The 122,294-nt window shown below is 37.5% G+C and overlaps 2 protein-coding genes across 5 annotated transcripts; both read left to right on the plus strand.

Moving 5' to 3' along the window:
* The first annotated feature begins 1,522 nt into the window (after positions 1–1,522).
* On the plus strand, positions 1,523–20,427 carry NDUFV2 (NADH:ubiquinone oxidoreductase core subunit V2). Its single transcript, XM_043444287.1, has 8 exons — positions 1,523–1,680; positions 5,687–5,752; positions 7,144–7,206; positions 7,294–7,410; positions 9,571–9,739; positions 11,303–11,412; positions 14,843–14,919; positions 20,111–20,427. The coding sequence occupies exons 1-8, from the start codon at positions 1,627–1,629 to the stop codon at positions 20,202–20,204; spliced, it is 750 nt and encodes a 249-aa protein (XP_043300222.1). The 5' UTR covers positions 1,523–1,626; the 3' UTR covers positions 20,205–20,427.
* Positions 20,428–24,460: 4,033 nt separating this feature from the next.
* ANKRD12 (ankyrin repeat domain 12) lies at positions 24,461–118,008 on the plus strand. 4 transcript variants are annotated; one of them, XM_043444283.1, is made up of 13 exons: positions 24,461–24,593; positions 54,992–55,129; positions 65,637–65,784; positions 72,946–73,014; positions 76,914–77,060; positions 80,397–80,597; positions 81,692–81,834; positions 89,687–89,834; positions 100,264–104,954; positions 109,643–109,741; positions 111,940–112,083; positions 114,419–114,514; positions 115,143–118,008. In XM_043444283.1, exons 2-13 carry the CDS (start codon positions 55,043–55,045, stop codon positions 115,326–115,328), a joined length of 6,159 nt encoding a protein of 2,052 aa, XP_043300218.1. In that variant the 5' UTR covers positions 24,461–24,593; positions 54,992–55,042; the 3' UTR covers positions 115,329–118,008. The 4 variants fall into 4 exon arrangements, with proteins under 4 accessions (XP_043300218.1, XP_043300219.1, XP_043300220.1 ...); XM_043444284.1 differs by lacking the exon at positions 72,946–73,014; XM_043444285.1 differs by lacking the exons at positions 114,419–114,514; positions 115,143–118,008 and adding an exon at positions 114,567–114,866.
* The last annotated feature ends 4,286 nt before the right edge of the window (positions 118,009–122,294 follow it).

The following is a 122,294-nucleotide window of genomic DNA, read 5'->3' on the forward strand; positions in this document are numbered from 1 at the left end:
ATGAGTTGAGAAGGGCCGGATTCTCCACCTATGTTGGTTATAACCTGGTGGTAAATGTGGTGATGAAATTGGAGGCAGGTGTATTTAGGGAAGGCAATTCAGACCAGAAGGTCAGAGAAGGCCCTCACAGAATCCAGTAAAATAGCATGCATTCCAGGTGTAAAGAACCCATGCCTTATCAATCAATATCATCCATGTATAAGTTTCTATGTGTTTGTGATATGTTTTGGTCTTAGTTATGTAAGAACTATAAAAGTGTTATGTGTATAATAGTGTTAGGTGTATCAATATTTAGGTAATGTTATAATATTATTATAAGGTGGTTCAGATGATAAGAAACTTGCCTGCAATTTGGGAGACCTGAGTTCAATTCCTGGTCAGGAAGATCCCCTGGAGAAGGGAACCATTATCCAGTCCAGTATGCTTGCCAGGAGAATCCCATGGACAGAGGAGCCTGGTGGGCTACAGTCCACGTGGTTGCAAAGAGTGGACATGACTGAGAGACTAACACTATAATAAAACAGCTTGAATCAACACTGAGGCCCAGAATATTTTTCCCTTTTAAAGGGAAATACTGAAGCCAATTTAGAAGACGCAAACCAATATAAAAGATAAGGCAAAGGAATGGGAACCAAGGCATTTGGTGTCTATTCCTAGCTACTGGCTGGCAGCCCTCTGTGACTCGAATTCCCTCATTTGTGAAACATGACTCACAGTGTTGCAAAGGGATATTTTGGAGTTTTAAAATTAATGAAGGACATGTTTTTAAAAAGTCCCTGTTCTGATGTGAAAGTTCAGAAATCATTCACAAGTTTATTACAGCCAAGAAAATGGGCAGAAGGAAGGGAGTGGGTGCGAGACTCGGGAGCAAAGCAGGCGGCAGGGTAAACCCTCCACTGCAGGAAACGCGCTCGGCACAGAACAGCTGTTACCGAGCACATATTTGCTGGAATTTCCAGAGATGACCAGACAAACAGCAAGGAGGAAGTGGCTTTTTTTTCTTTATGGAAAGTTTTATTATGGAAAATTTCTAACACGTACAAAGAACCGAGAATAGCAGGGAGCACTACCACGCAGCCCGGCAGTCGTCACTCAGGGCCGTCCAGCTTGCCTTCCACCTCCCACTCTCCGCGACTCCGGAGCCAAGTCTAGATTATATTATTATCGTATTATTTCCCCCTAAACACGAAGGCTCGCACCTCAAAGCAGAAGAAGGGGAGCCGAGTGGCAGCCCATTTGTCTTCAGTTCTGTAATGTGTAACACACGACTGATAGGGGTTACCACGGAGCAATTGTACAAGGGAAGTACAATCAAGAGAGACAGCTAAATCCTCTTAAGGCTCCAGGAGAGAAACTCGTCCCATAAGCCCGGATCGGCGGAGCGCCAGTCTCCCGGAGACTTCTTTCAACGAGTGGAGCCCAAGCACCGCTCGCTCTACTGCTTTCCGGGCGCCTGCGGGCCCCGCCCCGCCCCGCCCCGGAAGTCTCCGCCCACTGGCCCCAGCAGCCCCCGCGCGCCCCCGCTGCCCTGGGCTCGCGGGCTGGACTCCGGGGCGCGCACGCCTTGCGTGCCTACCGCTCGGGACCGTGCCTGGTGTGGCCCGGAGCCCCGCAGTTTGGCCAGCCATGTTCCTCTCCGCGGCGCTACGGGCCCGCGCGGCCGGCCTCGCCGCCCACTGGGTAAGGAGGCTCGAATGAACGCGGACGCCGCCCTCCCCGCCTCTCTCCGCGCCTCCTGTAGCGGCGGGCACGCGGGAGCCCGGGCCTGTGACTGGCTCCGGGCGGCGACAAGGACACCGCGGCCTTCACCCTCTTCGGGGAGGCCTCGCCGCGGCGGAGCGAAGCCTCCCCGGGACGGGAGGCTGGGGGGCGGCGCCAGGATCCCCCCCCCGTCCCGGGGTCCCCCGGTGGCTGTGGGGAGGTTGGCCAAGTGGGGTGTTTCCGCGCCCGAGGCCGTCGGGCCGGACTCCCGTGACCTCCGAGCACGTCTCACTCGGGGAAGGACACTTGAGTCCCCGGGCGAAACGCTCGTTCGTGCTCACTGAGCAGTACGCGCCCAGAGATGACGAGGGGGACGGCGGGGCGTCCCCGGCTGGGCCTTGGGACGGTGGGGCCAGTTTCCGGGGGAAAGGGCCAGCGGGGTTTTGGGCGTGGGGTGAGTCCAGCGGCTCGCAAGTGAGTCCCGGTTTCTCCTGGTGGCCGCACCGCGCCTTCTCCGGACTTTGGGCCTCTACGCTTGTCCCTGGTGTTCTCGGATATTGCAGTGTACAGACTTGGTCTCTCAATAAACGCTTGAGGGTCCACTCTTACCTGCTGGGCTCCAGGTGACAAATGTGGATAATAATGGTGATAGGGAACAACATTCCGCTACTGCTTTCCGTGTGCCAAGCACTGTTAACTCTTTACACTCGAAATCTCATTTATGAGGTTGATACTGTTATTTCCCCCATATTACAGTTAAGCTATGGATTTAGACATCCCCTATTCTTGTGGAATTGATAGTCTTACGCAGTAAGAGGTAGTAAATACCGTACACGTAAAGGTTCAGTTGATCCAACAGATTTGTACTAAGCGGGTCCACTTTATAAGCGTGTTTTTTTCTACAGTAAATACTAGACTACTGCAGGATCCAGAGTAGATGGTGATTTAGTCGCTCAGTCGTGTCCGACTTATTGCAAACCCAGGGACTGTAGCCAGCCAGGCTCCTATCCATAGCATTTTCCAGGCAAGAATACTGGAGTCGGTTGCCATTTCCTTCTCCAGAGGATCTCAATCCCAGGGATCGAACCCAGGTCTTCTGCCCTGTAGGCAGATTCTTTACCGACTGAGCCACCAGGGTATGTGGAGGAACCTCATTTGGAATCTGTTTTGTTCGGATATTCTACTACTTAGAAGTTCCACAGAAAGTTCGCTGGTGGCGTAGTGGTTAGGATTCCACGCTTTCACTGCCTGTGGCCCAGGTTCAATCCCTGGTAAGGGAACTGAGACCCCAGCAAGCACTGACCGCCCCCAGCCCCCACCCTTGCCCCCAGCTCCACCAAAAAAAAGAACCTCACAAAACCAGTTAGGATACTCCCCTAACCCCCAGTATCCTTCAGGAGTCAATCGTGCAGTGTTAAGAGATACTCATGAATAGAGCATCCAGTTTGATTTGAAGGTGGTATAATTTTTCCTAGAAGCAATAGGAATAGATTAGGGGTGGGATCAGATGGACTGGGGAGAGGGTATTCTAGGTGGAAAGGACAAAATAAGAAAAGCATAATATTAGGAACAGCAAGTAGAATTAAGTTAAAAAAATAAAAATCACCTGTCATTTTATCAAACGGGAAATTACCAAAACGTGAACATTTTGACGTCCGCAGTGAAAAGACCTTAACGGAATTTTTAAAAATTAGATGGTATTGTTCATACTGTTTTTGTAGCCTGTTTTTTCCCATTATACATTTTGAGCAACTTTCCTGGTCAGTAAACATTTCTGTCATTTTTAATGCTGCATGATATGCCATTGTGAAGATGTTCTGTAATTTATATAATCAGGCCCTTCTAATCTTTTACAAATATTGGGATATCAGAATGACCTAGCAAAAGTCAGGAAATACGTGAGTAAAGAGGTCTCACTAATGAAGTTCCTTTCCTAAAAGAGAAACTTTTAAGGGAATCATTTACATTTTCAAAGAAATTGCTTATTTTGCTATAATTGCTGCTTTGTTAGCTAGCTGCCAATTTCTTAAGTCACAGGCTTTTTTCAACTTGTCATTGATTTAAAAATATCCAGAATTTAGTACTGTGTCTGGTAGAAGACACTTGTGTGACTTTGAGCATAATTTTTAATCTCCTTGAACTTTATTTTTCGTTTTTGTGCAGTAATATCTTATAGAATGATTGTCAAGAATTGCCTAAAAATTATGAAATATGGAGCAAAATCTACTCAGAATAGGTTTATTTCCATCTTTCCTTAAGTAAATTGCCCAGCGTTTCCTGTATTGTTGACATCACTTTACAACTGATGCTGCCTCACTGCCAAGCCACTAATTAGTTTCATAAAGGTGAAAGGGTTGTGGCATTTTCATGGATTATGTTTTCAGTCTTAGAATTTTCCTTTGGTTCTTTTTTTATGGTTTCTATTCCTATCTTTTCATTCATTGAAGATATTTTTATGTCCTTATGCACTGTTGTAGTCCTTTTGAAATTATTGTTTGGTAATCTCCACTGGTTGTCTTTTTTTCTTGAAAATGAGTTGTTTCCTTTTTTGTTGTGTGTTGAATAATTTTGGATTGTGTCCTGGATATTGTGAATGATGGTCATAGAGGTTATGAATTTTTAAAATTCCTCCAAAGAGTATTTTGTTGTAGTTATTGTTGCAGGCAGGCAGTTAGCTTGACTGAAACTGCGGCCTTGCTCCCTTGGGCAGCGGCTCACATATTGGCTCAGCTCTTTCAGCGAGGCTGTTTGGCGTCAGTCACCGAACTGGGGGCTTCTCCCTGGCTTTTTCTTTTCGTGGGTTTCCCACTTGCCTACCCCCCTCCTGTGGTGGTGGTGGTTCAGTCGCTAAGTTGTGTCCAACTCTGTGACCCCATGGACTGCAGCACGCCAGGCTTCCCTGCCCATCACCATCTCCCGGAGCTTGCTGAGACTCATGCCTCTTGAGTCGGTGATGCCATTCAACCATCTCATCCTGTCGCCCCCTTCTCCTCCTGCCCCTCAGTCTTTCCCAGCATCAGGGACTTTTCCAGTGAGTTGGCTCTTTGCATCAGATGGCTGAAGTATTGAAACTTCAGCTTTAGTATCAGTCCTTTAAATGAATATTCAGGGTTGATTTCCTTTAGGATTGACTGGTTTGATCTCCTTGCTATCCAAAGGACTCTCAAGCGTCTTCTCCAACACTGCAGTTCAAAAGCATCAATTCTTTGGTGCTCAGCCTACCCTATGGTCCAACTCTCATATCTGTACATGACTACTGGAAAAACCGTAGCTTTGACTATATAGACCTTTGTTGGCAGTGATGTCTCTGCTTTTTAATATGCTGTCTAGGTTTGTCGTACCTTTTCTTCCAGGGATCAAGCGTCTTTTAACTTCATGGCTGTAGTCACTGTCCACAGTGATTTTGGAGCCTAAGACATTAAGACTAGTTTTTCTCTTTGAATTTAGCTGCTCATCATGGGATAGACTGGGACTTGGCTTCATGCGCAAAGAAAAAAAAAAAAAACCAAAGAGAGTAATCAAATGGATTCCTTCCAAAGTAATTGAGTATGGTCAACTAAGAGCAGCTTTCTGACTAATACTTTTATGGCTGGAGTTTCTAAAGTAGTGAAGAATTGAAAAGGGGGTAACATTCAATACATTTTTACAGAATGAAAACATGTTTATGAAGATCCATAGCGAATAAAGGTTGGCATCCAATTTGATTCAGACATAAGTGAAAAGCAGTAAGTTAATGGTACATTAGCTCTGCAATTGTATGCAAAAGAACATAGGAGATCTAGTTTGTGGTTCTGGCTCTTCCATTGACTATTGTGTGTTACCGTAGGCAAGCAAGATAGGAACCTTACCTTTGAATCTCCATTTCCTTTACCGCTGAGCCATGAGGGAAGTCCAACTTACTTTATAAGTTCATTCTATTACTTTAAATTACTAATCTTAAAATTTCATAAGGCATTTGATTTACTGAACTTTCTTAAAATTTTAGGGAAAACATATAAGAAATCTGCATAAGACAGCTGTTCAGAATGGAGCTGGAGGAGCCTTATTTGTGGTAAGTAATTACTAAGATTTCTTCAGAATGAAAGGACTTGGAAGTTTGGCTAAATGCAACATCTTAAAGAGCAACATCTCTGGTGTTTGCTGGAGTGGGAGTTTGTGGGAGTTTAAATATAGCTAATTGAATTCACTGCATGTCCAGTTAAATTGGTACCAGGGCCACCCTGGGATTAAGAATTTAGATTATTCCTTGGTGAAATAACTGTGAGCCCTAACCTGATTTCTTGTCATACTGTGGATTTTTCAAGATCATTTATGTTGGCTCGCTGAAGATTCTGAGGCTGCAGATTGGGGAATCCCAAAATGACACCAGCTTGAAACTCATGGATTTCAGTAATACAGTGAATACATTGGCAGTTGTCCTTCATGTTTTTGGTTTCCAGGGTTTCACTACAGGTAGAGGTTGATTGGTTGCACAATTCAGAAGGACTAAGATATGTATGCCCTTTCTGTGGCAAGGTACATTTTTCAGAAATCAGTCTAGTGTTTAAGGGCAGTTTGGTGGAGTTGTGTGATGATTCAGTTGGTATAGTTTTGGAAAATGAATTATTTTAAGGCTGAATCTTAATAAATGAGTTAGCCATACTGTTAAAAGTAGAGTCCTGCTTTGTATTTTGTTGTCTTTGTCTGAAAATATTTGAGATGATTGTCCAAAGAAACTTTGTTTCCTTTTCCATGTCCTTGAAAAAGCAGAACTTTGAGAGTTAACACATTAAGGGATTCAGTTCTGTTTCACCATATATACAAAACATTAATTGATGTAAGTTTTAATCTCAGTGTGACTCATTTGATTTCCTGTTGACATGCCATTTCTAGTCAGTGTCTGAAGAGGGCCTGCTCTTATTGGAGAAGAAATAAAGCTTGCTGTTGGCTAGTTTCTGTTATGGAAAACTATCTGTGGGCTAGTTTCTGTTGTGTTGGGAAGAGATGGTGCTTTTGGAGTAGGTAGTGGGTCTCTGATAATCTGGTACATTCTTTTGGAAAAATGTACATATTGTCACACTCAAAATTTTGTGTCTTAATTTCATATGGCTTCCCAATAATCGGGAATTTTTTTGTAATTACGTTAGAAGATCGTATTCTCTCATCAAGTTGCATAACACTTTTTTTTGTTTCTGATCCTAAGGCTACTTCTTGTAACTTACAAAGGGTGATTTTGAAAATGTCTAAGTTTTTTAATTCTGCTAATATTATTTTGGTAATCATACTTATCAGATGTGTAGTTAATAATGTTTAGCCATTGCTTTTGAAGCAAGGATAGATTGACATATATCATGTTTGAATCAAAGTGAAGAAATTAAATGATCAGTAGTAGTAAGGTACAAAGTTGTTCACTTTTCAGGAAATGTTGATAATTTTGAGAAAGATTTTTTTCCTTTTGTGTAGCACAGAGATACTCCTGAGAATAACCCAGAAACTCCATTTGATTTCACACCAGAAAACTATAAGGTATGACTGAATTAATGTTATGATTAACTTACAGAATATTTAGTATCTTCCAGATATATAAAAACAAGTGCTTTTTCTCTGATACAGAGGATAGAGGCCATTGTGAAAAACTACCCGGAAGGGCATAAAGCAGCAGCTGTGCTTCCAGTTCTGGATTTAGCCCAGAGACAGAATGGATGGCTGCCCATCTCTGCTATGAACAAGGTACTTCATTTTTGTGTTAGTTCAAAAAGAGGAGAGGTTGTATATAGTAACTTCCTTATGTGGAAATTTCTCTGACGGTCATTAATGTCATAATCCAGGAATTTGAAGTTCTCCTGGATTGGCTAAACTCCGGGAGATAGTAAGGGACAAAGAGGCCTGGTGTGCTGTAGTTCATGGGGTTTCAAAGAGTTGGACACGACTTAGCAACTGAACAACAACAAATCATTTATATATCTCATACCCTAAATTATATTTATGTTTCTATTGGTTCACTTAATAATGCAGAAAACTGAAAGGGTGGAGCTTTTTATCCTTGCAAGAAATAGTAAGGGCATTAGAGTGAAAGAGGCTTTTTTCCTGTCTTTGAGAGGGAAAAAAGATCCCAAATATGTATAATTTGCTGTCAAGATATTCTGAAAAGGAATGTACTGTTTAAATACTAGAATTGCAGAGAAAAAGATCTGCTCACAACTAATGTGAATCTTTTTATTACTTTGCATTTTTGGCCCCAGGCTTTAATTAAAATCCTTGTAATACATGGTATTTGTGACGTTTGGTTATGGCAGCTTGGAATCAACAACCTAGGGAAATCTTTTGAGTGACCCATTTAAATACAGTTAGTATATTCACGCATATTTTAGGACTCATTTTTTCCTAATAGTGTTTTCAGCAGTAATCCAGATTTTAAATTTATTCATATCCTTTTAATGTAACTACATTTGTATGGTATTATGTTACAGTGTATTATTTATGAGTGTCATACAAAGTCATTATTTGATTCTTGTGAGAATCACATGGCTAATAAGCCAGTGTTGATATATGGAAAATATGTTTTACTTTGAGCTCAGAGATCTGATTTTTTTCTGGACTTGCTCATCTGCAGTGATGATTCTGGACTAGACAAAGCTCTTCCAATTATTATATTATTATTTCTAAGTGGTAGAGCTGGGGCTGACTCATCTCTAATTCTGTGCAGTTTGTACTTGACTGACTTCTGCAGAGATTCTGCTGTGCTTCATTCCCCTTGTCACTTTCTCATTGTAACAAGGGGAATGTCTTAGAGTCTTTCTTAGAGTCTAGGAATGTCCTCAGTTTATCTAATGGAATCCTGGATGCAAATTTTAGATAGAGTTCATAGATCTCTTATGTACTTGGCACGGTACTCTAACAGTGTTGTGGACCCTTGTTGTGTGTTTGTTTTGATTATGAAAAATGTTATAAAGCAAGTTTGTTTAGTGATATACTTAGTAAACATAGGTGCTTTTTTATTTCAATAAATAAATGTTTGGGGGTGTTTCTAAATTCCTCATATTTTTATAACAGCCAACTTCCTCAGTGATGATTTAGGTGCGTTTCTAATCATAAATAACTTTTTTTGAAAAATTTATGTTTGTGATAATGGTAAGCTTGTTGAAAGTCTTGCTGAGTGTCAGGCTTAGCAGAGCAAAATAAGTGTGAAAACATTTTAAAAATATTGTCTTATCCTGTGTAGAATTGGATGTGTATGTACGAGAGGAAGAAACGGCATACAGAGAATAGAATCAAACTTCTTTCCACTTTGAGACTTTTAATGTTACTGCCCCTCCCCCTCCAAGAAAGCCCACCCTTACAACAAAAACAATATCCAGAGGCCCATGCATTGTTACTTAACCATCACTAAGGCATAGGGAGGTGTACAACAGCAGCTCAGGAGAACTATTTTAGTTAGACACCAGGGCCCTACAACTAGCCCATTAATTGGACACCAGCTTGTGTATTTTGAGAGAGTTCCCCAGGTTCAGAGGTATAAGCCTGATTTAGTACCACAGAATTAGATTTAGCATAGCTACTTTAATACTGCAGGAGTGAGCCCAGGGTTAGATGTCTTTTGAGAATACATTTCCTTGAGAATCCCTGATAAGAGAAAGTTTAATATATTTGTCATTTGAAGTGCCATTTAACGAGTTCTTTTTTCATGTCAAGACCTGGATATATGTGCGATTTTTAAGTGTCAAAATTGAAGGACTTATGCCTCACAGATATCAAATACAGATGTAGTTTCTGTATTGAAGAACTTTTTTGGTTTTTACCAAATTGAAGCATTTTTGAAATTAATGTTTTTTATGACCTACATAAAGCTCAATTAATAAACATTGTAACCATATTATTAAAATATTTTAGGTTGCAGAAATTTTAAAAGTACCTCCAATGAGAGTGTATGAAGTAGCAACTTTTTATACAATGTATAATCGAAAGCCTGTTGGAAAGTATCACATTCAAGTCTGCACTACTACGCCTTGCATGCTCCGAAACTCAGACAGCATACTGGAAGCCATTCAGAAAAAACTTGGTATGGGACACAGTATATTTATAATGTTTATGAAAAATAAGTTTGTCTTTTGAAATGTGACCTCTTTCTACCTAAATTTTCCAACTTTTACTATCATACTGGATCTGTACTTCATGAGTTAATTTTTCTTACTGTGTTTGCCCACCATTATTTCTTCCTGTTCTGTATTCTTTAGTTCTCATTCTTAAAGCTGAGTTTTCATGTTTTCTTTCCTAATCATTGAGTATGTTTTAAAAGCTTCTTGAAATTTTAAAGTTTTTGTTGTTTAGAAAAGTAAGTTTCACTCATTGTGTGATAGCATGTGGCACATGAAGTGACTGTATTATCCTCATATTCTTCCAAACAAGACTTCGAACAAATAAGATTTGAACAGGAAGAATGCTTCAGGAAGGGAAGTGTGGAAGATGATGTTATTACAGGGGCAAACTGCCATTGTCACATTTATCACTAAACATATCAAATGAAGTAAAAGGAGGTGTCTCTTAATCTTGTTGTTATTGAATATAAAGTACTTGCATGTTGTAAAAATAGCTGGACAGTATTAAAGTATATAAAACAGAGGCTGAAGTCCACTTAAAATTCCATCCCCCTACCTCTGAGGTACAAATTTGTGATGACAGTTGGGTATATCAGTTTTAGAGTTAATGTTTTAATTATTTTTATTGTTGAATACATACCTGTAATATGTCTGTTTGCTTTTTTGCACTTGATTTTGACTATAATAATATGTATGTCTGCCTCATTTTTCTATATAAGTTAAATTATGCTGCAGTTACTTTCATGTATGCATCTCTCTGCATACTTGTCCAACTGTGCATGAAGGTTGTTTCTGCTGGGTCAGATTTTACCAAAATGCCTTCCCTAGGAAGGCGAGGGTGGGATGATCTGAGAGAACAGCATCAAAACATGTATATTATCAAGTGTGAAACAGATCGCCAGTCCAGGTTGGATGCATGAGACAAGTGCTCAGGGCTGGTGCACTGGGATGACCCAGAGGGATAGGATGGGGAGGGAGGTGGGAGGGGGGTTCAGGATGGGGAACACATGTAAATCCATGGCTGATTCATGTCAATGTATAGCAAAAACCACTACAATATTTTAAAGTAATTAGCCTCCAACTAATAAAAATAAATGGAAAAAAACAAAAATAAATAAAAAATTTTTTAAAATGCCTTCCCTAAAGATTTGAGAGTACTTACTATCCTCACATTCTTAATGATCTTTGACATTAACTGTTTTCTGAGTCTTCCCCAGTCTTATTGTATAGCTACAATACAATAGTAGGTTAATTATCAATGATCAAAATTTATATGGTCTGATACACTGTTATGTAACAACAAACACTTGAGATGAGGCCCTTGAAATTTGACTGTTTGAAAAGGAACAGGTCCACTTAAGAAATCCTTGAATGTTCTATAAAAACTATAGAGTTTGCTTAAGAAATTCAGTGCTCTTAAATACTTTTTACATGCCTCTGTAATGGGTTGGTTTTGTTTTTTTTCCTTAAACTATGTTGCAATTAAAATATTATCTGAGCCTTACAGTGCTTATTTATACTTTTAGGAATAAAGGTTGGAGAGACTACACCTGACAAACTTTTCACTCTTATAGAAGTGGAATGTTTAGGGGCCTGTGTAAATGCACCAATGGTTCAAATAAATGACAACTACTATGTGAGTATTTACTTAATGTAAATTAAATTTGTATGACATTATATTTAAAATACTTGGTTTCCTGTTGGTATAAATATCTAGAAGGTTTTTTTTCATGGTTTCAAAGTTTAATAAAAATAAATAATTAATAAAAATATGTCAGTTTTAGCTTCCACATTATTGTCCATCAGAACATTTTTCAAAAATTGTCATCCAAAAAAAAGTTATCATTAAACATTTTTGCATTTAACTCCAGGATACATTTTAAAAACTTTTAAATAGCAAAAACTTAAATACAAAAAATCACCACCACAGCTTAATAGATAACATTTTAACACACTTGCTTCAGGTATTACAACTTTTATCATTGTTATTATACATGTACTGTGCTTAGTCTCTTCAGTCATGTTCGACTCTGCAACCCCATGGACTGTAGCCCTCCAGGCTCCTCTGTCCATGGGATTCTGCAGGTAAGAATACTGGAGTGGGTTGCCATTACATAGAAATAAGCTATACCTGAGGGTGAACCTCCTCTACCCCCATTCAAAATCCTGTTCCTTTTTATTCCCAGAGCTAACCACTATCATAAATTTAGTGTGTATTCTTCCTGTATGTGTTTTTTAAACTTTCAAAATATATGTATCCAGGCATGGTAGTCATACTGTGTTGTGTGTTTTAAAAATTTTACAGAGATGGTATCATACCTTTCTCTAAAAACTGCTTTAGCTGGATCTCACAAGTTTTGATAAGTAATATTTTTATCATTTAGTTCTAAATGTTTTTAAATTTCGCAATTTTATTTCTTTGATCTATTTTTTTCGAAGTGTTAATATCCAGGTGTGTGGCGTTTTCTAGTTATCTTTTTTAATTGCTTGCTACCCTAATTATATCATGGTTTTCATTCATAATATCTTGTTAGCTCATAACTCTTAGAAGTTTCTTTGTGGAAATTCTTTTAGGCCCATGTTGAAGGTAGATTCTTCCAGAAGAAGTTGATGTTGCTTCTCTCTTGCTCTTGGAAATACTACTGACCCAAAAGAAATCCCCTCTCCTTATATCCTCTTCTTCCCCTGAAGTGTAAGGTTCCAGACTAGCCGGGTGTTTTGAGGGGCAGTTTTAATTTCTGGTTTCCTTTATATTGAGAATATAGCCTTCGGGTGTCTCCACTTTGTGTGGTTTGGATGCCCTCCTGTGCCTGCGACTTTGTCCCTTGCCCCTATAAGCTGTGGCAGCCTGAAGCCAAGTTTGTTTGGTGTTCCACTTGTCTCCCTAAGTTTTCATTGAGTTTTGGACCTCTGAGTATTTTTTCCTTGTCAATGTCTTAATAAAATTTTAAAGTTTTTGTTTTTTATTTTATCCAGAATTTATAGTTGTTACAACAGGACATTCAGTCAGGATAGCTAGTGTGCCATAATGCCTGAAATGGAAGTCTATGATTTTATTTTAAATGAAAATGAAATTGGACTTCTTTGGCATTTTACATTTCTAGGATACTTCTGTTACCTATAGGGATTTTCTTCATTTGAATGATGGTGATTCAAATTTATTACCCCCTCTCTTTCTCATATGTTAAAAAAAAAAAAACCTTTTAAAAATATGGCAATATCTTTCCCTTTCCTACATTTCTGCCGTTTACTCATAATCAGGAGGATCTTAATTTAAGCAGGAATTAGACAGTCAAGGCTTTGTATGAAGCACTGTAAGTTTAAATATAGTAGATTATGGGTTTATGTAAGAGCTTCTTTCAGTTAGTCGTGGTATGGTCGGTGGATAAAATGAAATAGTCACATAAACTTTGAATGGCTACCAATTAGGGAAAAAATATAAAATACATTTTGAGGATGGTTAGATTTGAATATGGTCTTGACATTTGATTTTATTAAGGAACCATTATTGTTAATTGGGTGTGATAATGGCATTGTATTATTTAAGAACATTTAAAAATATTCTGTGAGTTCCATGGTAGTCCAGTGGTTAAAGCTCCACGTTTTTACCGCTGTGGCCCAAGTAGAATCCCTGGTCAGGGAACCAAGATCCCACAAGTCATGTGGCATGGCCAAAAAAAAAAAATGTTCTTAGGAGATGCCTGCTGTGGTTATTAAGGTGAAGTGTCATGATGTCTGTAGCTTGCTTTTAAATGGTACAGTACAAACACAAAACCAGAAGGCGTATTGTACATAATTCAGATATGACAAGAAATATGATTATTCATGTGAGCCTCGCTGGTGATTCAGCTGGTAAAGAATCCGCCTGCAATGCGGGAGACCTGAGTTCGATCCCTGGGTTGGGAAGATCCCCTGGAAAAGGGAAAGGCTACCCAGCCCAGTATTCTGGCCTGGAGAATTCCATGGACTGTACAGGGTTGCAAAGAGTTGGACACAAATGAGCGACTTTCATTCATGATTATTCATGTATACTTTTCAAATTTTCATAATAAAGAATTGCGGGGGATAAAAATCACTAGATGAGTTTAAAGATTCCTTCTAGTTTTGAGGTTCTGAGCATCTTTTGAACTCTAAGCCGTTTTTGTTTCTATAAATGTTTACCATCATCTGTTAAAGGACTTCTGTATGGCAAGGCTCTGAGGACACTGTGTGGCACCGTCATTCTCTAGTCTAGAACCAGAGGCCAGAACATCTTAAGGACTTAATAATTTTGAGGGGTAGGGGGGATATGATGTACTTTAGGCATTTTCCTCTTAATCTTGCCCCCTTCTATTTTGACTAAACCTATCGCGCAGCCAGGGTTAGGAGTGTGTCTGTGTGTTTTAATTGTATTTATTATTTTAAATAACAGAATCCTTTCTCGAGGTCAGAATTTTACACAGATGCACAGTGTACAAAATACAAATCTGCTCTGGTTGAAATGGGGATTGGAGGGTCAGAATTTTTAAAATAAATGTGTCCAAAATTACTTTTCCCTTGGAAAATTAAGTTTGAAACAGGTTGAATTTCACCTGGGAAATCAAGAAGATATCACTAGAGTATTAGGTCTTTAGCTTAGCAATAGATACAAGGCATGTACTGTTTATGACTGCCAGTGCATCTCACCGATTCTTCAGGGACATGGCATTTGTTGAGCATGTGCATGGCCATGTTCTATTTTATGTATTTTCACTTTTAAACCTCAAAACACTCTGAAGTCAGTTGAGAAATGAAGAAACAAATTTGGGGAAGCTGAGTAATTTCTCTAAGATTGCTGGCTAGTAAGTGCTGGAACTTGAGTTCAAATGCAGAACCTCAAAGCCCCGCTCTGTGCCGCCCCTTCAGCTGCAGCTCCTACTGCGATTGCATTTGGCAGGACAGGCTCTGTCCAGGAATTATCAGGTGTGCTGCCTTGGTAAGTAACTCGTGAGCTGGGACAGACAATAATAAACTGAGAACTAGGGATTCACACTTGATTTCAGTAGTAGGATATCATTTTAATATGACTGTTATATGGTTTTTTCTAGGAGGATCTGACACCTAAAGATATTGAAGAAATTATTGATGAACTCAAGGCTGGCAAAATCCCCAAACCTGGGCCAAGGTATTTTTTCAGTTTCTTTTTAGTAAATTTTAATGGCTTAACCTAAGTTAGTCTTTCATGTAAACTTAATTTAAAAAATTTTATACTGTAAGTCTATGGGAGTTTTCAGGAGCTTGAATACTGTCTAAACCAACTTGTCATTTAAAGAAATGATTTTTTTACCCTCTCTAAAACCCTGTCAGATAATCATTTGGTATATACCTGGATATTTATAAGGAAGGCAAATTTACTACAAATAGAAACCTATTTCATTGTTTAAGAGTTCATGCTGCGAGAATTTGCCTCAATGTCTGTCTTCCTCTCTTCCACGTAGAGGTCCCAAGATTATCTCCTTTGAACAAACACAAGATAATTTTTAGACCTCTTCCAAATGACAGCTCTTTAGTTACTCGAAACAGCTATATCATCTTCCTCATATCTTTTCTCAGATTTAATATCCACAGTTGTTTCATTGTTTTTCCTTACATGACATAGTTTTGGTCTTCCTCCTTTGTATGTCTTCTAGTTGGCTGATGACTTTCTTAATGTGATACTTGGACTAATCACAGTATTTGAGATACATACTCAGCATGTAGAACACTGTGGGACTGTCATCTTTATTCCAGACATCATGCTTATAATAATGCAGCCTAATTACATCAATTCTTACTTCACATCATTATACCATTACATTGTGCTTACAATCAGTTAGAATACCTAGATCTTTTTCAGCTTAAACATTGTTTATCCAGGTTGTATTATTCTAATTATTCCTTTCTGGTTTCACCCTGAACTTTTGCTTCCAAACAAACTCCTATTCCTTATCTAAGTGTTCACATTACTTAAAAATTCTCTCAATACTAGCAGTGTTTGCATAGTTTAATAGTCATATTCCCTTTGTATTTTTTTTCTGCTTATGTCATAAAGTTTTCCTTGTCTCAACATATTTGTAGGTTTTAAAGGCCATATAGTATTCTGATGTATTGAGAGAACTATGATGTGACCTTTATAACATTGTATTAAAATATATTTTCCTACTTTTTGTTGTAAACAACAATTCTCTGAGGTTGAATTACTAGGTCAAGAGGGTATGCATGGTTTTGTGGTCTGCTGGAAGTACTGAGAAGTACTCCCTCAGTGTTCTTACTGACTACTGACCCTACCTAGTAAGAAAAAGGGACTTTGCTTGTGGCTCAAATGGTAAAGAATCTGCCTGCAATGCAGAAGACCTGGGTTTGATCCCTAGGTGGAAGGATCTCTTGGAGACGGGAATGGCAACTCACTCCAGTATTCTTGCCTGGAGAATCCCATGACAGAGGATCCTGGTGGGCTATAGTTCATGGGGTCGCAAAGAGTTGGACATGACTAAACAACTAACATACAATGAGAAAAAGAGGTCAGTTCAGGATAACTTAAGTTTAGCAAAGGCAAGCTGGCCCCTAAAAAACATACTCTTCTTTCAACACTTGAAATGAATTTACTTAAAAGAGGCTTGGCATTCTCTTCTTAGTTCCTCACTTTCTTGAGCTACACTGAAAATATTTTTAGGAATAAAATATTTCCACTTTGAAGAATCAGTCTCCATCATGGCGGCTACTGAAGTGAAACCTTTTGTCATTTCACATTACAATATTTCTCTTGCTTTGTCTACTTTATTGCATTCCCTCAGCATTCATTTGTTTTACAAATATTTCTGGATACAGCTGTTTGTGAGTCACTATCTTAGGTTGTGTGTACAAATTATGAACAAGGTAAAGTCGTCATATATTTTATATTCTAGTGATGGAGACAACTGGTGTAAAGTGAAAAGTAAAAGTTTAGTTGCTCAGTCGTGTCCGACTCTTTGTGACCCCATGGACTCACCAGGCTCCTCTGTCCATGGGCTTCTCCAGGCAAGAATACTGGAGTGGGTTGCCATTCCCTTCTCCAGGGGATCTCCCCAACCCAGGGATTGAATCCGGGAGTCCCACATTGTAGGCAGACGCTTTACCATCTGAGCCACCAGGAAAGTCCTTTAATTGGTGTAATATCTGAGTAATAAATGCTGGGAGAATGGAGGTAAATTTAGTCAGGGGAGGCCTTTCTGAGGTGGTTAGTTAATGACCTGAATAAGCCCAAAGGAATCATGTAAAAATCTGGAGGAACAATGTTATAGAGGGGAAAGAAGATGTATTAAGGCCCTGGAGGAAAGGTAAGACGACATTATGGCTGAAGTGAGGTGATGAGGGAGGAGAGGGGTAGAAGAGGTCAGAGAGGTAGAGACCCAGGTAAGCAGTTTGGGTTGAATCCTCAGTATAAAAAACTGTTGAGTGTTTTCAGTAGGGAATGATATGCGTGATCTTGTTAAAACTATCGTCCTAGTGGCTCTGTAAAGAATAGTTTAAAATTTAATGGATGTTGTGGGACAGAGGAATTATGAATGCTTTCTAACTTTTTAGGATGAGTCCCTCTGATTCCATTAAAGAAGATTTGAGGTAGGGCAAATTTGGGGAAGAAAAGTCACTTTGTTTTGGATGTGCTACTTAGCATGTTTGACATGCCTACTTAGACATTCGTGGTAGAGTGGCTGAAAGGTAGATACAAGCTTGGAATTTAGGCAATACATTAGGGCTGGAAATACACACTGGGAGTTTGTTAGTTATTGTATTAATAAATGGTATTTAAAGTTATGTCTGGATGAGATTGTGTGTGTTAGTTGCTCAGTTGTGTCCAACTCTTTGCTACAGTCCCAGGGACTGTAGCCCACCAGACTCCTCTGTCCAAGATTGAACCTGGGTCTCCTGCACTGTAGGCAGATCCTTTATAGTCTGAGCCACCAGGGAAGCTCCTGGGTGAGATTACCAGGGGTAAAATTAGAGTTTGTTTTTAATCCAGGGGGTACTGTAACATTGTATTTGAACATGAATAAACAGGAAGTAAGGACCACAGTTAAGCATTTTCAACATCTAATAATAGGAATGTTGCTTATCAGTAACTTTAAATAGTTCTTCAGTGGGAGTTTTTGACATTGTTCCAGATTTGAGCCAAAGACTTTAGAATTACTGGTTGAGAAACCTATTTTTACTTCCTTCTTATTACCTCTTATTTAGAAAGTTGAGATAGGGAATTCCCCGGCTGCCCAATGGTTAGGACTCGGCACTTCCACTGCAGGGGACACGGTGGGTGGGAACAAGATTGCACATGCCACATGGTGCAGCCAAAAATTTTTAAGTGAATAAAATGGCAGTAACCAAAATACAACTATAGTTATTCTTTAAATTATCCAAAGCTGGCTACTTCTTATTAGTATTTTTATAATAAAGTGCTTTGCCTTTAATATTTGACAGAGGTGCTAGTTGTGAAACTGGTTCTGTGGTAACTGACTTTGAGCCCTGCTGTCACATATACTCTGGCCAGAACTGGTAAAGAGGACTGTCTCTCTGGTTCAGAGCTGCTTTTATTTTGGTAAATGATGGCTAGAAAGAAAATGCTAAACTGATGGTAATACAATATTCCTACATTTATAAATATTTGTGTGCTAGGGATTGTTTTTAAAGTACTGAACATAACATCTAATCCTGCTTCCAAATTATTGATGAATAGAGGTTGTTTTTTAGTATGGATTATCTGAAACTAATTTTAAACCCAACTTGAATTCTTCATATTTAGTTTTAAAAAGATATTTTAAATTTTACAGAATTCTTTGGGGTACAGAAAACATCTTCCACAAGAAGGAACATAGTAAAGGAGAAGAAAGAGAGGTCCTTCAAAGTTAATTAATTTTATTATTTTACTGGTAGTCAAGAACAGCAAGTGTACCTGCTCAGTTGTGTCCGACTCTTTGCCACCCCATGGACTGTAGCCCATCAGATTCCTCTTCTGTCCATGGAATTCTCCAGGCAAGAAAACTAGAGTGGGTTGCTACCAGTTAACATTAAAACAAACAAACAAACAAAAAATTACAAAGCGAAATACTGTTTTTACATCATTTTGCCACTTACCCTACAACTTTAATTTTAGGCTCTAATGGATAGAGCCTATCCGTTAGATATAATATAGCGACTATACTATAGTGTATAGTGACTGCTTTTGTATTTGGTTTTCATAGTAAACCTGTAATGCAGATATATTAACTGATTTCTGACTTTGTATGTATTCTTTATTATACTACACTAGTTACTTGCATTATGTAATATAGTAGCTTGAAAGAGCTTATAAATGATTATGTGGTGTCATTTTCCTGTCCCCTCAACAAATGATTTTCTAGGGCTCTAAAAATAGACTTGTAAGATTGATGACAGAATGTGAAGGGCAAAGCCAGAGGGGAATAAAAAGATTTAATTGAGTAAGTTCTTCAGCTGAAATCTGTGGCAGGAACAAGGTAAATGAACAAAGCCAGGGAATAGGAGGGTGAAACAGGAGTAGGTGCTGAGCGAGGCTCTAGCAGCAGCGGTCAGACGGGACAGAGGTTGAGCCTGAAAGATCACTTGGGAAAGTATGTGTGGGGGTAAAAAGAGGACAGGTTCGTCTACCTCTTGCTGCCTCTCTTCATAGAACTGTAGGAGGACCTGTTCATGTTTTCTTTGTGGCACCTGCTGATCTGGAGCCTGCTGTTGAAAAATACTAATAATTTAGCCTTTAAAAACATCAATACAAATTAATTTCATCTTCACTGCCTCTAAGGGACCTCCTCCCAAGCCCTCAAATCTCTCAAAAGAATTCAGTTTCTGTTTGTTTCCAAATATAGTGTATTAAGTATATATTCCCTATGACAATGGATCTCAGTCAAAATAAAATTCAAATATAAAAAGAATAAATGTAGTGCTCTAGTTTATTAAAACATGATTTTTAAAAATGTCCTCTGGGGTTGAGTTCTTAGTGCTCATCTCTGCATAGACGCTGACTCACCCCAGCCTTGGTTTCTGTGTCTGTAAAACACTGGCCAGTGTCCCTTGTCTCTTGGCATTGTTGTAAAGATTTAATGAGCCACTGATATATGTTCACTGCTGAGTGAGAACTAGTATTAGTATTATTTTTTCATTTTTCATATTTCATATTTTTATACATCAGTTTTCATATTTAGGAAGTGAAAATCTTGCAACAGTTGTGATGTTTGGATTAAATAGTCCGTGCTAGTTCTTGGGAGAGAAATAGTTTCTTATCTGGGCTGTTGTGAGGTAACAATTATAAATGGTAATCATTAGCAGTCAGCTTAATGTTACTTTTCTTTCAGGAGTGGACGTTTCTCCTGTGAGCCAGCTGGAGGTCTTACCTCTTTGACTGAACCACCGAAAGGACCTGGGTTTGGTGTGCAAGCAGGTCTTTAATTTATATCCAGCTGTAAATAAGTCAGTGGAGAAATATGAATCTCCTATCTACCTAAACTTTTTATATTACTTATTCATTTCCATCTGTGTACACCTTGCTTGTAACCTAGCAACTTACAGCTGTTAAGTATCATGTCAGAACTTCAGAGCATCATTTTCAACTGCCTGTTCACTTACCAATATTAGGGTACTGTGAAATAAAAATTCTGTCAAATTTCAAGTATATTTTGCTCTCCCATCTTTAGCCATAGCCAAATCTTAATACGATCTCTCTATAAACCTTGTTAGTATTGTGGCACACAGTTGTTACTGTTATTTCAACTGGTAAGTGATATGTCAAACAGACTGTAGGTGTAACAAGGATAAGGTAGTTGTCTTTAGATGTACTGTTTATCATTTTTAAAGAAGGAAGGTACAAAACACTTTGACATTATCCTTCACTCTTCTGACACTGCAGGTACACAAAAACTAACTAGGGGAAGAAATGAAGTATAACTTGAGTTTGAAAGTTCAGTGGGAATGGGAAATATGCTCCTCCGTTGAATGCATATTACAAGCTTCGAAACTGAATGAATACTACAACTTAGAAGAATAAAACCCTTTGTGTATAACATCCAGTTCAGGAAACTAGCTATGAGTTTTGCAAGCTGGAATAAAAAATTAATAGCCAGCTTTAATTCAGGGGTAAATCTAAATAATCCAACTGTTTCAGGATTTCTCAAAGTCACTGGTTGGCCTTAATCTCATGACAGACTAGTATATGATGCTTAAAAACATGAACATACATTTTATTTTTTAAGACTGTCTTTAAGAATTAGTTTTCATTTTTCACCTAAGAAGGTAACAGCAAAAGTAATTTTTCAAGAGGCACAAAAAAAATAACACAGTGAAAATGCTCACTTCTGCCCTGGAGCCCTCAGACCATCTTCCCACAGGCAATGGAATGCTTTATTTTTATCTCTTTTTTAAAAAAAATTAGTCTATCTTCTCTTTGTTAGCTGTTAAGCTTTTATTTGAAATTATGACAAAATACGTATGAAAAAATTAAAAATTGTGAAAAATTTAAATAACTTTAAATTCCTTTAAAGTTACTATTGTAAAAAATGTCTTACATTCTTGACTTTTTTTTTTCCCAAGTAGATGAAAGTTAGGAATGGAAAAGTTGCAAATACTGGCTGAAAAAACAAGTTATGTATTAAGGATATTGGTTATTATGTTCTATTTTAGAAGCAGAAAATTTGTTTTAGGTCTTTATAGGCATAATCTTATACCACTATCAAAACATACTTTTAGATCATCACTTACAGTGCACTACAGTAGTATGTATTAGGATCTTGCATTGAATCTTGCGTAATTTTTTTTGCCCATTTTTCTTGAAAATTGTACCAATTTTTTACACAAGAGCACTGGTTTTTAATAATTACAGATAGGCTTTTAAAAACATCTGGCAGGTAAAATTTCATTATAGTAATCCAAGATGGTTCCAAAGATATATGAACACACTGATTCAAAACTCCTTGCCAGTTTTCAGTTGCTGGAGATGACAGCTATAGCCTAGCCTGCTTCTCAAACCAGTAAAGAGAAGCTGGCGTTGTTGATGTGTCTAACGCCATTTGCTCCCTCATTTCCTCTTCTCAGTTCCTAGCTCTATGCTGTTTTTTTCAAAAAGATATTTAGGGAGGAAATGTTCATATTACAAAAATAAACCAACAAATAATTCAAATTGTCATTCCTCCTATTGGGCAAAAACTCATGCCTGGCTTTTTTGGTGGTTTTTGGAGTGGCTACTGAATGTTGCTAGGGAAGGCTACCAGTTCCTCAGAAGTACTTGCTGTAACTGGACGGAGCTACTGCCCTAGTAAATCCTACAGCAAGTGACAATCATATGGGTATTCACTGCCCAAGCGTTACATCTGCGTAGACTGTCAATATGGTAAGCCAAAACTGAGATTGTATTTTTATTAATTCACCTTCCCAAAATATGGCAGGATATTTTGAATGATCTAACTGGACTTAAATGTAGGAAACCTAACAGTAGTTGATTCTTAACGGTAAGAAGTAAGTTGGAAAGAAGGTAAATTTTGCAGGTGGCTTTTATTTCACATACCACATACACACATTTTAAGTGTCTGCTAGTAATAATCCTAAATAAGTGTGATAAAACTTAACCTTGGCTAAGAGTGATGTTTATTGCTTGGGATCCTTGACCTCCTGGTGCTATTAAAAAAACATTTTGCCCACTTCCTGAAGAGATTTGAGCTAATGAAAGACAGGGTTCTACAATGAAGAGCCTTAGCAACATAGTCAACTAGCTCCAGCTACTTTTCAGGCCTCTATCCTAATAAGAATTACCTTCTTGATTTGTACTTCTAGTTAAACATTAAATAGGAAAATTAGCTCCTCTTCCCTTCATCAGTTTCATTTGAACCTTTCCAATAACAAATTGTGGCTGATTTACAATGTGTCACATATAATCTTAAGTTTAAATTAAAAATCTTTTGCAACTTGAATAATTCTACAATGAACTTTGTACAGATAGTGTCCTATTCAGTAGTAGTCAGTACAATGCCTTGGATCACAATTACCCACGTAATCTGATTTTTAAGTAACAAGGCTGTGCATATAGTTATTGCCATAAATTATGGTTAACTGATTTCAGCAAATTCAAGATTTGCTTTCAATTTTTAACTGAGGCTTGTACTGCTGTAAAAATAGCTATTGTTATTGTAATTACAGCGAGTTAAATGAGAACCAACTCAACCACTTGAGAAGTCAGACGAGTTGGTTATAAATTTTTAGTGGATTTGTTACTTCATGCCATAAATATCCAGATTAAATGTAACAGTGTTCCACTTCTAGCCACAAGGTGCACTCTTACTATTCATATTGAACCTGATGTATTTCAAGATGGGAGAAATGTAGGAAAGGAAAAAATAGTGATCTTTAATGCAAGTTTATGCTTTATATAGTTAAATGTTGGGATGTAGCTTTCTCTGTCAAGTCTGAAATATCTCATCTGCTGATTAATGACAAACTTTTAACTTCACTAAGTCACAAACCCGTGCTGTTAGTTTAGAGGCCACAACGATGAGGGCCCTCTGATGGTTAGATAAAGGCATGCACAAATTGTCGCGGATTAACCTCTTTGTAAATAAAAAGCCACCAGAAGCAACTCAGAATAAAATGGTTTCCTTCCGATTATGTAATCCCTTCGGTGGTTAAATAAGGGCAAGTACAGACTGTCGCGGATTAACCTCCAGAGGAAGTCAGACTGCCAGCAGCGGGGCTGCCGAGGCGGTGACTTTTCCTCTGCGCAGTCCTCCAGCTGGCAGTGCCCCGTGCGGTTGGGAGAAAATGCACCAAAATTTGTCTTAAAAGGTTATCCGAAGGTGTGACTGGGGGAGGGCGTACTGCAGAGTGCGTGCGGGCCCGGGGGTAGGTGCACGTGGACGTGCTTTCGGGACGGGCCCGGACCCACCTGGCGCAGGTCCCGCAGGTGAGGCCGGCCGGCGCGCAGGCGCAGTGCGCGGAAGCGGGTGCCCGCCTCTTCGGACGCCCCGGGCCCACCGCGCGCCACGGGCCGGGCGGACACCCGCCTCCGCCTCCGCCTCCAGCCGGGGGCGCAGCGTCGGTCTCCCGCGTCCCAGCTGGCAAACTCGTCCGCCCGCCCCCGCAAAAAATAACATGTGAATACCCTACGTAGACAGAGCCTCTTCGTCCTCGTCGCCGCCGCCATTTCCAGAAGTTTCCAGTCAAGCCACGGTGGTGGCCACTGCACAAGGCGAGGCGGCGCCTGCGCTACTCTCTGGCTCCCTTAGCCCCTGCCTTCTGGGGTCGGAGCGGCGGAGGGGAGAGGGCGACGCGGGGCTCCGCCCGGCGCCCCGCCGACCCCGCTGCCCCGCGTCCACTTGGTACGCCCCGACCCCCGCCCCCAGCTCAGGAAGCTTCTCCCGGCGTCTCTAGAGCGGCGGGCCGCGGGCGGGGCGGGCGGACGGAAGGGGCGGCGGGCCGGGGGCGGGGCGCTCACGCTGCCCGTCCCGTGCCCGCGCGTCACGTGCCCGCGCCGCGGCCAATCGCCGGGCGGCGCCGTCCTGGGAGCGAGCAGGCTGTGGTGAGGGACGGCGGAGACCGGAGATGTTTTCGAGCCCGGCCTCGGCAGCGTTCGCGGCGGTTGCGGCGGCGGTGGCGGAGAGCACGACAGCGACGGCGGCGCCGAGGCCTTCGTCCCGGGGGTAGACCCTCCCGCGCCGGCCGTGCCTGGGGTCCGTGCGGGCGAGGGGGGCGTGGCGACAGGCGAGGAGGAAGGAGGGGCGCGGTTTCGAGCCCCGGCCCCGGCGCCCGGGAGGAGCCCCTCAGTCGCGCCCGCTCCCGTCCCCTCCCCAGAGCAAGGTAAGGACGCGCCCCGCCCCGCCGCGCTGACAGGACGGGCCGCCCGCTAGGAACGCCGGGGCCGGGGCGCGGCGGGAGCGGCCGGGCGGGGACCGGGGGGGCGGGGGCCAGGCGGGCGGCCGCGCCGCTCCCGGAACATGGCGGGGCCGCGGCGCGTGTGCGAGCGAGCGGGCGGGGAGCGGGTGTGCGCGGCCGGGGGCGCCGCCGGAGCGGAGCGGGGCGGGGCGGGGCGGATTGGGGGCGCGCCCAGTCTGAGCCGCGGGGACCGAGTGAGGCTGGGAGGGCGGCGCGGATGAGCCGGGCCGGCGCTCGCGGACCCGCGGGCCGCCGGGCTCTCGGAGCTCGTTCGAGGGTAACCCGCCGTGACGCATCCTCGAGGATCCCAAAGCGTTGAATAAACGGTTGTACAAAGAGGTCACTGGAGCCCAGCTGACAGCTGTTTTAATAACAACAGTAAGAAACAGTTTCGGACGGGAAGTTGACACTTTTGAACCCGTTGAAGCCGTAGGGAATGCTTCAAGCGGCGTAGTGGTCGAGAGTGTGATGTCCACTGGACGCCCGCGGCCACCCCGTGAACGCGGTGACGGGATTCAGACCCCGGCATCCCTAACGCTTCGGAAAAGCCTCTGATCCTGAAGTTGACCTGAACCTGTGTTCCCAGTCGTGTGTCCTTTTTTATTTTAAAACGGTTTATGTGAATTATGGAAGAAGGTGAACTGGTGAAATAGCTATTTTAAAATAAATTGACTGTTGATTAAAAACATATGTTCGTGTAGGCTCTTAAAAACCTTGGGCACTGATCTGTTTCAGTTTCTTCAATCGTTATACAAAGGCTTTCCTGGAGATTAGCTCAGAACTGGCAGAACATATGCTATATTGGTGCCAAGAGGCTTAAAAAACAAAATGAGATAGTGTCGACTGTGTAAGATCAAGTCGTTATATTAACTAAGCTTGTTGGGGAAAGTCTTTAATTTGGGCTAAACGTAAAAACATGTAAACATTTGAAATGTTTCCTAGGCAAGAGGGGGAAGGTTTATTAAAAAATCTTTTATAGTTGACACAAGCACTAACAATTTCTAAAGGTCTGCGAATGGTTGAGTAAGTAAGGTCAAGATTAACTATTCAGGATATGTGTTCTATTTTAAGGACAGGCGAGGTGTAAAATGAAGGAAAACCTAAGTAGTATTCATGAAAGGAAAAGAGAAAGAGGCCTATAATGGTCTTAAGCGCTCTGGTTTCCATAGTTGTTGTTAAGATGGTTTTATGAACAGGCAGAGCTGGGAAAGTGGAAATCCCTGGGTGTGTATTCCATGAAGACTGAGGAAGAGTAAGAAAAAAAATATTCAGATGAGGGAAGAACGTAATAGGTGAAAGTATATTGTGCAGTCTTTGATTTTAGTTCTCTGATACCGTGAAGGGGAGAAAAGCTTGAATTTTCTTTGGCGATAAGTACCTAACTGGTGGAATGAATTTAAATGGAAGATGTTTTTATCAAAATGCTTGTATGTTACTTTTTTTCCCCCTTATAGAAGTTGCTGAAACATGTATCTGATACTCTTTGAGGTATCAAAGAAACAATAGGGATATTTGGAAAACTCTTCATTGGAAAAGAGGTTTTTATTCTAAAGAATAAAAATAATATTAAAAATTTTCCGTTTCTTGGTACTGGTTGACTAGTGGTTAGATTTTCTTTAAACCATTCTTATATTTTAAGAGCATTGCTTCAGTCTAAAGAGAGAATGATTAGTGATATTTAATAATTTCCATTGTAGTCTGGAAAAGGTTTAGACAGCTTTCTGTATATAAACTTGATGCTACTGAAGCAGCATCTATCACATGGGTGTGAAGAATTTATCCAGTAATTGCCATACGTTGCTTAATAGCTAATGACACCACTTTCTGACTTGGAACTCGTTGCTAAAGCTGACATCAACATGTATTTGTAAAATGCTGGTACTCTTAAAGGGTACCGTTTAGAGATTTATCCTTCGAACTGGAAGGGACTTCAAATTTTCTAATCTGTTTCCTTCATTTTACAGATGAAAAAATAAAGGCCTGATGAGGGGAAATGACTTCCCCAACTCAGCACAGCTAATTAAAAGTCTGTGGTTTGGCCTAGAGATTTCTTTTTGTGAAGGTGCTAATTTGCTTTTTTCTTTTAAGAAGTAGATTTATAGAGTAGTGGAAAGAACAGGGAAATATAAGTGAGAGGACCGGGGTTTAAATTCTTGATTTGTCACTTCCTAACTGTGGTTTTTGACAAATCATATTAATTTTCAGGGCCTTGCATTTGTAATCTGCAAAAAAACAAAACATTTTGTTATATAATTAACAGCATTTTTGATGGCCCAATATGATTATATATGGAAAGCACATTATATACTATAAGCTTTTGCACATATAAAAAGTGGTGATATTTTAAAAATAACAGTTTCCTACTGTATTATCTAAGGTGTCTAGATCCCTAGGTTTTTGCTTAGCCTTACCTTCCTTGTTTTGAGCACCTGCTGTTTTACAGATTATAACTCCCTGTAGATACATTTTCTGATCCCTGCTTAGTTCTAATGTTAGTAAAGCCTCTTATGAACATTTTAAATATTGTGATTGTTAGAATCTGACTTCCTCTGGAGCATATGAAGTTTCTTCATACAGCATTTGAAAACATTCTCATATACACTCATGCATGCACAGTCTGTTTCTTTAACAGAGAGTGACTTTTAAAAAGTAACAGTTATGTATCTTAGTAACAATGTTAATTTGTTGCTAGTTTTGAGATATGCAACAACAGGAGATGTAATTTCCTTTGTAAACTCAGCTTTTGAGTAGTTCATGTTAAGGTTATCTTGTAGATCTAAAATAAAATATACCGTGTAGGAATGTTAATACGACTTTTGCTATTAGGTTTAGAGACCTTTCCTTTTAGTGCTTTACATTGATAATACGGGGAGTCAGTACATCAGTGCTGTAGTGTAGTGGTGTTACACAGATTATTTGTAACTTTGAAGCTAAAGGTTATGATAAACATTGTTGAGCACTTAGAATCTTCAGTTTTTAAGTGAACTATTTCAGATAATTTTCATAACAACCCCGTAAAACAAATACTATGGCTGAGAAAAAGAGGCTTTGAACGTGGTGTGTAGATATTCACAGACCTAAAAAAGCGACAGACTCTGCTGTCCTCATTCTTAACCATTTCTCTGTTCTACCTTTAGTTAAGAGTGCTTAGCTGATTTTGAGACGTTTTAAGACAGTGTTTCTTAAGTTTCTGACTTTGTAAAAAATTTGTGGGGCTAGCATTCTACCTTCTACTGTGTTGGTTAAAAAAACAAAGAATTGTGGAAGATAGGCCAGCAAACCTTTTCCTGAGATGTTGATATAGTTGTCGTTTTTTTTTTTTTAATGTTAGTTGTCAGAAGCAAATTAGTCTCACCAGCTACCGAAGGACTACAGTTGTTAACAGATTTATAAGAACTGTTCTCACAGACTCCACCTTGATATTAATGTTCACTGTTAAAAGGGAATATACTTTATTTTTTTTAAGCTTTTTATTTTGTATTGGTGGTATAGCTGATTAACAATGTTGTGATAGTTTCAGGTGAACCGGGACTCAGCCATTCATATACATGTACCCATTCTCCCTCAAACTCCCCTCCCATCCAGGCTGTCACACAGCGTTGAGCAGCATCCCATGTGCTATACAGTAGGTTCTTGTTGGTTATCCATTTAAAATATAACAGTATATACATGTCCATCCCAAACTCCCTAACTGTCCCTTCCACCCAGCAGCCATAAGTTCATGCTCTGTCTCTCTGTTTTGTAAATTTGTTTGCATCATTTCTTTTTAGATTCCACATAGAAGGGCTGTCATATGGTACTCCTCCTCCTCTGTTTGGCTTAACTTCACTATGACACACTCTAGGTCCATCCATGTTATTGCAAATGGCATTATTTCATTCTTTTTACTCATTATTAATGAGTAATATTTCATTGAATATATATATCATGGCTTCTTCATCCATTCGTCTGTCAATGGGCATTTAGGTTGCTTCCATGTCTTGACTTTGTAAACAGTGTTGCAAATGAATATTGAGGTTCATGTATCCTTTCAGATCATAAGGAAACATACTTAAAACAATGTGAGTGAAGGAGAAAGATAACTAACCAGACTCATTTAGAACTTTTATAAAGGAATAGATTCAGGAAGAGTAAATAGGAGTTTGTCTAGTATAGAAAATAGCAACCCAAACAGTGGAACCCTCCACAGAAATACTTCCAAGTTGAGGTTAAAAAAAAAAGGTAAATTACAAAGCTAAGTTACAAAATCATTTCTTTGGCATTTAAAAATTGTGTTTCTTTGGCTGATCGCTTAATATTTGTTTATTGCATTAAAATTGTTTCAAAATATGTATTTGCTTACACTTCTGCTTATCAGTTTGCATTTGAGCCACAATTGGGGAAAATACCACAAATACTAGTGATAAATAGCATATTTTAAAACTCCCTTATGCGACTGAACTGAACTGATTGCTTAAAAGCATTATGAGAGTCTTGTAGCTTCTTACATTTCAGACTGTTGTTCTTCCTAAATAGGAGTTTTGTTGGCATTTTGATTTATAATAGAAAACAAAAACCATGCGTGCATGGGTCTTTCTTCCTAGAAATAGGTATATAAACTCATGGTAAAAGATAATAGTATGTAAAAAATTATGTCCTCAGTAGTTCATGAAATATTTTTACATCAGATCGCTTGAATTTCACAACTACTCTTGAGATCAGCAAAATGTCTGCTAATCTGATGATACTGAACCATGGATAGGATCCAGGTTAAAATTCTCTGGAGTAATGTTAGACTCCTTTATGAAAGAGAAGTATTAGCAAATCTAAAGGAAGAGGAAAGAAGCACCTACTTCTATTTTCTCTTCCACCAAAGCCACATTGTACACAGCTTGCTTTCTGTTCCACCACTTCTGAAGCTTTAACAAACAGGGTAGAAGTAAGTACTAAAAACATTCTTTATACCAATTTACTAATTAGTGATGGTGGTTAATGATGTCAGGTAGTTGAGAATATTTTTAATTTATAAAATATTTTCTACCATAATTCACACAAAAATATTATAACTAGGAATAAAGCCTTGGTTTATATTCTGATCTTGTGTGCTAAAGTCTTTCAACCTCTGAGTTAAAATAAGTCCCTTTTACCAGAGTTTAATTTTGGCTATTTGGAAGTTGGTGATCAAAGAAAATAACTTTTATTGAGCTTTTGTACTGTTAGATACTTTTACATATGTTATTTTAATATATGATGAGAGTAATTGTACATTTCTAGTTATGAAAAAGACTTCAGAAAGTTGTCACTGGAATGTCTCCAACTCCAGACACTATTACTCAAGAACTAACTTGAAATTTATGTTATATAAATGTTCATCTATTATTTTGAGAATTATTTTTTCTTTAAGTTTGTGAAAGTGTTGGCCGCTCAGTCGTGTCCAAGTCTGCAATCCCATGGACTGTAGCCTGCCAGGCTCCCCTGTCCTTGGGATTCTCCAGCAAGAATACTGGAGTGGGTTGCCATTTCCTTCTCCAGGGGATCTTCTCGACCCAGGGATCGAACCTGGGTCTCCCACATTGCAGGCAGATTCTTTACTGTCTGAGCCGCTAGGGAAGCCCAATTTTTTCCTTAAGATCAATCCAATTTGTTTGCCGATTTTTAGTTGAAGTGGTCACCCAGCAGTGGTTATTCAACCTTCAGAAATTATCCCTGTCTTCCAAGGTTCATAAAAACATCCCAAGAATGAAGATGAGTGTTCTCTTTAGGCTGCAGTCAAACAGGGCCAAAAAATACTTCTTTATCTTCTATTAGTCCTCATGCTATTGAAAGTAAATAGGAATGTGTAACAGCAGAGGGGCTCACTCACTGTTCCTTTCCTGTACACTTTTCCTCTCCTTAGCTCCTCCCCCCCCTTCAGGTACTATTGTTCAGTAGCTTTCCAATATCCAGTGAAAATAAATCTATCCCTATCTGTTGTTGGTTAACATTAACATTTGTGTCCTTCTATTTAAAATGGCTTCCCTGCTGGCTCAGATGGTCAAGCGTCTGCCTGGAATGCAGGAGACCTGGGTTCGACCCCTGGGTTGGGAAAATACCCTGGAGAAGGAAATGGCAACCCACTCCAGTACTCTTGCCTGGAAAATTCCATGGACTGAGGAGCCTGGTAGGCTACAGTCCATGGGGTCGCAAAGAGTCGGACATGACTAAGCAACTTTACTTTTTACTTTTACTTACTTTTCTATTTAAATTATATAACCACTTTCTTGTTATCCAAGACTTTCATCTTTAATTGTGGTGTGAATGGATTTGATTTTAGCTACAGGAATTTGATCATTAGCTAATAATGTGGAGAAATAATCATTTGCCTTTTCTCTTCTGTGAATTGATACTTCATATCCTTTGGTCACAGGCACAATTACAAACATCCTGTGACTGATAATGGGCTGTCCTCATAAATTCTCATTCACTCTGTTGTTACTGAAAGTTGCTTGCTGTGTCCAACTCTTTGCGACCCCATGGACTGCTGCACTCCAGGTTCCTCTGTCCTTCACTGTGTACTAGAATTTGCTCAGAGTCATGTCCACTGAGTCTGTCTAACCATCTGACCATCTCATCCTCTGTCTCCGCCTTCTCCTTCTGCCCTCAGTCTTTCCCAGCATCAGGGTCTTTCTCGATGAGTCAGTTCTTTGCATCAGGTGGCCAAAGATGCTTCAGCATTAGTCCTTCTAATGGATATTTAGTGTTGATTTCCCTTAGGATTGACTGGTTTGATCCTTGAAGTCCAAGGAACCCTCAAGAGTCTTCGCCAGCACCACAGTTCAAAAGTATCAATTCTTAGGCGCTCAGCCTTCTTTATGGTCCAGCTTTCACATCCATTTGTGACTACTGGAAAAAACATAGCTTTGAGTCTAGACCTTTGTTGGCAAAGTGATGTATTTGCTTCATACACTGTCTTGCTCCTTCCAAAGAGGAAGCGTCTTTTAATTTCATGGCTGCAGTCACTGTCTGCAGTGATTTTGGAGACCAAGAAAATAATATGTCATTGCTTCTACTTTTTTCCCTTCTATTCACTCTTTACCATGCCCTTTTGAAGTTTGTTTTCATTGTACAGATGAGTTTAAGTCAGTGATTGTATTGCTCCTTTAAAAAATTACACCTTCAAGGAAGTTGATATTATTAAGAGAAAAAAAAGATAATGATATATAAAATTTGAACCTTTGTGGGGAAAATATTTTGTATTATGAATTTTTACAAGGAAAGTTTTTGAATGATTCATTCTGACAATGTGACAGAATATTTCTGGATGTTGAATATGATCGTAACCAGAATTTCTTTTATTTTTCTGTATTTTCAAGCTTTGCCACAGTGAACAAGTATTATGGATATAATCAAGGTTTTAAACAGTGCATGCTTAGTTAACATTTTATTTTTTTATATTTGTTTTGTTTTGGCTATGTCGGGTCTTAGTTGTGGCACATGGGCTTAGTTGCCCTGCCTCGTGTGGGATCTTAGTTCCCCAACCAGGGATGGAACCTGCATCCCCTGCATTGGAAGGCAGATTCTTAAGCACAGAACCACCAAGGAAAACCCAACAAATTTTAAATAAATGTTTTTATGAACAGTATTGCATTTAGCGTTGTTGAGGGAGGAATTTAATATGATCTTCGCTGGTATTTTTCTGTAGTTTTGTTTTTTTTTTTTAAGAATTTACACTGAATATGTGAAATAGGGGACAGTATTCTTTAATCATTCAAATGCTTTCTAGTTGGTATAGAATGGAACACAGTGAGCCCTCAAGGACATGGGTTGTGTCTGTCTTGTTCCCTGTTGTACCCCAGATTCCATCACACTCTAAGGGCTGATGTCAGGCAAGTGGTCTGGCATAAGAGGATGAACTGGGACTAAGGGGGAGAAAATGGGTAGCAGATGAAAAAGGTGATTGCCAGGAAGAGGGGCTTGATAAAAACAAATTTTCAAGGTGGGGAATAATGTAACACAGGTTTTCTTGGAAAACAATTCAAGAGGCTGTGTAGAATTCATATAGCAGACAAGGAGATCATTGAAAAAGTGCTTAGATATTAAGATTTTAGGTGCCATTGCTAAGCACATATCTGAAGAAGACAGTTTCTGCTTGTATGGAGCTTAAAATCTAGCTGGAAGAGATAATTACTTAAAACAAGGATCCATAATTACAGAGAGGCTCTGTAAACATCTGGAAGTTACATTGCAGATTTTTTAGTGGATGGTCCTATGACTTTCAGGCTCTGATATAGGTGTGTTCAAAAAAGACGAAGAAGAATCACTGAGTTGGCAATTTAAGTTCAATTTTTGATGTAGAACTGTTACATTCTTAAATAGTCCTAAGTTTATGTTTTTAGACTTACAGTATATTTCTTTTTATAGATAAAGCTATTTAATATTGGCATCATCAGTGAGATTTGCCTTTTTACCCCCAGTTCATAATATTTACATTGTTATATTTCAGGAAATGCTTTATTTTAAATATGAAACCAAATACACACATACTCTTTGCCATTGGGATTGGAGTTTCCACAGTACCACCCTTTTTGTGTCACATACTTAATGCTGTTAGATTACAGTGAATTCACTATGCTTCGTTCCCTCTGTACCACATTCCTGGTTACTCTCCTCAGCATCCTTTGACAGGAAAGCAGTTTACAGTCCTAAATTGACCTGACTAAAAAGAGCTAACAATCATGCATACTACTATCCTAAGTTAACTTAGAGCACCTGTTAAATGACTCATATGCAGTTATCCTGAATTCTTTTTTTATTGCTGTTTAGTTGATATATAGTATCAGTCATATTAGTTTCAGGTGTATAATACAGCGATTCAGTATTTTTATAGGTTATACTTCCTTTAAAGTTGGCAGTTGTCCTGAATTCTTGTGGGTAGTATTGTAAGTGGATTTATGTCGGAGAGTATACAGGACACAGAAGTGGTAGATCAGAACTAAAAGAAGGCCCAGACAATTCAGCCTTGGTGTGAAGTTGTATGGAAGCTACAACTTTGGCTATAGTTGAAGTAGTGTTAATCACCCACCTTATTGTTGGGTCAGGGTGGGAATGGTGTGGTATGTAGATGATAAATAACTTAATACTTTCATAAGTGTTGCTCTCTTGAGAGGGGTACTGACTTCAACTTCCTCTAACACATAGAGAGTTTGGGCGTAGATAAAGATGATTTTCAGGATTTCAGGCTTATATTGCAGAAGCTGTGATTATCATAAAAACTATTCTGGGTTTTTATGCCATGCCTTTTATTTCAAATCTTTTTATTTTTTTATGTACCATTATTCAAATTATATGCAATTATCTAAGCAGTAAAAAGTCCTTTCCTTTCATTTAAGGCTAAAATATGTACCTATCATTTTTTAAAGAAAGCTGTAAAAATGAGGGTGAGTATGTACTGAGAATGGACCAGAGGTCTGATCTCTTGAGCAGATCACGAGTTACTTGTCTTTTGAGGGGTGAAGTTAAAATACCAAAAATGTTTTGATTTTCACATATTTCAGATAATTTAAAAGGTACAGAAAATAGCATACTGTGCATATAGCACCTGTCTGCAACCTTAAGAATTAAACATTTACAAATTCAGTTGAAGGCCCCTGTATACCTTTCCCTGAGCCATTTGCTTTCTTCCCCCAGCAAATTCCTATGTCCCTCTGCGCAAACTTTTCCCAGCAGTGGCTCTACCCTTTCCCTAGACTGTGTAAATTTCTTTCTTTCTCCAGGGTTCACCATGGTGACATTTTCCATTTCAGCTCTGTTGTGTATTGTATATACCGGTAAGGGTGGACTGACTAGTGGAGCTGAAAATGATTATCTGTATACACGAGGTAGAAATCTACCTTCAAATCTAGGCAGAGTAAAGACTTCAGCATAGCACTATATGCAGAACAGATTGGCAAAGTAGATGTGAGGGTAACCTCATGAAATCATTTTAGGAAGGTTAGTCTTGTAGCAGTAGTGTGTAGTAGTGGTCTGGAAGGAAGTGTGAATTGCTAACTCACTTTGACTGGCTTTTTTCCCTTCTAATTACCCTACATTAGTGAGATTTTGTTCTGCTTCCAAATACTTTACTATTTTGCAATAAGTGAAAGGAGCTGGTAGCAGAATGCTTAATGGTGAGTGTTGCTAGTTTTCAGGGTTTGGGGGATTGGTCTTTGCCCCCTTTTAGAGTCTGTTGATAGGGGAGTGAGTACGTCATGGTTATTAGATCTCTACTTTCAGTATTGTAAATTTTCCACCACTCAGTGCCAGAGATGCAAGCAAAGCTGCCTGACCGTTTTCTCTGGGCTGTTGCAGCCCTCTGCTGGTCTATGGAAGTCACACATTTAGAGCCCTATCGGGCCAGAAAGAGGTCAGTAACCCCAGCAACTCACTTTTAGCATCTTAGAAGTCATTTATGTCAACTCTCCATTGCAGATGAGTATTTTGTATGTTGACCTTTACAGTTCTGGAAATAAACTTATATGTAAATATGCTTAGATATCGAGGGCAGGTAGATCATCCTAAATCCAACTGCCTGTATTACTTTTTTAAAAATTCTAACTGTATTGTTAGAATGTGATCCTTTATGGTCCACTGTTGACAATGCCAGAAAATATTTTTACATTCTCTTTTGTAAATAACGAAGTAATGGGAACTTTATTTTTTTTAAAAATTTGAGATATTGTTTGGTCATTTCTATTAGGAGATAAATACAATGGATAATTGCTTCTTTTAAAGTATTTTCAAAGCATTTCTGCTTCTTGCTGCTGGTGTCATTCTAGCCTCCTTGCTCTTGTGGACTCTCATTCCCATCTCACAATCTGGTTGTCATACTTAAAGTGGTCTCCATGTCTTTCCTGTTATTGCTCTTTAGTCTCTCTTCCAGAGTTTCCGAACAGCCCCGTTTTTCCCTTCAATGGTCCCTTGTTAAACATGCTACTCAAATTTTGTCACTCACTTTTTTAAAGCCTTAAATTGCTTTTGTCATTATAAAGATCAAACGCCACAGTGATGAGGTACTTCATGTTGATCCCTTCCTCCTCTGTTTAGCCTCTTTGTCTCCCCTGCTGTGCTTCAGTTCTTGCTGTCCTTCCCTGTGGCCTGCTCTCTTGTGTGGGCGGGTGTAATTTCTTGGTCTGGAATACAATCATCATTTTCTTGTGGGAAAATGTTATGGAATAGCTGCCAGAAAACATTGTGCTAAAAATCAACCATGGCTTACTTTGGGAAGATATGATAAAGCAAGCATGAACCCTTGCTTGGTTGTTTATATTTCAAGCAATTTGGCTGTCTTAAGTGTTGCTGTCTTTTATACCACTGGTTTACCTTGGTGGAATTTTGAAGTTAATACATGCATAGAGCTAAACTAAATTGACTATTTACAGTGCATTTACTTGATACAGTCTTCTAAATTAATGCTGTGCTTTAGGGCTTCCCTGATAGCTTAGTTGGTAAAGAATCTGCCTGCAATACAGGAGACCTGGGTTCGATCCCTGGATTGGGAAGATCCCCTGGAGAAGGGAAAGGCTACCCACTTCATTATTCTGGCCTGGAGAATTACATGGACAGTCCATGGAGTCGGAAAGAGTCGGACACGACTTGGCAACTTTTACTTTCACTTTTAGATTTTTGAAGGAGATAAATCTACAGCAGCACCAACACAAAGTGCAACCTATTTCACTGGATTGAGCTTCTGTCCTTAATCTTTTGTTTGCTTTCCTATTTTAATGGCTGGATTAGAAAATATAAAACACAGAAAGTACCTCTACCTCTGTCTGAGGTACTTCTCTCACCTGCCATCTCATCAGTCTTTCCCTTTGGGTTCTAACCAGAACACTGTAGTTCTCCAGAGCAACCCAAGTGGAAGTTGACCTCTTTTATTATTTAAAAATTTTTTCATTTGTAGATTATACAAGTAATACCTGTTTATTATAAAAATTAATATAGAACTATATAAAATAGACCATAGACATCTCTTAAGAACTGTAGAAAATACAGTCTTAAGGACAGTGCTGAAGACAGTTTATTTTAAAGGATGTGGGTGTTTTCACCTTTTTCATGCTGTTGGTTAAATTTGTGATATTTATGATACTAATTTCTTGGGCTGAAATACAACCATCATATTCTTGTGGGGAAATGTTACGAAATAGCTGCCAGAAACATTGTGGTGAAAATCACCCACAGCTTACTTTAGGAAGGTATGATAAAGCAGGCATGAACCCATTTCAGAGACTGAACTCTTAACTGTTTAAGTAGTTGAGATAGTAGAGAGGTCCAGTTCTTATTCCAGAAATACGGCCATATTTAAGATTTATCTTAAAGCTTTTCTGTTAGTTTGGGAGTTAAGCTTTTGGTCTTTGTGCAGATAGGAAATGTTTAATATTTATATCTGATGGTTTACTTTTTTTGCGTGAGTGGTGGTGGTTTCGTCACTAAATCGTGTCCGACCCTTGCGATCCCATGGACTGTAGCCTGCCAGGCTCTTCTTTCCATGGGATTTTCCAGGCAGGAATACTGGAGTGGATTGCCATTTCTTTTTTCCAGGGGATCTTCCTAGCCCAGAGATCGAACCCAGGTCTCCTGTGCTGCAGATGGTCTCCTATATTGCTGGCAGATTCTTTATTGACTCAGCTACCAGAGAAGCCCTTTTGCATGGGGGAGCACAGCAATAAGGATGTCAAAATTGTTTAGTAGTTTAAGCTATCATTTTTGTATTCATAGAAACGTAGAATGGAGTGAAATTGTTCTAAACCTCTTATTCTGGAATCAGGATTTTGGAAGAATAGGAGTTCTTCAATGTAATCTAGCCTAACTTTACTTTCAAGAAGAAACAGAAGTACCAAGAAGTAATGAAGGTCAACCAAAAAGTCAGTGGTAGATCTCAGAATAGAATCTTGGACTAAAGTCTCCCAGATCAAATCACAGAGAAAATAATAGTCACTTCCCTAACTCAATGACTCTCTCTCTCTCTTTTAAAGGATGAGCTCCATAACTTTTATTTATTATTATTTTTTAAAGTAATTATTTTATTTTGGCCACGCCTCGCGGCATCTTAGTTCCTCAACCAGGGATGGAACCACTGCCACCTGCAGTGGAAGCATGGAGTGTTAACCACTGGACCACAAGGGTAGTCCCTGCTCTTAAGGGTCATTTGAATTCTGTTGATTTCATCTTCTACTAGTTACCTTTTTTTCTCAAAACAATTTTGGAATTATTTTATTACCCTCAGCATAGCTGTAGCCCAGTGGAAGCTGGATCAGGAAAAAAAGTTAGGAATTTCCATTCCATTCATATGGTTCCATCTCTACTTTCTTTAGTTAGAATGTAAAATTGCTGATAAATTTAGAGGGCAGCATTTGAATATTTTATATGCACCAAAGACTTTGTATGTGAAGATAACATTTTCTCATAGGCTTATTATTTGAGCGTTACCATTCCATGATGTAGATGAGAACATTAAGTGTATGCTTTGGGGATTTCTGGACTGTGAGGCAGACTGGGGACACTCCCTTCTTTTTCAGTAATGTATATGGAAAGCTAGATAAAAATAAAATATTTTAAAAACACAGCTGAGCTTAAAAGCAAAAAAGCAGAATCAGCAGGTGCTTGAAATGGAAAAAGATCTCAAAGGAATATTAGGAAGCAGAAATTGAAGCCCTGTCCTAAAAGGAAAGCTGAAACCCTCAGGCCCAGGAATGACAGGGAACTGTCCCCAGATCAGTAAGGGTCTGAATGGTTGATGAATGGGGCTGAAAGAAGAGTCTGCCAACCTGGGGTTGTATCTCTTGGTGTGTCTTCTTCCTGTCCTTTTATTGTTAACTGTTTCTGTGTCCTTTTTGGGTCTCTTTTACAAAGTATATTGCTGAATCTTGTTTTTATCCAACGTCAGAGACTCTTTATCTTTTAATTAATGAGTTTAATCCATTTTCATTTATTGTAATTTTCATAATATCTATTGGAAATTATTTACATTCTATTTACTGTATTTTTGTTCATTTCCCACAGTTTCTTAATCTTGTATTTTAAAATTATATTTAAATATGTGTATTTTCAAATGTATATTCAAATATGTATATTTTAAAATATATATTCAAATATGTATATTTTCTTTCCTCCAAACAAGAGAAGTACATTATCCACTTTCTCAGTTTCCTTTCGTCTCTGCCACCACACCTCCTACCCCCACAAGGTCCCAGCAGCCATGTTAATGTTTTGTAGAATTGTAGTTCTGTAGAGGTATTCTTCAAGCATCCATCCATCGGTCATTTTTCTTTTTGTATGATATACTAGCTCTGTTAGGTTATTCCTAACAAATAATTAATTCCCATATAAGGGCTTCCCAGGTGGCTCACTGGTACAGAATGTGCCTGCTAATGCAGGAGACATGGGTTCAATCCCTGGGTTGGGAAGATTCCCTGGAGTAGAAAATGACTCCCACTTCAGTATTCTGACCTGGAAAACTCCATGGACAGAGGAGCCTGGTGAACTACAGTCCCTAGGATCACAAAGAGTCAGATGTGACTTAGTGACCGAACATGCATACAATTACCATATATCACATAGTGTTCTCATAGATTTATTTCAGTTCTTTAAGTGCCTACTTAAAACAATTTTTGAACAGAGTTTTATGTATATATACATTCTAAGACCTTTTTATGCCTGAAAATATGACTTGTTAACCCTTACTTTTAAATGATGGCTTAGTTTAATTAAAGATTTTTGGTTTGAAATTCTTTTCCCTTTACATTTTGAAATATTTCAACATTATTTTCTCATCTCTGCTGTTGCTTTTTGCAAGTTCTGATGTCAGTTTGATTTCTTCTCCTGTGTGTGTGACCTGCAGTTCCTCTCTAGATTTTGAAATTTTTTGTTTATCTTTTTAAGTCTACAGTGCGTGTGGGTATAGTTCCTTTTCTGTCTTGTTTGGCACTTGGATTTGTATTCATTCCGTCCTTCTCTCATTCAACAGTTAGCTACTTACTGGGAGTCTACTCTATGCCAGGTTGTATTCCAGACATTTTCATCTAAGATCTTTGATCTTTCCTCAGTTCTGGAAAATTATTGTCCTTTTCTCAAGTAGTTTGTCTTCAGTTTTTTTTTCTTTCTGGGAATTCTGTTAATATAGATTCTGTTGCTTCTTGTCTGTTCTTTAATGTTTTTCTTAAAAAAGAATTCCCTCTTGATATCTTCTGCAACTGTCCTCTACCTAATCTTCTAGCTCGCTAACTCATTCTTTTGCTTATCCATTTACCTAATCTGTGGAGTTCTTTATTTCAATCATTGTACTTTCATACTATGCATTTCTTCTTGGTTCTGTTTAGTCCTGCTGCATATTGGAATTTTCTCTTGTTTCTTTGAGAATTTTAAATGCGTTAAAAATTTCTTCCCATGTCTGTTCCATTAATTCTGTTCCATATGGTTTAGTTTGAGTTGTGATTTTTTTCTGGTGGGAAACCAATACAAAAAAGCAAGTCAGTGGTAGCATCTGATTTTTAATTTTAAGAGGTCTGACCACTGATGGCTGCTTGTAGAAGGAATATGTGTGTGAGAGAGAGAAGGGAGGGGTGGGGTAAGAATAGAAACAGGGAGATAATTTGCCGAGTTTTGCCCTAGTCTAAGTGATGATGGTGGCTTGGGTTGGTTAGCAGTTGATACGGAAGACATGGATTTAATTTGAAATGTGCTTTAGAGATGGAGTCAGTATTTCTAAGTTTTTGGCTTAAGGGATGGATGGATGGATGATGCTGCCATTTATTGAAATGAAGAAGTGTGGGGAGTGTGGAGATAGTTTGACAGAGAAAATTTAGAGTTTTCTGTAGTAAGTTTTTGGTTTGATAATGCCTGTTAAACACCCATGTGAAGATGACAGGTAGGCAGGTAGGTAGACAGATTGGGAGTTTTAGAGGAGGACTAGAGATACAGACTTGGAAGGGAGTAGCTCTTCAGTGGATCAGGTTGTTTAGGGAGTGTGTTAGGGATTAAAAAGGGATCCAGGATCAGGTCCTGAGTTACTCCTGACACTTAGAGTTTCTGCAGAAGAGGAACGGTCAGGGAAATAGGAATTTTGCATAACTTTTAGCATAAAAATATACTGTACTTCATTTAGCTAGATTCTATAAAATGAGTAGACTATTTCTCCAGTGTTTTGGATACAAGTAACATTTTAGTGGTTGCGTTTGTATTTTATCTTTGCATATTTGTATAGTATACCTGTAGGGTAAATACTAAAGTTGGATTATTAAGACAAAAGGCTGTGCATCTGCATTTTAATAGTTTTGCCAAATTCCTCTCCAAAGAGGTAATCCCAATTTCTTTGCCATCAGTAGTGTATGAATATTCATATGTATGATTTTCCTTAATCCTTGCCAACACAGCCTTAATTCTGTCAGTCTTTTAAATGAAAAGTTATACGTTATTTTCTAGTTTTAAAATTATGAATGAATCTGAATATTTCTCTGTGTTTACTCCGTGTTTGTATGTCTTGTTCTTTGAACTGCCTCAAGTCGTCTTCTGATTTTTAATTGATTTGTTACAGCTCTTTGATTACTAGTTCTTTTTCATATGTGTTGCAAATGTTTTCACTTGTCCTCTGATTCCTATTAATGATATTTGCTTTTCTAGTTTAACATTATTTGCATGCGTGCTCAGTTGCTAAGTCGTATCCAGCTCTTTGCAATCCCATGGACTGTAGCCTGCCAGGCTCTTCTGTCCGTGGGATTTCCCAGGCAGAAATACTGGAGTGCATTGCCATTTCCTTCTCCAGGGGATCTTCCTGATCCGGGGATTGAACCTGTGTCTCCTGTGTTGCAGGTGGATTCTTTACCACTGAGCCACCTAGGAAGCCCCATATAAAGGAATAAGATTGTTATTAAAGACTAGCATTACAGACAGATGGGAAGAGTTAAATGTGAAAAGAAATTACAGGGAATAAAAGAAAATATATTTTCAGATCTTGAAATAGAGGTAGTTTGAGCCTAAAAGAGAAGAAAGGATACATGAAGAAAATAGAGACATAAAATGTATGTTTGATTGTATAGTCCATTGTACACTCATATTCTTAGCATAGTCTCTGTCAGTGGATAAACAAAATGTGGTTTTTACATACAATAAATTGAATGTTATTCGCCTGTAAAAGGAAGGACACATGTTACAACATGGGTGAACCTTGAAGACATGGCTAAGTGAAATAAGCCAGTCAAGAAAGGATAAATGTTACATCATTCCATTTTTATGAGGTACTTAGAGTAGTCAACTTCATAGAGACAGAGAATGACATGGTGGCTGCCAGGGACCAGGAGGAGTGGGGAATTATTGTTTAATGGGTAGAGTTTCAGTTGCGGTAGATGAAAAGGTTCTGAAGTTGGATGCTGGTAGTGGTTGCATAGTAGTGTGGATGGATTTAATGCCATAGATCTACACGTTTTAAAAAAGTGTTGGCAAGGATATGGAGAAAAGGGAACCCTTTAGCACTATTGGTAGGAATGTAAATTGATATGACCACTGTGGGAAACTATGTGGAGGTTCCTCAAAATATTAAAAATATAATTCCTTATGATTCAGCAATTCCACTTCTGGGTACTTATCTGAAGAAAATGAAAGCACTAACTTGCAAATATGTTATTTACAATAGCAAAGAAGTGAAAACAACTGCAGTGCCCATGTATGGATGAATGGATTAAAAAAAAATGTGATTAAATATACAGTGGTAAATTATTCAGCCATAAAAAAGAATGAAGTCTTGCCATTTGTGATAACATGAGTGACTTTGAGGGTATTATGCTAGGTGAAATAAGTCAGACAGGAAGACAAACACCATAGGATCTCTCTTAGATAGAGGACCTTTAAAAAAAAAAGTTCATAGATACAAAGAACAAATTGGTGGTTGCTGGAAGGAGGCGAGGGCAGAAATGAATGAAAGAGGTCAAAAGATAAAAAAGTTACGGGAAAAAGGGAATGTATGGTGACTGTAGTTAACAACACTGTATTGCATATTTGCAAGTTGCTAAGAGACTAAATCTCATAAAAATTTTTTAACTATGCATGGTGATGGGTGTTACTGACTTACTGTGATTGTTTTGCAATACATACAAATAAAATTATATTGAGTTGTACACCTGAAACTAATAGTGTACAATAGCCATCCTGAAACTAATGTTTCATTTCAATTATACTTTAAAGAATGATTAGAAGTGGCAAATTCTATATTAAGTATATTTAACCACAGTTCATTTGTGTATGTATGTGTATTCAAAAAAAACAGCATGACTTTTCATTTAGAAATCATAGGAAAATGATGATCGCTAAAGTAGATATGGCAAAGGAATGCTAACAAAATTCAAAAGAGGAAACATAAGTGGCTAAAGTGGAGTGAAACGGTTTTTAATATTAAGAAGTCAGATAACCTGAGGGATTGGAGCATGGGATAGAGATGGGAGAGAGACAAGAAAACCAAGATGGGCAGGATTTTGAGGCAGAGATAAAGGCTATCAGTGAAGAAAAGTCAGTATGGAGTGGAGTGACTGAGGGTTGGTAGGTATGCAGGTGCTTTCTGTGAAAAGGATCAAGGCAAATGTTGCTTTAGCAGTTCCCAAACCATTAAAACTACCTGGGGAACTTCTTTGTAAAATAACCTGTTTGCTTTAGAATAGTTTTAGATACACAGAAGAATTGCAGAGATAGAACAGAGTTCCTGTGTACCTCACCCCAGTGTCCTCTGTGATCAATGTCCTCTGTATACATTTATATAATTGATTCATTCTTATTAACTACAATCCATCCTGTATTCCAGTCTCTATAGTTTTTACCTAATTTCATTTCTCAGTTCCAGGATCCTGTTCATGATACCCGATCACATTTAGTCATCACGTCTCCTTAAGTGCTCATGGCTGTGATAGTTTCTCAGATTGTCCTTGTTTTTGATGACCTTGAGAGTTTTAGAGAGTACTGGTCAGGTGTTTTTTTGTAAGATGTTCCACTATTGAAATTCACCTTTTATTTTTCCTGTGAAAAGTGTGGGGTTAAGCATTTTGAAAAGGAAGATTACAGAGGTAAAATGCCCTTTTAACTACATGTTATCAAAAAGATACATACTGTCAACATGATTTATCACTACTGATGCTAACTTTGCTCACCTTGCTGAGTTAGAATTTGTAGGGTTTTTCAACTTACTCTTTCCTCCCCTCTTTCCATGTTGTGTCCTGTGGAAGAAGTTACTGTGTGACCCAGACTTAACAGAGTAGTAGGGCATTATGTCCTACCACCTTGAGAGCAGAAAATCCCCATGAACTACCTGGAATTCTTCATGGAAAATTTGTTCTCTCCTGTTCTTTGTCTTAAACATTTACTTGTGTCAGTATGGACACAGATATTTTACCTTGGATTATAACCCAGTACTGTTTTACTTTGTTGCTCAGATTATCGTGAGTTTGCCAGCAGGGACCTCCTTCAGTTGATATCTATATCCCTTTGACATATTCCCATTGTTAACTTTATATGTTTACATATTATTTGAGCACCTCCTTACTCTGGCAGTATGAGAGTCTCCAGACTTACCTTGTCTGTGTCCTGCCTCAGTCTTAGGATCAGCCATTTCTCTTAAGGAGCCCAGAATCTTCTCAATGGAGAAAAGTAATAGTAACCAAGATCTTAAGTGTGCTCCTTGTTAGTCAGGTGTTGTTGCTTCTGGGCTCACTTAGCTGACAGGAAGGAGTATATGTATGTGTACTAATTCTGTGTATGTATATCTATGAATACTTCTGTATGTAACTGTCTGTAGCCATTGGGTTGGCCAAAAAGATCCTTCAGGTTTTTCTGTACCATCTTACAGCAAACTAGACATGAATTCATATTGATGTCTCAGACAGTAATCCTCTGCCACATTCCAGCCTTCTCCTGACCTGCCTGTCTGGAGCGTCCTGCTCCCGTGGTGAGAAGACAATCTCCTAACATCCACTGTCTTGTTTTCTCAGATGTTTGTTTCCAGAGGACATGTGTAGTGATTTCAGAATTGTTAATGTGTACTTCCAGGGAGATTTTTTTATTGAAATAAAATTCTTATAATGTACAATTCAGTGGTTTTAAGTATATTTATAGTATTTTACAACAGTCACCACTAATGCCAGAACATTTTCATGATCCAGAAAGAAACCCTGTACCCATCGAGCAGCCAGTCCCTGTTTTCCCTCTTCCCCAGGCAGCGACAAAGGAGCTTTTCAAAAAGTGGTGTTTGTCTTGCCTCCCCAGGTATCGTTTCAGTGGCTCTAAAGGTGAGTCTGTATCTTTAAAAAATTATTCTGCTTTGCTTCTGATAAGCAAGCAAGTTTGAATTACGAGATGGCATGAGCCTAAAAGAACAGCATAGTTTGAGTAAATTGATATGTCATAAAAGTAGTAATGTCAATCAAGGAACACCTCATCAAACCTACTGCAGCACATCAAAAATACTGCCAGCACAGTTTGATCATCCTTAAATTAATATCAGCCTAGGGTTGAAATTAGGGAAAGCATTATTTTAAACTGTCACTTTGTTGCATCTGTGTTTATATTTTCAATTGTTTTAATCTGTATAGTCTGTATTTTTCCATTACTATGTCTTGGTGTCAGTAACTTTCTTCTGCTTGTTTTCTCTTAGGGGTATTGTTTTGCTTTGTTTTTGACGTTTTTTAAACTTATACTTACCTTAGTCCAATCGTAGGAAAACTCTCTTCCTGCCCCCACTACCTTGGTAAAAATGCATTCTTAAAAAAGTACTCACTGCCAAGTAACTCTGGAGCTGTGCTAAAGCCAAGTATATCTGATAACTTAGTTGGGAAGATGGCACACTTCGAGTTAGATCTCTTCTGGTTTTCTAGATGGAAGCTAAAGACAAAAGCCTAGTGGTTTGTGGTTCCCCAATGAAGAATTTTTAAGTCAGACTTATAGTTAGTTGAAAGAGTGAGTAAAGACAACAAATGGTGTTTAAAGCACTGGTTCTGAGGGTCCTGCTGTTGCTGCTGCTGCCAAGTCGCTTCAGTTGTGTCCGACTCTGTGCGGTCAACCCTATAGACGGCAGGCCACCAGGCTCCCCCATCCCTGGGATTCTCCAGGCAAGAACACTGGAGTGGGTTGCCATTTCCTTCTCCAGTGCATGAAAGTGAAAAGTGAAAGTGAAGTCGCTCAGTCACTTCCGACTCTTAGCGACTCCATGGACTGCAGCCTACCAGGCTCCTCTGTCCATGCGATTTTCCAGGTGAGGGTACTGGAGTGGGTTGCCATTGCCTTCTCCAGAGGGTCCAGTGCTCACTAAAGCTGAAAGACTAGGAAATGTCTCAAATTACAGACTTTTCTTTAATTCCTAAAGGGACACTTCTGTCGATTTTTACCGTAGCATACAGCTTCACATATTCTGTTATCCATTTCTGTTCTCCAAAATTCTCCATCTGTACTGCCAACCAAAGGTGTTTTTTCTCTCATTCTTATCTTGCCTATAGCCCACCAGTGTCTTCTCTCTTTCCTTTGTCTTTTAACTTACCCTCCTTTTGACAGGCTGGATAGTTTTTCGCCCACAGACATGGTGCCAAAGTTTGTTTGGAGTAGCTTTTCAGAGTATCTTCTCAAAGTTTGGACTCTTTCTGTTGGCAGTTTTGTACTTTCTGCTAAAATGATAAACTTCTCCCCAAATAGTTAGCTTTAAAGCTTTAGTATAACAGGCAGTTCATAAATAAAAAAAGAGAAACTTAGAAATGTTTATTGAAGAGCCATGGCAGTTGTTATTCTGTCTGACCTGCACACAAGACTTAGCATCATTGCAGTTACCTTGCTTTCAAAAAGGATGCTTATCATGAGACAAGTGCTTGGGCCTGGTGCACTGGGAAGACCCAGAGGAATCGGGTGGAGAGGGAGATGGGAGGGGGGATCGGGATGGGGAATAAGTGTAAATCTATGGCTGATTCATATCAATGTATGACAAAACCCACTGAAATGTTGTGAAGTAATTAGCCTCCAACTAATAAAAAAATTAAAAAAAAAAAAAAAAAAAAGGATGCTTATCTGTGTGTACCGTTGTTCTTGAGTGAGTTGTATTTGATTCTGCTGTTCTTGTTTGTTAGACCTGTTTGGTTACACTTTATGAGTAGTGATATGCATTTGTAGCAACAATAATTGGCAGATTTACAGTACACTGGACTTCGGGGGTGGGCGTGCATTGTGTCCCCCAAGCATCAGGTGTGCATTGTGTCTCAGGAATTGAGGAGACTCCTTTTGCTAAAGCAGATGTGTATGTAATCCGAGAGAATGTGTGGAGTGATTTTTCCTACTAAAAAGAATTGGCTAAGGTAGATGGACGATGAGATCTTTTTCACCACCTTACACAGGTCAAGAGATTTGAGATATGTAGCTTTCTTGCAGTTGTGATTTTACCCCTGCCCTCTCAAAAGCAGTTTGTAGAGATCTCAGTGAAGGAGGCTTTGAAAAAATCAGTTTAGAAAAAACTGTTTAAAGTTACATTTAAATGTAAAGCACAAGCTGGAATCAAGATTGCTGGGAGAAATATCAATAACTTCAGCTATGCAGATGACACCACCCATATGGCAGAAAGCGAAGAGGAGCTGAAGAGCTTCTTGATTAAAGTGAAAGAGGAGAGTGAAAAAGCTGGCTTAAAACTCAACATTCAGAAAACTAAGATCATGACATCTGGTCCCATCACTTCATGGCAAATAGATGGGGAAACAATCAGTGACAGACTTTATCTTTTTGGGCTCCAGAATCACTGCAGATGGTGACTGCAGCCATGAAATTAAAAGATGCTTGCTCCTTGGAAGAAAAGTTATGACCAACCTAGACAGCATATTAAAAAGTAACGACATTACTTTGCCAACAAAGGTCTGTCTAGTCAAAGCTGTGGTTTTTCCATTAGTCATGTATGGATGTTAAGAGTTGGACCATAAAGAAAACAGAGCGCCGAAGAATTGATGCTTTTGAACTGTGTTGTTGGAGAAGACTCCAGAGAATCCCCTGGACTATAAGGAGATGCAACCAATCAATCCTAAAGGAAATCAGTCCTGAATATTCATTGGAAGGATTGGTGCTGAAGCTGAAACTCCAATACTGGCCACCTGATGCAAACAACTGACTCTTTGCAGAAGACCCTGATGCTGGGAAAGATTGAAGGCAGATGATGAGAAGGGGAAGATAGAGGATGAGATGGTTGGGTGGCATCACCAGCTCGATGGACATGAATTTGAGCAAGCTCTGGGAGATGGTGATGGACAGGGAGGCCTGGTGTGCTGCAGTCCATGGGGTTGCAAAGAGTTGGACATGACTGAGCGACTGAACTGAGCTGAAAGAATTGGATAGAACGTAAATCATTTTCTACTTGTAATCTAAAAGAAAGAAATGTTAACTGGTTTATAGGCTTCTGTTGAGACTATTTCAAACTTAAAAGTACAAAAAAGCATTAACTAAAACAATTTTTCTGTCTAGAGGAAAAAATCGACTTCAAGGGAAGCCAGTATTAAATGTCATAATTAATAAGCAGTCACAAGAAACTAATGGTTGCTCTGAAATTTTCCCGTAAAAAATAGAAACAGATAAACCTAGGAGAAGAAAGCTATGGAGTATTTATGGCATAACTAACAACCTGTAGAGGAACAAACTAAATATGATACCAGTGTTTGAATGCTCTTCAGAATCCATTTCATTGTAAGTTAAAATACTCTTCCAAAGAGTTATCATCCTGTGAAAAAAGGAAATGATAGTAAAATGTTTTGTTTTTAAAGAGACTATCAGGCTGCCTAATGTGGTTATTTTTAAATTTTATGGTAACCCACACACCCACATACATACACATTGTGTTTAGTATGGTAGGGAAATCCCCTATTTTTAATTTTCCTAAGTGAATTCTTTTCTGAGATCTTTTTATATGATTAAAAATGATCCATCATTTAATTTGTTTTTCAAACTTCCCTGATGATAAAACCACTGGGATATTTATTGAAAGGACAAATTCCTGAGTCTCTTTCAGACCTAATGAATGTGTAGCACTTATCATCGAGGACTTCTGGGGCCACTATTGTTTATTTGCTTGATAAATTTAAGTTGTCAATGGATTCATTTTTTTGACTAGTAATCAAATGATGTAACTGGTACTAAGTGCAGATTCTGTGACCATTTAGAGAGCTGTGAAATTTCTAAGTGTGTTTTTGAGAATAGCGTGCATGTAGGAAGGGGGAACAGTGGAAGGTGACACTGAATATATAGATGGTTCAAGACAATGATGTTAACCAACCAGAAATATTCACCATCCATTACTCACCACTGTGTAAGAAATTTAATAAGTTTTTGGTATAATTTTGACTCCGTTTAAAAAAAACGTTTGTTCTTAAAGTGCTTAAACTAAAAGAATAAATGGCATATATACAGTTTCTTCATCCAAATGATGTTTAGTTTATACTCGAGTTTTTGATGTACCTTTATTTGCTACCTTGGTACTTCTGAATAGCAACTAGAGTAGTTTATTAGAAACAAAGTTATTCAGATAGCAATACTATTAAAGATAATTTTTTTTAGTATCCCTTGAGTTATCACAAACAGGAACATCATTTTAAAAAAAAGAGAATGCTGAGTCACTTTTAGAAGAAGATATATTTTGCTACTGTGACTAAGTAGAGTAGAAAAACTCTTGAATATAATAGCATACATTTATGGATTGTCATCCCCAGAATTAAGTTACTATCAGATGAATACATAGTCTCTTTGGTCTATAACAAGCAAGAATGTATTTATTGTAAAGAAAGAAACACCTTTGAAAAGGGAGAATCAAAACTTTTTAACTGTTTCCTTTTTGCTGTTAGAGAGCAAAGGAAGTCTGTCATAGAGCTTGCAGATAGCTGGCCCTTAACAGGTATTGCTGTCTCTGTGTAGTCTTAGGGCAAGGAGGTTGAACAACAAGCAGTGTTGTAATAGTCACCAAAACTATCATACAAGGGATGGAAGTAAAGAATAACTCTTCTTAGCCTTGGGAAGATACCACCAACTATTTTCACTTGTAAAGCGCTGTACTAATTTGCCTTTCCGTTTAACCCTTGGCTGTATATGTAAGAGTTCTGGTTCCCCTACATCTTTGCCAATATTTGGTCTTCCTTACTGTTTAATATTAGCCATTCTCATGGATGTATAGTGGTATTTCATTATTATGTTCCTGATGACTAATGAGGTTGAACATCTTTTTCTGTATATTCTTTGATGGACTGTTTAAATCTTTTGTTCTTTTAAGGTTGGATTATGCTATTTGATTGGTTAGTTACTTATATATTCTGGATATAAGTCTTTTATAAAGACATAGTTTGCAAGTATTTTCTCCCTGTATGTCTTGCTCTTCATTTGCTTAACAGTGTCATTTAAAGAGCAAGAGTTACCTCTGCGAAGTCCCACTTAATCCATATATTTTCTTTTGTAATAAATTTCTGCTTTTCATAGTCTATTTAAGAAATCTTGGCTAACCCAAGATCACTAAAATATTCTCCTGTGTTTTCTGCTAGATGTTATAGATGGATGGATGCTTTCTCTGCATCTGTTGAAATGGTTGTTTCTCTTAGTCTGTTAATACAGTGAATTACATAGATCGATTGCCAAACATGAAGCTGACCTCAAATTCCTCATGTAAATCCCACATAGTCATGATGTATTATCTTTTTTTATATAGTTGGATTTTTTTTTTTTACTAATTTACTGATTTTTACAAGTTTACTAAATGTGATTGACAGTTTTGTTATATGATTATAAAGTATATTGCTCTGGAATTTTCTTGTAAAAGACTGATTTTGCTATCAGAGAGTGTTGATGGCCTCGTAAAATATATTCTCTTTCCTTTTCTGGAGAGTTTTTGTAGAAGTTTGTTTTGTAGAGTTCACCATTGATGCTAGGAGTTTTTTTTTTCCTAAATGTGAAATTGAATTGTTTAAAAAGTACTGACCTGTTGAGATTGTCTTGTTCATTGAGCTTTGGTAGTGTGTGCCTTCCAAGGAATTTGTCTGTTTCATTTAATTTGGATTTATTAGTATAAAGTTTGTGATGTTCCCCTATTGTCCTTTACCTATTGGTATTTTTAGTATCTGTAGTAATGCTCCCCCTTTCATTGATTATTTTGATTATATAGGTTTTCTCTCTTTTATTTCAAATCAGTTCAATTCAGTTCAGTTGCTCAGTCGTGTCCTACTCTTTGCGACCCCATGGACTGCAGCACACCAGGCTTCCCTGTCCATCACCAACTCCCAGAGCTTACTCAAACTCATGTCCTTTGAGTTGGTGATGCCATCCAACCATCTCATCCTCTATCATCCTCTTCTCCTCCTGCCTTCAATCTTTCCCAGCATCAGGGTCTTCTGCAAAGAGTCAGTTGTTTGCATCAGGTGGCCAGTATTGGAGTTTCAGCTTCAGCACCAATCCTTCCAATGAATATTCAGGACTGATTTCCTTTAGGATTGATTGGTTGCATCTCCTTATAGTCCAGGGGATTCTCTGGAGTCTTCTCCAACAACACAGTTCAAAAGCATCAATTCTTCGGCGCTCAGCTTTCTTTATAGTCCAACTGTCACATCTCTACATGACTAATGGAAAAACCATAGCTTTGAGTAGATGGACCTTTGTTGGCAAAGTAATGTCTCTACTTTTTAATATGCTGTCTAGGTCGATCATAACTTTTCTTCCAAGGAGCAAGCATCTTTTAATTTCATGGCTGCAGTCACCATCTGCAGTGATTTTGGAGCCCAAAAAAAATAGTCTATCATTGTTTCCATTGTCTCCCCATCTATTTGCCATGACGTGATGGGACTGGATGCCATGATGTTTGTTTTCTGAATGTTGAGTTTTAAGTCAGCTTTTTCACTCTCCTCTTTCACTTTCATCAAGAGGCTCTTTAGTTCTTCTTCACTTTCTGCCATAAGAGTGGTGTCATCTGCATGTCTGAGGTTATGTATATTTCTCCCGGCAATCTTGATTGCAGCTTGTGCTTCATCCAGTCCAGCATTTCTCATGATGTACTCTGCATATAAGTTAAATAAACAAAATGACAATATACAGCCTTGACATACTCCTTTCCCAATTTGGAACCAGTCTGTTGTTCCCTGTCCAGTTCTAAATGTTGCTTCTTGACCTGCATACAGATTTCTCAGGAGGCAGGTCAGGTGGTCTGGTATTCCGATCTCTTTAAGAATTTTGTTTGTTGTGATCCACACAGTCAAAGGCTTTGGCGTAGTCAATAAAGCAGAAGTAGATGTTTTTCTGGAACTCTCTTGCTTTTTCGATGATCCAGCGGATGTTGGCAGTTTGATCTCTGGTTCCTCTGCCTTTTCTAAATCCAGCTTGAACATCTGGAAGTTCACAGTTCACGTACTTTTGAAGCCTGGCTTGGAGAATTTTGAGCATTACTTTGCTAGCATGTGAAATGAGTGCAGTACATGAGTTTAGTTTGAACATTCTTTGGCATTGCCTTTCTTTGGCGTTGGAATGAAAACTGACTTTTTCCAGTCCTGTGGCCACTGCTGAGTTACCCAAATTTGCTGGCATATTGAGTGCAGCACTTTCACAGCATCATCTTTTAGGGTTTGAAATAGCTCAGCAGAAATTCCATCACCTCCACTAGGTTTGTTCGTAGTGATGCTTCCTAAGGCCCACTTGACTTTGCATTCAAGGATGTCTGGCTCTAGGTTGGTGATCACACCATCGTGATTATCTGGGTCGTGAAGATCTTTTTTGTATAGTTCTTCTGTGTATGCTTGCCACCTCTTCTTAATATCTAATGCTTCTGTGTTAGGTCCATACCATTTCTGTCCTTTATTGTGCCCATCTTTGCATGAAATGTTCCCTTGGTATCTAATTTTCTTGCAGAAATTTTTCTTGAATATTTTTCTATAAATGTCAATTAAATCCAGTCAGTTCACATTGATGGCATTTTTTTAGTCCTTTTATATCTTTGTTGATATTCTGCCTTACTTAGAGAGTAGTTGAGCCTCTAACTATAACTATCAATTTGGTTATTCTGTCAATTTTGCCGGTTTTTATTTCCTGTACTTTGAAGTTCTGTTGCTAGTTTGATATATGTTCTGTGAACTGTCCTTTTATCAGTATGTAATATGTAAGGTATGTAATATGTAATGTCCCTCTTTGCTTTGAGATCTGTTTGTCTGATATTAATTTAGTTACTCCATCTTTCCTTTGAGTATGCTTGAGTGGCATATCTTTTTCCATTCTTTTACTTTTAATCTACTCATACCATTATATTTGAAGTGAAATTATTAGTAGTGTATCGTTTGATCATTGTTTCCCTCTTCTCTGACAATCTGTGTCTTTTAATTGGTATTTTTAGTATTTGCATTTTATATAATTATTGCTATGTTTCGATTAGGTCTGTCATTTTATTACTGTTTTGTGTGTTCCTTCTGTTTTTCATTCCTCAGTATTTCTGTTTCTGCCTTCTGTTGGGTTATTTGTACATTCTTAAACAGTCAAGTTTTATTTACCCAATGTGATTTTGATCACCTCTTTGTGCATCGATCGTTCTAATGATTACAGTATATATTTTAGGCCCAGAACCTAATTATATATCAAATACTTGATTGACTAAAGTAATATTTTAAAAATCAGTTGTCAGTTTTCTTGGTGCTGAGATTTTCCAAATACAGTTATTGAATAATAACAGCTTTTTCTAACAGTCTATTATTACAATATTATTGCCATGTTTAATTTTAATTTTGAAAAATATTCATGACATTTCTTCATTCACCAGTGACTTGTTTCACTTGATCTACAGAAGAGATACTGCTTTATCTTCATAGTCTCACCTGGGTTAGTGGGTGTTGATACTATGCAGCTCAGTTTTGCTTTTGAGTCAGAATTTTTCTGTTTAGATATGACTTGTAATTCTTAACTCTGTAAGCTTTGCATAGAGCTGGCTTTGAGGACAGTGCTATGTTTAAATGACTCTGTTTATATAGTAACAGTAGAAACAGTTAAATGACCCCAAGGGAAACTTTGCCTCTTCCGTGTAGTGTCAGTATTTTCCCTTTATTTCTTCAAGTTTGTTTCCTGCTCTATAAAATGAAAGCTTTGAACTGTTTGAACTCTGGAAGTTTAATGTGTTGCATTATACTCTAATTTGGCTATATTCAGGTTAATTTAAACTAGTTTTGATAATTTACCGATTAACTCATTTCAGTTAAGGATACTTTGGTTATGTTTCTATTGAAACCACAAATTTTAAAGCACCAATTTGAAGAATATAGATTTTTACTAATTTTCTATTTAGAATGTCTGGATTTTAATAATTTGTATAGATCCTAGAATGTATCTTACTTAGATCGATACCCCCTTATAGGAAATTTACAGCATCAAGTAGTTAAAAGTAAGGTTGTCAGTCGTTATACTTGTTGCTGTGCCCCAAGTCCTGCTCCTGTTAGCCGGCAGCCTTAGTGTAGCCAAAGGCTGTGCGGGAGAGCTTTCTGTGTTCATGGAACAGATAACAGGGCCAACAATACAGAGGTACTGTGTAGTGTGGGAGCAATTTTTAATTAATTTAACTTTCAACAAGCATATGTGGCTAACAGCAACACAGGTCTAGCCTCATGGCTACCCGTTTTGTATTGTAAAACCCACGTTTTGGAATTTTTTCTGGATCTCTCAAGCAAAGGCTTCCAAGAGGCTCTTTGATCTATTAAATCAGTTTGTAGAGCAGGAGACAGAAGACTGAACAAGTTGGAAAGAAAACAATATGTAAAGTGACAATTACAGTATGATAAGGATTAAATCAATGTATAGACTATAGAGTGACTAAATACCTGGGGGTGTCTGGGAGTTCAGTGAATGAAAGGAAACCACTCTGGGTATTTTAAGTAGTGAGGACTTTATTTAATTTAAAATAGCATTAGATGTTGTAAAATTACTCATTATATCTAGAAATAATTAGAAATAATTTCCAGACTAATGCAGAACTACCAGAGAATCTGTTAGGAGCTCCAGCTGCTAGAGCCATGCTGGGCGGGGTGACAGACACTTAACTTCCACTTCGACATGGCTGGTTACCCCAAAAGCTAAGGTTAGATACTAGTCTAGAGAAGATGAAAAGCGATATAATAGTAGTTTTCTTCTTTTCAGTGGCAAGCTGAATGGACTTGAATAGGAGATCTTTAATTAAAAGCTTAGATCGTTAAATGAAAGCTTACTTTAGGCTAAGATAACCTACCTAAGAAATGACTTTATAGAGACATAGAGGTAACCAAATTGCACTAATTGTGGTGCATAAACTTTAAGTAGGTTTCATTGCATATGTATACAAATAACCCTTATATATCCATTCTTTACAGATCCAGGATGAGAAGACTGACAAGAGAAGAAGCTAGCTGAACAGCTATAAGATGCCCAAATCTGGGTTCACAAAACCAGTTCAGAGTGAAAATTCTGACAGTGACAGCAATATGGTAGAAAAACCATATGGAAGAAAGGTATATGACTATGCTAAAGATTTTGTCGACTTTTTGGAAATTGTGAAAAAAACCTCCTGATTTAGTACTTTTATTTACTTTTTAAAAAAACTTCTCTAATTGTAAGTTTTATTAACTTAATTTTGGGCATACCTAGAAGCTTGCCGGATCTTAGTTCCCCTTCCAGGGGTTGAACCTGGCCCTCCACAGTGAAGTAGTTAGATGCCCTAAGCACTGAATTAGGGTGCCAGGGAATTGCCATGATTTAGTATTTTTAATATTAATAATTGTCCATAAAATAACAGTATGGAAGCCAGATTTGGGGATTTGGGGGTGAGATTGTTTTTCATTCCCTAAGATAACAAAATTACTAAGATCGCACAGTTAACTTGAGAAATAATCAAGGGTTGGGGAATCCAAGACTTCACAGTCATTTGTTATTTCTTCCCCCTGACTCCTGGTAGCAAAACACACAAATACAGTAGCTGTTCAGTTTTCCATGTTTGTAACTTTGGATAAATCTTATGTAATTTTTCCAACCTCAGTGTAATAGAGGACAGTGGTACTTTATAGAATTGTTGTGACAGTGAAATGACTAAAGTGTTGTATCTAATACAATGCTTGTTATACAGGAAGTACTCAATAAATGTTAACTGTTTTTATTGTTCGTTATTAGTCCTTGCCAGTGATTCTGCCCTTTTACAACTATCCTTCTTCATTCCTATTTAATTTAGGCCCTCTAAACCTTTATTTAGACTTCTGCAGTTACCTAGTAATTGGTCTCACTGTCCCTAGTCTCTCCTTCATCTAGTTAGTTTTATACGTTACCTTTGAAGTTTTTTTTGTTTGTTTGTTTCTTTTAAGTTCCTTTCTTCCCCTCAGCCATTTTATGGTTGAAGGACATCTGAAATATTTTCAGTTTTGGACTAAAATGAAGAAAGATTCTCTGAACGTTTGTGTATAAGTCTTCTTTTAAACAGCTTTTTTGAGGTATAATTAAATGCCATAAAATTTACCCATTTTGTGTGCAATTCAGTGATTTTTAGTAAGTTTATAAAATTGTGCAACTATATCATAATGCAATTTAGACCATTTTCATCATTGTTAAAAGATCCTTATGCCCATTTGCAGTGTGTCCCTGTTCCCACCCCAAACCCGAAAAAACTTCAAATCTGCTTTCAAAATCAAACATGTAAGTTTTCAACTTTGTTCTTTTAAAAAATTCTTTTGGCTATTTAAGTCCTTTGCATTTCCATGTGAATTTTGGGACTAGTTTATCAGCTTCCACAAAAAAAACCCTGAAATTTTTACAGGTATTTTATTGAAACTGTAGGTTACAGACTGTAATAGTACTGTCATTTTAACAATATGTCTTCCAATCTATCGCCACAGAATCTCTCTCCATTTATTTAGATTTCCAGTTTCCCTGACTAATGCTTTGTAGTTTTCAGTGTACAGATCTTGTAATTTTATTGTTAAATTATTAATATTTCATTCTTTCAGGTGCCACTGTAGATAATTTCATTTTTTATTTTTTTAATGTTTAGTATATAGAAATACAGATATTTTTTGTATGCTGATCTTGTATCCTTTGACCTTACTGAACTCATATATTGATTCTAAAAGTTTGTGAATTCCTTAGGATTTTCTGCATTTGGGATTGTCATCTGCTTACAAAAATAATTTAACTTCTTTTACAGTATGAATGCTTCTATTTCCTTTTTTTGCTTGATTGCACTAGCATTCTCTGCTTTTGATTGTAGTGTTTAGCCCACTTACATTTAATTATTGATAAGATTGGATTTATAATTGTCATTTTGCTCTCTGTTCTTATGTTTCAGATCTTTTTCTTCTCCCCTCGTTGCCTTTTTAAAATATATATGTATTTTTCAGTGCACTATTTAAATTTCTATGTTTTGTGACCATGTTTCTTAAATTGTATTTTTAAATGTTGATCTAGGTATTATAATGTGCATGCTAATTACTATAGGTTATTATTGAGTTAAATGCAGTAAAATAAGGCAACTTGGCTCCAGTATAGCTGTATTACCTTCCCTTCGTTTGTGTTATCTGTGTAATATAGATTATATCTACAGTTGTTATTAGCCCAACAACAGAATGTTATTATTATTTTATACATTTTTTGTTTTTAAAGAAAGAAGAGAATTAAAGAGAACTATATATATTTATACAGTTCTTTGTTTTTACCAGAAATTGACGAGTTCTGGCACTCTTAATTTCCTCCTATGAATTCAGGGCACTGGTGTCATTTCCTTACCATTTCCATTCCATCTAAGGAATTTTCCTTAGATTTTACTGTAAGACAGATTCTCAACTGTGATTTCTCTCAGTCTTCGTTGACCGCGGATTATCTTGATTCTGCCATTCTCAAAAAATGAGTATTTTGAGATACAATTCACATACCATACAATTCACTCACTTAAAATGTAGAATTCAGTTGTGCCTTTATCAATTACCTTTATCAATTTTAGTATATATTCACCTGAAAAAGAAACCCTATGTACCTATTACCAGTAACTCCCCATTCTGTCCCTAAATCCCACAGCCCTAGTGTGAATAAGCCTACATTCTGTCTCTATAGACTTTCCTATTCTGGATATTTCACCTAAGTGGAGTTACAGTTTGTGGTCATTCATGACTGATAGCCTTTATTTTATTGGGTATAGAATTCTTACTTGACTTTTTTTTCATTTTAGTATTAATATCAATAGATTGTCATCCCACTTTCTTGCTTCAAGTGTTTCTAATGAGAAGTCAGTTGTTAATTGTGATGAATTTTTTTCATTGCTGTTCTTTTTTTTTTTCCTTTAAATAATTTGACTGTAATGTGTTTAGGATCCCTTTTTGATTATTCTACCTAGAGTTTATTGAGTTTCTGGGATCTGTAGATTAATACTTCATGAATTGGTGTGATTTTTTTTTTGGTACTGATTTTTTTTGCCATCTCACATCTGTTGTTGAACATATCTAGTATAATTTCAGTCACTCTGCTTTTCAAATCAAGTATTTCCATTTGGCTTTCTTTGTAATTTTCCTTTATTCCAGATCTCTATTTGATAAGTTGTGGTACTTTGATTCTTTGAACAATGTTTTCTTTCTTTCTGATGGTTACTTTACAGTCTTTGCCAAAGCTAGTATCTTGACCAACTCAGAGAAGTTTCTGTTGAATACTTTTTCCTCACTTTCCCATGTGTCTTCATTTTTGTTGAAAACGAAACAGTTTGCGTTATATATTACAACAACTCTGGTTTCTCTTTATTTTCCACCTGAAAGTTACAACTGTTGCTAGTTTTTGTTTGCTTTTAGTAAGGTGTCAGGTGTTTTGGATATTTGTTACTTTGTCACAACCACTGGGGTCTTGTTGGGGGTGGGGGTTGTTTGGTCTTGCTTTCTAGGGGTTGCCCCATACTTATATGGGTTAGTCAGCAACCATTGATTCAGACACTTTGCTGAAACACCTTGAGCCAGTAAGGTTTCTACCTTCCACTGGTAGATTTGCATGTGTTTTAGGGAGCATGTTCAGTTGTTGTAGCCATGCATTCTGGGAAACAAACTCACTCAGAAGGACAATGCAGATGGTGGAGTGCAGTTTATTACACCGGCGGGCCCAAGGCAGAGTCTCCTCTTAGCCAAGGACCCCGACTAGTTTTTGTGAAAACCTTATACACCCTAAATGTACTTGCTCAAACCCACTTCCCCAAATTCCTTGAAACTAGTCTGGACAAGGTGAAAGAGAGATACGATCAAAGTTAACCCATGGTTCCTGTGTCACAAGACTAGATAAACAGTGGACATTTATCAATAGGACTGTGGTCATATCCCGATAAACATAATGGAATTAGTGACTTTGTTCTGTTACAGAGATAATTAGCATATTCTTTTAGGCAAGGGAAAGTCCAAGTACAAGTCCTGAGGCTCTTTTATCTGGGGGTCTGGTTTCCCATTGGTATGCCACTTCTATAGACACCCGGCACAAAGTTCAGAGTCCACTGGGAGGGTGACCATGCGTGTAGCCTAATGTTCGCAGCCTGGCCTAAGATGGAGTCCAGCTCTGTCTGTTGCCTCCTTCACAGTGTTCAGGCATTTTCAGACCTGCCTTAGCATTTACTTTCCATTGGGCTCACCCAGGTCTTCCTTCATGCGTGCAGGCTCCTTGTCGACTCAGGGTGTTGTGGAGAGCTTGGACCCTCACACATCTCCGCCACATGCGCACATGGTCTTGGTGTCATCTGGGGTGTGTGCAGAGGCTAGCCATTCTCTGATCTTCCCCACATGCTTTCCCAGCTGCCCTGTCAGCCAGGGGTGAATGGCTGTCTTATCTAGTGCTCCCCTGGCTCCTTGATTTCTTCAATCGCTCTGTTAAATTTCTGGCTTGTCTATCTGCTGCTGCTACCCAACAGTGGGACCACACAGCCTTAACTAATAGAACTGTGTTTTTTGTTCCCTGCTTCCATTTGTTTCCTACCCTGTTGGCTGTTTTTATCAACATTGCGACTGAGGGGTGAGGTTTTGGCTTTCTATGTCAAGTCACAGCGACTGTCTGGCAGCAGAGATGCTGGTTTTCACTGCCAGCTCCACCCTGGAACCTTGTCATGCAAACTAAGCATTAGCCGGGAATGAGAACAGCCCCAGGCGAGAATGCAGTCTGCTTATCCATAGTTCAGCAGTTCTTACCGAAAGTGCTTCTCAGTTTGTTTGTTTTTGTTCAGTTTCTGGAGCCTTGAAATTTTTATTTTTTTGACAATTTTGTCTAGGATTATAGTTGTTTCTTGCAGAGATAAGTTGCCAGTATCTTCATTCTACTATAGACAGAAGTTTTCTCAAATGTATTTAATGTGCCAAGTCTCAAGGAGAATGAGTTCACTAATTTACTTATTTTATCCAACAAACCTCATGTGGGATGCTTGTTTGTGTTGTGTGCCTTTCCTGTGAACCTTTGAAACAAAAAGTAGTTAATGTTTGGTCTAAATCTTTATGAAGGTTCTTAAGTAACTGCTTTGTCTCTGTTTCTGAAATGTTTTGCTCTCAGGACCCCTTAATATTTTTCAGCATAACTGAGGAGGCTGAAGGGCTTTTTTATAAATGAGTATGTCTATTGACATTTACATAATCAGAAATGAAAACTGAGAAAAAATTTATGTGTTTAATAATTGGTCTAAAAGCTGTTGCATATTAAGAATATATTTTTATGAAACTATATATTCCAAGACAGTATCAGGGAGAAGCGTGTCATTAGTTTTGCAAAATATCTTTAATGTGTGGCTTAACAGAAAGATATTCAAATTATTTGTTTCTGCAGTCCATGTGTTCAGATATCTCTTGTCACATAGTCTCAAGAGTCAAACGCACGCTTTTTAGAGAATAGGAGACAAAGATACACTGACATCCTATGTGTTATTGTGAGCTTATTTCTGACCTTGCTGGTCCCCTGAAATGATCTAAGGGACCACACTTTGTGAACTTGTGTACTGTTGTAGGAAGCACACTAGTGAAAGTGTTCACGTGTACAGTGATGGAACAAAGGAGAAAAGCAGTTTATGGACGTTCAGGTAGTCTCACAGTGGAAAAAATACATAATCTGGATTCTCATGGATAAGTACATATGTGACCAGCAGGAAAATGAGAGTAAATAGTAGTCATAAGCAGGAGATCTAAGAAAGACAAGAATCTGTTAAAGTAGTTCACACAAAGTTAGGATGTAGCCTATGAAGGATGGAGGATAGGAAATAAGCTTTAGACAGGGACCAGTTCATTATGGCCTTGTGTTCCTTGCTAAAGATCTTGAAATTTATTCTGTAGCCAGGGAGCCAAAGGGAAGGGCCATAGCAGAGACCAGTAGTAGTATTTAAAAATCCAAGGAGAAGGCAGTGTGGGCAGTGACTGTGAGGATAGAGAGAAGTGGCAGGTCTGAAAGACACTGAATTACTGAGATTTACCTGTGTATGTAGAAAAGTGGTCTGGGTCCATGCTGAGGTTGATTGGACTGTTAGAGGGCACTCAGGAAAGCAAGAGGTGGTTTCAGGAAGCATGTTTGGTCTGTACTTGTTGAATGAAGTCGGCCATCGGAACATCCAATAGAAGTATCAGTAGACATAACGAGGCTAGAGTTGAGAACAGCTTAAAGGAAGTTAAAAGTATGAGAATTTGTGGAAAAGTTACCTATAGGTATGACGATGTCACCCAAAGAGAGTGGGGCAGGAGTGGAGGAGAGTATACCCTGAGGAATTCACACTTTTTTTGGAGGGATCAGGAGAGGACAAGAGAGAAGCAGAGGTTGCACTGCAGAGAGTGGCCAGGTGCCACAGCGGTGAATGGAAAAGACGAAGTTGTTGGGTTTTGGCAGTGGACCTGGGTAGAGGAAATCTCAGAGTTGTGGGGACAGGATGCAGTGTTAGATCTGAGGAGAGAATTGGAGCTTTCACTTCTAAATGCTTAAGTATAGGGAAGGTTGCGTTTGTTAAATTATATGTGAGGCTACTTGATGTTAGTTTTTGGATTTGAATTTATAAGGCCAAAATTGTTGAAGCTTTTAATCTTCTAGGTGCTTTGTTTTTATCTTTTGATCATTGCCACTAAATACGCAGTAGTCCTGAACATTGCCTTCATAAAAGTGTTGATTTCTTAAAACTGTAGAGGCAAGCAAAAAAGCAAAAACTTTTACTAATATATTTCTGTTAAAAACATTCCTTAGGTAAGTTAAGAATGCTTACTAATCATTAGGTTTAAAAAATAAATGGGAAGAATAGATACAAACTATTAAATTCTTCAGTTATTAACAGTTGGTTTACCCAAAGGGATATATTTAACTGTTCTCAGCCTCAGTTTAATCATGCAGTGTTTTTTCAGGAGCACACATGTGTTTGTGTAAGGGTCAGAAGCCCCTCTGAAGCAGTGTGCATGATGCTCAGTCTGCCATGCTCGGGACCTCCCAGCAGCTTGACATCCAAAGCTGCTGTAGGAAGTAATTTTCTTTATTTTAAACAAATATTTGACAGCTTAAGAGAAGAAGGGCCATAATATCCATTCTCAATTTTTTGCTTATAGACTATATGTTACTACTGTTTCTTATGACAAAATTAGAGGGGATGAGAGAAGGCAACATGATTATCTTTTTTCACTTATTTATTTGCAAAGCCTATTCTTAGGATTGTCTTTTCTTAGTGAGTTATTGGCCTTGAAGCCAATTTCTAGCTTCTGCTGAGCTTTTCCTTCCATAAAATTTTTAGAAATGAATCTGTAGTTGTTCTCTTATGTAAATAGAGACCATATTTATAGCTTAATATAACACAAGATATTGCTGTTAAGAGATTTCTAAATTTAAAAATAACCTGAACCAAAACTTAATTTCTTAAATGCATTCAAATAGACCATATTTGAAATAATAATTCTGTAGCAGTATGCTTTTTATAGGAAATGATTTTATTACCTTATTAAGTATCACAATAGTCAGGGGTTCATCAAAAATACCTGCTCGGAATTCTTCAAATATTTTATCCTTTTACTGACAATCTGTGGGATTTTTTTTTTCCCCATTGGTTTTAGTTTAGAAGTTTTTCCGCTGAAGCATTTCTAGCTATAAGTTGGTGTTTATAATTTGCAAAACAATATCTTTTATCAAACATATTCTGATAGTCTAAATATCGAGTTACATTCATGAAGTATGAACGAGTGGATGTTAATCATCTACCTTCCTAAATAGCTCTGTCCTGTCCTTTTCATCATCAGTGAAGGTTCAGTCTTCATTATCTCCTGTCTTCTCCACATGATAATTGAGAACTTTTTTTATCCAAATAATGTAATTCATGTTCGCTGTAGAAAAATTAAAAAACATATAAGCATAATGAAAATAGAAATTGCTAAAAAAAAAAATTAAAAAAATTAAAAAGAAATTGCTTTGTTTGAGATGAAAAATCTTGAGGTTTTACTCTACCCTATTTGCAGGCTAATTAGTTTCATGGACTCCAGCAGAAGACATGAGACTTCCTGGGTCAGATAGAAAGAAAAGTTTTTTTTCACATAGCCATAGCAGTAGCCATATATCAGTGTTTGTGTCTGTTGTCAGAGCCCTATTTCTCACAAAGGCATGTAGTGAAGGCCAGTGACAACTACACATACAGTGGATTGTGTAACGGGAGAGGAACCCCAAATCTTTTTAATGGGAGGTAAATCTACCTGACCTTAGCCCTAAGGAGAGAAGTTATATATTGAAGAGTAAACAGATCTGATCTACCCTTTGCTGCAGAGGAAAACACTGTCTCTGTCTTCCAAGGCTGTTCTGTATACAGATAACTTTGAAAAGATAGAACAAAGGGATTTATTTAGTGCTTCTGTTTGCTAGATGTACAGAAATGCAAGAAAGCTGTGGTGGATTGTCTCCCATCACACCTGCAATGCCATTACCCACAGATAGCCATTAACATTTTGATTTATATCCTTCAAGGGTTTATATATGTATATATATTTTAAGTTATCTCCAGGTAAATTTATACCTCTTCTTTTTTCTATCTTCTTGAGTTGGTGAAGACTACCAGCACCTTGTTTAGTATCAGCAGTGATAGAAAGTCATTCTTGGCTAACTGTTGATACTTTCATGCTGTGTGTGATGGCTGTTGTAGGTTATTTTAAGAAAAAGTGTAAATTAAAAGCACTTAATATTTTAAAATGAAAAAATCTGTTAAGTTTATTATGTCATCATATGAAAGAAGAATGTGCCAGTGACCCTCTCCTGAATAGACAAGAGTATTTATATTAATATATAAATACTATTTGATAATATAGAAATTTCAGGACAATCAGAAGTAACTATTTCTTTTGAAAGTTACTTTCCCCAGATCTGAAAATAATTTTTAGTGTTAAGATTCTCACAAAAACACTTTGTTTGGGTAACAGTTTTAAGGACAGTTTTACTTGAGAACAGAGTAAGTTGGTAGCAGGTAAGAATATTCACACTTAAAGTGAAAGTCGCTCAGTTGTGTCCAATTCTTTGGGACACCATGGACTATAGCCTGCCAGGCTCTCCCGGCAACAATACTGGAGTGGGTACCCGCTCCCTTCTCCAGGGGATCTTCCCAACCCAGGGATTGAACCTAGGTCTGCTGCATTGCGGGCGGATTCTTTACTGTCTGAGCTACCAGGGAAGCCCAAGAATACTGGAATGGGTAACCTGTCCCTTCTCCGAGAGATCTTCCTGACCCAGGAATTGAACTGGGGTTGCCTGCATTGCAGGTGGATTCTTTACCAGCTGGGCTATCTTAGAAGCCCTGTATGAATATTCACACTAGTCACCAAATTATCGCATAGGAGAACATGATTGATATAGTCTTGTGAACACTTTTCATGTAACATATTTAACACGTTGGTTTGTTTTAACTTGTTTATGTCATAGAACAGTATCTTAACAGATATGCAAGGTAGAAGGGACTTCTTAATGTGTTTTTTAGATTCTTTTGTTAATAACAAAATGTTTGTATTCCTAAGGCAGATCTCTTGAACTTTGTTGGCTAACCTTTTTGTTAATCATTCCTGTTTACTTCTGATACTTTGACATCTGGGGCCTCACTGACCTTGGGCAGACTGTCCTTCCCAGGGCCACTCAGTTCCCAGAGAAAATAAATAGCTCGTTTGTGACCACACCTTTCATTTGCAAACCAGCAATCCAGGGTTCATCCCTGACCACCAGCTCTAGCAACTCTCATACTCTGGCACTGTCCCCCTGCCCTGACGGTTACGCAGAATAACCATCAGGTACCAGACAACTAGAGAAGTGACATGTATACCCCAGAGCCTGCACAAGTTATGCGGACTAGCCAACCCTAAACCTGCTTGCTCTCCTAGCTTTTTCCTGTGGAAGCCACACTAAAGCTTCCACGTGCCTTTCTTTCCCTCCCTCTGCCTCCCCGAACTGGCTAGGTGCTTCCCCAGGAGAAACTGTGTTGCACGTGTGACATGCCCTCTTTTCTTGGGAGCTGTGAGTGACAAACTGTCTTTGAACTGGCAGTGGTCTCCTGACCTGTTAGCCTCAATATGCCAGAATAATAATAAAATTGACTGTTTAAAACAGCATTGTAAGCAAAAGGCATGCCTGTGAAGCTCCATTTCGTTAGCAGAAGTGAAAAGACAGCTCAAAAGGATTTTCCTTTACACGTGGGAAATAATTTGATAGTTTTATTTTTCAGTAATCTTTACTGCTCAATTCAATCTAGAATTCTTTTTCTGATTTATATATTTGTTTATTGGATGATGTCTATCTTAGACATAGAGTTCTATTATATTCAAGATATCTTGTTTTACTGTTATTTTATATTATATTACTAAATGAAAGGGAATATGAAACAAATTAGAAAACATGTTGTTGTTGAAAGTGGGCCTTGAGGACATTGAATATGATGGTAGTTTGTAATACCCTTTCAACTTTTGTGTATGAAAGTTTCCTTCATAAGGAATTTTTTAATATTGTACTGCTTAGCTAGTATCATTATAACTTTATTCATGTTTAATTTTTTAACAGAGTAAAGACAAGATTGCATCCTATAGCAAAACTCCAAAAATTGATCGAAATGATGTGGGCAAGGAGATGAAAGAGAAATCGTCCATGAAACGTAAACTTCCTTTTACCATCAGCCCATCAAGAAATGAAGAACGAGATTCAGACACAGGTAGGAAAATTTGTTGTTTTCTAGTAAAATCATTATCCTTCTTTTACTGTGATTTTATCATTCCTTTTGTACTACATTTTATAGAGAAATATTTGTATTTCAGAATTTCAGGTTTATCATTGGGGCAGAAATTCATATATTCCTTGCCCAAATATAATTTCTATCATAGATAAAAACAGTTTTTTTTCTTAGTCTTAGTGTTCATTATAGACCTCTTACCATTTTAAGAACTTGATTTCTTGGGGAGCATTTCAGTGATGAAAATTTACTCAGTTACATGGATCTTTGATGTGCTAGATTTGAGAAAGAGTTGTTCAGTTTTTGTGGACAAATTATTGAACCCACCAAAGGAAAAAAAGCTTAGACATTTTAGATTCAGAAATGATTCAGAAATATGTCCCTTCCAAAAAAAGAAGAAAAATATTGAGGCTGCCTCAGTCCAATTCATAGTACTTTTTTCCTCAAAACTCACACTATATCAGGAATGATACTTGACATCCGTCAATCCCAGTTATTCGTAATAGATTAGAACCTTATGACCACTATCTATAAATACTAGGTTGTATTTTAGCCCTGAGATAGTAATTTCCTAAAACTCATATAAACTTGAATGTTTGTTGTATGTTTATCATAATTGTTTTATCCCCTGAATGAAGTATTAATAATGAACTGTTCTTAAGAATGTTTTAGTTTTTAGTTTCACTCTCAGAAAAAAATCAGTATTCTAAATTTATGTACAGAGATTATATCCTACTTTTATCTTTCTAGCCACCTTAGTCATCAATATAGAAATAATCTTGACTCCACAATCTTTGAAAACACCCTAAGGACTTTTGAAATGCGTTATGCTAATATAGCTTTAGAAAATAACCTAGTTTTAGTGTACACTTTTGGTAGTAGCTAGGTTTCCTTTTGTGTATTTGGCTATTTCTCTTAGCTTGAATTAGAAATTTTGCTCTTTTTTTTTTTTTTTTTTTTTTGAGTAAGAAATTATGTGCTTTGTTCATTTTAAGTTACACTCCCTTCTAAAGGTTCGGATTTTTTTTTTAAGCCTGGCCCTCCTTATTTTTCAGCATTGTTTTCAAGGTTAAGAAGTCATTTAGCTGAGAATAAAGTGCTCATGTGCCTTCAGATATACAGGCTTTAATTTGTCTCAGACTTTCTCCTTGGAAGTCCTTCTGCTAGTCATTTTTAAAGTACTTACACTAAGTAGGTTGTTTTGCAGTGACAGTATTCTCTCGTTAGTAGTTTGAAGAAGGGACTTAGAAAAATTCAAAGGTTGTTAACATGTTTTTCAAAATATATAAGATTTCAAAATAACACACTTCCCAGGAGAACCCTTGTTATTAGATCAGGTGGGTTATTTGCCTTTCATTTAGTGTGAAATAAAGGAGAAAGACTTAGGAAGACATGAACTTTAGGCACTGAATGAACATAGTCTAATTCATATATTATTGATGGGATTAATGCTTTTCTCTGCTACAGTCTTTCCACTATTTGAATTTAATAGGGCATTGTAGCTCTCTCTCAGACTTGTGTAGTATGAACATTTTTTTTTTTAAGGTCACATGCTAACATTAAATAAGATTTTGATGGATTTAAATGTATGTCTGTAGTTTTGGTAGTCTGAATTTATAAATTTTAGTAAGTAACAGATGAATGCCTTAGTTTTGCATGAATGCACATACACACCACACATCCAAAGCATTGAGAAGAATTTCCCCAGGCCCAAGGAAAAATGTCTTATTTACAATCAAGCTGTCTTATTTTCATAATTTTAAAAAAGAGTCCAGAGTACCATTAATGGCTGTTTCAAATATGAATGATAAATTATAGTACCAAAACTCATATCTGACATTGATCTTTTTAATATTTTAGATCATTAGCTGAAACTATACAGAATAAAGTATAGAAGGGAGAAATACAACATATATGACAACACAATCTAATTAAAGTTCTCTAACATGTGAAGAAAAAAAAACACAGAAATCAGAGAATGGACAAAAGATACAAGCAGGTAGTTCAGAACACCAGAATTATAGTTGACAAAGAAATATATGAAATAATAGTAGTCAAGGAAATAGAATTTATAATGACTGACAAAATTATCATTGGTTAATCATACAAGGGCTTCCTTGGTGGCTCAGCTGGTAAAGAAACCACCTATAATGCAGGAGACCTGGGTTTGATCCTTGGATTGCAAGATCCCCTGGAGAAGGGAAAGGCTTCCCACTCCAGTATTCTGGCCTGGAGAATTCCATGAACTATATAGTCCATGGGGTGGCAAAGAGTCAGACACAACTGAGCAACTTTCACTTTCATTAAATCATACAAACTGGTCACTGATTTACTTTGTCTTAAGTTATAGAACTACCTTGATATAACAACCTATGTTAAAAACTAAACTTGTTAACATTTGACTTATTCTTTCTTTTGGCATTTATTCAATAATAATTATTGATGAGAATGAAAACTATCTTCAAGTGTATTTCTCTCAACTTTATAATAGGAAAAAAACAGGAAAGGGCTGATAGGAAATAAAAGGATTTGTTTAATTATGGTAAATACTGAGGAAATACCTTTTACCCTTAAAAATAATATTGTAGAAGAATAAGCAGTATGGAAAGATGTTCATAGTATACAAATTAAAAAAACAGGTTATGAAAGAGAAAAACAGGTTATGAAATAATATGTACTGTTTGCATTATGTCATATTCTTTATATTTGTCTATATGCTTATGCACATAGAACAGATATTAACACACATACAAAGAGAGAAAATTGTTTAAATATAAAGATTGTTTCATTGTAGAACTAAACCTAAACCTAGTGAGTTATTAAGGGTCCTGAATAAAAATGTAAATATTATGAACCCTGAGTTGGTGAAAAGTAAAAGAATAGGGAATGGGGAAAAAGGAGAAAAAGCTGAGTGCTACTCATCTCATCATCTCTCATGACAAGGGATTAACTGAAATTGTCTAAAACTGAAATTTTTTTTCAAAATTATTGCTTAAAACTTTTAATCTTTCTGTATTTAAATTTTTATCTGTATATTTATATATATGCCTGTGTTTATATTTTAGCATATGAATCTCTTGTAGAGAAGTGATTCCTTTAGTTCCTTTTCTTTTTATGTTGGATTAAACTAAAGTTAATCTTACAGATTTTTATTTAAAGATCGCACATATGTATGGTATTTTCTTCCTCTTACATAAATTGATTTCTCTCTCTCTCTCCCCTGATCCCTCTGTCTTTACGTGCATTTAGAAAGGTACTTTTCATGACACTCAGGAGATGTTAGCATGTTGTTTCCAGTATTGGGGATGACTTGTTACGTTCTTCTTTGTATTCTTTTATATGCCTTGAATTTTTAACATGACAGACATACATTATTTTTATAAAACAACCATCCTTATTTTTTTTTTAAGACATTCATATTGTCCAAGAAAGATTCAGTGGTTCTCATAATCAGCAATAATGCCATCAGCCAGATGAGTCATTGCTAGTCTTCATTTTGAGATAGCCTAGTGTGTCTTAAACTCTTTAAATTCTCAATTATTTCATGCTTATTAATTTTTTAAAAGATAGCACTTTCTAGAAAAGTAGTTGCTTAACTAGACAGATAATATTTTGGGGGAAATTACAGCATAATTCAAAGTGTTGCCCATGAGTTCTTATAGCTGTATCATAATTGTCTTCATTTCAACAAATCTCCAGGATAATTACTTATATCATTCCAGTATCTAGCCCACATCATCCTATCCTATTAGAGAATTTCTATAAATTTCGTTCCATAAAATGTTAAGAGGCTTGTCTATACGTAACTCACTGAGCCTATGGAAGTAACTACTTCTGATCTAGAAAACAAATTGTTTCTTTACAGCTACATCATCAGCTTGCTTTATCACAATTTTTTAGCTTTTACTTTCAGTCTTTCCCAGCCTAGAATCCAGACAAGATAAGTTATTACAGTTATAACAGAGAGAAGTCAGAGCCTAGTGTTTCTTACCAGGGGCTGTTGAGTCCGACAGACCAATGTTGAGTTCTTGCTGTGGCCAGATTAGCTGAGTTCCTTGTAAATCCCGTTTGTCTCATCTGTAAAAGTGCATATATAATACCAACTTCAGAAATTGTGATCTCTGAGTGACATAACATATAAAAGCAGTTTGCAGTATATTAGTTAAAATAGAAAACTGACTTAGAGATTTTTCATCTACTGCAGTAAGAGCAGGCATACATAGGCAGTGCAGCAGTTCAGTAATACCGACAAGGACTAGGTTCCTTTCATATTTCTGCTCTGCCACCCTTAGCTTGTATACAGGCTTTGTCCTTCAGCATTTTGCCTTATAGTCACAGGACATCCTTCCTGGGCAGGAAAGACCAGTGATGCTTTTTACTCTTGAAACAACCTCCCTAGAGACTTTTGCCTGCACCTCAACTGGTTAAGCTCTGCTAGTTGCAGGAAAGTCTGAAAAGTTGAATATTTTTGAGCCGGGTATATTGTCACTCTGATTAAAGTTGGAGTATTCCTATTAATAGAAAGAGGATAATGAATATTTAAAGTAGGCACCTTATAATACTGATATGGCTTCCTTGGTGGCTCACTGTTAGAAAATCTGCCTGCCAATGCAAGAGACATGAGTTTGATTCTTGGGTTGGGAAGACCCCTTGGAGAGAAGGAAATAGCAGCCCACTCCAGTGTTCTTGCCCAGGAACCCCAGGGACAGAGATCCTGCCAGGCTGTGGTCAGTGGGGCCCCCAAAGAGTTGAACATGACTTAGCAACTAAACAACAGCAAAATATTAATAACTGATAACTACTGTTATCTTTAATAGTTGCTAATGTTTCTACTGAGTGAACTTTATTCCTGCTCTATCCACCATAAAACCATACTAATTCTCTTTCCTAGTCTAATGGCATTCATTGGATGCCATAACAGTTCTTTAACATGAAAGTACTGAACTTGACTATTTGAGGCTACACACGAGTGAGTCTCTTCTTGGCCTCCAGCCTACATTTGAATTATTTTGTTATGAGTAATGCCATAAGAGTGTCTTTCCAGATTGTGTTTTTGTTATACCCTGACTTTTTTCTTTCTTATTCATTCCAAGAGTAGGGTTATAGGGTTAAAAGGATACAACGTTTCTATGACATTTCTCTAAAATAATTATATGTAGTTACAAAATCTTCCAGCAGTATATTTATGTTCTTTAATCTCAAATAACATCAGGGCACTTGTTTTTTTTTTGTTTTTGTTTGTTTTAGGTTTGATAAATCTAATTATCTATAGTGATAAACCAGTAGTATTTCATTTTAGTTTGCATGTTTAAGTTAAAAAAAAAAATTTTTTTACTTTTTAAAAAATGTTTATTTCTTCTTAATAAGCATTATCTATTTGCTTACTGCATTTTTTCTAGTGGCATATGTAAGTAATGTGTGAATAAATGTGGAAGGAGAAGATGCAGAGAGGCACAGTATGCTCCATTCCCCAAGGCCATGGTCGCAGTTGTAGAGTGTGTTCACATGCTCTGAACTCAGTCTCTGCCGGCCATCCATCAAGACCTGCTTTCCTGAGGCTTTGATGCCATTGAAGGATCCTACCCTATTTAATGACTCAAGCAACTTTGGAGAGGGCAACTTTTTAAAAAAGAAAATAAATGTTATTTTTCTGATAACTGTGTTAAAACTAACATAAAATTAGTGTTTTGCTTAATAAGGATACTCCTCTTTTGGTGATTTTCATGGAGATTGTCTATTATAGATTTATTTTTGTCCCTTCCCCCTGATAATTTTCTAGCTCCTTAATTAAATCTTTATAGAATACATATACAGATGCCCCAAATACGAACATACTTACTTGAGTAAAAGCCAAAGGGTGTGTGGGGTCAGGATAGATTAATTACTTCCAAAGGAAGGTTTGGATAAACTATTAAACTGCTTTCTTATATTAATGAATATAATTGAAAGCAAGTTTATTTTATCCCCTATTCTTTAATTGATCACAATAATATGATCTGCTTTCACTTATCCATTTAATTCAGTTTGTTGGTGCAACAAATTAGTTGCCACTTTGCAACCTGTGGAGGCCTTTTTAAATTTTTGTTTATCTTGAAATGTCAAATATTCTTCATAGAATTCTTCTAGTTGTTAACTTAATGGTTTTGTTAACAATTACAAAAAGCAAATGTAATTGTTTATTGAAAGGCTTGTGATTCAGTCTGTTTACCCATTGGCTGTAGAATTGGTCTAAATGTTATTTTATTAATGATTTCCCTTTCAATTGAGTGAGCTTTCTCATCACTAAACTTTTAGGCTTATCTTTTTTTGCAAATATTATGTTTAGGAGTTACTTGTTCTCTAAATTTTTTTCCCCCAATATTTTTGTTTTTTCCTTATACCTAACTGAATTCATGAATAATGTCTATAGTAATCATTCTGGAAAAAAAACTATGAACCAATAAGTTGCGATTGTAAAGATTAGAATAATATTATTTTAAGTTATAATAGCATCTTGTTTGTAACTAAAAATATTTGCTCTGGCCATACTGTCAAAAAGTCAGTTCTCCATATTCTTGATTGTCTAATTTATTGAGTTGTTAGGCAGCATTCCGTTTCTTAGCTGATAAATTTTGTTTTGCTTTAGCCTGCTTTCTTTCTAAGAGGTGGTCAGTGTAATAATTCATAGTATTTGAAATGTTGATAGTTTATAGAAATATTTGGTCTGGAAGTCCAAAATGTTCTATTGTCTTCTGAGTAGTTTTGGCATTCGTAGAACAAAAAGGATGATTCAAGTCTTTATTCAAGTTCTCTAAAGGCAAATTCTAAACAGAAAAGCAGTTACAGAGTACTGTCTCTTTTATCAGTATTCAGAGATTGAAAAAATATTCTCAAGAAAGATGATATGTTTTAGTAAGCAGCCTCAGTAATAACTGTTATTGCAAGCTACATAGTTGACTTTCTTCACATTAAGACCAAAGAAACTGAAATCTTAGGTATTGGCCAAACCTGTGTTTTAAATGTCCTTTTGGCTTTACCTTAAAAGTGATCTTTTGGAAAAACAGTGATACATCATTGTGGTCTTTTGAAAAATGTTGGTTTGTTGAATTCTGCATTTCCCTTCGTATGCTTTTTTCTCTTCTCCTGTCTCTTCTCATTCTGTAGATTCAGACCCAGGACATACAAGTGAGAATTGGGGGGAGAGACTTATATCTTCTTACAGGACATGCTCAGGTAACTAGATTATCAGGGGTTCCTGTTAGCCAGTGGTTTCTGTCACATTTATAATTAATTCTTGTACTATAAATAACTTATTTTCAAACCAGCATATAGATGTCTGTGGTTGAATAAGTGACTATATGAGTGACATAAAATTTTCCAGCCTCATTTAAGAGCTCCCATGTACTGTGTCCAAGACGTGTTCTGTGTGGATGCTGCAAGCAGGATCCTGCAGACAACCGCTCAGGCATGCAGCACAGCTGGGGGTCCGTTCACGTAGAAGAGTAGGAGAGGCACACCCTTGGAGCTGTGCTGAGCAGCGACCCCTGTGGGAAGGTGCCCTGGTCCTCCACCTCTTAGCTGTACGCCCTTCACACGTTATACCACACATAGTGATTTTCATAGACAATATCTTACTCTTCAAGCATGCAGTGTGTTTTTTAAAACAAATTAAAAAATTTTTCAGTTGACCTCTTTAGTCTGTTGACTTTGCTGCTGCCCCTGTTGAATTTAAAAATGGATTAAAACACCAAGTTTCCTGGAGAAATGCTATCAAAGAGTAAATGTATCCCCTAGTATGTGAAAACTAAATTAGCTAGGTGTTTTGATTCTTTTTTTTTTCTATTTTTTAATTAGCTTACATTCTTATCTCTGAACTTTTTAAATGTAAAATATTTTTTAGTCCCTCAGTGTCCAGTTTTTAGCATATGGCCTTTAACTGTAAAAACTAAAATAAAATTTCTGTTTCCAATATACTTTGTATTCATTTTATAAATTTGTGGAGTTGGTATACAGCAAAGCAATTATTCTTAAAATCATGCTGAAAACTGTTAATTGACCTGATAAGTCAGTAATACTTAGTTATCAAAATTGGGCAATGGCTTGTCTACAGTCAGCATTTAAATTGAACAGATCTACACTTACTGTGGAGTTAGTGGTACTTTCCTAAAATGGGGCCCCTGAGTACCAGGGCACACCTAAAGGAGCAGTATGTGATGAAATTGCCTGTGATATGAAGGTCATGGCTGGAAATCAGAAGATATAAGCACTCACCTGTCAGAAACTGTAGATATTGCAGAACCATCTGTATTTGAATTGTAGCTCCCACAGTTTCATTCCTTATACTGTGACTGCTTTATGGGAAAAATGTCATATTTCTGAGACATTGGTAGGCTTATGAACTAGTTCCCCAAAAAAAACATTTGTCTTTTCTCAGTATACTTAATTGAGGTGTGACAGTGTTGAGCTTTCTGTTTATTCTGATAAGACAAGAGAAGAAAGCACTAATTTTCAGAATTATAAGACTGAGATATCTCTGTAATTCTAAAGGTCCTCTGAACCTTGAAGTAAAGAATACTGGATTGTTGAAAAGGCTGTATCTGTTTTTCTTTAGTCTTAAGTGAACCACCTGGATTTTTCTTTAAAAATCTCTTAAGGTGAAAAAAAAAAAAAATCTCTTAAGGTGGTCTTCCCTGGTGGTCCAGTTGTTAAGAATCCATGCTTTCACAGAGTTTTGTTGAATGGTTTCAACATGAAAAAGCACACTTTGGGACATACTAATCTAAGATTTATGATTTTTAAAAATGGTATAAAGTTATCTCTATCTTACACCAGCTACTGTTCACCTACCTTATTTTCCTGTCTCATGTAAAGCGTGAACTCAAGACAGATGGCTAAGGTAACTCAGAGAAAAAATAGTGTTCATATAAATGCTAGTATGAGTTTTTGTTTGAAAATTTGGAATATATCCAGTTTGTTTATTCTTTTCCAAAATATAGTATCTTTGTTCATTTGCAGCATGGAATTTTAATAATGAATTCATTATTTAAAGTTTTTTTCTATAAACTGAGTATCACTTTAGAGTATATTCTTTTTAGGAGGTCATTGCAAGTATAAAGGAACATAATTGATTTTTGCTGTTTGATGTTAATCTTATTGAATTTACTTTTTAAAAATTTTTTGGCCACTCCTTCATGGCACATGGGATCCTAGTGCCCTAACAGGTATCTAGCCTCCATCCCCTGCATTGGAAGTGCAGAGTCTTAACTACCGGACTGCCAGGGAAGTCCTCAAGCATTTTCTTCTTAAAACATTGTGTTACTAAAATGCGATTAATACCAGAAATCAAGAGTTTGTAAATGAGAAAATAAAAGAAAAATTTTTTTCCAAAATTTTTAAAGTGTTTTAAGGATAGATATGTATTTTTTATTTTGCTTCTTCTAATTACTAGACTGTACTTTTTTTTCTTAAAACAACTTCCTTCTTTAAACTGTTAAGAGTTTTAATCTAAGTGAGAAGTACATTCATTATATTTAAAGATTTGGTATTCAGATCAACAACTATTAAAACAACAGTTGTGGTTCCTCATTAAATCTGAGAACCAAAGCATATAGAACATTATTAGGAAAAAGTATGTGTTTCAGGAAAAAATAGGTTTCTCCAAAAGACCTATTTGGGGGTTTATAATAAATTTAGTAAGTTAGGTGTGACACTGATGAAATGGGCCTTATACTAATTGGATCATTAATAAAATGAAAAGCCAGAAAATAGTATATTAGCACTATTAGTAAAGGCTGACTTTAATAATCTTGGAATTTTTTATTTCTGTTATGTAAAATTCTTCAAATATCAACAAAATGGACATTTTCGGAGCTATTGAATTTTGGGTGATTTGTGGCCAGCACAGTGTAAAGGAGGCCCTTTGATTTTTCCAGGCCTTTAGGATGCCAGTTCGTCCTGATTAACTAAGTGGCACATTACAGGATTTTATGCCTTAAATAATAATACAGTAATATATAAATAGTATCAAACTTTTATTTGTTTCTTGAAAGTTACTAGATCAATAAATGCTTATCTCCTGGAGTAGTCTAACTGCTGTCCACATCTACCTGAGAAAAATGACAGTATTGACTACTACTTGTCTTCTTGCACTCATTTTGCTATTTTACATTTGTTTACAACTTTTATTAATTTATTTATAGTTTTGTAGCTCCTCTCTATACTGCAAACCTAGATCAGTAAATCCCAGATGTTGGTACAGGATTTTCCAGGAAACAGATGCCTAGACAGTTAACAGGCAGCTCATCTCACACGGCCACTTGAATTAATTTCCAGAAATGTCCTTAAGGAAGGAGTAACTGGCACCTATGTTTCTTTGACCTGTGGAATTCAGTTCCATCTGAATTTTCTGACTTATGATGGGGAATGTTGACTCCATTGGCCAGAGATTTGCCAAATAGCTAAATCTGAGAACTGGCTTTATGATGGATCAAATCTCTTTGAAAATTTTTTAGACATTTTTTAATTTTTGCAGGACCTCTATTAATTCCCCCGGCCCCTTCCCACACACATAGAATCTTTAATTTTGCTCAGTTTCAGCTTTGATTAATAGTCTTCCATGTTCAACTATCCTGTAACTGCAATAGAGTGATTTAGTATTATTTTTCAGTAATTACTCTGTGTGATGTGTTTTGTCTTAAACAGCTCCTTAGAAGATGTACAAATTATTAGTGGAATTAGGGAGGTAATGTGAAGGAACATTGCTATATAGGCTTAGGAATAATTGAATAAGATTAGAGTGAATGAAGGAGTTTCAGAGATGTAAAACTAAGGAATGTTTGAAGTGTTATTTAATAGAATCGATCATTAAAATACAGATCTTACTAGGACTAAATTTCCAAATGTTAAGTAATTTTCTGAAAATTATACAATTAAGATGTTTTTTTCAAAGCATTCAGGGAGAAAATTGCTTATATAATAAAATCCTAGTGCTCTTTTGTCTGCCTATTGCAAGTTTCTCTGTTACTCTTGTTTCTCATAAACATGTATCATCTATTTTTAAAAAGTCTCCTTATGCTTTACTTTTGAGTGCTTAAATTTGTTTCAGATTCTTACATATTTATTAATAATTCCAGAGAAAGAAGGTCCAGAAAAGAAGAAAACAAAAAAGGAAGCTGGAAATAAGAAGTCCACTCCAGTTAGCATTCTTTTTGGTTACCCACTTTCAGAGAGAAAGCAGATGGCACTTCTTATGCAGATGACAGCAAGGGACAACAGTCCAGGTAACACTCACCATCATTGAGTTCCTATGTGTTCGTGGTTTTCTTCACATTGTAGTTTTGTCTTGACAGTTATTTTTAACTACTTTAAATGTTTGTCCTTTCTTGGACTTAATCAGTTTCTTCAAAAGTTTGTAATCTTAGCATGTGTTTGTGTGACAATTGTTTATTGTCTGTCTCATCTACTAGATGAAAAGTTATACAGGAGCAGGGATCTTGGCTCTTAGCAGACGTTCAGCAAATGTTTGTCTACTAAAATGAGTACAGTTGACCTTTGAACAGCACAGGTTTGAACTGAGTGGGTCCACATACACACAGATTTTTTTCAGTAGTAAATACTGCTGCATGATCCATGGTTGATTGAATTTGAAGATACAGAATTCTGGATTTGGAGGGCCAACTGTAAGTTGCACATGGATTTTCAAATGTGAGGAGGGTGGGTACCCCTGATCCCTGAGTTGTTCAAGGGTCAACTATTATTTAGAATTGGATCAGTCCACATGAGAAATCTGTTGCAGAACTGTGTGTGCTTTTACCTTACTGCAGAAATTTTTACTTCAGTTTCTGTAAAGCTACTTCTAGGTTTATAGTTTACATTTATAGTTATACTTTACTTTTATAGTTAGCATTCTATTGTAAGCTGGTAATCTTATCACGTGCTTTTAGAAGCAAGAGTGTAATTCATGTTTTATTGTTTAAGATCTGCTAAAATTTATTTTGGGCTTCTGTGGTGGCTCAACAGTAAAGAATCTGCCTGCAGTGCAGGAAACATGGGTTTGATCCCTGGTCCGGGAAGATCCCCTGAAGAATGGGATGGCTATCCACTCCGTTTTTCTTACCTGGGAAATCCCATGGGTAGAGGAGCCTGGCAGGCTGCACTTCACAGGGTTGCAGAGTCGGATACGACTTAATGGCTGAACAACAGCAGCAACAAAATTTATTTCAAAAGAAAAAATATCTGCAGTGTATTATGTAAATTTATTTCATGTTTCATTTCACATTTCCTTTTAAGATATTGTGCTTCTTCTGTGTGTTTGTGTTTATTCAAGTATCAATAGTTTGCCCTCCAGAAATGATTAAAGATGGCTTACCAGCAGGATGAAGACAAAGAAGGAACAAACAACCAACTTGCTCATTTATTAAAAGAGTTTAAAAGGTAGATAAGGTCCAGACAGCTGGGCTGGGATAGTTACTACATTGAGCAGTGAACTTAGTTATACATTCTGGTAGCTAAAAACAAGAGTTTTAAGTTGTATAAAGTTCTCATTGACCAATGCAAGAAGAAAGTAAATCTCTTTGGAGAAATCTTTTTCTTTTGGAAAGAAAAGTTCCAAAAATTTGGAAGAAAAATTCTTTTCTTCAGGGCATCTTTGTATAACACTTGGCGTAACATGACAGACCCTGTTGAAATGCATTGACGAGAACACAGTTTTTCGAGTGAACTTTTCCAGTGTTGGCTCTTTGTTATTAAAAAATGGGACAACTTGGTAAAATTCTTAGAGTTTCTATAGATCAGAGTTTCCATTAAAACGTAAGTGTATCTGTATCTTTCACTAACAAGAGCATGTTAGGGCTTTCTCCTTAAAGTGGGGCATGTTGTTTTGGTTATTCTTCTGCCTTTCCACCCACAACTTGGGGAGACTGGCCAAATCAAAGTTATTTACAGTGTTAAACTTCAAATGTTTCTGTAAAGTGTTGGCTCTGACTCAGATTTAATAGCTAGATGAGAAAACTTTTGTTTCTTAAAAGTGTTATTTAATACTGTGAACCTGTATCCTTGGAGTAAATTAAAGAATTAATGCAATAAGGCAAGAAGCTAAAAATCTTTCCTCATTTCCAATAACCTCTCCCTTTGAGCTGCAAGCACTATTCATAATTTCTTCTCAAAGTTTTTTTTAGATATTAACATGTAAACGTATCTTTTGTTGCTGATTGTTTTTAAATATAAATAAGGTTAATACTGTAATACTGTTCTGCAGTTTGTTCTTTTCATTTAAGGGTATATCAGTCCTTCTTATTAATACATGTATAGAGGGGAAAGCTTTTGAAGTGTTAGCCTGTTTGCCAGCTGATAGATACGGTTGTTAAGGTTCATAGTCTTATCCATTACATAACTCATTTTCCATGTTTATTCTGTTTGCCATTATGGGTAGTACTACTGGTATTTTGTCTGTGTTATGTTGGTATGGCTGAGAAAATTTTATATGAGTTAATTCCTTGCAAGTTGTTTGAATTTAAAAATGCCTTTTTGTTTTAAAGTTCAATGACTAATTTCCTAAATAAATTATTTGACTATAAATATTATAATAACCATGTATTCACTCAACAAATGTTGTGTAAGTACACTGTGTAACAGGAAGTCTTCTAAGCAGTCGAGATACAGTAATGAGTTAGACAAGATTCATGTACTTCTGGAGTGTACATTATAGAAATTCATAGATAAGAAACCGTTACTAACTCGGTGTACTTTAAAATTCAAAAGGTAAACTTTAAACCTTTTTCTTAATGAGAAAAGAGGGGTAATACTTTAGCACTCCCATCGTGGCAGTTTGCAAGGAAGTCATTATATGATGCTAGAAAATTATTTTCTGTAGACTTTTTTTTTCCCCTTAGAGCTGTTGTTCCTTTTAAATAGTTGTAAATTTTCAGAATTATTAACACTGTACATACGTCTCAAATCCTTAATTGATTAAGAAACTATTTTTTGTTTGTTTTTTTCTTAGTTCTGAAATGGGGAGGAGAGGACTTTAAGTGTCATGCAGTTAACTTTCTTGTTTTTGAGAGAGAAACTGGAACAAATACCAAAAGATAGAAATCAAAGCAAAGCACTTTTTTTCCCTCCTTTATCGGCCCATTTTTAAAGGCCTTTTTCTAAACTGTCCTTATTTCTTATGGATCATAAGCTTCATTTCATACTAAAATCATGTATGACTTTAATTTGTACCTAATGTTGGAATACATAGTTTGAGTCCAGTACTTTGAGTAAGAGGTGTAAACTCTAGCCTTCAATGTCGTTTCATCTAGGTCTTGACATAGTATCATAACATGCCATGAAAAATGGGTTTTTTTACAATTTATCAAGTTATTCATTGAGCAGGTACTTTCAGAGTAGAATTGACAGAGTGAAACATTTTTTTCTTAGTTGGCACATGCAGTATTTGATAACCCTAAAGGAAGATCTACTCTGGGTCATTATCAGATTATCCAAGTCAAGTGTCAGATTGTTTGGGTGAGAACGTACTCCCTCAGTCCAAGAAATTAGCACATTACCTGTAAAAACCTTTACATGAATATACAAAATATTTAGTCTAGAACTTTAAACTTTTCTCTTTCTTACAGATTCCACACCAAATCATCCTTCGCAAACAACACCAGCCCAAAAGAAAACTCCCAGTTCCTCATCTCGACAAAAAGACAAAGTTAATAAAAGAAATGAACGTGGTGAAACTCCTTTACACATGGCAGCTATTCGAGGAGATGTAAAACAAGTCAAAGAACTAATAAGTTTAGGGGCAAATGTGAATGTGAAAGATTTTGCAGGTAAGACTTGTAATTAAAGACATACTCAGGAACTAAAATTTTGAGATTATCCCTTAAACAGACTCTGGTTTCAATTTAATCAACATTCTTTGTTTCTCTTTCTGAAATAAAAGTGTTCTAAAAGTATACTTTAATGTAAAACTATTTTGGAGTTTGTACATGAAACCCTGATCTCAGGGTTACTGACAATTCCATGTCAGTAATCACTCAAATTCTTAAATATTAAGCTTCTGTTTTATCTGGCATATTACCATATAATTTTTTATCTAATTTAGGATAAAAGTTTTATCCAATTTTTTGATAATCAGGCAAATAAACCTCCAAAAAAAAAGACCTTTGATCCATTTACACTCCCATCAAGAGTATATGGAAGAAAGAAAAAAAAAAAGTATATGAGAGAGCCTTGGGTAGGGGAAAGAGATAAATTAGTAGGAGTTTGGGATTAACATATATACACTATTGTATATAAAATATTAATAGATAAGAATCTGCTGTATACAGGGAACTCTATTTAATATCTTGTATTATTGCAAGACCCTAACAAGCTTATTTTGCCCTTTTCTACTTTTTATTTTATAATTCAGTTGATTTTTATAAATTATAGCAAGTTTATATTCATTAGGTAAGCTTAAATGTTAATTTAATACTTTTGTCAAATAATTTAGCCCCATGGGAAATAATGGGGCTTCCCTGGTGGCTCAGAAGGTAAAGCATCTGCCTGCAGTGCGGGAGACCTTGGTTCGATCCCTGGGTCGGAAAGCTCCCCTGGAGAAGGAAATGGCAACCCACTCCAGTATTCTTGCCTGCAGAACCCCACGGATGGAGGAGCCGGATAGGCTACAGTCCACGAGGTTGCAAAGAGTCGGACACGACTGAACGACTTCACTTTCATGGGAAATAATACTACTGTGGATGAACCTTCTGTAAAATTAGTGGTTTTCTTAGGTACTTATTTTCAGTAGCTTGTTCATCATTCCTTTTTCCTTCTGTATTGTGTACATTTAGAATTACTGTATCACACATGGTTATAGTAAAAGCATATGTGTTGAATTAGTAGAAGTGAACCATATGTTCAATTAATATTGTAACTTCAGGTTGGACACCACTGCATGAAGCTTGCAACGTGGGATATTATGATGTTGCTAAGATACTGATAGCAGCTGGAGCAGATGTTAATACACAAGGATTAGATGATGACACTCCACTCCATGATTCCGCTAGTAGTGGGCACAGAGATGTGAGTATGACAGGAGGAGCAGTAATACACATCTTCAAAAGATAAATTTAACCCAGAGTAATTTAACTCACTTCTTAGTTGTACAGTCTGGTGTCATATTTCATTCATTGCCTGACCAGCTCATTTGTGTTTTGTTTTCCCTTTTTCTACCTTCTAATTGCTAATTCCTATTATGGGTTTAGCATTATCTTTGCATAAAATCTATTTAATTTGATAATTAAGCAACTTGGCAAAATTTTTATTTGAAGGGCCATTCTACTGTCGGATAATTAGATGTAGTGATTAAAGCATATTTTCTTATAAAAATTTTACACTGTCATACCTTTTTTAAGATATTAATATTTAATGATTCCTTTGTACATAACATCTGTTCTTGAATTTTAGCTGACATTATTTAAGATATTCAGATGCTTATGTATATAAGACATGATTTAATCAAACACGATTATATATGCTTGAAAATTTAATGGCATCTTTAAATACCATGTTTGATTTGTTTTGATGCAATATTATGACCCATGCTGGGTTTTAAATTCCATTTGCATTTTCACTCTCTGGCATATTGACATCAAAGCCTACCCCATCTTTGTTGTAATGAAGCTTATGTTTTAAGTGTGTTTAATGCTTAGTTCCATTACTGTAACCTGCTTATAGCCAAAGCAGATCAACCTAGGGCACTGTTAGCAGTGGTTCTAAAGCAAAGGATTTGGTTCATCAAAGAAGTAGTTTCTGTTTTTCACTTAATTTTGACTTTTATTGACGAATACTTGTGCATAGTTTAGAAAGTTGAAAAGTATTGTTTAGCTCAGAAAAATACCTAAATTCTCCCTTGCGTCCCTTCACACTTCCCAGTACCATTAGCCAAAAGCAGCTGTTGTGTTTCTTCTCTTCATTTCTAACAAGGTGTAAGCTATTTTGCTTTATTAAATTTTTAGTCTCTAGTTACTGACCCCTACAAAGGATTTTAATATATATTGGCTTCTCTGAGACTCACAGAGTGTACTCTAATTTTATTTTGCCTTGGATTTTTATTTATTACCTTGGTTACTACTCAGCCTTGTTCTAATTTTTCTTATTTAGTTCTCTGTGTAAATATATATTTTGTATTTCCTTACTCTCTCTTTCATAACTCTAAAATGCCCTGAATAAGGTCAGACACATCCATCAGTTCATTGTTTTTGAGAGTATCTTTGTATACAAAATGTCTCGTATCCGGCTTCAGGTGAGACTAGCTGCCCTAGATCTGTGGCACAGACGCTGTCCAAGGATTTCTGTTTGCCGTGAATTTCATGTGGGATTCTCAGTCTCTGTGAGATTTCCAGTCTCTGGCTGGAGTGGTTGTGAATTTGTGAACTACATTGCATTAACTTCTCACGGCAATAGTTGTGTGTTTTCACTCGGAGATAAGTGTTGTAAATGATTCATATGTATTAATCACTTTAATCATCACAGTAAATGAACATCCTTTGGTGTCTCTTGTGGAAACTGTATGACCCACTACATTCCAGTACCCTTAGCTTCTCCCACAGTATGGAGAAACAAAGACACATGAGGTACCATTGGTCTGAGACACTCCCAAGTTTATTAAACTGATAAGAGTCCAAGTTAAGGGATTAAATAAGATAAATGCCAATGTCTTCCTAAGACAAAGTGAGGTAAGGATATATTAAGCTGGAAGAGCTGTTGTTCAATACACTCTCTGCTCTCTGGTGAATAACATAGGACATGCTTTCTAACACCCTAGCTCGAATTTTGATGTCATCTCATACCTTTATGCTAGAAAAATCCCCTTTAGTTCTTTCATTAGCAGCAAACATTCTCAGCCTTATTTTCTTTTTTGACACAATAAAAATTTCAGGGTCATGCTGCCTGCCTTTTAAAAGCTGCTTTAGTTGAGAAAAAAATGAAACTTGGTGAAGATAGATACAAATTCAGTTCTGGCCTGGCTAGTTTGCCAAATGTGTGGTCTCAAGTTACTTTTTTCCTCTCAACTTCCTTTTTCTCATCCATAATAAATAATACCTATTTAAAGGAGATATTTTGAAGGAAGAAAAGACACTGAGCACATAAACCTACCTTGAAATCTAAAATGTTACAGAAATGTCAGGGTTAGAGATTAAAAGGCTACTTTTATATTGTTATTTTTTCAAATATACTCAAATATTTTAGAAACTGAAACTCAGAAATTAAAAATGTCATTTTCTCATTTAAATCTTTCTAAAAGACTTTTTCATAATTCTCAAGTTCAAATTTTGAAGAAAAATGAAGCCTATGATGTTATTTTTCCTAAACTGATGCTTACCATTGTTCCAGTCTCTTTTGCTCCTTTGACAGCTCATACATACCTATGGGATAGCACTTAACTATATTAATTTTTACTCATGTGCTTCTCTGTTTACTGCATTGAATATTGAGTCTCATACATATATAATTTATATTCTGGGTGTGCTATGTTAAATACTGTGCTCACTTCCCTTTTTAAAAAAAGCATTATTGATAGTTTTTCAAACATGAATACTTTTTCTTCAAATGTTGCATAAAAAGATTTCTTGATTGCTAAATGTAATGTTAAAGAATTATGCCTTATGAGTAAGACATGTTTCTATGAATACAAGTTTCTAAATATGCACATTGCTGCAAAATATTTCCAGAAGCTGACCTTTGAGCTGATGTACTTACAAGGATTCAAACACTATTTCCAGTCTCCTTCCAGAGGGAGACTGGCATGCTGTTTTCAGGAGACCTTTGCTTTTCCTCCTACCAACATGCCTAGGATAGTAGGAGTCATAATTCATAGCTGTTGAGGGCTATTTTCTCCTTATTCTTTACTTGTCCCCAAAGAGGAGGAGGGAAATGAGAGCTACCAAAAGCTCATTTGTGTTTATCTGTACCATATGATTCTCCACCAAAGAATTAGATTTCTTCCAGTGATACTCATGATGACTGCAACCATCCATAAGACATTTCTAAGGTGGGAAAAACAGAAAGATAGTAGTTCTGTCCTAAATTATTCAGAGTAAGAGAAGATTGCTTTTCTTAACGTAGCTTACTAAGAACCTAATCTTTGACCTACCTTTCTCAACTGTATAGTACTTCATAATATATGTTCTTATAGTAGCCCTATTCCTGGTTCTGTTTTAGATACCACCTACCATTATTTTCTTCTTGTCTCAACATTTTTACCTACTTCTAATATACTGCCTGCTATTTTAAGCAACTTTGTTAGTTTAAATTCTTTTTAGAATAGTTTTTTGCATGTGAGGGTGATCTGTAAAGTATTGATTATTTAGATTTGGGGGTTTTGTAGCGTGCTTGAATGAACTAATTGTCCCATCATAGGAATAAATATTTTTAAAATTATTTCCTAATAGGTATAGAAGGCATTCAGCAGCATCAAGATCTTCTATTTTCTCAAGCTAGGACTCTAGCCTAAGGAAATAAGGCTGAAAATGTGGTGCAGGAAATATTTCAATTTGTGAAGATGTTCACTATACCAGTATTTATAATAACTAAAGGTTTTTGCCTTCAGTTACCTTCTCAAAACTCTCAAATGATAGTAAAGTGAGATTTTAAAGAACGTGGACCCACAAGGACAAAGAACAGACGAAACAGGAAACCAGTATTTAGGGAGATAGAAATTTGAGGACTGAGTGGTGACTACATAGAACAGGGTTTGGCAAACTTTCTGTAGAAAGCCAAATAGTAAATTCCTCCTTCCTTCTTCCTCTTGCTCTTTTTCCTGTGTCCTCCTCTATATTTCTCCTTTATCGATTTTTTAAAGTATTTCATAAGAATATAAAAATTATTCTTAGTCAGCAGGCCAGATTTGGCCTACAGACCAAATTTACCAGCTCCTCCTGATTTAAAAAAATCCAAGAAAATTGAAGCCAAAGCCATTTCAGCACAAAATCCCAGAAAAACTGAAGCTCAGCAATTGATGGCTGGGTTCACCTGGAAATGCCTGTTGAATAAGAAAACAAGAGGATTGGATCAAACTGTTTTTGACCCTCATAGCCCTTCTTAACCCTTCACAGCCAGATGCACATCTCCCTGGCAGATTTGATTGAAGGTTTATTTTCTAACAAGTATAAACCATGCTGTCTGTACTGACATACCACAAGAATAGTTGGAAGTAAGGATTAAACGTCAGCTTATTAAGACCTCAGTCAAGCAGAATGGTGACAGTAAGGCGTGAATTGAGAGATTTCTCCATAGAAAAGTGAACTAGCCAAGAGGGGCTCCCATGAAGTGGCCCAGGCATATCACATTAGCCCGAAGTCCATCTATCAGCAAGTCCTACCTAGGCCTGGAAAACTTACAGTAAGTCTTTTAGTTTCTTAGTCTTAAATGTGGACAGCCATTGATCCCCTGACCTTTGAGAAAGGTCTCTGATATGGAAGGTAAAGATCAGAACAGGCAAATGGAAAAATAGGAACTTAGAGGATACAGACCAAGAGAAACTTCAAAAAAAAAACTCATTACCTTCCCCAAAGAGATGAGAGTTTCTTGTAGCCATGAAACAAAAACTGAAGGTTTGCTAAATAAGGAAATTAGCAAATTACAAAAAAAATAAGCTCTTAGAAATTAATAAAATGATAACAGGATGAAAAATAGAGTATTGAAGGTTAAACATAAAGTTGAGAAAACCTCCCAGAAACCAGGAAACAAAAAGACAAAGATCGAGGACAGGAAATGAGAAAAAATAAGATTAATTCAGGAGATCCAGTGTCTTAAAGAGTTCTTAGAAGACAGAATAGTGAAAACACAGGACTTTATCAGATAAATAAAAGCAGGAATTTTCTCAGAACTGATTGAAAGGGCAATTGAATGCTCAGCATGAATGTTAAAAAGACTGAGATAAAAATTCATCATCCTGGGATTTTGGAACCATAGAGGCAAAGGACGTCCTCTAGCTTACAGAGAGAAAAAGCAAATTCTGTGTAAAGGTAAAAAATCAGAATGGTGTCAGACTTTTCAATAACAGCACTAGAAGCTAAAAGATAATGCCCATGCCTTTGAAATTGGAGGGAAAACTATTTTATGTCCAAAGTAAGTATTACTCAAGTGAGGATAGAGTAAAGGTATTTCCTGACATGTAGGAAAAAAATTTCAGATTATTTAACCATTTCTCAAGAATCTCCTGGAGGTAGTGTTTCAACAAAATGAGGGAGTAAACCAACAAAGAAGATACGACCTAAAGAATGCAACACAAAACTGAGGAAAGGATGTTTCTAGGATGATAGGATGAAGGAAGATGACAGATGAGGAGCAAATCTAGACAGCAGTCAGTCCATTTTAAAGTAAGTGAGAAGGCTTTGAGAAGGGCTTTAACAGAAACAGTGGTTCTGTGTGGAACTGAAGGGATCTGTGCTTGTAGCAGAATGGGGGATGAGTTAAAGATAAGTATGTAGAACACTGAGCAAATGAAAAATGAAGATAGTTAACTCTGGGATAAAATAACTTGTGTAAGAATGGAAATTTAGTCATGGTATGCTACTTGGTTCAACATTTATATTAGTCATAATACACACAAAATAATATGACTGTCTTGGAAAGTTAGGAGGAGGGGGAATGGTTGTGTATAGGAGTACAGGGGTGGAGTTGGTAAACGAGAGCTGAGTCCCTGTCTTCCATTGTAAGACAGTAGACAACACCTAAAACTGAAAAATACAGAAGGAGCATGCTAGGTGTGATGTGATACTTAAGCATTCGGAGATAAATATCAGGGACAATTGTTTTTCACTAGCACCCTTGGAAAGCTATTTGATCTTATTAAAAAACATGTAATTTGATGAAAATTAATAAATAGGAAAATTAAACATTAACAATTGACATGAGTTATTTGTTTTCTTTTTGTATTCTTAACATTTCAAGTGTTCTGTTTTGATGGTTTATTCTTTCATAGCCTAGAAGCAATTTTTCATTTTTATTTCCCTGTGAATCATTGTTACTCTTAAATACTTTCATTTGTTAGAAATTCCTAATTTGTAGCATCTTGTTTAATGTTGTTTTTTGAGAAAGATGTGATATACCAGAAAACATCATAGTTGTATATTGAGAATACAAAGACAAAGGTTTCGCATAAAGTTTATAGTCTAGGATAAGGGCAGAAACGTGTTAATAAATTATAGTACAGATTTACCTGTGACAGAACACACTCATGTCACTGGAAATAACAGCTCAAAGCAAAAGAGATGTCTATGAAGCAGAATTAATAATACTTCCAACCTGTCCGACGAGGAATATGAGTGAAAAGAACTTCGCTGGTGGCGCTAGTGGTAAAGAATCCTCCTGCCAATGCAGGAGATGCAGGTTCAATCCCTTCGTCAGAAAGATCCCCTGGAGAAGGGACTAGCAACCCACTCCAGTATTCTTGCCTGAATAATCCTATGGACAGAGGAACCTGGTGGGTTACAGTCTGTGGGATCACAAAAATGAAGGACACAAATTAGTGACTAAACAGCAACAATGAATGAAAAACAAGAATCAGTGATGACTCCCATCTTTCTGGCTTCAGTGACTGGGTGTATTTTGGTGCTAGTAACTAAGAATAGAAAAGATAAAAGATAAGGGTGCAAGTTTAATGAGCTCTGGGACCAATTGGTTTCAACATTTGTATTAAAATACAATATATTGAAAGAACACTTGGATATTTGGTTCTGAAGCTGAAGAAGAGGGCTAAGAAAGAATGAGCATGAGAATGAAAATAGATGGATGGATTGCATAATTGTCATCTCATTCGGAGTGGGTGGTGAGCGCTCCAGGGAGATGATGTAGAACAGAGCATCAATCAAGTGAATCAAGGACAGAGCCCTAGGGAAATCACCTGTGGCTTAGATATTCACAGATTTTAGAAGACTCCTTTCACTGGACTGATGGCAACATAATTGTAGGTGGAAGGGTAAAGGGCCAGTAAGAAAGGAGTAGTCAAGGCTGCAAGGATAAACACTGTCCAGGAGCTTGACTGTTAAGGAAAGAAGAGAGGTTTAGGTGGAGGAGAAGAGTATAGGCTTAAACAGTTTCTTTTTTTAAAAGTCTGTTTCTTTATTCCCATTATTGTCTTAAGGCAAAAGAGAAATGAACTGGAAAGATTGGTTTCTAGAAAGGAGTCAAGCAAGAAAGAGGTTTTAATATAGAAAAGAAGTGGAATAGGAAGAAAGAAAGAAACCAAAAAAATGACTAACCAGGCACATTTTGGTTTGTGGAGCCCAAAGCTTATGTAATTTGTGGGGACAAAGTTCTTTAAGAAACAAATGAAAAGTTAGATACAGGGCCATGTAAGGGGACCGTGAATGTCAGAGGCCTTGCATTTTAAGCTTCATTAGTTTTAAGTAAACTCATATCAGTTAGTGATAGTTTACATCCCAGGGAGATGGAGAAAAGAAGATAATTAAAGAGCCTTGGTGTAGGGCTGGTTGCCTTAAACAGGGGAAATACTTCTTTTGAGAATTCCTGTAGCCTGTACACTGCAAGAGGCCAGGGAGCTTGTTACTCTTGTTCATTGATTTATCTGCAGAACTTGATGCAGTCCTTGTTAATAGGTACTCAGTAAATATTTGTCAAATGTTTGATGAAACAGGAAGAAAAATTATGAGATTCAGTGCTAAGACAGCCCAACTTCAATTTTAAGGAGAAGGGGGGGGGGGGGAGGAGCAACTGTCTTTGTAGTAGATGTGATCTGAAGGGGGATGGCAGTGAAAATGGAACTTGAGAGTAATTATGATTTAGAATAGACACTGGGGAAGGAGGCAGAGTAGACGGAGCTGGAGGAGACTATGCGTGTAATCGGGAGAATGGTTGAGATAATGCAGTCTACGAAAGGACTGAGTCTTCCTACTGTTCAATGTTGCAGATTGTGAAACTGCTGCTTCGTCATGGTGGAAATCCTTTTCAAGCTAATAAACATGGGGAGCGTCCAGTGGATGTGGCAGAAACAGAGGAGCTGGAGTTGCTGCTGAAAAGAGAGGTGCCTTTGTCTGATGATGATGAGAGTTACACAGGTTTGTTCTACATGGTCTCCGTTCACGTGTTTACATGCTATTTTAGTAGAATGTCATACTTCTGCTTTGTAACAGAAAAAGCTGTTCAGAATGGTGAGTTCGGTAACCTCAGTCGAGGTCCTGTCTCCACGTCCTCCGTGTAAATGGAGTCCCGATGCTCTTGCCCTATTTCTGTGATTTCTTTTCCCCACAAATTGCTGATGTCAGATTTGAGCCTGTTGCAGACTCTCTCCCCATTAATAGGTACCAGCACTGCTACACACTGCCACTGCTAGCTGTACCACGTCTGAATTCTTTAAATCCTTTTATCAATTAGAGCACTGCTCACCAGACCCTTCCTGGCATTGATGAGTACCTTTGCATTTTTATTTTTGTGTTTAGGTGGTTGAATTCTGGTCATTGTTGTAAAATTGGGGCACAATTTTACAATCACAGTTTTAAAAAAGGGAAGATCTGAGAAGAGTATTTCAGAAAACTTTTGGCATACTCAGAGTTTTTTAAAAAACCGATAAGTAAAAAACATACCTGCTCCAGGACTGGTTTCTGTCGTGGAAGGGGGAAGTAGTTATAAAAGATATTATTAGATCATTTAGCAAGGAATATGGACAGTAGATTAGTGTTGTTTCAGTGTAAATTCATGAAGTTGGCAACTGTGCTGTAACAAAATAATATCTTTATGTCTTGCAAAATACCCTCTGAAATATATAGGGTAAAGAACCATTATATATGTAAATTACCCTCATATAGTTAAGGAAGAATATGTATTTATACACATATGTTATATATAGAGAGAAAGTATCATGCAAGAAGAGTAAAGCATTAACAATAGGAAAACCTAGGTAAAGTATTTATAATGTTTATTATTTTTTATTTTCTAACTTTTTGTGAGTTGAATTTATTTCCAAATTAAAACTAAAATATAAATTTAGATCTGTTGAAAAGATCTAAAGCTGACAAAGACAGTAGCAGTAGTCATTCCTGGTACCCAGATTATAATTGGGAAATATTTTCTACTAAAAGAAAGCCAAACTTTCTTGGAAAACAATGGATGATGCTAAACTAAGTCTAGGGCAGGAAATATAGAACATCTTGTTATTTCAGATTTCAGATTTTGTCAGAAGGCCTTAGATGGCTTGGAACAGTTCCCCACTGGCCAAAAATGGGAAAGTTTGAGCTTCAATAAGGGTGTTAATTGCAAAGATTGGAAACCCATCGAACATGTTTGAATTCATGAACCTCTCATGGTGAATTTTTAAATTAATTCATGGTCACCAAAGAACCAGTTTGTTATCTTAAAAAATAGGCAAAAAAGGGGGAAAAGTCAATCATTTATTTTGCCTCCATGTTCCTGTATGAACTCTATCACTGGGTAACCTCATTATGATGAGAAGAAATGTTTTCTTATAAGATTAATCCAGCTAAAAGAATGATAAGAGAAACTGACCACTTTGCAACCCCCTGTTGGTTGATGTCCAGGAGCATTGAGGATCAGTAGTTGCCAACATTAAATTAGAAAGAGAATGAAACCCTTGCCTGCCCTCCTGCTAGAGGGACAGTCTGCTCCCCTCCTCAGTCCTCCGGGTCGGATCCTGCTGCCATTGGCAGGAGGGGCCCAGACAGAGAAATGTGCTGAGCTGCACCCAGCATCTTCTCCCAGCTGGATTGTTCGAAAAGAGGGAGGACCTGTAGAAAAAAATAAAAATGACTTAAAACACCATATCAGACTTTAAAAAATGGACAAGACTAAAATTTTAAGTGTGTACTTAATGGGTACTTCTCCAGGGGAATTTTGTACAAAACTCAGTTAAGGTGAATAGCACATAAAAGGTTCAGGATATTGGGTTTTTTAAATACTAAGAAATTCTCAAGATGATAATGTTAGGGGAAACGTCTGGTATGTTTTCAGTAGTTCTGAAAGGGGCCAGCGTAATGATTGTTCCTATATTCCACTTAGGAAAAGATAAAGGCTTCCACTTAACTATCACCCATCCAAAAGGGGGGCTGATTATAAGGAGAATAGACATGGGGGAGGGAGGAATAGAGAGAGACAAACATGTTATTTAAAGGGTTGACAGCAGTGTTTAGTAATGGGAATCGTAGTGATGGGAACTAAAACTATAGGAGGAATTGTAAAGGTGGCAACATTCCTTTTTGTGTATATTTTCTCTCCTTCACCCTCCAATAAATGTAGACTGAAGTGTTTGGTACATAGACATTGCTTAACAAATATTTAATTGGAGGAAGGGGTAATTGGGCCTTAGGGATTATGCCAGAAGCTTCCATTACCCACAAATCTAGAGTCGCTGAACCTGTAGACTGAGTTTATCCATTAAGGAGACTGGTGAGTCTGGGAACACCTGGTCCGGCAACAGCAAGGTCTCCTCGGTGCTTCAGCACGGAGGGGCCATCCATGAGCTCAGAGGACATAGCTGGTGAAGGAAATGGAGATACTAACATGATTATCCCCTAACCCTGTCACTTCTTTAATTTCAAAGTATTTGTGAATCTATCTGCCAGGTGCAAACTGAAAGTCAGTTGAACATCTTTGTGCTGTGTGAAATAAGGATTATAATAACTGAATTACATAGCTTCCATAGGAAAGTAAGAGAATAAGATTTGAAGAAGAGAAACATTTTATATGTTAATTCTCCCACTTATTATGCCTATGGACTTTGTAATCCTCGTCTCTTCAGAAAACAATAGCAGTGAAAAGCAGCTTTGGTTAAAAATCTTTCTGTGAAAAAAAAGTGCTGCAATAAATTTTTCCATGGAAGAAGTTAAGTATTTTATTTGAACTTACATGTTTCATTTGAGTAAAGCACGTCTTTTAGAACGGTTTTTTATTTTTACTGATACTGTTTCATGTGTTCATCAGCTATGTATTGATTTTTCAGCATACTTATTTTCCACATGGTGAATGTGCCTGAATTATTGCTTGATCAAAATCCCTCAAGGAATGATTTAAAAATCATCAGTAAAAATCATCCGTAAGTATCATACAAAGATTTTGAAGTTGCTGAAAAAGACTGATGAAAATACCCAAATTTATTGTTTAATTTACATGAGGTCCTTGTCAGACTAAACATCATCTAATCTAAATTCAGAATGTATTAATATTTAATCGAGTATTAATCTGACTGCCCATAGACATTTGTACATGTAAAGCCTGACAGCATTGTTACTCATTTTGTATGTTATGTCATCCATGTGACAGATACACTTTAAGTGTTGCAAAGTTAGAGAGTATAACTGGCTGTGGATTTCAGAACTTAAATTTGGAGTAGATAAAAAGGCATTCTGTAGGAAACATTTTAGAGTTTGGCTTATCCCATTAGATGTTGTGCTTGGTGACAGTGCTGCTCAGAGGCACTGTTCTACAGTGTCAGGTCCTCAGGACACAGAGCTTGTGCCAGAATATACGCCAGTGCACAGCTTCTTTCATGAGAGAGGAGAATGCTCTGACAAGAGGTGCCTGTCCTGTGAACTCAGAGTGTACTTGTGATGTCACTGATTTTCTCTGATAGAAGCCTGTTGCTTCATCATTTCATCACACATTAGTAATAAACAATGTGCAGGATGGCCCAAGTTCATGAACCTCCCTGAGTAGTCATTTTATGTCATGCACATCAGATATTCATGATATTGTTGCAGGAATTCATGTCCTAGTCAGTACAACTGATTTGCATACAAGTGTATGACACTTAAATCTGCGTAATTCTGTGGTTTTTTTCCCCCTAACCTCTGCCCTTTTTCCACAGTCTTATTCCATATTACCTTCCTGACAGAAATTCTATCTGATAATAGGATTTGCTACAGATATTTGCTTCTTGCTAACCTGCTGAAAGCTGAGTCATATTCAGAGAACCAGACCACGCTCCTGAACCAGAATTACGGTAACGGAGAAGTGGGTGACTCTGTGTCGCACTGCATCCCTCCCCATGCTTTCTGACACTCATTAATTGCCAAAATAGAGATTCTGCTGCAGATTTGCAGACCCTGTTTTATTGCGTAAACAAAGTGCCCAGTGGGTAAAGTTGAAAATGCCAGGCATTGTTAGAAATAATTGTTCACCCTTTCCTTACATTGCTTTCACTGCCAGTAATTTGGCCATATTTATTAAGCCACTGCTATAAGCTTTGCTCACTTGCATGCTTCAGATTAAGCAAGGAAATACTCCATCATAAGTAGGCAGTCTGTGTTTAGAGTCTACCGTGAGATAGATTAAGAAACTTCCAAAAAGACAGTGATATGTTGTTTCCCTCTGGTGTTCGCTGAGTGCATTTCTGTGTCATAAAATACACAAAATGACCAGTAATTTGAAGCCTTATTTTCTTAATGTTAAAAGATTGTAACTATTCTAAATATATTGTCATATTTGTTAAACTCATATCCTCAGTTTTATATTTCAGGAACTATGAAAATATGACTATTGATTCATGCAAATATGGAATTATAACAGTTAATAAATCAAGAGATACAAAAAACAATTACTTAAGTCAAAATAGACCAGAAATTTTTATTAAATGGATTATGTGATGTTAACAATTTAACTGTAAGTAGGAAGAAGACTCACCTGAGGAAGTTTTAAAACAAGCTTCTTTTAACCTTGGAAGCATAAAGACTACAGGTAGAGGTCACATAGAGTAAGCACTGTACTTGGTGTTCAACGACTTTAATTCTTCACCCATCACTGTGGTATAGGTGCTTACAAGAAATGGAAAGGCATGTGATGTGCAGAGGGCTGAGCATACAGCATAATAGGCAATAAGATATTCTTTAGTGATCAATTAAAAGAAATTCCGTCACCATGTTTTGCATACTCTGCTTTTTCTCCTCTGTTTTGTGATATATATGGTACACTTTATACACAGAGTTCTGATTTTAATTCTTCACACGTTTCTCTAAATATCACCAACTACTTCTACCTGAATCTTAAACAATCAAAAACCTCTATAGTTCTCTTATTTGAAAGCCAATACTTTAAAATCAGTACAGGTTTTATCATGTGTTTTATGTAGATTCATTATATCAACCTAACTCTAAAGCTTAAGAGTTTTAAATTCAAGGTTGAATGTCTTTTTAAAATTTTATATGTCAAATTTTGTTAAGTGTAGAAAAAGGGAAAGAAATTACTATACCTAAATTACCATATTATAAGCATTTGCTCTTTAGTAGTGTCTATAAAAATTGCATAGTTCTATATTTTTTTACTTGCTCATATATCAGGAAAATAAATGGGAAATTGTAACTGCAGCTGGTATGTTGTTTGGATGTCTGCAAATTTATGTTACATAAAATAATAATATCTCTCTTTGAAGTTTATGTAAATATAATCAAGAAATTTTAAGTGTATTTGCCCAACATATATCAAATGGCTTATTGCAAATTCAAAATGAATCGATTTTTTGTTAAAAATATATTAGCTTGATGGTTTCTCTTATAAACTGCATTTCTACCAGTGCCTAGCAACTTAAAGTGAGTCTGTCACATTATTTTAGTCCTTGAGATATTGCTGAATATTTAAGACTTAAAACTCTGAAGGGTACATTTGGGCAGAACTCTTAAAAAAAAGACCTTTGACTTAAAATATTACATATATATATACAAATAAATGAGTTTAGCCTTAGCTATCCTGTTTTACCTACTCATGGTTTAAAGGACCTCCATGTAAAATATATATATATATATATGCGCATATATATATATATATATATACACACACACACGTATTGATGGAATAGCCGAGACTGGGTGATTTTTGTCAGTTTCCTTTAGTGACATCAAATTTTTTGTAGTGATACCAGTCATATTTTCAGAGGGGGACAGTCTTGATTAATTTATACTTTATAGACTTCATTTTTGTGTGACTGATACGTTGGTAGAAAGGAATGTATAATTAAGAGAGTGTACAGAGTGGTGTGGTACTTGGTTTTACTTTTTATGTCAATTTCGCTTTTAGACAGTGTTTTCACCTATTGATTATCCTCTCTTCTCTCCCCAGCTCACCCCTAAATTCTTTGCTGTAACTCCTTTACCTGCACCTGTTACTGTAGAAATACAGTGAAAATATATTCCCATATGGCATACTTACTTCCAAATAAATGTACTAAATAAACATGACTACTTTTTTCCTATACAGTAAAATTAAAATAACTAACCTTTACTTAGGAAAATTGAGGTTTATTTCATTTTAAATTGAGATTTAGAAATGGAGATTTAAAATAAGCTGTATAAAATTACCCAATATTTTATTTTCCTGTCTCTAGACTGCATTTTACAATCAATTTAGGGATATGGAAGCTATAAAGATATGTTTCCTAAAATGCAGGTGTTTTTTTCCTAATGTTACTTTCTTGATTAGAACGTAAGTTATATTTATGTAATCAGGTTCAGTATACTGGTTGTGGTTAGTAGAGTATTGCAGAGCAAAGCAACAACTCAAATATCCCTCCCATTGGAGCCCAGGGGCTCTGAAGTTCAGAGCCAGCTTGTTGCAGGCGCATTCTCAGCAACAGACTGCGGTTAGAGGGACCATGGCGCACACATGCAGGGGACGCCTGCTGTAGAGGTCCTTCATTAAACTGCTGAAGAAACCAGTTTTTCCCTTTATCAGTATGAAAAGAAATCCAGAGAGTTGAGGAAAATCAACTGAAAGACAAACAAGAAGGGCCAAAATGAACAAGCACAACAGTTGATCTGGAGAATGAAAATTACATAGGAAGCAGAAGGGTAAGTTCTCAGTGTGCTTGGAGACGCTGGGATGATGGTGGGGGCAGTCAATCCAATAACTCTAACAGAAAGCCACCTTGAAAAAGTTGGCCAGGAAAGTCCTTGAAATTCAAAGTGTTTATCATTACTGAAAGTAAGCATTCCCTATAGTGTCAAAGAATAAACTGGACATCGCTGAAGATCTAATTTGAAGTCTAAGAGAAGGGCAACACATAAAACATTGAAAAGTGCAGTGGGAATATGAGAAAAATGATTAAAAAAAAAAAACAAAAAACCATACCCAGCATATCCAGTATTCTTTTTACAAAAAATAATAATTGTTGGGAAGAAAATAATTTTTTTAGTTGAAGATGTCTCTTAACTGAAGAAAGATATTTATAGATGAAAGGGGAATATACAAAGCAAAAAGCATGGAAAGGGAGAACCCCACATCAGGTTATGTCACGACTTCAAGGATAAAGATTGTTTAAAAGTTTACAGACTCCCAGAATCAGAGTCAGAGTGACTCTGATTTCTTGTTCTTAAAAGCTGTTGTGAGAAGATGGGTGCAGCTTCAGGCTCGACGTTGTATGAAAACTGTTTTGAACCTAGAATTTCATTCGCAACTAAAGTGCAAGGTTAAAAAAGTCTAAGAGGAAAATACAAAGATTCAGATTTTGATGAAAAATTCCCAAGTGACAGCAACGAGCAATTGTCATATTTTAGAACAAAGAGTCAGAGAGGTTTGTGAAGAATTTATCAAGAAAGGAGTAGATTATAGTACACATAGTGTGTGAATTAGATTTTGAAAATTCACCATGTCATGTAAATATCCCCTTCCGTTCTTTTGTTCTTGTAATTTTTTGTTGTTGAAAAAATCACTTGCCTGGTAATTTTTCTCAGAATCTGGATTTTGCTTATTGTATCTCCATGATTTCAATTTCAGGAAAACTATTTTCCAAATAATGCCTTGAGATGTACAAGTGCAACTTTCAAATGTATTGCATTTTTAATCAATTAAGTTTTGTTTTGTTATTTAGCAGTTTTTCACAGATAACAAAATACTTTAATGAAAAATTTAATGCTTTAATGATTGCTTATTTCTTACTCGTCTTCCTCATTTCCCAAAGAAAATTGTTGAAATGATTAAACATAATATTTTTTAAAGGAGCTTTTTTATCAGAAATAATTCAGTAAACTTTTAAATACAAATTCAAATCTAGTAACTAAATAGATAGTAAAGACAAAAAAAGTTGGAACCAAATTGAAAACTGTGTCACATCACGATGACCTTGGCCATTTTCAGTACAGGGGCTTGCGGGTTTGAATTCTTAGGTGAATTTCTCCCTATCCTGAGAGGTGGAGCAAACATGTTTGTTTTTACTACTGCGCCAGAATTCCAAGACCAGCTTTATCCATAGTCCTGGGTAAAGTAAATCAGAAAGGTTTAGGACTCCTTAGGGAAAAAAAGGGATTTGAACCTGGTCTGCCAGTGGAATGGCATCACATATGTAGAGTCATCACTGGGGTCCCAGACTTGCCAGCTTTAGGAGAGCATGCAGGGTCCTGATTGGCAGTACTGAGAGCCCACATGCAGAGGAACGAGCCTGGTGGGCAGGTGTAACTCAGTGGCCAGAGCCAGGCTGCCGTCCTCCTCCCGGGGTAACTCCACACTGTCATCACGGTATATCGTGATTACATATTAACTCCATGTAGCATGCAGCCCTTAAAAACAGTAATAAAGAAAATGCAACTTTAAAAGAAAATGTCTGCAACTATTGAATGAAAAAAAGCTGTATATGAAATGGGACATGCTGTGTTTGCGCTGCCTTTTGTTACATTAGTTGTTTTCACACCCTGAAGTCTGCCTGAAGTTCCTAATATCCTTCCCACCCCTTTCAGTGCTGTTGCTGTCGGAAGCCTGCTCCCCTTTCCCACGTACTGACTGGAGAAGGGTACCTGCACCCTTTAGACTAGGTGCCAACAGCCATCTGAGCCATCATCAGGCTGAGTCACTGTTACTCTGCAGAGCTGTGTTCTTTTCATCACATCACACCTCCTGCTGAGCACTCTGTGCCTAGAGAAGCATACTAAATGTTTACTTAAGATTGATTCTAGTGTCTACTTGAGGTGTTAAGGAATATAGAAGGGAAAAAATCATTCCCAGTTTCCAGTTAAACTTACCTAATGAGAAAGAATAGAATAGTTATATACAAACCATAAAACATCCACTCCTTAAAAACTGCAAGGGGAGAAAAGTCCTTAAGAACAAATTGTAAATAAGGTGCCAACAAGGAAAATAACACCTGTCATATAAGTACATATTCTTGTATTTATTTAGTCGAGGAGCAGAACAAATACTACTTCCAAAACAGCTGTTCCCTTTTTTGCACCATAAAGTTCTGCAGTTTGATGCTCTATATTGCAGTATTAAGAACCGGGAATGGAGTCACCTTTACAAGCAGTTGTCATTCTAAAAATGTTCTTTTTTTAAATTCCACATGTCAATAAAACTGTCACTCATTTGGCAGCTAATAGCATTAGAATATTAATACATCTTCTCCACATCTCTCCAGAGCTCTTGTCCAGTGCTCAGAACTTTACAGACACTCTAAAATGCTTCTGCAATTTGAGTTTCCATGTAAAGAATATTTGAGAGCTAGATCACTTTTAGGGGAAACTTGATGTATTCAAATAAATTGATTACCTTTATATTGTTATATATTTAGCCAAAAAAGTGAAGTTTGATGTTCTCTTTTGGTCAGAGTCTTCAGTTTTCTTTTAATTTTACAGGCCTGGGTTTTCTTTGCAGTTGGAGGCTCCATGCATACAACATACATTTCAGCTAAGAAAAGATGCCCAACTAGGAAGGAAAAAAATCTATAAAAGAGCTAAAGGATAAAGTAGCTTTTTTCAAATTATATATCAGTCTATCTGTTACAATCTTGATGTTGTAATTGGGGGATATATTTCTTTTTTTTTTTTTTTTTAAACAGGTGGTAAAGCTGACAATCATGTTTCTTGTATAGTTACAACCGTTCACCTTTATTCAGGTTCTGTCCTTATGGGAATCATTTGATCATTTATGCTTTTACTAGTAAAAAAAAAATTCTGAAGCATATAAAATAATCTAATTTTTATTTAATTATAGTTTTTAAGTTAGTGATTGTTAATCTTTTCTGCATCAAAGAATTTTACTTAAATATTCTCTCTCCAGGAAAAAAGAAAATGTACATATATATAAAATTTTACAGAGGACTTCCCTGGTGGTCCATCCTTCCATCCTTCCATCTCAGGGCACTAGTTTGATCCTTGGTTGGGGAACTAAGATCCCACATGCCACATGATGTGGCCACAAAATGGTTTTTTTATTTTTTACATTAGTAGCCAATGTTTCCCTGAATCCAGCCCTTTGGAGTTTTGAACCTCTTAATTATATTGTTCATACATTTTAATATTAGTTTATATATATATATATAGGATATTCAGTGTATTGTGTGCTTTTACAGGTGTCATGAGGTCTCATTCTGAAGCAGCCTCTGAAGCTTTTCCAGAAAACTGTAGCAGAGCTCTTACTATTTTTTCATTGTATTATTTACATATAAATATGAAATTTTTTCAGAATTGAAGTATTTGCTATATATACTATGTTTTTCTCTCAGTCTTATCTTCCTGACAGTTGTCTCTTGACTAACAGGAGATTTTCTTTTTCATATTCTAGATTCTGAAGAGGCTCAGTCAGTAAATCCTTCCAGCGTTGATGAAAATATTGACTCTGAGACAGAGAAAGACTCTCTCATCTGTGAAAGTAAACAGATAGTTCCCAGTAAAGCACCTCTTCCATCTGCCCTTGATGAGTATGAGTTCAAAGATGATGATGAAGAGGAAATAAATAAAATGATCGATGACAGGCATATTCTTAGGAAAGAACTGCGAAAAGAGAACGAATCTGAAGTAGAAAAGAATAGTTTATTTGCAAAACAGGAAAAAGCTTTCTATCCTAAATCATTTAAAAGTAAAAAACAAAAGCCATCTAGGGTTTTATATTCAAGTTCTGAAAGTTCAGATGAAGAAATTCTTCAGAACAAAAAGTGTTCTGCTCCATGTTCTGTCCCTGAAACATCAAATTCTGATATTCAAACCAAAAAGGAATATGGAGTTTCAAATGAACACAAACAGAAAGGCAAAGTTAAAAGAAAATTAAAGAACCAGAACAAAAATAAAGAGAACCAAGAGCTGAAGCAAGAAAAAGAGGGGAAAGAAAATACCAGAGTAACAAACTTGACAGTTAATACTACACTAGATTGTTCAGATAAGACCAGAGACGAGGGGAATTTTAGGAAATCTTTTAGCCCGAAAGATGATACTTCATTACATTTATTTCATATTTCCAGTGGTAAATCTCCCAAACATTCTTGTGGACTCAGTGAAAAGCAGACAACACCACTAAAGCAAGAACATTCTAAAACCTGTTTATCACCAGGAAGTTCTGAAATGTCATTACAGCCTGATCTTGTTCGGTATGATAATATAGAATCTGAATTCTTGCCAGAAAGTTCAAGTGTAAAATCTTTTAAACATAAGGAAAAAAACAAACATCATAAAGATTTCCACTTAGAATTTGGTGAAAAGTCAAATGCCAAAATAAAAGATGATGATCACAGTCCAACATTTGAAAATTCAGATTGCACACTGAAAAAAATGGATAAAGAGGGTAAAACATTAAAAAAACATAAGTTAAAACATAAAGAAAGAGAAAAAGAAAAGCATAAAAAAGAAATTGAAGGTGAAAAGGAAAAATACAAAAGTAGGGATGGTACTAAAGAGCTGCAACGTAGTGTGGAATTTGATAGAGAGTTTTGGAAAGAGAATTTTTTTAAAAGTGATGAAACCGAAGATCTATTTTTAAGTATGGAACATGAGTCCCTAACATTAGAAAAAAAGTCAAAGTTGGAGAAAAACATTAAAGATGATAAATCAACCAAGGAAAAGCATATCTCCAAAGAGAGAAACTTTAAAGAAGAACGGGAAAAGATTAAAAAGGAAAGTGAGAAATCTTTTAGGGAGGAAAAAATAAAAGATTTAAAAGATGAGAGAGAGAATGTACTTACAGATAAAGAAACAGAATTCAGCTCTTTAGGTGTAAGTGCCACTGAAGAGACTATAGGGTTACATTCAGTGGAAAAGGAAATAGAAATTGAAAAGCATATGAAAGAAAGTAAGGAAAAATCTGAGAAACGATTTCAGACCAAAGATAAGGACATTGAGAGGGCTGACAGAAAAAATTCTGAAAAAGAGAAGAAGATAAAACATGAGCATAAGTCAGAGAAAGACAGATTAGATCCTAGTGAATGTGCCGACAGAATAAAAGAAAAGGACAAGCTATATTCACACCACACAGAAAAATGCCATAGAGAAGGTGAGAAGCTAAAAAACATTACTACTGTTAAAAAAAACGATGACCGAGATAAAAGTAGAGAAAAGATGGATAGGAAACATGACAAAGAAAAACCTGAGAAGGAGAGACATCCAGCAGACAGCAAAGAGAAGCACTTGATGGAAAAAAAAAACAAGCCATCAGATAATAGTGACTATACTAAATCAGAAAAAAGCAAAAATAAAGAAAAAGATAGGGAGGTAGATAAAAAGGACAAATCTAGAGACAGTGTAAATATAAGTAATTCCAAACACTTCCAGGAAGAGAGAAAGTCAAGTATAACAGACAGTAGTAAAGCACAACATGAAAAAACTTTCTCTCTCAAAGAAAAAACAAAAGATGAACCTTTGAGAACTCCTGATGGAAAAGAAAAAGATAAAAAAGATAAAGATATAGATAGATACAAAGAACGAGACAAACATAAGGATAAAATTCAACTGAGTAGTTCACTCAAACTAAAATCCGAAGGAGATAAGCCTAAACCTAAGTCATCACCAGCATCAAAAGATACTCGGCCCAAAGAAAAGAGGCTCGTGAATGACGACTTAATGCAGACCAGCTTTGAACGGATGCTAAGCCTTAAAGACCTGGAAATAGAGCAGTGGCACAGAAAACACAAGGAAAAGATTAAACAAAAAGAAAAGGAACGGTTGAGAAATCGCAATTGTTTAGAACTTAAAGTAAAAGATAAAGAAAAAACAAAGCATGCACTAGCTGAGTCCAAAAATAAAGAACTTACTAGGTCAAAGAGTTCTGAGTTGACTGATACTTACACTAAGGAGAAACACTGTAAAGATGCTGTAAGTAACAGATCCCAATCTGTGGACACAAAAAATACGACGAGTTTAGGCAAGTCATCCTTTGTTTCAGATAATAGCTTGAACAGGTCTCCTAGATCAGAAAGTGAAAAGCCAGGTCTCAGCTCCAGGTCTGTCTCCATGATTTCAGTGGCTAGCTCAGAAGATTCCTGCCTTACTACTATGACAACCCCAAGGCCTCCAATTGAGTATGACTCAGACTTTATGTTAGAGGGTTCGGATTCCCAAATGTCTTTTTCCCAGTCACCGTTTTTGCCAGTTGCCAAATCTCCTGCCCTTCATGACAGGGAGCTGGATAGCCTGACTGACCTATCAGAACGGATTAAAGCATCGTATGCTAGCAGGCTTCTGACCTCCCATCTCCGGGCATCTTCTGTTGAAGATGCTAAACTAGTTACAAATGAAGGGAGATCAGCTGCAGAAGCCCGAAGATGTAGCATGCCCTCTGTCATTTGTGAGCATACAAAGCAATTTCAAACAATATCAGAAGAGAGCAGTCAAGATGGCTCAGCTGTGCCAAGAGAGATTTGTCCTTCTCCCAAATCTGAGGTTTCCTCCAATGTGCCTGAAAGAGAACTTTTGAGCATTAATGTACATTCCAGTTTTGCAGCCTCTCCAACTAGATCTGTAAACAGCAAATATAATTCTACTGATACAAATGTCATCAAGGGCACTGCTCCCATGGGCACGCTGATGGGCAGTCCTGTGCACTTAGAGCCGTCTAATCAGGTTGGTGTGATCCAAACTAAGTCATGGGAGATGGAGTCGTTAAACACCGGAGACTTTAGCTGCCCAAATTCTGCTGCACCTGATCAAGATTCTTCTGTTCAGGGTTTTTGTAATCCTGAAAACAAAGTATTGAGAGAACAGAATATTGACTTTGTGTCCGTGCACCAGACTGAATTGCCAGGAAACACTTGTGCTCAGGATCCAGCATCCTTTCTCCCTTCACAGCAACCTTGCTCTTCTCACAGCCAGTCACTTTCAGATGGTGAATCTATTTCCAGACATACTTCTTTGTCCTATGTCACCACTCAAGAACCAGGTATTCTGCAGCAGAAGAATGCAATTCAAATGATCAGTTCTGTTTTGGATACTGATACTGAACCTACAAAAGATACAGAAAATACTTTTGTCCTAACAGACGTTCAGAAGACAGATGCCTTTGTCCCAGTGTACTCTGAAAGCATTGTTGAAGAAGCAGCACCAAATTTTGAGAAAGCTAGTGCTTTGCCAGTATTGCCATCAGAAAAGGACTTTAATGGAAGTGACGCGTCTTCCCAGCCAAATCCTCATTACACATTTAGCAAGCTAATGTTTAAGTCTTCCAGTGGCCATGAGGCTGAAAAAAGCACTTCTGATATTCAGGATACTTCACATGAAAAAGAAAACAAACTGGAGAGTTTGGTTTTGACTCATTTGAACGATAAGTGTGATTCTGATTTATGTGAAATGAATGCAGGGGTGCCAAAAGGAAACCTGAGTGAACCAGATAATCCAAAACATTGTCCTGAAAGTGAGAAATGTTTGCTTTCCATCGAGGATGAGGAGTCACAACAGAGTACTTTATCGAGTCTAGAGAACCATCCACAGCCGTCGGCTCCACCAGAAATGCATAAATACGGACACTTAGTTAAAGTAGAACTAGAGGAAAGTGCTGAAGACGATAAACCTGAAAACCAGATCCCTCAAAGGATGACCAGAAACAAAGGAAACACAGGAGCCAGTCAAAGCAAGCAGCTTCTGGCCAGCTGTGCACTGTTACCAGACAAAGACAGTGAATCTGCATCCCCTCGAGGAAGAATAAGATTAACTGAGGAGGACGACCCTCAGATTCACCACCCGCGGAAAAGGAAAGTGTCCCGGGTACCTCAGCCCGTGCAAGTGAGTCCCTCGCTGCTGCAAGCAAAAGAGAAAACCCAGCAGTCCCTGGCCGCCATTGTGGACTCACTGAAGCTCGATGAGATCCAGCCATACAGCTCAGAGCGCGCAAATCCCTATTTTGAATACTTGCACATAAGAAAAAAGATTGAAGAAAAGCGCAAGTTGTTATGTAGTGTGATCCCTCAGGCACCTCAGTATTATGATGAATATGTGACGTTTAATGGGTCGTATCTCCTGGATGGAAACCCCTTAAGCAAGATCTGCATACCCACAGTAAGTAGCCTCACTTGACATACACTTGCAGCCCCATTGGTAGGAATGTGATGGAGGTCACATGTGTAGTCTTCAGTTTTCTAGTAACCACATTTTAATGGGGGCTTCCCTGATAGCTCGGTTGTTAAAGAATCCACCTGCAATGCAGGAGATCCCAGTTTGATTCCTGGGTTGGGAAGATCCGCTGGAGAAGGGATAGGCTACCCACGCCAGTATTCTTGGGCTTCCCTGGTGGCTCAGCTGGTAAAGAATCCACCTGAATTGCGGGAGACCAGGGTTCAGTCCCTGGGTTGGGAAGATCCCCTGGAGAAGGGAAAGGCTATCCACTCCAGTATTCTGGCCTGGAGAATTCCATGGACTGTATAGTCCATGGGGTTGCAAAGAGCCAGAGACGACTGAGTGATTTGATTTTTGACATTTTAAAGAGTAAAAGGAGATGGGTGAAATTAATATTTCACTCAATATATCCACAATTCTATGTGAAAATACAATCAGTATAGAAAAGCTTTTGAGATAGTCTACATAGGTATTTTTTTTGGTGCTGAGTATTTGAAACCAGGCTGGCTTGTAGTACGTCTGAGTTCAGACCAGCCGCGAATCAGTCAGTGCTCAGGAGTCATGTGTGGTCTTTGCTGCCTTACTGAACAGCACTGCTCCTTGGTATTTTGTTTCTTACCTGCTGCTGCTTTCAACCCTAAGGAGTTAATGCTTTTATTTCTCTGAAGGGTAACTCCTTTCCTTGTCCTTTTGATTCCATTCCCTCCAGCCTTCTTTGGAACCTTCCTCTATGAGAACACTTCTTACTACTGTATTTTTACAGTTTCTCTTTTCACTGGCCATTACCCATCCACTGAACATATTTAGGTCTCCTTCATCCTGGGGAGAAAAAAGTTACCCTTGCTTGTGGCACTTGGTCATGCCTAGTGAGCGATCTCACACCGCACCTTGGAGAGTGGTCTGTGCCCAACATCCCCTCTGTGTCACTTCCTGTTCATCCAGTCACTGTGTGTGCACTGGCAGAGATCCCCTATGAGCTCCAAATTGACTCACTGACCTCTCCCTTTTTCTTTCTACTTGCTCTCTCTCACATTCAACTTCATGACCATCTGGTTCTTCATAAACTCCTCCCCTCCCTGGTTTTTCATGATGGTGTGCTCTTCTGGTTCTCTTGCCTCACTTATCTTTTTCTGTCTTCTTATGGCTCTTATACCAACCCTTTAAACATCAGAGTTCTCCAGGAGTTAATTCTTCAGTCAGCAAGGTCCTGTCTCTTTCTGTGATTTCAGCAGCCTTCGATGTGCAGTTAGTCCCAAAACATCCTGTTGAGCCACATCATCTCTAGAATCAGATGGGAGGTGCCTCCTGGGCACAGTCAGTTAAATGACCTCAGGCACATGTCCCAGGCTTGGTTCCCCAGTATGCTGACCCTGAGGCTTTTCCAGGAGGGTTGTAGGTGGGAGTTGCCTGTGTGTGTGAGGGAAGTGGAATTGAGGAGAGCAGGCAGGTGCCCTGAGGTGAGTGCAGTGACTGCATGCACCTGTGGGAGCCTCTGGCGGGGAGCCTGCCCTGGGTGGGGAAGGTTAACTTGAGCTGCTGCGGAGCCTTGGCCACCAACTCTCTGTTTCCAGAAAGCAGGTCTAATGGCACCCACCCCGACCTCAGACCTTGGAACAGGACCCCCCACCCACTCCCTGACAAACACGTTATTTATTGGTGATGACACCATAGTAGAAACCCATCATTTTACCAGGTTCTATCCCTTAGATCTGAGGACTCATTCCAGAATCGACATTCTCTGCTGCTTGTTCCAGGGCCCTCGTCAGTATCTCTCACTTCAGCATTGCAGCAATTTTTCCACTTCTTTTTTCTCCTAGTTTCTTTTGGCACTTTCTGTTTGTTGTTAAATTTATGTCCCTTTAAAAACAATAAAAAGCTGTTTCCCTGTTGAAGTATCTCAGCTGTGATTAGCTGGCTCCCCATTGGCCACACATAATAACCTACATCTGAGCACAGCAGCCTGACCCATCTCCCCACCCCTGCTTCATCTCACCACTCGTCCAAGTCACCCAGCCTTTCAGCCACACTGAGCCCCCCTCTTCTGTGGAGTCTCTGCTTGCTGCCTGGGTCCTTTGGCAGTGCTGTTCCCTCTATGTGGAATGCTGTCTTCACCAGGGCCATTTTTCTCGCCTGTCATCATGTGAGCTGTGATGTCACTGGGCAGGATCTTGTCGGAACAGAATTGCTTGTGTCTTCCTTAAACCTCCCCAGGATGTTACAGTTAACTGTTTACAGGCCTGCTTTTCCCTTTGAGCTGTAATCTTATGAAGGGCTGGGACACTGCAAGTCTCTTGGAGAATGATGCCTGCCTCTGTCTTCAACCCTGAATACACTACTGACTTCCGTAACTGTGTTCTACGTGCTTCTGGACGTCTTCTGAATGTCCTACAACATGGGACAAGATGAGGAGAAAGCAGAGGGAAAGTGTCCTCAAAAAGTCTCCACATACTCCTTCTCTACAGATGGATGTATTTTGAGAATTCCCAGATTTATATATTCTGCACAAACCTCCCTCCTTGGCTTCTTTTATACTAGCTGGTCTGCTCAACATTTCAGCACTGAACTTGCCCCAACCTGCTTCTCTCTCCTTGGGTCCCCTCTTGTGGTCTCTGTTAGCAGCCATCCAGTCCTAGTGCTGAAGGACCTGCGAGTCCTCAGCTGCTCCCTCTTTTTTATCCTCAGTCAGTCACCAACATTTTAGACCACATCCCTTTCACTGCCTCCCCGTCTCACACCAGTGCAGCAGTGACCTGCTTCCTTCGTTCCTTGCTTACAGTCACGTCCTCCTAATAGCTGTTCTCCAGTACAGCTGTGAGCTGTTAAGACCTTTCCCTGGTTCCCTATTACATACAAAATTTACCCCAGTGTGTTACACATAATATGTGTTCCACAGCATGTTAATTAAATACCTTCTTCAGTGGGGAAAGAGGGGTGTTTTTCATGACCAAATAAGTTTGGGAAACATCATTAATCAAAAAATAGATTTCTTCACTGTAGGATTTCTAAAACTATTAAAATTTAATTTGTTAATTATGAGATATGTAAATAAGTATATTTGTGTGTGTGTGTGTATAGATACACACACACAGTATTTCCCAACCTCACTTGTTCGGGGCCATTTCCTGTAAACCACGTTTGTGGCCCCAGCGTTGTGAGTCATGCCTGGAGAAGCACTGTGTGCAGGGTAGACTACAGCCTGTAGCGCTGGGCCCTGCTGCTCTCCCCATCCTGCCCTCTCTGCTGTCACACTCGATGCTCCAGAGCTCAGGCCTGCCTGCAGGTGCCTCCTGACACCAGACTGCTTGTCTCAGCAGGTGATCATACTGTTCTCTCCTGTGCGAATTAGCTCCCTCCCTGCTTTCTCTTTCTTTTCCCCCACAACTTACTTCTCTGAACTCTTTACTCTGGCTCTTCCTTTAAGGTGGAGCTCGGGCATGACCCTCGTAGAGAAGCCTTCTCTGACACTCCAGTCTTAAAGGAGGAGGTGTTTTCCCTGTGCCACTTGAAGGATGCCTGTGTGATTTTTCAAAACTGAAATAATAGCACCAAACTGTACTCTTGCCTCTTACTAAATTTAAAGAAGTTTTAAGACACAAATCAAATGTATAATTAGAGACCTGAAAAATCAGCCCCAATAAGTTGTTTTATAGAATATTCTGCATTGACTCAACTGATTGAATCCTAGTGGTGTTAAACTGTCTACTGTTTATAAATAGAGTCTTGATTAGGTCCAGTTCTGCATCTTTGGCAAGTGTTTCAGGTATAGTGCTACACTGTCCCTGCAGCTGCACGTCAGTATCTCCTTGTGCCCCTGCCAGAAGAGTCCCCCAAAGTTACTGCTTTGTGCCAGGATGTTCTGAGAAAACTTTGTTTCTTCACTCTAGTATGTTGACAGTTATTAAAAGCTGGGGGCAGAGGGAGAATATGCATGGGTCACAGACAGTTACTGCCATACTTGGATGTCTCTCTGTATTAACGCTTGAGAGTGAGTCAGCTTTCTTAAGCTCCAGCATCTATCAAAAAGCACAGTTCATGATAATCAAATCAGAGGTGAACTAACTGTAAGCTCTTTGGAGAATGGATAGACAAAGTGAGGTATCACATTTGTAATGAAGTTTGAAAACCACAACTCTGTTAGAAGACAGTTTCATCTATTTTTATAAAAGTTAACTCACTAAATACAAGACTCTGCAGTTTTGTGTTTGGATTTTATCATGTCTGCAGAGAGAGTTTACTTACTTGTACACTCAGACTGCCATCCTCTTTTGGACTGTTTGTTCAGTGTTTTTGTGTGTTTGTTACTCCTTCTTCCCTGTCTGTGAACTGTCACATACGGACACTCTAAAACGTGTCTCTGCGGTAAACAGCTCCCTCCATCCTGATTTGCTCTTTGGGATTTGCTGTGGCCTCAAAAGTAAAATGTGTACGTTTTCTGAAATGTTTTGCTTTCTTTCAAAGAGTTGAAAAGTAACAACCAGTTGTGAAATTGTTACTTACTGTATTATTTAATTCAAAGAACATAAGAATTTATGTTTGCATTATGTTCTGCACTAAAAAGGTTTAATTTTATAGGATTAGCTGATTATTGTAAATGAAATCTAATATTTTCAACTCTTTATTTTTTTAATTAGATTACACCCCCACCTTCACTGTCAGATCCACTTAAAGAGCTTTTTCGACAACAGGAAGTTGTCAGGATGAAACTACGTTTGCAGCACAGTATTGAAAGGGTAAGAAATGTTTAAATTCACTTATGCAAAAAATAACTTTTAACAGTAGATTATGATGGCCTACAGTTTTTTATTAGTGAATCTTCCTTATTTAGAACCATTTTGGGAAATGGCTTGATTTTATCTTTGTTCTTCTGCAATAAGATGGAGAATTTTTAAGCCTGTTTTTGGGTAGCTGTTCCTATGTTACAATTTATGTTCAGGATTTATTTGATATACAGAAACCTCTTAAAATTTCTCAGTGTCATTTGCCAGATCTACAGGCCGGTAGCAGTGAATTCCTGTATAGACATACAGATTTCCAGGTTCTGAGATTGTTGCTTGGTACCAGCTGCCATGGTGCAGAATCATACTAAGGCTGCGCTCCTTGGTCCCTTTAGGTCTGCTTTAGTATTCCAGTTTCTGGTGGTTAGTTTTGTCATGAAATGACAAGAGGACAAACCTATCTAATTATTTATAGAAATCGTCAAAGTAACTTAGATTGATAAAAATAAAAAATTACCTTCTATATCTCTTCTTGGACAGTCAGGGACTTTCTGAAAATGTGATATAAGCTATGACCCTTCTTTACAGACATACACGTAGATTCTTATACAAGCAAAACATTGTATGTAATTTCTTCATTCATGATTGATTCCCTAAGGTAGAGGTTCTTAACCTTTTTTGTGCCATGGATTCCTATATAAAACCTTTGCTCAAAGTAATGTTTGTAAATGAATGAAATAAAGTTATAGTATTACAAAGAGAAAAGCAAATAAAGACTCACTCAAACAACTTACAACACTGTGCATGACCCACATCAGTGAACAGTTTGTTAGCAGAAAGGAGTTAGGTCATATAACCCACATCAGTAGCTGTTTCAGCCACAAGCTTGTGGTATATTTCATCTATGCATGTAGCCATGTTACAAACGCCTTGCTGTTACAGAAGAGAAGCCTCCACCATGCCACCACGATGGGGTACCACTTCAGAACACTTAGAATGCATATAATAAAAAGACAGATAATAACAAATGTTGGCAAGGGTTTGAAAAACTGGAATCTTCTACCTTGCTGGCAAGAACATAAAATGACACAACTGCTGTTGAATCAGTTCAGTCGCTCAGTCGTGTCCAACTCTTTGTGACCCTGTGGACTGTAGCACGCCAGGCCTCCCTGTCCATCACCAACTCCCGGAGTTTGCTGTTGAATACATTTTGGCAGTTTGTCAACAAATTAAACATAAACCTACCATATGACCCAGCAATCCCACTCGTAGTTATTTACCCAAGAGAAATAAAAAGACACATTCAAACAAAGAATTGAGCATGAATGTTCATAGCAGCCTTATTCACTATGTCCCAAAGGAGCCATCAACTGATGAATAGATAAATAAAATGTAAAAATGAATGGAAGTGATGTGTGCTACAACACAGATGAACCTGGAAAACATGTGACACGAAAGAAGCCAGTCACAAAAGACCACACAGTTTGATTCCACCTGTATGAACTGTTCATAACAAGTAAACTCATAGAGACCAGAAGTAGAGTTAAGGTTGCCAGGGGCAGAAGGGGAATGCAAAGTGACCGCTGGTGGGCCCAGGTATTTCTTCCTGGGGTGACAAAAATATCCTGGAGTTAAGTGGTGACAATTGAACATCTTGGTAAATACAGTCAGCCTGCCATATCCACAGGTTCCATATTCATGGAGTCAACCAACTGTGGATCAAAATACTCAAGAAAAAAATTCCAGAAAGTTTTAAAAAGCAAAACTTGATTTTGCCACATATTGGCAAATTTACCTAGCATTTACATTGTCTTAGGTATTGTAAAGTAATCTAGAGATGATTTTAAGTATATGGGAGTATGTGTGTAGGTTATATGCAAATATGATGCCGTTTTATATAAGGGACTTGCACATCCATGAATTTTGGTATCCACAAGGGTCCTGGAACCCATCCCCCACAGATACCAGTAGATGACTATATATCATTAATGAAAGCCATCATTGTACACTTTCAAAAGATCATTTTTAAAAAGAGACTGCCAATTCTGGAAAGAAACTTTACTTTTAGAATTCTGAGTTCTCAAATTTATCAGCCTTACTATGAAGGAGAAACTGCTCTGAGATTCAAGTTCTTTTAACATTTTAAGTTGATTTTTTTTTTTTGAAAAACAAGTGGTTGAAGAGGTTTTTTTTTTAATTCTTCGTTCAACTAGGAAAAACTCATTGTATCCAATGAACAGGAGGTTCTTCGGGTTCATTACAGAGCTGCAAGGACACTGGCAAATCAGACACTGCCATTCAGTGCATGCACGGTTCTCCTGGATGCGGAAGTGTACAGCGTGCCCCTGGATGCCCAGGTAAGGTCTCACTGCTGCCTCAGTGCCCCCAGGACAGCAGCGCCTCTGGTAGTTGCTATCTTCAGGACAAACTTGAGTTCAGCAGTCAGTAAAGCACAACAAAGGCGAAAATGAGTGAAGCACTTCCAGATCACCTGGCCCTCTGAACGTCATTAAATCAAGACAATTACAGAACAGATACGTGTGTGTTTAAGATAGCGTCATTTTATAGATAACTTGTGAGTTGTGTCTGTCATGGATTTTATACCCCGACCCTGACCTTCGAGCAACTGGGAAGCTTAAAGCTGAAAGCTAAAAAAAATTGTCAGGTGGAACCCGGGTTGAGTCAGTGCTGAGAGAGGGCCAGGCTTTATTTGGATCTTGGGTGTTGTTGGGATAAATTAAAAGAACTATGGGAAACTGTAGCTGTAGTTTGAAAACATGAACTGCCACATATAAATTTCAGGAATCCAGAACCAGACATCAGTCAGAATTTTTTTGTGGTTCATAAACCAGAATGAAATTCACCCGTCATAAGAGAATATAAAAGTATAAACACAAGACAATGAAGGATTATCACCAAAAAAGACTAGGAAATGCTGGGTTTTTTAAAAAAGTCAGTTATTTATTTGGCTGCGCTGGGTCTTCATTGCTATGTACAGGCTTTCTGTAGTGAGGAGAGTGGGGGCTACTCTCTAGTTGCAGTGCACAGGCTTCTCATGGCAGGAGCTTCTCTTGTTGAAGAGCATGGGCTCTAGGCAAATGGACTTCAGTAGTTGCGGTTCAAGGGCTAAGTTGCTCTGCAGCCTGTGGGATCTTCCTGGACCAGGGATCAAACCTATGTACCTTGAATTGGCAGGCAGATTCTTATCCACTGTACCACCAGGGAAGTCCCGGGAAATGCTGTATTAAATCAGGCCAACCATAGAGAAACAAAGTATATGCGGTATACTATAGAGAAAATTACTTAGTTCTTTCTGGGCTTTATTTTTCTCATCTTTTTAAAAAGAAAAAAAGGAGTCCCAGACAGGTCATAAAGAGAATTTCTGAAAAGTGAATTTTCCTAGTAAACCCAGACTGATCAGAGGCTAAAAAGGATCATGCCACAGTCAACAGAACGTAGTCATCGTCTTGAGAACGACTGTGGGCCTGTTGTCCTTGTATGGCTGGCCTTACAGTTGATACACAGTCTCTCTCGACTGAGGAGCAGGCTTGTCCAGAGCTGCAGAGGGTCTAAGGAACAAGTCCACTTCCTTGGGTAGGCTGTTCTCTTATCAGACCTCTTCATTTTCCAGATAAACTTGTAATATTAAGAAGGATTGAATGATAAAATTTAAAATAGTCAACACATCTTTCCTGAAGACCAGGGCAAAAGTGGTCACAGCTCAGAATGTGGGCAGTGTGGTAGTGGGGCTGCGTGAGGCCTGGATACCCCTGTGGCGGTGCTGGTGGTCAAGCTGGGCAGGGCAGTCATGGAGGCAGCTGCCTGTTGCCAGGGCATTAGAACAAGGCCTTCACAAGTCAATTCTCAAACAAGATATAAAGAGATGCTCTTAACCCCATTTACAGAATAGAAAATTGAAGGAGTATAGAATCAGTTTGAGATTACACAATAGGATACAAAGCTGACATTTGAATATTGCCTATCTTAACGAAATACCAAAACTGGTATTATTAAGAGTCGGTGTAGGATTTCCTTATAAACTCTCCAGAGAATAGGTCCTACAAAAGGACTGGGTCCTGGGAGAAATGTCTGCCCCAAAGCCCTGTCTGCCACCTCATTGTTTACTCCCAACATGTGGTAAGTAACAGTGTTAGTAGCTCACTTGTGTCCAACTCTTTGCGACCCCATGGATTGCAGCACTCCAGACTCCTCTGGCCATTCTTCCCAAGCAAGAATACTGGAGTGGGTTGACATTACCTTCTCCAGTGGTCTTCCCCACCCAGGGATCAAACCCAAGTCTCCTGAGTTGCAGGCAGATTCTTTACCAGGTCTGAGCCAACTGTCATGTTAAAATGAGTTTCATGATCAGTTATATGTTAATAAGGTCACAGGCATGTAATACATCATATGACATGCCTTTTTGAGACGTTTTTGACTCACAGAGCAGTAGGGTTCTCTTTAATTACTAAACCCAACATCCTAATAATTCTAATAACTAACTAATCAGCTCAGTATGGAAATATTTTATCAGCCTTTTTAAATACTCAGGTTAGATGTTATCTTTCTTTGAAATATACTTTCATCATTCCTTTAAAAGTAGAATATACTATAAAAAGATAAAATGGCATATAGATTTTTTAAAGTAGGTTATTTTATTTTGTAATATCCAACTATTTTAATACTCTGTTTCAGTCTGATGACAGTAAAACTTCTGTGAGGGATCGCTTTAATGCAAGACAGTTCATGTCTTGGTTACAAGATGTGGATGATAAATTCGACAAATTAAAGGTATGTATGTTTAGAAGTTCACTTTAACTGGATGCTTCCCCTTCATCAACAGAAACTGTTGCTGTGTGATAGAGGAGTGGTTAGGTGACGAAAGATGGTAAGCTGTGAATCCTCACGCTGGTCATACTTTGGAAGATAAATGAAGAAAAGGACCCCCCCCTGCCATTTTTTGAATTCAATTCAGTATCAAAGGTGCAGCTGCCACAGAAAAAGCTGTTTCTAAAGTGGGTCTTCGTGCTTGTTATCCTTTGTACAAGAGGAGGGGGAGAACAGGAAGACAAGAAATATTATTTTGCCAATAGTCTATAAAGAAAATTGTTTGGCTTCAATTATTTTAAAAAATCACTCTTCCTTAGATTTTCATAATTCTTCTGATAACTTGAAATTTTATTGCTCAAAAGAACAGTTTCAAATTGAAGTCTGTTAGATGAGTGTGAAATCACAGGCCCAGAAGGATTTGGTGTATGGATATCGATACAGACAGAGTGTAAACCATAAATGGACGTAACTCAGAAACTTCACATACCCTAGTATATCCATCTTGCTCCCTAAAGAAACAATGCATGAGATTAATTTTTAAACAAAGCAGTTTTTAATAAATAATTAATTCTTCTCTTCTCTTAAATAGACCTGTCTTTTAATGAGGCAACAGCATGAAGCTGCAGCTTTAAATGCCGTCCAGAGGTTAGAATGGCAGCTCAAACTCCAGGAACTTGATCCTGCCACCTATAAATCTATCAGCATCTATGAAATTCAGGAGTTTTACGTTCCCCTGGTTGATGTTAACGATGACTTTGAATTGACTCCTATATAGCAGCCGTTACTTCCTGGTGGTATCTTAAACAAATGAGGCTCAAGAGTGTTGTGCTGTGGAATGCTGCCTTTTGACAAAAATACAATATTATGCCTTCACAATTATTAGTAAAGTTCAACTAAAGTTGGTGATGTAGTAAACACTGTCATTTTATTAAAAATGAAAAGAATTATTTTGGATCTTAGATCCAAGCAGTTTCTAACTGAAAACTACTATTTATATTGGTGGAATGTGACTCACATTGGAGCCCGTTGGCAGATGTAATAGTTGAGTAGGGAGCAGAGGGGGCTGCTAATGGCGCTGGAAGCTGTTAGCGCTCTGTACGAGGTGACTGCGGGTGTTCAGGTTCTGTCACGGTCTGCTGAAATAGATCAACAAACTAAAAGGCGCAGTTCCTACCAAATAGTTTCTAATGTGGAAGGAAAACTTGGCACAAAATTTCTTCAGTTTATTTTATCTGTAAGTTAATTGTATAGCTTTCTTTTCGAAAGTTTTAATATTGTCTTCCTTTTTAATAACTTATTTTATACATATTGTGCAGATGTAAATCTTGTAATTAATGGTCAAAATGTATACAAAGGGATTGGTAGTCAAAACATATACAAAGAGATAATTGTAAAACTGTTTTGTCTAATGTTTTATTGGACCAAAGTTGTAGTTTGTATGGTATGGAGTGTAGTGATAGTGTGTTGAGGTAGCAGGACCTTTAAATAAGGCATGCGTGTCTGCGTTAGCTTGTTACCATCACAGAATTGTAGAGACTGTGACTTAGCTGCATGCTTCCTATAATTTAACCCTCTCCACAGTGATGCCTGGCGGTAGTGTAAGGTGTTTCATACCAGTCTCCCAGGGTAGGACCTTTGACTTACTATGTTGGACATTTTATTTAGAATTAGTCATGCAAAGAAACAGCTCTTTCTTCATCTCACGATAGAGCCTATTCTCCTCCCTCCCCCAAAAAAATGCCTTTGAATGAAAATTCTGAAATTGTAAATGTCTATTTTAATACTCAAGTATGAAAGAATCTGTGAATATATGTAAATATGTTTAATAAATTTTATTGGTCATGTTAAATCATTGTAAACTTTTTTACATTGCTCAAATATAATGTTTTAAGCTTAATAACCTTTGCACTTTTAAATAAAAACTGAATACTCAAGAAAGAAATCCTTGGTAGTCACAATAAGTAAAAGCAATGGACATATTCCTATTGACCTCTGCAATGTTTATGAAAAATTAATATGTTGTATTTTTTCCTTGTATCAAGAAGCAAAACATACTTTTCAGAATTTTATAATTAAAGTAAGATTTGGTATGCTGTTTTTTAGTAAAATAATTAGCAATATACATAGAAAAAGTCCAGTTTCTGCTATAACATGATGTCAAATGTTCAGGAATATTTCAGATTTGAAACCTGCTGCTAAACTTATTAAACATTTTCGGAAAGAAAATTAGGTTATATGTAAAATTGATCATAAGTACATGAAATAAAATTTACAGAACTTTCCGTCATACCTTCTTGAATTATAAAATAATAATGGATGTTTTTTATTCCAATAGAAGTAAAGAAAATATATAAGGAATAAAGTGATTTAAATTCAGCTAACAAGTTGGAAGTCCCAGCTAATGGGAAAGAATGTAAAATTGAAGTTTTTGAGTGCAAAGGTATATATTAAGCTTAGGGGTTTTGAATTTTTACTTCAGTTTATATTTTAATTCATACTGTACTTGGCATGCGCAATAAAGCAGCACATGTGAAAAATACACAGTGCAAGGACTTTATTATAAAGATTGGATGTAGTAGTCTTTAGAAATTTAGATGAAAGATTTTGGCCTTTTTTATTGGATAAATGAGGCCAAGAAAGGCAGGGTAGATTTTAAAGCACTGGTTTTGTTGAAGTTAAGTTTATTAAGGCTGGGAACATTAAAAGCTAATTTATAAAAGCAATACTTTTTAATATGAAAAAATTAATGCAAATTTTGTTTATACTTTTGCCTAAAAGTAAAAAAACCAGATTACTGAGCATTGAAGTCACAGAAAACACGAGAAGGGGAAGTTCATACAGCATTTTGTTCTGATGGTTCAACCAGAGATGGGGGACGCGGAAAAAAAAAAAAAATCACTGTTTGGCCAAACAGAACAAGCTGCAGAAGAGAAAAACCAAGCAAGCAGAAATCTGGCGTTTTTTAGTCACCCCAGCGTCTTAGTACTAACCACAGTTCTCTCCCTCTTCAACGGTACCTCAAGTTGCTGGAGCCTGTCTGCCATGATTCTGCTTCTGCAGATTTCCTCTGTAAAGTGACTCAAAGCTAATTGGAATAGCTTAGGAAAAAAAAAGTGAATGCCTTCTCTGGAGGAATTTATACTTAAGTAAGTAGTTAAGGGCTCTTGATATTAAAGATATTCTGAAGCTCTGAAATGCTAGAAAAAAACTTGGAATGAAGTCTATGCCTAAAATGATATAGGATTCTAAAAGAAATAAATGATGGTTAGTTTAATCAGTGATTTTTTTTTTAACTATTCAAATATCATGAACAAGATACTAAATTGTACCTAAGGATTTGTATTTCTTTAAATCTTGTTCTAAATCATATCTGTTTAATAAATGACTAGTTGATATTTGTGCATGTTATTTAATAAAGAGTTATATTTTTATAGAAAAAATAAGAGTGAAATGTGTGATAAGTGATTTATTTTTTTTTACTTTCCACTCCCACATGACTCCAAGCCCAACACCAGTGTTTACTTGAGCAGGTGGCAAAATGGTAAAATACTCATTTGTTGGGAAACAACCTTTTTCTAAGGCAAAAATTAGCCTTGTCTACTCAGTAATGAGGTGAGGTCTCAAAAATGAATTTTACATGTTAGACATGCTGCAGACTTAACTTTAAAAATCTCAAGCAAAGACCCCTTGAAGCTCATTTTAGCAGACTGAAGAATAAGACAGTTACTCTAGAAATTGAGCAATGCTAAGTATATATTTAGCTATCCAAAAAGTTAATATTTTTTATTCTATCTCTGACACATAAAAGCCCAAAATTTTATGTAGGGGAAATTGACTTTTTAAAATTCATGAGGTAGTCTTTTCTTCTTGTATTTTTGGAAAAAAAGCATTTTCACAACTTCTTAAAAAATCCTTTTCAATTGCTACTATAAAAAAAAAAAAAATCCTTTTCAAACCTTAAAATTTAAATAATTCCTAATTAGATGGCTAAAAAGGTTAGAGTTTAAGCATTAGCATTTAAACAGTGAAAAAGTACATTTGGAAAGACTGACTTGTCAGTCTTCAGTTTTAGCAGTTTTGAGGGATATGTAGTGGTATCTTCCTGTTCTTTCAATTTGCATTTCTCTGATGATTAGGGAGTTTGAACATTACTAATATGTTTAGTGGCCATTTGTATGTTTTATTGTGTGAAAAGTCCTCAAGTGTTCATTGTATTGTCTTTTTATTACTGATTGATTTATAGGAAGTTTTTATTCTGCACACAAATCCTTTGTCAGGTCTTTATTAATGTCCATAAGAATTTAAGGAATGTGTGAATATCCATGCATTTAGGTTTTAGTGATAGGGATTTAAGGCACAATGTTGTATCATTGCGAACATTCTTATGTAAGCAGTTTTGCTAAAATAAATTATAGTAGTATATTTTTAACTATCTCAAAATGCTTTAATTAAACTACTGTGTAACCATCCCAACTGGAATATTTGGAGAATACAAAAATTCTGTTTTCCTAAAAGGGAAAGATAATCACAGCAACATGCTTTGTGAGATGGGAATGATATTTAAAAACAAAAGGGATGAATATGACATCTGTATTTTAAAGAGCTTGAAGGAAAGAAAGAAAAACCTCAGAACCTGAAAAGTTTGACAGGCTTGAAGGCAAAAAGCTGAAGCCATTGTTGAAGGGCAGAGAGCAGAAAATCTTGAACGGTACAGTCTAATCGGAGATACTTCAGATGGAAGCCCTGTTAAAGCCATCTGGTTCCCTGAACAAGTGACACCACAGGCTGGATATGGTGGAAGGAGCAGTTTGTCCTCCAGAAAGCACCAAGAAGCTCTGGCTCTTAGAAGTAAGTTAGGTGGTGGAAGTTTCATGAAGAAACATCTTAATTAAAAGTGTACTCCCTGGAGAAGGAAATGGCAACCCACTCTAGTATTCTTGCCTGGAAAAGTCCATGGACAGAGGAGTCTGGCGGGCTGAAGTCCATGGGATTACATGACTGAGCATGTGTGCACGAGGGTGGAGGGAGATGGGCTGGTAGCAGTAAAGTGGTAGAACTAAAAAAATAAAAGTGTACTCCCAACATGTAACCATAAGTGGGGCCCAGCTGCTCCCTGCTCAGAAGGTAATAAAGAGGCAAAAGCTTGCTTTATTTTGGGTGCTGACAACTTGAGGGGAGGATAGACTTCTGTCCAAAGGCCCACTCTTTGACCATCAGTGGGCTAGAGCGTGTATAGGCTGAGGGTGGGGGCTATGTGCAGAAACAGCACAACTCTGATAGTCACCTTGAAATTGGTCATCAGTGATAGCTAGTCTTCAATTCCATGGTCAGTTTGTTCCCATTTCCTTGAGGCCAGTTCTAGGAATTGTGGCAGCTATGTCATGGTTATGGTCAGTCAGGTCGTCATACAGTTTAACTTCTACCTGGTGGGGGTTTCAGTACCTATAAGACAGCTCGCAGGATATAGCTCAGAATATTATCTGTAGCCCTGGAGGAGGAACCAAAGGTCCTTGACTGCTTAATGACTAAACTATTATTATTTGGTTTCTCTTAACTGTTTTCCTTGTTTCTGCATATTCTCATTTCTCTGATTAACTTATTTTTTGGCTAGTTTTTCCACAGACAGAAGGCAGGCAGAGGACATGGGGGACAAGGACCATAGGGTCGTGCTCCATTTCAGACAGAGAAGTAGACAAAAGTCCAAAAACAACACTAATTGCAAGGGAGTGAACAAGCAGATGCTGGCAAGCAGGTAAAAGTAGGAAACCAACTGCCTTCCTGTGGGTTTTTTGGCGTGGGTTGGTTTTATTGTTATTTTAATTATTTTGTTGTGTTTAGCCCTCCCCAGCTCAGTCTCGAAAGAACTCTTGTCTCAGAATTGCTGTGTCTCCCCATGGGATAAAACATCAGCACAGCTGTGATACAGTCTTAGGTCCCCTCTTACCTGCCCCGGAACCATTCGCCTCTCACTTCATACCCATGAGTTTCAGAGTGGAAGCAAGGTTTCCAGACAATGAAGACTGCTCATACTAAGTAAAGTAAGAAAGAGAAAGACAAATACCATATCATTTATATGTGGAATCTAACATACGACACAAGTGAACTTAGCTACAGACTCACAGGTGTAGAGAACACACTTGTGGTTGCCAAGGGGGAGAGGGTTCGGGAGGGATGGACTAAGTTTGGGATTAGCAGGTACAAACTATTATATATAGAATGAATAAACAACAGAGACCTACTGTAGAACACAGGAAACTACAGCCAATATCCTGTAATAGCCTATAGTAGAGAAGTCTGAAAAATGTGGATATTAATAATATGTATAACTGAATCACTTTGTTGTACACCTGAAACACAACTTTGTAAATCAACTATGCTCCAATAAAATAAACTTAGGAAAAAAGTGGATAGGGTTTATGCAACAAGGAAAAAAATCCTGTCCAAAGCCAAAGGAAAAATGTGCAGGATACAGGAGTGGAAAAGAATGAAGAATGCAAATAGACCACCTTGGCTTTATGGAGAGTATTTGTATAACCTCTAAAAAAGATCTACATTTAGTAGCATGAAAAGATGTTCTAGATATGCCAGGTGGGAAAAAGCATGTTGCAGTGAAGTATTCTTAGCATCATTTCATTTTTCACAAGCATGTCACTACATGTGACTTAAAAAAGAAGGAATATACATAAAACAAGGTGCAATCTCCAAAGGCTAAAATGGCCAGGGGTGAGCATGAGGTTCCATAATTTTTAAATTTTCTGTAATCAGAAAAAAAGGAAACAGTTGAAAAAAGTATTTTAAAGAAGCTACAGAGTTTGGACCTCATCTGGTAGGCAAGAGTGAGCCATGAGTAGTGTTTACTCATGATTTGAGAGGCCTTAGGAGCTTTCCAGAATGATTTGTAAATCTCTCAATAGCCCTTGATAGTGCTGTACAAACATCTTCTGCCAAAACAGCATTTTCTCCCTGCAGGTGGGCCAGCAGCTTCCCCAGAGGTTTGCTGGGTCCTGAGCCTTGGAAGAGCTCCCTTGGGCGTCCTGCCTGGTGGATTCACAGCCGTACATCACAGAGGGAATTAGGAGGATCTTAAGAACTTGAAACAAAATAGAACTGATTCAAATGAATTCTTTTAATGGCTGAGTAATATTTCATGGTGTATATGTACCATAGCTTCCTTATCCATTCATCTGCTGATGGGCATCTAGGTTGCTTCCATGTCCTGGCTGTTATAAACAGTGCTGCGATGAACATTGGGGTGCATGTGTCTCTTTCAGATCTGGTTTCCTCAGTGTGTATGCCCAGGAGTGGGATTGCTGGGTCATGTGGCAGTTCTATTTCCAGTTTTTTAAGAAATCTCCACACTGTTCTCCATAGTGGCTGTACTAGTTTGCAATTCCCACCAACAGTGTTAAGAGGGTTCCCTTTTCTCCACACCCTCTCCAGCATTTATTGCTTGTAGACTTTTGGATAGCAGCCATCCTGACTGGCATGTAATGGTACCTCATTGTGGTTTTGATTTGCATTTCTCTGATGATGAGTGATGTTGAGCATCTTTTCATGTGTTTGTTAGCCATCTGTATGTCGTCTTTGGAGAAATGTCTGTTTAGTTCTTTGGCCCATTTTTTGATTGGGTCATTTATTTTTCTGGAATTGAGCTGCAGGTGTTGCTTGTATATTTTTGAGATTAATCCTTTGTCTGTTGCTTCGTTTGCTATTATTTTCTCCCAATCTGAGGGCTGTCTTC

Source organism: Cervus canadensis, chromosome 23, assembly GCF_019320065.1.
Source record: "Cervus canadensis isolate Bull #8, Minnesota chromosome 23, ASM1932006v1, whole genome shotgun sequence".
NCBI classification, from domain to species: domain Eukaryota; kingdom Metazoa; phylum Chordata; class Mammalia; order Artiodactyla; family Cervidae; genus Cervus; species Cervus canadensis.

What these genes read in the sequence shown, in the direction of transcription:
- NDUFV2 (XM_043444287.1), top strand. Translation starts at nt 1,627, where the DNA reads ATGTTCCTCTCCGCGGCGCTACGGGCCCGCGCGGCCGGCCTCGCCGCC. An exon ending in CCATCTCTGCTATGAACAAG is followed by an intron (nt 7,411 to 9,570) that starts GTACTTCATTTT and finishes AAAATATTTTAG; the next exon opens with GTTGCAGAAATTTTAAAAGT. An exon ending in ATCCCCAAACCTGGGCCAAG is followed by an intron (nt 14,920 to 20,110) that starts GTATTTTTTCAG and finishes CTTTTCTTTCAG; the next exon opens with GAGTGGACGTTTCTCCTGTG.
- ANKRD12 (XM_043444283.1), top strand. Translation starts at nt 55,043, where the DNA reads ATGCCCAAATCTGGGTTCACAAAACCAGTTCAGAGTGAAAATTCTGAC. An exon ending in GCGTGCCCCTGGATGCCCAG is followed by an intron (nt 112,084 to 114,418) that starts GTAAGGTCTCAC and finishes ACTCTGTTTCAG; the next exon opens with TCTGATGACAGTAAAACTTC. An exon ending in ATAAATTCGACAAATTAAAG is followed by an intron (nt 114,515 to 115,142) that starts GTATGTATGTTT and finishes TCTCTTAAATAG; the next exon opens with ACCTGTCTTTTAATGAGGCA.